This window comes from Thalassophryne amazonica, chromosome 17, assembly GCF_902500255.1.
Source record: "Thalassophryne amazonica chromosome 17, fThaAma1.1, whole genome shotgun sequence".
Classification (NCBI taxonomy): Eukaryota; Metazoa; Chordata; class Actinopteri; order Batrachoidiformes; family Batrachoididae; genus Thalassophryne; species Thalassophryne amazonica.
Window position 1 is genome coordinate 75,875,268 of NC_047119.1, and position 144,179 is coordinate 76,019,446.

The following is a 144,179-nucleotide window of genomic DNA, read 5'->3' on the forward strand; positions in this document are numbered from 1 at the left end:
ATGAATGCCTTAGTAGATTTTGAGCAGTGTTTACAGTCATTGTCTTATTGAAAGATCCAGCCCTGGCGCAACTTCAACTTTGTCACTGATTCATGAACATTGTTCTCATGAATCTGCTGATATTGACTGGAATCCATGTGACCCTCAACTTTAACAAGATTCCCAGTACCTGCACTGGCCACACAGCCCCACAGCATGATGGAACCAGCTCCACATTTTACTGTAGGTATCAAGTGTTTTTCTTGGAATGCTGTGTTCTTTTTCAGCCATGCATACCGCCCCTTGTTATGTCCAAATAACTCAATTTTAGTTTCATAGTTTCATCTTCTTCCAGGTCGTCTTCTTCCACTCCTGCTGTCTCAGGAAGAGAGATTGAAGGTCTGGTTTCGTTAGGAGAGTGCTGTGACATTTAATAGAGGGGGAGGTGTTCCCAATTTGTAATCTGAAGCAGTCGTGATGCATTTGAGAGACAAATGTCTTATACAGTGGACCAGTACAGTTACTACTCCAGTCAGAGAAATTAGAATAGAAGCTACCAGTCCTTTCCACTTGCCAAAATGTTTGTAAAACCAGTCAACTATTGGGTTATTGATTGCAGGATTTTCAGCCTCAGAGAGTGTCTTTAGTCCATTCAGGTCCAAACATGTGGCTATGACAAAGTCCACAGCCAATCTGTTTTGGTAATCCATCAGTGTAGCTTCTAGTTGTTCATTTAGTCCAGTCACAGTGTCTCTTGTCAGATTATTCAGTCTTGGCATATTGAAATAAGTGTAATTACATCTATCTACATTTTCTGGTTATCATGTACCTCCAACAGACTGTACAACCACATGCAATAATATGTCCACAAATCATGTGCAATATTAATCTGTCCACAAATCATGTGCAATAACAACTCGTTTACAAATTCCAGCACTAGTGTCACCTTATCACATCTAAACTCCACTTCACATATTGTAAATAAGATGCTCCTATTTTTTTATTCCAATCATGTTTATATATATATAAATATATACAATGCAAACTCCCAGACAAGGCTTAGGTGTTGGAGAAATCATGGTCTTTATTCCAGGCTTGGTTTCGGTTCACATGTAGTCAGTTAGCGCAGCAGAAGTACAAACAGGATTAGGCAGAGATGCAGTCAATGAATGACTCATTACCATGAACAAAAGACTGAAACTGCTTTGACCTGAGTACCCCATTGTAAACAGGGGATAAAGCGTGTCTCAGACCCCCTCCCCGGTTAAGGCTGGGTTTCAAACGTTTCACAAAGAATGCCTCCTTGACCCCCCTCTCAAACCATTTCTTCTCTCTGGCTAATATTTTAACTTCCTTGTCCTCAAACGTGTGGTTAGTGTCTTTAAGGTGGAGATGAACCGCAGACTGAGATGACGTGAGTCATTCACGTCATCAAGGGAGCCATCAGAAAGGCATCCATCCCATCATTAGAGGGACAGCTGTCCTGTCATTAGGTGTGCTAACTAGAGCACAATAGTTGCTAATTGGAGCTATTGTTTAGTCACTAGCCTATAGCAGTGTGCCTCTCAGTAGGAGGGGTCTGGTTAGGTTTAAAACTCCATCTTTTGTTGGCTTCTGTTTTATTCTTCTCTACAAGAGTCAGACAGAAGTCAGACTTCCAGAGCAAGAATTTTAGCTGAGGAAGCTTCTGTGATTTGAAGCAAAACGCCCTTGCATCAAGCAACCCAGTCCACTCGAAGATTCAAGCTTCTCTACTATGGAAACCACCTGGACAACTGAGAGCCTACACAGAAACACTGATACCTGTTATTTAAATAGCAGCTATCCAGCCCTGTGCCAACCCCTGATATCATACTTCTGTAATTTTTTTAATAGTAAAGTGCAGCCCATGGTATCAAATGTGTAAGGATCAGGAGGGATATAATATATGTTTAGGATATTTTGAAATTATCACTTGTGGACAATTTTACCTCAAATAATGGGAGCACCACCTATGACTGAATGATATTATAACAAGGTTATAATATCGCAGATTTTAGGGTCAGTCAATAGGAAATATTAAAATCAGTGTCTAATCTTCAGGAGTAAGTTCCGCAGGTCAAGTCTGACCCCCTCTGTAAAACCATACAAAATCACAGACAACTTCACACATTTAAAACATTTAAGTCAGTCAGGAGTTAAATAACAGGACAAGTCACAGTAAGCAATTTGATGATGACGAAGTTCAGTGAGCAATATGACTTTCAGATGATTTGGTATAGTTGAATTTAAGAATTGAATTTAAGGAATTTAAGAATGAATTTTGTTCTAATCATCAGGGAATTTGGTTTGGTATTTATTAATGTGAGAGATGGTTAGTGAAGGTGAATAGGATTAAATAAAAGCCACTCTGTTTTTAAATAAAAGCCACTCTGTTTTTATCTGACACCGTAGCTCGGTCTTACTTTGGAGGCGCTGTGCAGATCGGTCTCCGTAGGTCAGGTGCTGGAATCGTCTCGTTTTCAGTCGATGATCCGTCCGTCACACAGCTGCTTCAGGGACCTTGACAAAGAGACTCTGCAGGTCACCACGCCCGATTTCATTGGTTACCGGGAACGCTTTCTGTTGTTAGGCTGTGGCTTGCAGCAACAGTTCAAATCGCTGTTGACATCTCAGCTGACCTGGATGTTTTTATCTCTGCAGCGCTTGTAGTCTGGGATCGTCAGAATAAAGGCTTGAGTGTCTTTATTTATTCTATTCGCCAAAACAAAAGTTCGTCTTTTGTCATCGTCTTTGGAAGCTGGATCATATCCCAGAACTCGATACAAAAATAGTTAACTTTGTAAGAAAAATGTTTGCGAGATGAATTTGGAGTTCAAGAAGAAAAAAGGTTTTAATTTGAAAAATCGCAAAAGGAAGTTAAATGTGCCTGCGTGTTTAACTTTACAAAAGTTGAGCAAAATTTATCTGTAGAAAAAAAAAGGAAAAAGTAATTTCTTGTTGGCATGCACAAACAAGAAATAAGTTTACACAGCACGTGGTTGCAGACAAAGGGTCATAAAAAGTTTTGACGGGTAGGCCGCGTCTCGAGACCCAAGAAGAGCGAGAATAAGAGTAAGGAAGCGAGCCGGAGGAAGAGCGAAGGGAAGTAAGAGCACAATTCCCCGGGGGCGTCTGTTTTTAAAGGGTTAAAAACTCCACCCCCAAGAATTCTGGGCACTGTAGTTTTCGTCTTCGTTCCTTTGTCTAGTTTTATAATAACTCAGCGTTTGTTATTGTTAAAATTCCTGCTTGCAAACCAAGCAAGTCCTGTATTGCAAAACTCTAGCAAACATCATTTCCTTAAAGTTATCACACACACGATTATATATGAGAAAGCACAGTGGATAAACTTCCTACAATCTATGATCAGAGCACAAAATACCAGATATATCACTTTCATGTGTGAAGTTAAACAATCACGTTTGTTTCCTTTTCTTATATTTTCTCTTGTTACAGCAGCAAAGTTCAACTTTTTAAAGGTGGTTAAACTTTATAATGCTGTACAAGTTAGTTACCTGCCCTTCCCCAATTTGTCCAACAGGGGTCACTCTTGGTTCACGGACTGGGTTTTGGATTTCATTGTAAAATATTATATTTGTCAATTCTGAATTGATTTGAACCAGACAAACTACAGTGTGATTCCCGAGTTGAGCGTAATCCTTCTGTTGTATAGTCTTGTATGGAATTTGCAGTAAAAGCCCAGTTTTTTGGACTTTGGAGAAAGTAGGCCTTTCTGTGGTCTGTTCTTTTAGATGAGAAAGGCCTTGGCAACATCTGGTTTCGGCTGTTAAGGAGATTCACAGCTCCGTGAGGAATGCACTTTAGAGAACCTTAAATCCTGTTAGTGGTGGGGGTTGATGACAGTTGGCCATCCTGTGCTATGGTCAGGAAAGCCTCCTTTTGGCAACTTGATATTTCCCAGATCTTAAGCTGTCTTTGAAGAAATTTTACGACTTTTGCTTAATACAAACTTAGGAGGTTGTTGAATGCAGGCTCCTCGCTACAAATGCGCTGGGTGCACGTGGTTTCTTTGCAGATTTTTTACCTCCCTGATTAAATAAAAATTAGCAGATTAACACAAAATACACAATTACTCACAAAGGTATCAGTCACAGATGCATAGAATGCGTAGAATTTGATTCGCTGTGAGGGAAATTCTTTTTCAAAAGAAATTTCCAAAATATAAAAAAAGAAAGAAGAAAACTGTTTCCCTTATCTGAAATGCAACAGTTTTAATTAATCTAACAATTCAGATTGTTAAGAAAAAACCCAAGAGACAGTTAGTTAGGACCCAAAATGTGGAAAACAAGCCAAAGTGCAAAAATATAATGATTTATTGATGTATATTGATGCTCCAGTAGACACAGGAAGGGAGGGGGAGTGAGGCAGAACCAGCAGCCAGGTGCAGCAAACAAAGGCAGCATAACAGGACCCCTCCCCCTTCAACGGGAGCCCCCAGGCGACCTACCAGGCCGACCCGGACGAGCCCGATAGAAGTCAGAGAGGAGGGAGGGATCCAATATAAGGCCCCGCGAGACCCAGGAACGCTCCTCAGGTCCATACTTCTCCCAGTCCACCAGATACTGGAAGCCCCGGCGACAAACGTCCAGGCAGGATGGCCATCCACAGTCCGGGTGGTAGGTGGGGGAATGGCCGGAGGACACAAGGTGCTGGAACGGACTGGTTTCAGATGAGACACGTGGAAGAGAGGATGGATGCTGAGGGTCCAAGGCAATTTGAGCCTAACAGCTGCAAGGTTGACAACCTTATCGATAACAAACGGACCCAGGTACCGAGGAGCCAGCTTCAGATGCACATCTTTGGTGGACAACCAGACCTCCTGGCCAGGCTGGTAGTGGGGGGCTGGGGCAAGATGCCGGTCTGCATGGCGAACAGTCCTCTCCCTTGTCCGGAGAAGGGCGGAGCGGGTGGTCCGCCAGACTTGTTGACAACGCCGCAGATGGGCCTGGACTGAAGGCACTGAGAGGTTAAATTCTTGAGCAGGGAACAGAGGCAGTTGATTACCCACAGAGTATTCAATGGCAACAGGCCAGTGGCCGAGCTCACCTGAGAATTATGTGCATATTCCACCCATGGCAGGTGAGTACTCCAGGAAGATGGGTGGGAGGATGTGACACAGCGAAGGGCGGTTTCCAATTCCTTGTTAGACAGCTCCGCCTGCCCATTGGTCTGGTGATGGAATCCAGATGAGAGACTGACCGAAGCCCCCAAGGCAGCACAGAAGGCCTTCCAGACCTGAGATGTCAGCTGGGGTCCTTGGTCCAACACGATGTCCAGGGGGATGCCATGCAACCGGAACACATGGTGGACCAGAAGGGTTGCAGTCTCCAGCGCCGAGGGTAACTTGGGCAGGGCCAGGAAGTGTGCAGTCTTTGAAAACCGGTCCAAGATGGTGAGGATGACTGTGTTTCCGCTTGAGGGAGGCAATCCAGTGACGAAATCCAGGCAGATGTGCAACCATGGCCGACCAGGTGTGGGAAGCGGACGAAGAAGACCAGATGGCTGTTGGTGAGAAGATTTATTTCGGGTGCAGGTGGTGCAGGCGTTGACAAACTCACGGGTGCCTGCTTGGAGAGATGGCCACCAGAAATGCTGCTGAACAAGGTGTATGGTTCTATGAATGCCAGGATGACAGGAGAATTTGGAGGAATGAACCTCAGATCTGGCTGAGGGGGGCACAAATAGGTGGCCGGGAGGTCCCCCTCCAGGGTCAGGATGAATTCTCTGGGCCTCCCGGATGACTCGCTCAATGTCCCAGGTGAGGGTGCCTGCAATCATGTGGCTGGGAAGGATGCAGTCTGGGGTAGGGGAGTAGTCCTCAGGAGGAAACTAGCTAGACAAGACATCGAGTTTTACGTTCTTGGAACCAGGTCTGTAGGTGAGGGTGAAATGAAATTGGCCAAAAAATAAAGACCACCTCGCCTGTCTGGAATTGAGTCTCTTAGCATTTTGAATGTAAGCCAGGTTTTTATGATCAGTCCAAACAACAAATGGAATTGACGTACCTTCCAGCCAGTGTCTCCACTCCTCCAGTGCCTACTTCACGGCCAAGAGTTCCTGGTCACCAACATCGTAGTTGTGCTCAGCGGGAGAGAGCTGCCGGGAAAAAAAAGCACAAGGGTGCAATAGATTGTCACCCTCAGCCCGCTGGTAGAGAACGGCCCCGATCCCGATGTCAGAGGCATTGACCTCCACGACGAACTGGCGGTCCAAGATTGGGTAGAATGAGGACAGGAGTGGTGGAAAACCTATGTTTAAGGGACTGAAATGGGGTAAACAGGCCAAAGTGCAAAAGTATAATGATTTGTTGATGTATATTGTAAATAGTATAAACCGAGAAGTAAAGCACTGGAGGAGGGATAGAGCGCTGGAGCACACAGGAGACAGGAATGTCACACCCCAAACACAGTTCATTTGGAACAACTCAGAACAGGACCAGGTGGCACAATTAAGTTGCCAGAACCAGGAGCTCTGAGGACACAAGAAACACAGAGTAAGTTTACAACGCTGAAACATGTAACAGAAAATGCTGCAGAGATGAGACCGAGGAAACCTGAAGGAAACTGTAGTTTCCAGCGTTTGAGAGCATGAAGAGAAGGGGTATTTGTACAGGAGGTTGATGAGTGTGAACAGGTGAATCCAATCAGTTCCACAGGTGGCTCCAGCAGACAGGAAGGGAGGGGGAGTGAGACAGAACCAGCAGCCAGGTGCAGCAAACAAAGGCAGCATAACACAGATAATTTGCCATTTGGCCGTATGAATACTTCTATGCTGAAAGCAGAATTAGTTTAATGGGGAATTAATTTGGAAAAGGTAAAAATGTATCATCCTCTTTTTCTAAAGGGAGAGAGACAGTCGATGATATTAGTTTTTGCTAAATTGTTTTTTATTCAGTTTAGTTTAAACAGAAGAGAAGAAAAAGGAGCAAAACACAGAACCCCCGGCCCAGACAGAGAGAAAAAAAGGGGCACACGTCAGTGCCCAACAAACAAAAAAGAGAAGACAGGATGCATCATCAGAATCGCTGCATATTACATGAGGTGCCATTTACACGGTGTCCCACATGCAAGTCATTGAGTGATCACGTCGATCCCAAGTGGGAGAGGAAAAGGTCCCAAATGGCAGCAAACCGCATGGAAGAGTCCATTCTAGAAAGTCTCAAGTTCTCCATCTGTATGACAGATATAATGTCCACCATCCACCTTTTTTAAAAGATGGAGGAGTTGGCGATTTCCACTCATAGAGGATGAGCCATTTGGTGACTATCATGCCTAGCCTGAGAGACAACTGTGTAGTTTTAGGAAGACTCATAGAGGCCTTGGAGCAACCAAGAATAGCCCATTCATCATCAGGGACTATGGAACACGTATACGCCTTTTCATACCAATCAAATATCTTGGACCAGTATTCTGTCAAAAGAGGGCAAGAACAAATGCATGAGACAGTGTGCTCTCAGAGACTTTGCACATGTCACACAGTGGGGAAACGGCAGGATAGATTTTATGCAGCTGACCTTTGAGGAATGAAGACGATGGACCACTTTAAACTGAATTAAGTGGTGCCTGCTGTTAATAGAGCAAGACTTTACTGTACCTAGGCTGTTCTCCCATACCTTGTCAGAGATGTTGATGCCAAGTTCTATTGACCAGGTGTCTTGTCTAATTTTACTACTGGATACTAATTCACACTCTTCAAAAACGTTCACAAACTTGGACACTAAATGCCTAGAATCTGGGGAATTTTGCAGAAAATCAAAGGTGTGCTCCCTTTTGAGAGACTTAAAGTTGGGTATTTTAGATTTGCCTAACCTGCAGGTAGTGAAAAAAAAATGTGAATGTGACAAACTAAACTTCTCCCTCAGTGATTCAAAAGATGCAAACTGTCCATCTATGTAAAGGTGTTTAACAGAAATCAGTCTTCTCTCTCCAGGAAATGAAAACCTTATCAGATCATGGAGGTAGAAATGTATCAATCAATCAATCAATCAATTTTATTTATATAGCGCCAAATCACAACAAACAGTTGCCCCAAGGCACTTTATATTGTATGGCCTTGCCTTACAATATAAAAAGAGAAAGAAACACTCAGTGCATCATGGAAACCCCCCAGCAGTCTAAGTCTATAGCAGCATAACTAAGGGATGGTTCAGGGTCACCTGATCCAGACCTAACTATAAGCTTTAGCAAAAAGGAAAGTTTTAAGCCTAATCTTAAAAGTAGAGAGGGTGTCTGTCTCCCTGATCTGAATTGGGAGCTGGTTCCACAGGAGAGGAGCCTGAAAGCTGAAGGCTCTGCCTCCCATTCTACTCTTACAAACCCTAGGAACTACAAGTAAGCCTGCAGTCTGAGAGCGCAGTGCTCTATTGGGGTGATATGGTACTATGAGGTCCCTAAGATAAGATGGGACCTGATTATTCAAAACCTTATAAGTAAGAAGAAGAATTTTAAATTCTATTCTGGAATTAACAGGAAGCCAATGAAGAGAGGCCAATATGGGTGAGATATGCTCTCTCCTTCTACTCCTCGTTAGTACTCTAGCTGCAGCATTTTGAATTAACTGAAGGCTTTTCAGGGAACTTTTAGGACAACCTGATAATATTGATTTACAATAGTCCAGCCTAGAGGAAATAAATGCATGAATTAGTTTTTCAGCATCACTCTGAGACAAGACCTTTCTAATTTTAGAGATATTGCGCAAATGCAATACTATGATGAATTCTAAAACCTGACTGAAACTCTTCAAATAGACCAAGAATCAAGATCAAGATCAAGAATTTTTGAGAGAAAAGGAAGGTTGGAGATTGGCCTATAATTAGTTAAGATAGCTGGGTCAAGTGATGGCTTTTTAAGTAATGGTTTAATTACTGCCACCTTAAAAGCCTGTGGTACATAGCCAACTAATAAAGATAGATTGATCATATTTAAGATCGAAGCATTAAATAATGGTAGGGCTTCCTTGAGCAGCCTGGTAGGAATGGGGTCTAATAGACATGTTGATGGTTTGGATGAAGTAACTAATGAAAATAACTCTGAGAGAAAGAGTCTAACCAAATACCGGCATCACTGAAAGCAGCCAAAGATAACGATACGTCTTTGGGATGGTTATGAGTAATTTTTTCTCTAATAGTTAAAATTTTATTAGCAAAGAAAGTCATGAAGTCATTACTAGTTAAAGTTAAAGGAATACTCGGCTCAATAGAGCTCTGACTCTTTGTCAGCCTGGCTACAGTGTTGAAAAGAAACCTGGGGTTGTTCTTATTTTCTTCAATTAGTGATGAGTAGTAAGATGTCCTAGCTTTACGGAGGGCTTTTTTATAGAGCAACAGACTCTTTTTCCAGGCTAAGTGAAGATCTTCTAAATTAGTGAGACGCCATTTCCTCTCCAACTTACGGGTTATCTGCTTTAAGCTGCGAGTTTGTGAGTTATACCACGGAGTCAGACACTTCTGATTTAAGGCTTTCTTTTTCAGAGGAGCTACAGCATCCAAAGTTGTCAGAAGGGAGTTTTCAGGGAATACTGTTAAGTCTTCAATTTCCATACCATAAGTCAGAACAAGATCTAAGATATGATTAAAGTGGTGGGTGGACTCATTTACATTTTGAGCAAAGCCAATTGAGTCTAATAATAGATTAAATGCAGTGTTGAGGCTGTCATTCTCAGCATCTGTGTGGATGTTAAAATCGCCCACTATAATTATCTTATCTGAGCTAAGCACTAAGTCAGACAAAAGGTCTGAAAATTCACAGAGAAACTCACAGTAACGACCAGGAGGACGATAGATAACAAATAAAACTGGTTTTTGGGACTTCCAATTTGGATGGACAAGACTAAGAGTCAAGCTTTCAAATGAATTAAAGCTCTGTCTGGGTTTTTGATTAATTAATAAGCTGGAATGGAAGATTGCTGCTAATCCTCCGCCTCGGCCCGTGCTATGAGCGTTCTGGCAGTTAGTGTGACTCGGGGGTGTTGACTCATTTAAACTAACATATTCATCCTGCTGTAACCAGGTTTCTGTAAGGCAAAATAAATCAATATGTTGATCAATTATTATATCATTTACTAACAGGGACTTAGAAGAGAGAGACCTAATGTTTAATAGACCACATTTAACTGTTTTAGTCTGTGATGCAGTTGAAGGTGCTATATTATTTTTTCTTTTTGAATTTTTATGCTTAAATAGATTTTTGCTGGTTATTGGTGGTCTGGGAGCAGGCACCATCTCTACGGGGATGGGGTAATGAGGGGATGGCAGGGGGAGAGAAGTTGCAGAGAGGTGTGTAAGACTACAACTCTGCTTCCTGGTCCCAACCCTGGATAGTCATGGTTTGGAGGATTTAATAAAATTGGCCAGATTTCTAGAAATGACAGCTGCTCCATCCAAAGTGGGATGGATGCCATCTCTCCTGACAAGACCAGGTTTTCCCCAGAAGCTTTGCCAATTATCTATGAAGCCCACCTCATTTTATGGACACCACTCAGACAGCCAGCAATTCAAGGAGAACATGCGGCTAAACATGTCACTCCCGGTCCGATTGGGGAGGGGCCCAGAGAAAACCACAGAGTCCGACAATGTTTTTGCAAAGTTACACACCGATTCAGTGTTAATTTTAGTGACCTCCGATTGGCGTAACCGGGTGTCATTACTGCCGACGTGAATTACAGTCTTACCAAATTTACGCTTAGCCTTAGCCAGCAGTTTCAAATTTCCTTCAATGTCGCCTGCTCTGGCCCCCGGAAGACAATTGACTATGGTTGCTGGTGTCGCTAACTTCACATTTCTCAAAACAGAGTCGCCAATAACCAGAGTTTGATCCTCGGCGGGTGTGTCGCCGAGTGGGGAAAAATGGTTAGAAATGTGAACGGGTTGGCGGTGTACACGGGGCTTCTGTTTAGGGCTACACTTCCTCCTCACAGTCACCCAGTCGGCCTGCTTTCCCGGCTGCTCGGGATCTGCCAGAGGGAAACTAACGGCGGCTAAGCTACCTTGGTCCGCACCGACTACAGGGGCCTGGCTAGCTGTAGAATTTTCTACGGTGCGGAGCCGAGTCTCCAATTCGCCCAGCCTGGCCTCCAAAGCTACGAATAAGCTACACTTATTACAAGTACCATTACTGCTAAAGGAGGCCGAGGAATAACTAACCATTTCACACCCAGAGCAGAAAAGTGCGGGAGAGACAGGAGAATCCGCCATGCTAAACCGGCTAAGAGCTAGTAGCTGCGCTAAGCTAGCGGATTCCTAAAAACACACAAAGTGAATAATGTGTAAATAATTTAGAGGTGATTCAGCAGAGGGAGTGCTTTAGTTAAGGCACTTGAAGATTACACTATGAAGCAAATCGTTATCTAGGTAACTAGATCAATCTAACTGCGCAGATTAAACAGCTAACAGATACAGCAAAACACCGCTGTGCTCCGGAACAGGAAGTGATACAATACCGCAGTGAGAGCCAACCACCAGTAGAGGCAAGCAAGAGCCCAAGGTAGAAATGTATGATTGTAGCAAACTGGTGTTAGGACAGAAGTCTCTGGCAAACACAGGGCCTTCCTGAGCAGATTGAGAATCCTGACAGAATGTTTCAATACAAAGCTCAGCCTCTTTATATCTCTTGCCTTCTCTAGTTTAGAAAACAATAATGTAGGTAGGGCGGAGTTGACAGCAGAATTTGCCTCCATTCTTAGCCACAGGGGGGGCACCAGTTGTAGCAGCCCAGTAGTAGTGTCTAAAGCGTGGCAAACCAAGCCCACCCTCAACCTTTGGCTTCTGCAGATGAATTTTAGAAATCCTGTGGGTTTTGTAGTTCCAAACATAGGAAAACATTATGGCGTCTAACTCTTTAGAGAAGGCAGACATAAGAAAAACAGGTAAATTTTGACAAAGGTAAAGAAACCTGGGAAGAGAGCACATCTTAATTGAGTTCATCCGGCCAATCATACACAAAGATAGAGTTTTCCAGCTTTCTATATGTGTTGTGTGGCTGGGGGGGCCTGGCTGCCTTTTGTTTCTGTTTTCTGTCCTGTCTTTTGTTTTTCCTTCCAGGTGGCTTGCATTTGGGTCTGAGTGGCTGTGTAGCTGAGTTTATCAGGACCTCACCCTGATCACCTGCGGCTCGTCAGGACTCACAGCTGTGGTGCATCTACAATGGATTGGAACATGGTGGCATTTAAGACTGGAGTACACAGTGTGTATTTGCCAGAGACTCGACCTTGTGACCAGACGGGTGAGATCGTCTTCTCGGGAGCCATCTCATCATCAGTGGATGCAGAGAACGTCCAGGTTTGATGCATGGTCTGTGAAAGAGGAGGGGGTGAGGTCTCACGCTCGTCAGCACACTTCCTGAGGTACGTTAGATTTTGTGACTAACATTTATACAGTCAGTAAATGTGGTGTCCCTCACACCTTATTATATTGAGCTGTATGTTGGTCGTGTAATCAGCTTCCTCTGCAGTGGAGTTTTGTGAACAGGGTGTTCCATGCCTGCAGGGTGGGAAGCTGATTAGTAATTAAGCCAGGAAGTGTTTGCTGTTTGTGCACCTTTGAGCATTCTCTCTGTGTGTTGAGTGTGGACTCACATAATGATTCCTTCTTTCACAGACTCGGTTTGTCGCGGCCACCTGGGGGGTGTCGGCGGGGTCCTTGGGTCCGAATTGGTTCTGGCTCCGGACCGTTAGCGCTGCTGGGAGCGCACCGCAATCCACCACGCCAGACCGCGCACTTTTATATTTTTTCACATCACTGTTATGTTTATTAAACTCTGTTATCCTTTGTACCGTGCTCTGCTTATTTTATACTGGGTCCTTCAAATGCTGGTCGGTTCTCCGGGCTGCGTCCGACACATAACAATATGCTGTTTAAGTTTTGAAACAAACTCTGCGAAGTTTAACTTGAATAGCAATCTAGAGTCCCTGGGAATAGTTAGGCCAAGATATGTAAAACAGTCTTTAACCACCTTGAAAGGTGTGCTCTCAAGGAAACCTGGAGCATAACTGTTGGACAGAGGAATAAATTTGATCTTCACCCAGTTGATGGTGTCTCTACACCTCCCACTTCCAGGCCAGCAATGTCAGCGTGTTCTCTTATTTTAATGGCTCGGAGTTCTAATGCATTAGCAAAAAGTGCAGGTGAGAGAGGACAACCTTGAACTGCTGAAGCGGTGTATGGGTCAGCTGAACTGAACGCTGCAGTGAGAATGCTGCTGATCAATCCAAATTAGTCAGAACTGAACATTTTGGCCTGGCATATATTAATTTTACCCAGGACATAAATGTTTCTCCAAACCCAAATCTACGAAGTGATTCAAATATATAAGGCCACTCGACCTGATCAAAAGCCTTATGGGCATTCAGGGAGAGAATTGCCTTGTGGGAAGTTTCCTGTCATTCAGTATTGTGTTAAGGAGACGCCTGACATTAAAAAAGCAAAGCCTGCCAGGGATAAAAGTCCTTTGATTGGGATATATGAAGAATGGCAGGTGTTTATTTAGTCTGCCTGCCAGTATCCTGGTAATTATTTTCCGGTCCACATTCTGGAGTGCAGTAGGCCTATAGCTAGCTGGATCAGTTTCTCCCCTCCCCTTCTTAAGAAAGGGGCAAATGTTAGCCTCATACAATGTTTCAGGTAAAAAAAAAAACATCTATTTTTATGCCCCGTGGGGCACTTAACGCCGCGAGGCGGGGCATATTAAAATTGTTAAAAGGGAGTTTTTCCTTCCCACTGTAGCCAAGTGCTTGCTCACAGGGGGTCGTTTTGACCGTTGGGGTTTTACATCATTATTGTATGGCCTTGCCTTACAATATAAAGCGCCTTGGGGCAACTGTTTGTTGTGATTTGGCGCTATATAAAAAAAAAATTGAATTGAAATTGAATTGAATATAGCATCTGGGTTGTCTGTCCGTCCGTAATTCGTTCGCTGCAACATAGCTCGGCACCTATTGCTCACAGAAACTTCATATTTGGTGGGTACATGCCCTGGAAGAGTACTTCGCATGGGTTCAAAGGCCAGTGACCTTGACCTACTTTTCAAGGTCACCAGTGGTCACAACTGTTAAATCCTTTGCCACAACATAGCTTCGCACCTATTGCTTGCAGAAACTTCATATTTGGTGGGTACATGCCTTGGAGGAGTACTTCCCATGGGATTGAAGGCCGGTGACCTTGACCTACTTTTCAAGGTCACCAGTGGTCACAACTGTCAAATCCTTTGCCGCAACGTAGCTTCGCACCTATTGCTTGCAGAAACTTCATATTTGGTGGGGACATGCCTTGGAGGAGTACCTCGCATGGGTTCGAAGGCCAGTGACCTTGACCTACTTTTCAAGGTCACCAGTGGTTGCATTTGTTTTGAAGGCTGGCAACCGTGACCGACTTTTTATGGACAGTTTGTCATATCCTCTAAATAAATATTATACCAATCTCCAGTTTTTTCATTGTATATCCCAGTTTACATCAAACACATAAGGCTTCAACCAAATACCCACCTCATACAAGTACATATTACTGCATTTGCATGGAAAATAATACTGCGCGGTGGGCATTTTGTGATGAATGTCTCTAGTTGGAGTTTATAATCATTCTCAACAGGAGTGGGGCAAGGATGTCACAAAATTTCTTGTAAAACTCGCGGCCGAATCCATCTGTACCAGGGGCTTTGGCTGAAGGGAGTGAATTAATGGCTGATTTTATTTCCTCTGGTCTGAAGTCTGAATCCAGTTCATCTTTAGCTACTTGTCTTAGTTTGGGTAAAGATAGGGTATCGAAAAAAAAAAGGTCCAAATCTGATTGTTCAGAGCTATATTTTGATGAGTACAGTTCGCTATAAAATTCTCTAAAATGGTCATTAATTTCCTTAGGGTGAGTTAATAGGGTGCCTGTCCTGGATTTGTTACAATGGATTGACCAAGAGGCCTGTGTGCCCCCAAGCTGCCTTGCTAAAAGTCTACCGGGCTTATCCCCAAGTTCAAATTGTTTTTGTCTTAGTATCAGAAGGGCATTTTTAACTTGAACTCCGACAATGCAATTGTACTCAAATTTAAGTTTCATGATCTTTTTATAGTCATCAGAAGATCATGAGGCTTGATAAGCTGATTCCAAAACTGGGAGGTAATTTTCACTTTTGGACAAATGCTTTTCCATTTTCTTTTTAGCAGCTGACTCATATGAGATTATGTCTCTGCAGGTGACTGCCTTAAGAGTCTCCCATAATATGGAATCGGACAACTCATCATTATCATTAATCTCCAGGAAATTCACCATTTTTGTTCTGGTAAATTCTACAAATTCATTATCTGTTAATAGGGTGGGATTTAAATGCCGGGGTAGACCTGCTCAGGAAGGCAAAGATTTAAAGATACAGTTACTGGACTGTGATCAGAGATGGGTACATTGTGATATTTTGTATTGATTTGATGACATTGCAAATTAGTCTTGAGTCCAATAAAAAGTAATCTGTCCTGCTATAAGATTTGTGCACATGATAATAAAATGAATAATCCCCATCAGGTGGGTGTTGAACCCTCCAGATGTCCACTAAATTTCTGGACTTCATCAGATTATTCAGCACCTGGACTGAGGTGATATTTGGTGGTGAACATCAATTTCAATTTATTAAATTATATAGCACCAACTCACGACAAAGTCGCCCCAAGGCGCTTCACAGAATTCATAACAACACAAATTAATTTAAAATCAAAATTAAAAGCAAGAAAAGCACAATAAAAAGACACAGTAGAATAAAAAGAAATTACAAAGCAAACAAACAAATTAAATTAATGATAAGACAGTCTAAAAAACATGAAGATAACTTATCTAAATAGAAGTCTAAGTAACAATTAAGGTCTCCACCACTTAAAATATAGGAGGGATCGGTATCTGGCAGCAGGTCAAAGATTTCTGTATTTGGCCCGTAAATATTGATTAGTGTCAATGGAAGTGAATTAATGGTGCCGGAGACTATGAAATATCTGCCATGGGGGTCAGTATTCAAAGAAACAAACTGAAAAGGAACATTCTTCCTGAAAAGTATGGCTACACCCCGAGCATGGGAAGTGAAAGAGGACTGATAAACTTGTGATATCCAGCTGCGACTAAACTTGCGCTGTTCAGTTGCTTTTATGTGAGTTTCCTGTAAGAAAATGATATCTGCAGATAAGGACTTGAGATATTTAAAGACTTTCTCTCTCTTGATGACATGGCCCATCCCTTTTACATTCCACATGATAATTTTTATGTCTCTCCCCCCCACATGTAATCTGTGGCAGGGCTTCTGCATCCATTAAGAAGAAAAAACATAAGCTGTACGTGCACCAGCATGGAGAACAGAATCCAAAATGTTGCAGCATCATAAAGGCATTTTTAACACACACACACAAACATGTCTGGGCCATAAAGAAAAACACATATGCCCCCACCCCCCATGAGTCTCCCCAAATTTGACATTGAGCACCCCTTGTCCACTTATCCGCACAACATTTAGGCTGAATCTCAGTTCTACCCCTCGGCCCTTCCCCTCCTTTTTGCGTGGGCACGAGAGACAGAGGGGTGTCTCAGTTCTCTTTTTGGAGTGAGGTGGAGGGGTAGGCGGATGGCTACAAACCCCTCCAAACGGAGTGAATCTGGATGCACACTTCATTTGGAGGGGTAGGAGGAGCTTACCGCTGTCTCTAAAGAAACAAACATGGCGCCGAAAGAGCCACACAAATGAAGCGGCTTTCATTACAAATTACACTGTTTAGAAAGTTAGAACTTGCCAAAAAAACTCTACATGTTGTGTATATTCTCGTTCTGAAGAATATCGTAACTTCGCTCGTGCGCTGAGGCATTATAACGCACATACACACGAACACTATGATAAAACACTTTTATATCTCAGAATGGAGCAAATCATGATAAAGGATAAGCACGTTAATTTGTACGAGGTCTGTTAGAAAAGTATCCGACCTTTTTATTTTTTTCAAAAACCTGATGGATTTGGATCACGTGTGCTTGCATGAGCAAACCTTGAACCTTCATGTGCCTGCGTGAACTTTTTCACGCCTGTCGATTGCGTCATTTTCTGGAAAGCAGCCTTTGTGTGAGGTGTGTGTCGTGCTCTCGGCGTTTTTTCATTGTCACGCATAGTCATGGAGCTGTATATAAGAACTAGAGAGCGCAGGCCCATTGCTGCACACTAAACAAAAACGTCCCTTCATGGACAGCAACATGACGCCGCCTAACCGGGCAAAATATTGACGAAGTACCCGGATGTTAATGCATTTTCAATGGAGATTCGCGACTGAACACACTCAGAAAAATGCTTGCAAAATACGTGTTAAAATGTCATTTTGTCTTGGATATCGAGCCAGTAAAATTAAATTACATTAAATTATGTCAGGAAAGTATTAAACTTACTCTGACACACACACATTCTCAAATATTAGTGTTGAAAGTTACACGGATCTGTGCTGATAAGCTACGCTGCTCGGCTGAGCTGCTGCTGTGTTCAAAGCAGCGTGGCTCCTAAAACCATTACAATACATTTATATATATTATATTTTTACACAACTATCCTTTATTGACCGAGTTTCATACATGAAGTCAGAGGTGTGTGTGTGTGCACATCTCTGTGTGTGTGGCAGCACAGCGCGGGTCATTAATCTCATTATTTTAAGGTGCAAAAAAAAACTCCCCAGTCTTGTCGAACAATTTTTAGTCACTAACGACAAGAATTTTAACTAGACATTGGTCTAGCAGTGGAAAATATCAACTAGACATAAGTGAAATGAATGAGCCGTGTCATCGGGTGACACAGGTACGGCAGGAGACATACAGCTGTTTATCATCCAAATATCACGGTCAACGTGACAAGAAGAACCAAAACCACTTACTTATGGAAGGAAATATTGTCTCCCTTGTTCCTCCGTTTGTGACTTTACCAACATGCGCAGCTTTCCGGCATATTCCACCTGTTTCTTGACGAGACTAAGTGAACTTCTATGCACACAAATCACTAACTTGCCCGGATTTAAAATGGCGATCACGCGTCCTTGTCGGCACACGGCTCAGCGCTACTGTGCGCTTTGCTGCCATCTACTGGAATAAAAGAGCATTACACCATCTGCCACACTATTACAGCACATACACCTGATAATGGTGATATTTGATAATTGCCCACGGCACCCCTGATGATTGATCACGGCACCCTAGGGTGAAGCGGCACCCCGGTTGAGAATCACTGATGGTTCAGGGTCACCTGATCCAGCCCTAACTATAAGCTTTAGCAAAAAGTTTAAGCCTAATCTTAAAAATAGAGAGGGTGTCTGTCTCCCTGATCCGAATTGGGAGCTGGTTCCACAGGAGAGGAGCCTGAAAGCTGAAGGCTTTGCCTCCCATTCTACTCTTACAAACCCTAGGAACTACAAGTAAGCCTGCAGTCTGAGAGCGAAGCGCTCTATTGGGGTGATATGGTACTATGAGGTCCCTAAGATAAGATGGGACCTGATTATTCAAAACCTTATAAGTAAGAAGATGAATTTTAAATTCTATTCTATACTCAACAAAAATATAAACGCACGCTCCCTCAAATCTTGCGACATCTGTGGCATTGTGCTGTGTGATAAAACTGCACCTTTCAGAATGGCCTTTTATTGTGGGCAGTCTAAGGCACACCTGTGCGCTAATCATGGTGTCTAATCAGCATCTTGATATGGCACACCTGTGAGGTGGGATGGATTATCTCAGCAAAGGAGAAGTGCTCACTATCACAGATTTAGACTGGTTTGTGAACAATATTTGAGGGAAATGGTGATATTGTGTATGTGGAAAAAGTTTTAGATCTTTGAGTTCATCTCATACAAAGTGGGAGCAAAACCAAAAGTGTTGCATTTATATTTTTGTTGAGTAACAGCAAGCCAATGAAGAGAGGCCAATATGGGTGAGATATGCTCTCTCCTTCTAGTCCCCGTTAGTACTCTAGCTGCAGCATTTTGAATTAACTGAAGGCTTTTCAGGGAACTTTTAGGACAACCTGATAATAATGAATTACAATCAATCAATCAATTCAATCAATTTTTTTATATAGCGCCAAATCACAACAAACAGTTGCCCCAAGGCGCTTTATATTGTAAGGCAAGGCCATACAATAATTATGTAAAACCCCAACGGTCAAAACGACCCCCTGTGAGCAAGCACTTGGCTACAGTGGGAAGGAAAAACTCCCTTTTAACAGGAAGAAACCTCCAGCAGAACCAGGCTCAGGGAGGGGCAGTCTTCTGCTGGGACTGGTTGGGGCTGAGGGAGAGAACCAGGAAAAAGACATGCTGTGGAGGGGAGCAGAGATCGATCACTAATGATTAAATGCAGAGTGGTGCATACAGAGCAAAAAGAGAAAGAAACAGTGCATCATGGGAACCCCCAGGCAGTCTACATCTATAGCAGCATAACTAAGGGATGGTTCAGGGTCACCTGATCCAGCCCTAACTATAAGCTTTAGCAAAAAGGAAAGTTTTAAGCCTAATCTTAAAAGTAGAGAGGGTGTCTGTCTCCCTGATCTGAATTGGGAGCTGGTTCCACAGGAGAGGAGCCTGAAAGCTGAAGGCTCTGCCTCCCATTCTACTCTTACAAACCCTAGGAACTACAAGTAAGCCTGCAGTCTGAGAGCGAAGCGCTCTATTGGGGTGATATGGTACTATGAAGTCCCTAAGATAAGATGGGACCTGATTATTCAAAACCTTATAAGACAATAGTCTTACAATAGTCCAGCCTAGAGGAAATAAATGCATGAATTAGTTTTTCAGCATCACTCTGAGACAAGACCTTTCTAATTTTAGAGATATTGCGCAAATGCAAAAAAGCAGTCCTACATATTTGTTTAATATGTGCATTGAAGGACATATCCTGATCAAAAATGACTCCAAGATTTCTCACAGTATTACTAGAGGTCAGGGTAATGCCATCCAGAGTAAGGATCTGGTTAGACACCATGTTTCTAAGATTTGTGGGGCCAAATACAATAACTTTAACAGTTTTATCTGAATTTAAAAGCAGGAAATTAGAGGTCATCCATGTCTTTATGTCTGTAAGACAATCCTGCAGTTTAACTAATTGGTGTGTGTGTCCTCTGGCTTCATGGATAGATAAAGCTGGGTATCATCTGCTTAACAATGAAAATTTAAGCAGTGGTTTCTAATAATACTGCCTAAGGGAAGCATGTATAAAGTGAATAAAATTGGTCCTAGCACAGAACCTTGTGGAACTCCATAATTAACTTTAGTCTGTGAAGAAGATTCCCCATTTCAATGAACAAATTGTAATCTATTAGATAAATATGATTCAAACCACTGCAGCGCAGTGCCTTTAATACCTATGGCATGCTCTAATCTCTGTAATAAAATTTTATGGTCAACAGTATCAAAAGCAGCACTGAGGTCTAACAGGACAAGTGCAGAGATGAGTCCACTGTCTGAGGCCATAAGAAGATCATTTGTAACCTTCACTAATGCTGTTTCTGTACTATGATGAATTCTAAAACCTGACTGAAACTCATCAAATAGACCATTCCTCTGCAGATGATCAGTTAGCTGTTTTACAGCTACCCTTTCAAGAATTTTTGAGAGAAAAGGAAGGTTGGAGATTGGCCTATAATTAGCTAAGATAGCTGGGTCAAGTGATGGCTTTTTAAGTAATGGTTTAATTACTGCCACCTTAAAAGTCTGTGGTACATAGCCAACTCATAAAGATAGATTGATCATATTTAAGACCGAAGCATTAATTAATGGTAGGGCTTCCTTGAGCAGCCTGGCAGGAATGGGGTCTAATAGACATGTTGATGGTTTGGAGGAAGTGACTAATGAAAATAACTCAGAACAATCGGAGAGAGTCTAACCAAATACCAGCATTACTGAAAGCAGCCAAAGATAACGAGACATCATTAAATAGGTGGCTGGCGCAGTTTTGTAGACAGCAAGGCTTTAGCTTTATTGATAACTGGCCTTCATTCTGGGGCCGCCGTGGCTTACTGATGCTAGACGGCCTCCACCCTACTGAGGAAGGTGCCGCCATCTTGTCTGCGTACATAGATAGAGCTCTACAGGAAGGGTAACTTTAGGAATCTACAGCAGGCCACGGAGCAGGTGATTAGAGACCCTGCAAGGCTTATGACAAATGTGGGTGTGGAATCCATTAGCTTTGCGGGAAATTTAGTGCAGAAAATCCACTATGGTGATAGTGCAGTTTATTTGCCAGGGAGGGAATTTCAACAAGTTGAGCCTGTGGCCTGTTTCCGTAGTCGTGTCCATAAAAATCATAGAGGGATATGCTTTCCAAACTTAATACCCATTGCTATTGAGGTTGAAATTGAGGATGGCCCAGTGGTTGTTCAAGCAATAGCAAAGATTTCGTGTCTGCTACCTACAACGTGCGTGGAATGTCTTAAACCCAAACCTACTTCTAGGAATCTTATATATGATACTCTGGAACCACCCCTAAACCCAAACAGTTCAACTGTCAACCCCACTGAGTTCCTTAGACTGGGTCTCATTAACATAAGATCACTGTCCTCAAAATCATTGTTGATCAGTGATCTAATTATTGATCATCACTTAGATATGATTGGGCTATGTGAAACCTTGCTTAAACCTACAGCTGTCCTCCCCTTAAATGAGGCCTGCCCACCAGCATATACATTTAGTCACGTCCCTCGTGATGCGAAGCAAGGCGGGGGTGTTGCTCTTATTTATAAATCTAGGTTTAGCTTATTAGCTGTTGGGGGTTACAAATGTCACTCATTTGAGCATCTGATTCTCCACTCTGCTCAGGATATTACACACTGCCAAGGTCAGAAGAATGAAAATCAGTCGTAGTACTTTGTCACTGTATATAGGCCTCCTGGCCCATATTCTGAATTCTTAGATGAATTTGGTGCATTCATTTCTAACTTGTCAACTAGTGTAGATAACATTCTAATCATTGGTGACTTTAACATTCATATAAATAAGCCTTCTGATCCCCTCTGCAAATCATTTATGGAAATTGTGGATGCATTAGGATTTCCTGCAATGCATTCGGGATTCGACGCACATTAGTGGAAATACCCTGGATCTGGTTCTCGCACGTGGTATTGCAGTCACGAATATTGACATCATGCCTCTTACATCAGTGGTGTCTGATCACTCACTTATTAAGTTTACAGTTTCGCTGCCGTGTTTAGTGGAACCACAACCTTATATATCTTTACGGCAATGCATCAACTCCTCAACTAAGACTGAACTCGAAGCTAGACTGCCTGATGTCTTAGCTTCACATTTGACCAATACCCAGTCAGTAGACAGACTTGTGGATAGTTTAAACTCAGTGCTCAAAACTACACTCAACATGATTGCACCACCTGTGTTAAAACCGCGCTCCCCCAAATCACAGTCACCTTGGTTCAATGATGATCTGCGTGACCTCAAGCATAAAGCAAGAGGTCTAGAACGGAAATGGCGTCGTTCAAAATTAGAAGTATTTCACCTTGCGTGGCGTGATGCTATCTTAGAATATAAGCATGCATTATTGGCTATAAGGTGGACTTACTACTCTGATTTGATCAACAAAAACAAGCATAACTCAAAGTTCTTGTTCAACAGGGTGGCAACACTTTTACATGGACAACCACCTGTAGTTCGCTCTCCTTTTACAGCACAAGATTTCCTGGATTACTTTGGGAAGAAAATAGAAGACATCAGGTTAAACATATCCCAGCATGCCTTAATCCAGCCACTACACCCTGCTATTGATATGGGCACCACTACTGAGGCATACCTAGATTTACAGAATTTGACAGTATCTCACTAGGCATGCTGACAAAACTTGTAATGTCAACAAAAAACACAACCTGTTTATTTGATCTTATACCAACAAAACTGTTTAAGGACCTGTGGCCCACTCTTGGGCCGACTGTGCTGGAAATTATTAATCTTTCTGTAACGTCTGGATCTGTTCCTAAATGTTTCAAATCTGCAGTGATTAAACCATTACTTAAGAAACCTAATCTTGACCCTAGTGTATTGACAAACTATCGGCCGATATCAAATCTATCATTTTTCTCTAAAATTCTGGAAAAAGTGTTGTCACGGCAGCTCGTAGACTATCTTACTGAGAATAATTTCTTTGAGCCACTGCAGTCTGCTTTTAGAAAATATCATTCCACAGAGACGGCTCTCACTAAAGTGGTGAATGATCTTCTGCTTACAATGGATTCAGACACCACTACAGTTCTGTTGCTGTTAGATCTCAGTGCTGCATTTGATACAGTGGATCCTCATATTCTACTTGATAGGCTGGAAGGGGAGGGAGTGGGAGTGCCCTTGCATGGCTGACCAGTCGTTCTCACTGTGTTTTGTACAGTAACACTACCTCTAACCTTAGTGACATGAAATTTGGGGTTCCACAGGGATCTGTCTTAGGCCCCCTGCTTTTCTCCCTTTATATAGCACCCCTTGGGCACATATTGCGGCGTTTTGGGATTACCTTTCACTGCTATGCAGATGATACTCAGTTATACATGCCAATAACTGCTGTTAATCACGTTCACATAAAATCCTTAGAAGATTGCCTTGCAGCAGTGAGAAGTTTGATGTCTAGAAACTTCCTACTTTTAAATTCTGATAAGACTGAAATGATGGTTCTTGGTCCAGTGAGACATCGGCATCAATTTGACCAGTTAACGCTCAGCCTCGGCTCGTGTGTCATACATCACACTGATAAAGTGAGGAACCTTTGGGTAATTTTTGATCCTTTGTTGTCGTTTTGCCTCCACATTAGAAATATTACTAGGACTGCTTTCTTCCACCTGCGAAATACAACCCCTGGCAAAAATTATGGAATCACCGGCCTCGGAGGATGTTCATTCAGTTGTTTAATTTTGTGGAAAAAAAGCAGATCACAGACATGACACAAAACTAAAGTCATTTCAAATGGCAACTTTCTGGCTTTAAGAAACACTATAAGAAATCAAGAAAAAAAGATTGTGACAGTCAGTAACAGTTACTTTTTTAGACCAAGCGGAGGAAAAAAATATGGAATCACTCAATTCTGAGGAATAAATGATGGAATCACCCTGTAAATTTCCATCCCCCAAACTAAAACCTGCATCAAATCAGATCTGCTCGTTGACATTGACCCTATGCCATGACATTGATCCTATGTGTCTTTTTGCAAGGAACATTTTCACAGTTTTTGCTCTATGGCAAGATGCATTATCATCTTGAAAAATGATTTCATCATCCCCAAACATCCTTTCAATTGTCCAAAATATCAACGTAAACTTGTGCATTTATTGATGATGTAATGACAGCCATCTCCCCAGTGCCTTTACCTGACATGCAGCCCCATATCATCAATGACTGTGGAAATTTACATGTTCTCTTCAGGCAGTCATCTTTATAAATCTCATTGGAAAGGCACCAAACAAAAGTTCCAGCATCATCACCTTGTCCAATGCAGATTTGAGATTCATCACTGAATATGACTTTCATCCAGTCATCCACAGTCCACGATTGCTTTTCCTTAGCCCATTGTAACCTTGTTTTTTTCTGTTTAGGTGTTAATGATGCCTTTCATTTAGCTTTTCTGTATGTAAATCCCATTTCCTTTAGGCGGTTTCTTACAGTTCAGTCATAGACGTTGACTCCAGTTTCCTCCCATTCGTTCCTCATTTGTTTTGTTGTGCATTTTTGGATTTTTGAGACATATTGCTTTAAGTTTTCTGTCTTGACGCTTTGATGTCTTCCTTGGTCTACCAGTATGTTTGCCTTTAACAACCTTCCCATGTTTTTTGTATTTGGTCCTGAGTTTAGACACCGCTGACTGTGAACAACCAACATCTTTTGCAACATTGCATGATGATTTACCCTCTTTTAAGAGTTTGATAATCCTCTCCTTTGTTTCAACTGACATCTCTCATGTTGGAGCCATGATTCATGTCAGTCCACTTGGTGCAACAGCTCTCCAAGGTGTGATCACTCCTTTTTAGATGCAGACTAATGAGCAGATCTGATATGATGCAGGTGTTAGTTTTGGGAATGAAAATTTACAGGGTGATTCCATAATTTTTTCCTCAGAATTGAGTGATTCCATATTTTTTTCCTCTGTTTGGTCTAAAAAGTAACAGTTACTGACTGCCACAATCTTTTTTTCTTGATTTCTTATAGTGTTTCTTAAAGCCAGAAAGTTGCCATTTGAAATGACTTTAGTTTTGTGTCATGTGTGTGATCTGCTTTTTTTCTACAAAATTAAACAACTGAATGAACATCCTCCGAGGCCGGTGATTCCATAATTTTTGCCAGGGGTTGTATAGCGAAGATTCGTCCCATCCTGTCTATGGCTGATGCTGAGACCCTGATCCATGCATTTATCTCTTCTAGATTGGACTACTGCAATGTTCTATTTTCTGGTTTACTGCTGTCTAGCATTAGGGGTATCCAATTAGTTCAGAATGCTGCAGCTAGACTTTTGACACGAAGCAGAAAGTTCGACCACATTACACCCATTTTGGCATCCCTTCACTGGCTTCCTGTCCCAGTGAGACCAGATTTTAAGGTTCTCCTACTAACCTATAAAATTATTCATGGACTGGCACCCTCCTACCTAGCTGACCTAATTAAACCTTACGTACCGGCCCGGGCTTTATGTTCTCAGGGTGCAGGACTACTTTGTGTCACTAAGGTGAATAAGAAGTCTGCGGGTCACAGAGCTTTCTCTTATCATGCCCCTGTTCTGTGGAATGATCTTCCTGCGTCAATAAAACAGTCAGATTCTGTGGAGACTTTCAAGGCCAGACTTAAAACACACTTATTTTCCCTTTCATATAGCTAGCATACTGGTACAGTTTTGTTTTACGCTTTTAACTCTTTTAATTCATTTATTAGTAATTGGAGCGGGCCTCGGCCTCAACTTTACCTAAATTCTGGGTCTTTTAGTGAGGTTTAGGGCTAGTGGCCGGCGATCACCTTAGTATTTCTGTGTTTTTCTTGTTGTTTAATGCTGACAAATTATACAGTATTTCTTGTCTTTCTGATGCCTGATTCTGTTTTTTCTCTCTGTTTAAGGTGCAGCTCCATCCAGAGATGGGAGTTGTGTTCGTGTTGGCGATCCTCCTGGTCTGTGCGCCAATAGCATTTCTTGTATATTTGTCCGTGAATTATTCTGTGAATTGTTCTGTAATTTATGTTTTGTATCATGGCCCAAGCAGAGGGTCACCCCTTTGAGTCTGGTCTGCTTGAAATTGAAAATTGAAAAAATAAGTGTAGCTTATCAACTTTATTAATTTTCAGCATTAAACTGACCAAAGTGTTAACAAGGTCAGTCTTTTGGAGCCAGATAGGATGCAATGCAGTCCGCCAGATGTAGATGGCATCACTGCCCACAAGGTTTGGAGATTCAGAAAGGCTTTTTTCTGAAGCAAGCTGTTAGCTCTCTGCTTAAAAATGTTTTGGTCATTTTGGTTTGTGTGGACCACAGACATTATGTTGCTGAAATCACTACAGCTCCCACAATACACCTCAACAGGAACTGTTAGTGAAGCTATGATAGCAGGGTGCTAGTTTAGAGGCTAACTGTAGACAAGATGGTGTGTCGGTCAGAACACAGGGATGAAGACACTAGACTCCAAGTATGTCCTTCAGCAGGCTTTACTCCAGCTCAGATTCATGAACATATTCAGAAATATTTACAGTTAGGGAGGGTGATGGAGTGAAGAAGTGAATCTGAAATAACAAACCAAATAATAGTAATTATTTCAAAACATTACAACTTTCACCTATCCATCCATCCATTTTCTTCTGCTTTATCCGGAGTCGGGTTGCGTGGGCAGCAGCTCAAGCAAAGCCGCCCAGACCTCCCGATCCAAATACACCTCCCCCAGCTCCTCCGGGGGAACCCCAAGGCGTTCCCAAGCTAGCCGAGAGATGTAATCCTTCCAGCGTGTCCGGGGCCTCCTCCCAATGGGATGTGCCCGGAACACCTCTCCAGCGAGGCATCCAGGGGGCATCTGGAAAAGATGCCCGAGCCACCTCAACTGACTCCTTTCGACGCGGAGGAGCAGCGGCTTGACTCCGAGCTCCTCCCGAGTGACAGAGCTCCTCACCCTATCTCTAAGGGAGCGCCCAGCCACCCTGTGGAGGAAACTCATCTCGGCCGCTTGTACCCGTGATCTCGTTCTTTCGGTCATGAGATTTGGCTCATGACCGAAAGAACGAGATCATAGGTGAGGATCGGAACGTAGATCGATCGGTAAATCGAGAGCTTTGCCCCCCTACTCAGCTCTCTCTTCGCCACGATGGTCCGATACAGCGACTGCATCACTGCAGACGCTGCACCGATCCGTCTATCAATCTCACGTTCCATCCGTCCCTCACTCATGAACAAGACCTCGAGATACTTAAACTCCTCCGCTTGAGGCAAGGACACTCCACCGACCTGAAGAGGGCAAAGCACCTTTTTCCGGTCGAGAACCATGGCCTCGGATTTGGAGGTGCTGATTTTCATCCTGGACGCCTCACACTCGGCTGCAAACCGCCCCAGTGCACGCTGAAGGTCCTGATTTGATGAAGCCAACAGAACCACATCGTCCGCAAACAGCAGAGACGAAATTCTGTGGTTCCCAAACCAGACCCCTCTACACCCTGGCTGCGCCTTGAAATTCTGTTCATAAAAATAATGAACAGAAAGGGTGACAAAGGGCAGCCCTGGCGGAGGCCAACTTGCACTGGAAACAGGTTTGACTTACTACCGGCAGTGTGAACCAAGCTCCTGCTGCGGTCGTACAGGGACCGGATAGCCCTTAGCAAAGGACCCCGGACCCCGTACTCCCGGAGCACTCCCCACAGGGTGCCCCGAGGGACAAGGTCGAACACCTTCTCCAAATCCACAAAACACATGTGGACTGGTTGGGCGAACTCCCATGAACCCTCGAGCACCCGATGGAGCGTGTAGAGCTGGTCCAGTGTGCTGCGACCAGGACGAAAACCACACCGCTCCTCCTGAATCCGAGGTTCGACCATCGGTCAAATTCTCCTCTCCAGTACTCTGGAATAGACCTTACCGGGGAGGCTGAGGAGTGTGATCCCCCTATAGTTGGAACACACCCTCCGGTCCCCCTTCTTAAACAGAGGGACCACCACCCCGGTCTGCCAGTCCAGAGGCACTGTCCCCAATCGCCACGCGATGTTGCAGAGGCGTGTCAGCCAAGACAGTCCCACAACATCCAGAGACTTAAGGTTTTCAGGACGGATTTCATCCACCCCAGGAGCCTTGCCACCGAGGAGCTTTCTAACCACCTCGGTGACTTCTGCCTAGGTAATGGATGAGTCCGCCTCTGGGACCCCAGTCTCTGCTTCCTCTTCGGAAGACGTGACGATGGGATTGAGGAGATCCTCAAAGTACTCCTTCCACCGCCCAACAACATCCCCAGTCAGGGTCAACAGCTCCCCATCCGCACCATAAACAGTGCCAGTGGAGAGCTGCTTCCGCCTCCTGAGGCGTCGGACGGTTTGCCAGAATCTCTTCGAGGCCGACCGATAGTCCTCCTCCATAGCCTCCCCGAACTCCTCCAAGGCCTGAGTTTTTGCCTCTGCGACCGCACGGGCTGTGGCACGCTTGGCCTGCCGGTACCTGTCAGCTGCCTCTGGGGTCCCACCTACCAATAAAGATAAGTAGGACTCCTTCTTCAGCTTGATGGTATCCCTTACTTCCGGTGTCCACCACCGGGTTCGGGGATTGCCGCCGCAACAGGCACCAGAGACCTTGCGACCACAGCTACGAGCGGCCGCATCAACAATGGAGGTGGAGAACATGGTCCACTCGGACTCCATGTCTCCAACCTCCCCCGGGATCTGTGAGAAGCTCTCCCGGAGGTGGGAGTTGAAGACCTCCCTGACAGAGGGTTCCGCCAGTCGTTCCCAGCAGACCCTCACAATATCAATCAACTTTTTTCTTATATAGCGCCAAATCACAACAAACAGTTGCCCCAAGGCGCTCCACATTGTAAGGCAAGGCCATACAATAATTATGAAAAACCCCAACGGTCAAAACGACCCCCTATGAGCAAGCACTTGGCCACAGTGGGAAGGAAAAACTCCCTTTTAACAGGAAGAAACCTCCAGCAGAACCAGGCTCAGGGAGAGGCAGTCTTCTGCTGAGACTGGTTGGGGCTGAAGGAAAGAACCAGGAAAAAGACATGCCGAGAAGGGGGGCAGAGATCGATCACTAATGATTAAATGCAGAGTGATGCATACAGAGCAAAAAGAGAAAGAAACAGTGCATCATGGGAACCCCCCCACAGTCTACGTCTAAAGCAACATAACCAAGGGATGGTCCAGGGTCACCCGATCCAGCCCTAACTATAAGCCTTAGCGAAAAGGAAAGTTTTAAGCCTAATCTTAAAAGTAGAGAGGGTATCTGTCTCCCTGATCTGAATTGGGAGCTGGTTCCACAGGAGAGGAGCCTGAAAGCTGAAGGCTCTGCCTCCCATTCTACTCTTACAAACCCTAGGAACCACAAGTAAGCCCGCAGTCTGAGAGCGAAGCGCTCTAATGGGGTAATATGGTACTACGAGGTCCCTAAGATAAGATGGGACCTGATTATTCAAAACCTTATAAGTAAGAAGAAGAATTTTAAATTCTATTCTAGAATTAACAGGAAGCCAATGAAGAGAGGCCAACACGGGAGAGATATGCTCTCTCCTGCTAGTCCCTGTCAGTACTCTAGCTGCAGCATTCTGAACCAACTGAAGGCTTTTTAGGGAACTTTTAGGACAACCTGATAATAATGAATTACAATAGTCCAGCCTAGAGGAAATAAATGCATGAATTAGTTTTTCAGCATCACTCTGAGACAAGACCTTTCTGATTTTAGAGATATTGCGTAAATGCAAAAAGGCAGTCCTACATATTTGTTTAATATGCGCTTTGAATGACATATCCTGATCAAAAATGACTCCAAGATTTCTCACAGTATTACTAGAGATCAGGGAAATGCCATCCAGAGTAACGATCTGGTTAGACACCATGCTTCTAAGATTTGTGGGGCCAAGTACAATAACTTGTTTGGGCCTGCCAGGTACGACCGGCTTCCTCCCCTCCCAGCGGATCCAACTCACCACCAGGTGGTGATCGGTCGACAGCTCTGCCCCTCTCTTTACTCGAGTGTCCGAGACACGTGGCCGAAAGTCAGATGATATGACTACAAAGTTGATCATCGACCTCCGGCTCAGGGTGTCCTGGTGCCACGTGCACTTATGGACACCCTTGTGCTCGAACATGGTGTTTGTGATGGACAAACTGTGACTAGCACAGAAGTGCAACAACTGAACACCACTCGGGTTCAGATCGGGGAGGCCGTGCTTCCCGATCACCCCCCTCCAGGTCTCACTGTCGCCGCCCACGTGGGTGTTGAAATCCCCCAGGAGAACAATGGAGTCCCCAGTCGGAGCGCTATCTAGTACCCCTCCCAGGGACTCCAGGAAGGTCGGGTACTCTGCACTGCTGCTCGGCCCGTAGGCCGAGACAACGGTGATAGACCTGTCCCCGACCCGAAGGCGTAGGGACGCGACCCTCTCGTTCACCGGAGTGAACTCCAACACTTGGTGACTGAGCTGGGGAGCAATAAGCAATGCGACCCCAGCTCTCCGCCTCTCCCCGTGGGCAACGCCAGAAAAATGAAGCATCCAGCCCCTCTCCAGGAGTTGGGTACCAGAGCCCATGCTGTGCGTGGAGGTGAGCTCGACTATCTCTAGTCGGTATCTCTCAACCTCCCGCACAAGCTCAGGCTCCTTGCCCCCCAGCGAGGTGACATTCCACATCCCAACAGCCAGGGGCTGTGAGCATGGACCGGGCCGCCGGGCCACCCGCGCTCGACCGCCACCCAATCCTCTCTTCACCCAACCCCCATGGCCCCCTCTGCAGGTGGTGAACCCACAGGAGGGTGGGCCCACGTTGCTCCTTCGGGCTGAGCCTGGCCGGGCCCCATGGGCTAAGGCCCGACCACCAGGCGCTCGCGCATGAGCCCCAACCCCAGGCCTGGCTCCATGGTGGGACCCCGGCTCCGCCATACCGGGCGAAGTCTCGGTCCTTGATCTTTCACTGGTCATGGAGGTTCTGAGCTGCCCTTAGTCTGACCTGTCACCTGGGACCTGTTTGCCTTGGGAGACCCTACAGGGAGCGCAAAGCCCCCGACAACATAGCTCCTAGGATCATCCGGGGACGCAAACTCCCCCACCACGATAAGGTGGCAGCTGGAGGGGGAGTCTCAACTATTAGAAACAAATAAGATGCAGTCACTCATTGGTATGCACACAGTATGTAAACTCCAAACCAGTAAATCACTACACAAAGTAGTGAAATGGCACCATCTAGTGGCGGTAGAAAATCACTACAACATGAGGACCATATAGACAAAACTTTCACCGTAACTCCTTTCAGCATTTACATAAAGAAGAGTAAACGCGTTATAGCGTGAGATAACTCTGTAACATGCAAACACTCCTTTACAGGCTCCAACTTGTGCATTATAATGACCGCGACTGGACCAGAACTAAAAGCTAACTGCTTGCGTGGCTAACTGAGTCACACACAGACAGTCTAAACTTACATTAACTGCATGTTACAGACACACAAACCACACACTTACTTTTTCTCATTAACTCAGTGCTGAGAACATTAGCTGTAGGAGGTGAAAGGCACTTATTTCACTGGACTGCTCTTCTGTATCGTACTACACGTCAGGAGAAGAAACCCGGGTAAATCAGAATCAGCAGCAAAGCGAGACCATGAACATAACCTCACGTGACTACAAGGGAGGAGGGCTGAGCCTTTATTACAGGAACTCTTAAATTTCTGACGTCCCGTGGTTTTGAATTAGTGTTAGCGGACATTAGCAACCCATGTGATGCAGTTAGAGAGCATCACAGACCTGGACTAATCACAGTCTTACCCAGTTACAGAGTATCACAGACCTGGACTAATCACAGTCTTATCCAGTTAGAGGGTATCACAGACCTGGACTAATCACAGTCGTATCCAGTTAGAGGGTATCACAGACTTGGACTAATCACAGTCTTATCCAGTTAGAGGGTATCACAGACCTGGACTGATCGCAGTCTTATCCATTTAGAGAGTATCGCAGACTTGGAATAATCACAGTCTTGTCCATTTAGAGGGTATGACAGACCTGGACTTGTCACAGTCTTAACCAGTTAGAAGGTGTCGCAGACCTGCACTAATCACAGTCTTATCCAGTTAGAGGGTATCGCAGACCTGGACTAGTCACAGTCTTTCCAGTTAGAGGGTATCACAGACCTGGACTAATCACAGATTATCCATTTACATGGTATCACAGACCTGGACTAATCACTGTCTCACCCAGGTAGTGGCGGTTTACAGTCTGTTTCCACTGTCACCATATTTATTTGGCAGTGTGAATTATTACTCTAAATTGGAATTTGTCTTATTTTGTTAAGCTCAGAAGCAGTACCCAGTTCCAAATTGGTCATGGATAAATACATCCAAATTTCATTCTGTGTTGTTGGTTGTGGGTCTTGGTGGTACCCCGTTGTGTTTTGTGGTTTATTTTGTGTTTCAGCAGAACACAAAGCTGTCACTGTGCTAGACTCTGTCCTGACCCCTGTCCTTGTTTTTCTCAGGTGGAGCTCCAGCTGTCAGGAAGGAGGTAATCAGGAACAAGATCCGGGCGATTGGAAAGATGGCTCGTGTCTTCTCTGTGCTCAGGTTTGTGTCCTTTGACCAACTGCTCAAAATATTCATCAGTGTTTGTGTCCTTTGACCAACTGCTCAAAATATTCATCAGTGTTTGTGTCCTTTGACCAACTGCTCAAAATATTCATCAGTGTTTAAAGTTGTACCCACAGAAACTGTTTTAGAGGCATCGCGTCAAGCTTCAGTGGCGTCGCGTGTGGCTTTAGTGGCATCGTGTCAGGCTTTAGTGGTGAACAGTGGCAAACACGGTGTTAGTTTGACGTTGTGTGTCTGTGACGGTGTGAACACGGTGTTAGTTTGACGTTGTGTGTCTGTGACGGTGTGAACACGGTTAGTTTGACGTTGTGTGTCTGTGACGGTGTGAACACGGTGTTAGTTTGACGTTGTGTGTCCCTTGCTGCGTGAACACGGTGTTAGTTTGACGTCGTGTGTCCGATGCTTTGTGAACGCGGGGTTAGTTTGACGTTGTGTGTCCATGACGGTGTGAACACAGTGTTAGTTTTTTTTAATGTCGTGTGTCTGTCAATGTGTGACCACAGTGTTAGTTTGATGTCGTGTGTCCGTTGCTGTGTTAACGCGGTATTAGATTGACGTTGTGTGTCCGTCGCTGTGTGAACGCAGTGTTAGTGTGACGTCATGTGTCCGTCGCTGTGTGAACGCAGTATTAGTTTGACATTGTGTGTCCGTGGCTGTGTGAACACGGTGTTAGTTTGACATCATGTGTCCGTGACTCTGTGTGCAGGGTGTTAGTTTGATGTTGTGTCCGTGGCTGTGTGAACACGGTGTTAGTTTGACATTGTGTGTCCGTGACGATGTGAACATGGTGTTAGTTTGACGTCGTGTGTCCGTGGCTGTGTGATCACGGTGTTAGCTTGATGTCGTGTGTCCGTGACTGTGTGAACATGGTGTTAGTTTGACGTTGTGTATCCGTGGCTGTCTGAATACGGTGTTAGCTTGATGTCGTGTGTCCGTGACTCTGTGAACACGGTGTTAGTTTGACTTCGTGTGTCCGTGACTGTGAAAATGCTGTTAGCTTGACTTCGTTTGTCCGTTACGGGGTGAACACGGTGTTAGTTTGATGTCGCATGTCCGTGGCTGTGTGACCATGTGTTAGCTTGACTTTGTGTGTCCATAACAGTGTGAACACAGTGTTAATTTGACGTTGTGTGTCCGTCGCTGTGTGAACACAGTGTTAGTTGAATGTTGTGTATCAGTTGCTGTGTGAACAAGGTGTTAGTTTGACGTCGTGTGTTTGTCGCTGTGTGAACACAGTGTTAGTGTGACGTCGTGTGTCCGTCGCTGTGTGAACACAGTGTTAGTTGAATGTTGTGTATCAGTTGCTGTGTGAACAAGGTGTTAGTTTGACGTCATGTGCTTGTCGCTGTGTGAACACAGTGTTAGTGTGACGTTGTGTGTCCGTCGCTGTGTAAACACATTGTTAGTTTGACATTGTGTGTCCTTCGCTGTGTGAACGCAGTGTTAGTGTGACGTCGTGTGTCTGTCACTGTGTGAACACGGTGATAGTTTGACGTTGTGTGTCTGTGACGGTGTGAACACGGTGTTAGTTTGACGTTGTGTGTCTGTGACGGTGTGAACACGGTGTTAGTTTGACGGTGTGAACACGGTGTTAGTTTGACGTTGTGTGTCCCTTGCTGCGTGAACACGGTGTTAGTTTGACGTTGTGTGTCCATGACGGTGTGAACACAGTGTTAGTTTGATGTCGTGTGTCTGTCAGTGTGTGACCACAGTGTTAGTGTGACGTCGTGTATCCGTGGCTGTGTGAACAGTGTTAGTTTGACGTCGTGTGTCCGTTGCTGTGTTAACGCGGTATTAGTTTGACGTTGTGTGTCCGTCACTGTGTGAACGCAGTGTTAGTTTGACGTTGTGTGTCCGTGACTGTGTGAACACGGTGTTAGTTTGACATCATGTGTCCGTGACTCTGTGTGCAGGGTATTAGTTTGATGTCGTGTCCGTGGCTGTGTGAACACGGTGTTAGTTTGATGCGGTGAGTCCGTGACGGTGTGAACACTGTGTTAGTTTGGCGTTGTGTGACCATGACGGTGTGAACACATGTTAGCTTGACTTTGTGTGTCCATAATGGTGTGAACACAGTGTTAATTTGGTTAATTTAATTTGTTAATAATTTGTTAATTTTAAAAATGAGGTGGGCGTCACAGATAATTGGCAAAGTTTCTGGGGAAAACCTGGTCTTGTTAGGAGAGACGGCATCCATCCCACTTTGGATGGAGCAGCTCTCATTTCTAGAAATCTGGCCAATTTTCTTAAATCCTCCAAACCGTGACTATCCAGGGTTGGGACCAGGAAGCAGAGTTGTAGTCTTACACACCTCTCTGCAGCTTCTCTCCCCCTGCCATCCCCTCATTACCCCATCCCCGTAGAGACGGTGCCTGCTCCCAGACTACCAATAACCAGCAAAAATCTATTTAAGCATAAAAATTCAAAAAGAAAAAATAATATAGCACCTTCAACTGCACCACAGACTAAAACAGTTAAATGTGGTCTATTAAACATTAGGTCTCTCTCTTCTAAGTCCCTGTTAGTAAATGATATAATAATTGATCAACATATTGATTTATTCTGCCTTACAGAAACCTGGTTACAGCAGGATGAATATGTTAGTTTAAATAAAACTGAGTCAACACCCCCGAGTCACACTAACTGCCAGAACGCTCGTAGCACGGGCCGAGGCGGAGGATTAGCAGCAGTCATCCATTCCAGCTTATTAATTAATCAAAAACCCAGACAGAGCTTTAATTCATTTGAAAGCTTGACTCTTAGTCTTGTCCATCCAAATTGGAAGTCCCAAAAACCAGTTTTATTTGTTATTATCTATCGTCCACCTGGTCGTTACTGTGAGTTTCTCTGTGAATTTTCAGACCTTTTGTCTGACTTAGTGCTTAGCTCAGATAAGATAATTATAGTGGGCGATTTTAACATCCACACAGATGCTGAGAATGACAGCCTCAACACTGCATTTAATCTATTATTAGACTCAATTGGCTTTGCTCAAAAAGTAAATGAGTCCACCCACCACTTTAATCATATCTTAGATCTTGTTCTGACTTATGGTATGGAAATAGAAGACTTAACAGTATTCCCTGAAAACTCCCTTCTGTCTGATCATTTCTTAATAACATTTACATTTACTCTGATGGACTACCCAGCAGTGGGGAATAAGTTTCATTACACTAGAAGTCTTTCAGAAAGCGCTGTAACTAGGTTTAAGGATATGATTCCTTCTTTATGTTCTCTAATGCCATATACCAACACAGTGCAGAGTAGCTACCTAAACTCTGTAAGTGAGTTAGAGTATCTCGTCAATAGTTTTACATCCTCATTGAAGACAACTTTGGATGCTATAGCGCCTCTGAAAAAGAGAGCTTTAAATCAGAAGTGCCTGACTCCGTGGTATAACTCACAAACTCGCAGCTTAAAGCAGATAACCCGTACGTTGGAGAGGAAATGGCGTCTCACTAATTTAGAAGATCTTGACTTAGCCTGGAAAAAGAGTCTGTTGCTCTATAAAAAAGCCCTCCGTAAAGCTAGGACATCTTACTACTCATCACTAATTGAAGAAAATAAGAACAACCCCAGGTTTCTTTTCAGCACTGTAGCCAGGCTGACAAAGAGTCAGAGCTCTATTGAGCTGAGTATTCCATTAACTTTAACTAGTAATGACTTCATGACTTTATTTGCTAATAAAATTTTAACTATTAGAGAAAAAATTACTCATAACCATCCCAAAGACGTATCGTTATCTTTGGCTGCTTTCAGTGATGCTGGTATTTGGTTAGACTCTTTCTCTCTGATTGTTCTGAGTTATTTTCATTAGTTACTTCATCCAAACCATCAACATGTCTATTAGACCCCATTCCTACCAGGCTGCTCAAGGAAGCCCTACCATTATTTAATGCTTCGATCTTAAATATGATCAATCTATCTTTATTAGTTGGCTATGTACCACAGGCTTTTAAGGTGGCAGTAATTAAACCATTACTTAAAAAGCCATCACTTGACCCAGCTATCTTAACTAATTATAGGCCAATCTCCAACCTTCCTTTTCTCTCAAAAACTCTTGAAAGGGTAGTTGTTGTAAAACAGCTAACTGATCATCTGCAGAGGAATGGTCTATTTGAAGAGTTTCAGTCAGGTTTTAGAATTCATCATAGTACAGAAACAGCATTAGTGAAGGTTACAAATGATCTTCTTATGGCCTCAGACAGTGGACTCATCTCTGTGCTTGTTCTGTTAGATCTCAGTGCTGCTTTTGATACTTTTGACCATAAAATTTTATTACAGAGATTAGAGCATGCCATAGGTATTAAAGGCACTGCACTGCGGTGGTTTGAATCATATTTATCTAATAGATTACAATTTGTTCATGTAAATGGGGAATCTTCTTCACAGACTAAGGTTAATTATGGAGTTCCACAAGGTTCTGTGCTAGGACCAATTTTATTCACTTTATACATGCTTCCCTTAGGCAGTATTATTAGACGGCATTGCTTAAATTTTCATTGTTACGCAGATGATACCCAGCTTTATCTATCCATGAAGCCAGAGGACACACACCAATTAGCTAAACTGCAGGATTGTCTTACAGACATAAAGACATGGATGACCTCTAATTTCCTGCTTTTAAACTCAGATAAAACTGAAGTTATTGTACTTGGCCCCACAAATCTTAGAAACATGGTGTCTAACCAGATCCTTACTCTGGATGGCATTACCCTGACCTCTAGTAATACTGTGAGAAATCTTGGAGTCATTTTTGATCAGGATATGTCATTCAAAGCGCATATTAAACAAATATGTAGGACTGCTTTTTTGCATTTACGCAATATCTCTAAAATTAGAAAGGTCTTGTCTCAGAGTGATGCTGAAAAAGTTTATTTCCTCTAGGCTGGACTATTGTAATTCATTATTATCAGGTTGTCCTAAAAGTTCCCTAAAAAGCCTTCAGTTAATTCAAAATGCTGCAGCTAGAGTACTGACAGGGACTAGAAGGAGAGAGCATATCTCACCCATATTGGCCTCTCTTCATTGGCTTCCTTTTAATTCTAGAATAGAATTTAAAATTCTTCTTCTTACTTATAAGGTTTTGAATAATCAGGTACCATCTTATCTTAGAGACCTCTTAGTACCATATCACCCCAATAGAGCACTTCGCTCTCAGACTGCAGGCTTACTTGTAGTTCCTAGGGTTTGTAAGAGTAGATGGGAGGCAGAGCCTTCAGCTTTCAGGCTCCTCTCCTGTGGAACCAGCTCCCAATTCAGATCAGGGAGACAGACACCCTCTCTACTTTTAAGATTAGGCTTAAAACTTTCTTTTTTGCTAAAGCTTATAGTTAGGGCTGGATCAGGTGACCCTGAACCATCCCTTAGTTATGCTGCTATAGACTTAGACTGCTGGGGGGTTCCCATGATGCACTGAGTGTTTCTTTCTCTTTTTGCTCTGTATGCACCACTCTGCATTTAATCATTAGTGATTGATCTCTGCTCTCTTCCACAGCATGTCTTTTTCCTGGTTCTCTCCCTCAGCCCCAACCAGTCCCAGCAGAAGACTGCCCCTCCCTGAGCCTGGTTCTGCTGGAGGTTTCTTCCTGTTAAAAGGGAGTTTTTCCTTCCCACTGTCGCCAAGTGCTTGCTCACAGGGGGTCGTTTTGACCGTTGGCGTTTTTCTGTAATTATTGTATGGCTTTTGCCTTACAATATAAAGCGCCTTGGGGCAACTGTTTGTTGTGATTTGGCGCTATATAAATAAAATTGATTGATTGATTGATGTAATTTGACGTCGTGTGTCCGTCGCTGTGTGAACACAGTGTTAGTTGAATGTTGTGTATCAGTCGCTGTGTGAACACAGTGTTAGTTGAATGTTGTCTATCAGTTGCTGTGTGAACACAGTGTTAGTGTGACGTTGTGTGTCCGTCGCTATGTAAACACATTGTTAGTTTGATGTCGTGTGTCCTTCGCTGTGTGAACGCAGTGTTAGTTTGACGTCGTGTGTCTGTCGCTGTGTGAACACAGTTTGTTGGATGCTGTGTATCAGTTGCTGTGTGAACATGGTGTTAGTTTGACGTTGTGTGTCCGTGGCTGTCTGAATACGGTGTTAGCTTGATGTCGTGTGTCCGTGACTCTGTGAACATGGTGTTAGTTTGACGTTGTGTGTCTGTGACTGTGAAAACGCTGTTAGCTTGACTTCGTTTGTCCGTTACGGGGTGAACACGGTGTTAGCTTGACGTTGTGTGTCCGTGACTCTGTAAACACGGTGTTGCTTTTACGTTGTGTGTCCATGTGAACACGGTGTTAGCTTGATGTCGTGTGTCCCCCTTGTTCCACGGACTGGAAGGGGCTGGGTTTTGGATTTCATCATAAAACATGAAATCCGTTTATCTTGCATCGATTTTAACCAGACAAACTGCATTGTGATGACCAAGTTGAGGGTAATCCTTCTGTGGTATGACCTTACTGGAATCTTGCTGTTGAGACATAGTTCTTGAACTTTTGGGGACAAATATGTCTTTCGGTGGTCTGTGTTTTTAGATGAGAAGGAGTTCTGACCATCTGGCTTGTGGGATCTGGTAAGGGTTTCACAGCACCGTGAGGAATGCAATTTGAATGGTCTTAAATCCTGTTCGTGGTGGGGGTTGACTACAACTAGATATATCCCAGATCTTTGGGATATATCGGGTTTTCCTTTGAAGAACTTTATGACTTTGCTTAATGTAAACTTAGGAGGTTGAATGGTGAATGCAGGCTTCTCGCTACACCAGTTAGAGAGTATCACAGACCTGGACTAATCACAGTCTTACCCAGTTAGCGGGTATCACATACGTGGACTAAATCACAGTCTTATCCAGTTCGCGGGTATCACAGACCTGGACTAAATCACAGTTTTATCCAGTTCGCAGGTTTTACAGACCTGGACTAAATCACAGTCTTATCCAGTTCGCATGTATCACAGACCTGGACTAATCACAGTCTTATCCAGTTAGAGAGTATCACAGACCTGGAGTGTTAGTTTGACGTTGTGTGTCTGTGACTGTGAACACAGTCTTAGCTTGACTTCGTTTTTCCATGATGGGGTGAACAAGGTGTTAGTTTGATGTTGTGTGTCCGTGACTCTGTGAACACGGTGTTAGACTTTGTTTGTCCGTGACTCTGTGCACACGGTGTTACCTTGATGTCATGTGTCTGTGGCTCTGTTGTGTGTCCGTGACGGGGTGAACACGGTGTTAGTTTGATGTTGTGTGTCCGTGACGGGGTGAACACGGTGTTAGTTTGATGTTGTGTGTCCGTGACGGGGTGAACACGGTGTTAGTTTGATGTAGTGTGTCCGTGACGGGGTGAACACTGTGTTAGTTTGATGTTGTGTGTCCGTGGCTCTGTGACCACAGTGTTAGTGTGATGTAGTGTGTCCGTGGGTCTGTGACCACAGTGTTCGTTTGATGTTGTGTGTCCGTGACGGGGTGAACATGGTGTTAGTTTGATGTTGTGTGTCCGTGACGGGGTGAACACGGTGTTAGTTTGATGTTGTGTGTCCGTGGCTCTGTGACCACAGTGTTAGTTTGATGTTGTGTGTCCGTGGCTCTGTGACCACAGTGTTAGCTTGATGTGATGTGTCCGTGAACATGGTGTTAGTTTGATGTTGTGTGTCCGTGACGGGGTGAACATGGTGTTAGTTTGATGTTGTGTGTCCGTGACGGGGTGAACATGGTGTTAGTTTGATGTTGTGTGTCCGTGGCTCTGTGACCACAGTGTTAGTTTGATGTTGTGTGTCCGTGACGGGGTGGACATGGTGTTAGTTTGATGTGTGTCCATGGCTCTGTGACCACAGTGTTAGTTTGATGTTGTGTGTCGGTGACGGGGTGAACATGGTGTTAGTTTGATGTTGTGTGTCCGTGACGGGGTGAACATGGTGTTAGTTTGATGTTGTGTGTCGGTGACGGGGTGAACATGGTGTTAGTTTGATGTTGTGTGTCGGTGACGGGGTGAACATGGTGTTAGTTTGATGTTGTGTGTCCGTGGCTCTGTGACCACAGTGTTAGTTTGATGTTGTGTGTCCATGGCTCTGTGACCACAGTGTTAGTTTGATGTTGTGTGTCCGTGGCTCTGTGACCACAGTGTTAGTTTGATGTTGTGTGTCCGTGACGGGGTGAACATGGTGTTAGTTTGATGTTGTGTGTCCGTGACGGGGTGAACATGGTGTTAGTTTGATGTTGTGTGTCCGTGACGGGGTGAACACGGTGTTAGTTTGATGTTGTGTGTCCGTGGCTCTGTGACCACAGTGTTAGTTTGATGTTGTGTGTCCGTGGCTCTGTGACCACAGTGTTAGTTTGATGTTGTGTGTCCGTGGCTCTGTGACCACAGTGTTAGTTTGATGTTGTGTGTCCGTGACGGGGTGAACATGGTGTTAGTTTGATGTTGTGTGTCCGTGACGGGGTGAACATGGTGTTAGTTTGATGTTGTGTGTCCGTGACGGGGTGAACACGGTGTTAGTTTGATGTTGTGTGTCCGTGGCTCTGTGACCACAGTGTTAGTTTGATGTCGTGTGTCCGTGGCTCTGTGACCACAGTGTTAGTTTGATGTCGTGTGTCCGTGGCTCTGTGACCACAGTGTTAGTTTGATGTCGTGTGTCCGTGGCTCTGTGACCACAGTGTTAGCTTGATGTGATGTGTCCGTGAACATGGTGTTAGTTTGATGTTGTGTGTCCGTGACGGGGTGAACATGGTGTTAGTTTGATGTTGTGTGTCCGTGACGGGGTGAACATGGTGTTAGTTTGATGTTGTGTGTCCGTGGCTCTGTGACCACAGTGTTAGTTTGATGTTGTGTGTCCGTGACGGGGTGAACATGGTGTTAGTTTGATGTGTGTCCATGGCTCTGTGACCACAGTGTTAGTTTGATGTTGTGTGTCGGTGACGGGGTGAACATGGTGTTAGTTTGATGTTGTGTGTCGGTGACGGGGTGAACATGGTGTTAGTTTGATGTTGTGTGTCGGTGACGGGGTGAACATGGTGTTAGTTTGATGTTGTGTGTCCGTGGCTCTGTGACCACAGTGTTAGTTTGATGTCGTGTGTCCATGGCTCTGTGACCACAGTGTTAGTTTGATGTTGTGTGTCCGTGACGGGGTGAACATGGTGTTAGTTTGATGTTGTGTGTCCGTGACGGGGTGAACACGGTGTTAGTTTGATGTTGTGTGTCCGTGACGGGGTGAACACGGTGTTAGTTTGATGTTGTGTGTCCGTGGCTCTGTGACCACAGTGTTAGTTTGATGTCGTGTGTCCGTGGCTCTGTGACCACAGTGTTAGTTTGATGTTGTGTGTCCGTGGCTCTGTGACCACAGTGTTAGTTTGATGTTGTGTGTCCGTGACGGGGTGAACATGGTGTTAGTTTGATGTTGTGTGTCCGTGACGGGGTGAACATGGTGTTAGTTTGATGTTGTGTGTCCGTGACGGGGTGAACACGGTGTTAGTTTGATGTTGTGTGTCCGTGGCTCTGTGACCACAGTGTTAGTTTGATGTCGTGTGTCCGTGGCTCTGTGACCACAGTGTTAGTTTGATGTCGTGTGTCCGTGGCTCTGTGACCACAGTGTTAGTTTGATGTCGTGTGTCCGTGAACATGGTGTTAGTTTGACTTTGTTCGTCCGTGACGGTGTGAACACGGTGTTAGTTTGACTTCATTCGTCTGTGACGGTGTGAACACGGTGTTAGTTTGACTTCGTTCGTCCGTGACGGGGTGAACACGGTGTTAGTTTGATGTGGTGTGTCCGTGACAGTGTGAACACGGTGTTAGTTTGACTTCGTTCGTCCGTGACGGTGTGAATACAGTGTTAGTTTGACTTTGTTCGTCCGTGACGGTGTGAACACGGTGTTAGTTTGACTTTGTTCGTCCGTGACGGTGTGAACACGGTGTTAGTTTGACTTTGTTCGTCCGTGACGGTGTGAACACGGTGTTAGTTTGACTTCATTCGTCTGTGACGGTGTGAACACGGTGTTAGTTTGACTTCGTTCGTCCGTGACGGGGTGAACACGGTGTTAGTTTGATGTGGTGTGTCCGTGACAGTGTGAACACGGTGTTAGTTTGACTTCGTTCGTCCGTGACGGTGTGAATACAGTGTTAGTTTGACTTTGTTCGTCCGTGACGGTGTGAACACGGTGTTAGTTTGACTTTGTTCGTCCGTGACGGTGTGAACACGGTGTTAGTTTGACTTTGTTCGTCCGTGACGGTGTGAACACGGTGTTAGTTTGACTTCGTTCGTCTGTGACGGTGTGAACACAGTGTTAGTTTGACTTCGTTCGTCCGTGACGGTGTGAACACAGTGTTAGTTTGACTTCATTCGTCCGTGACTGGGTGAACACGGTGTTAGTTTGATGTGGTGTGTCCGTGATGGTGTGATCATGGTGTTAGTTGTACGCTGTGTGTCTGTCGACAGGGAGGAGAATGAGAGCGTGCTGCAGCTGAAGGGACTGACGCCGACTGGAACGTTGCCCCTGGGAGTTTTGTCCGGAGGTCGGCAGACTCTGCAGAATGGTGAGTACGACTGCTCATGTGCACAAACTGAATCACAACTCAAGTTAGAGCCAAACTGATACAGACTTTTTTCTCGCCAGTGCTGATACTGACCTTATGGAGTAAAAAAAATTGTCATACTGATATATTCTTCTTTTGGCTGTTTCTGTTAGGGGGCGCTACAGCAGATCAGTTGTTTCCGTCTCACCCTGTCCGCTGTATCTTCTTCTGTCTCACCAACCACCTGCATGTCCTCTCTCAGCACATCCATAAACTTCCTCTTTGGCCTCCCTCTTCTCCTCCATCCTCAGCATCCTTCTCCCTATATACCCTGGGTCCCTCCTCTGCACATGTCCAAACCATCTCAATCTCGCGTCTCTGACTTTGTCTCCAAACTGTCCCACCTGAGCTGTCCCTCTGATATGTTCATTCCTAATCCTGTCCATCCTCATTACTCCCAAAAAGAATCTTCAGCTCTGCCTCCTGTCTTTTTGTTAGTGTCACCGTCTCTAAGCCGTCCAACATAGCTGGTCTCACTACTGTTTTGTAAACTTTCCCCTTCACTCTTGCTGATATTCTTCAGTCACAAATCACTCCTGCCACCTTTCTCCACCCACTCGCACTCTCTTCTTCACCTCTCTACCACACTCTCCATTACTTTGGACAGTTGACCCCAAGTATTTAAACTCATCTACTTTCACCACTTCTACTCCTTGTAACTGCACTATTCCACTGGGCTCCCTCTCATTCACACACATGTACTCAGTCTTGCTCCTACTGACTTTCATTCCCCTTCTCTCCAGAGCATATCTCCACCTTTCCAGACTAGACTCAACTTGCTCTCTACTCTCACTGCAGATCACAATGTCATCTGCAAACATCATAGTCCATGGGGACTCCTGTCTGATCTCATCCGTCAACCTGTCCATCACCACTGCAAACAAGAAAGGTGTCAGAGCTGATCCTTGGTGTAATCCCACCTCCACCTTGAATGAGTCTGTCATTCCTACTGTGCATCTCACCGCTGTCACAGTATCCTTGTACATGTCCTGCACTACCCTCACATACTTCTCTGCCACTCCAGACTTCTTCATATAATACCACAATTCTCTTGGCAGCCTGTCATAAGCTTTCTGTAAATCACAAACACACAATGTAACTCTTTCTGGCCTTCTCTGTACTTCTCCAACAGTATTCTCACAGCAAATAGACAGACAGACAGTGGACTCATCTCTGTGCTTGTCCTGTTAGACCTCAGTGCAGCTTTTGATACTGTTGACCATAAAATTTTATTACAGAGATTAGAGCATGCCATAGGTATTAAAGGCACTGCGCTGCGGTGGTTTGAATCATATTTATCTAATAGATTACAATTTGTTCATGTAAATGGGGAGTCTTCTTCACGGACTAAGGTTAATTATGGAGTTCCACAAAGTTCTGTGCTAGGACCAATTTTGTTCACTTTATACATGCTTCCCTTAGGCAGTATTATTAGAAAGCATTGCTTAAATTTTCATTGTTACGCAGATGATACCCAGCTTTATCTATCCATGAAGCCAGAGGACACACACCAATTAGCTAAACTGCAGGATTGTCTTACAGACATAAAGACATGGATGACCTCTAATTTCCTGCTTTTAAACTCAGATAAAACTGAAGTTATTGTACTTGGCCCCACAAATCTTAGAAACATGGTGTCTAACCAGATCCTTACTCTGGATGGCATTACCCTGACCTCTAGTAATACTGTGAGAAATCTTGGAGTCATTTTTGATCAGGATATGTCATTCAAAGCGCATATTAAACAAATATGTAGGACTGCTTTTTTGCATTTGCGCAATATCTCTAAAATTAGAAAGGTCTTGTCTCAGAGTGATGCTGAAAAACTAATTCATGCATTTATTTCCTCTAGGCTGGACTATTGTAATTAATTATTATCAGGTTGTCCTAAAAGTTCCCTAAAAAGCCTTCAGTTAATTCAAAATGCTGCAGCTAGAGTACTGACAGGGACTAGAAGGAGAGAGCATATCTCACCCATATTGGCCTCTCTTCATTGGCTTCCTGTTAATTCCAGAATAGAATTTAAAATTCTTCTTCTTACTTATAAGGTTTTGAATAATCAGGTCCCATCTTATCTTAGGGACCTCATAGTACCATATCACCCCAATAGAGCGCTTCGCTCTCAGACTGCAGGCTTACTTGTAGTTCCTAGGGTTTGTAAGAGTAGATGGGAGGCAGAGCCTTCAGCTTTCAGGCTCCTCTCCTGTGGAACCAGCTCCCAATTCAGATCAGGGAGACAGACACCCTCTCTACTTTTAAGATTAGGCTTAAAACTTTCCTTTTTGCTAAAGCTTATAGTTAGGGCTGGATCAGGTGACCCTGAACCATCCCTTAGTTATGCTGCTATAGACTTAGACTGCTGGGGGGTTCCCATGATGCACTGAGTGTTTCTTTCTCTTTTTGCTCTGTATGCACCACTCTGCATTTAATCATTAGTGATTGATCTCTGCTCTCTTCCACAGCATGTCTTTTTCCTGATTCTCTCCCTCAGCCCCAACCAGTCCCAGCAGAAGACTGCCCTTCCCTGAGCCTGGTTCTGCTGGAGGTTTCTTCCTGTTAAAAGGGAGTTTTTCCTTCCCACTGTCGCCAAGTGCTTGCTCACAGGGGGTCGTTTTGACCGTTGGGGTTTTTCTGTAATTATTGTATGGCTTTGCCTTACAATATAAAGCGCCTTGGGGCAACTGTTTGTTGTGATTTGGCGCTATATAAATAAAATTGATTTGATTTGATTTGAAATATTGCATCTATTGTGCTCTTTCTTGACAGCAAACCTACGCACAGATCTTCACCTGTTTTCTAAGCCTAGCTTCTACTCCTCTTCCCCATAACTTCATGCCTCTGTAGTTACTGCAGCTCTGCACATCACCCTTGTTCTTAAAAATAGGAACCAGCACACTTCATCCCCACTCCTCAGGCATCCTCTCACATTCCACAATTTTATTAAACAATCTGATAGGAACTCCACTACCATCTCTCCTAAACATTTCCATGACTCCGCTGGAATCAAAGTCTTATGACAAATAAATTGGCTTGAGACTTAATGTTTTACAGTTTGTTCTGGAATTTTCATCATGAAGTCAGCAGGAAATGATACAGACGAGCAAGAAACACCAGGGATTGATATACGGATGCAGAGAGAGATTTAATTACACTTGAAGCAGAAAACACATGCATCTGTAGAGACTAGGATTTATTGCACCTCATGTCACACGCCCACCTGAGTCTTCTGACTTTACAAACTCAGAGAGCTGCCTTAAGGAACCCTACCTCAGTAAAACAAATCCATAATACAAACATGACCTTTAGCTAGCTGGACTTGACGAAACACAACCTGTTCTATCAACACAGGCCAGCAGGCAACAGATGACCCTGACCCAGTATGCAGACAAGAGGGAACAGTAATTTTTTTCACAAATTTTAAACACAAACTTTATTTTCATTGACTCTAAATATAACCAACAACCAACCAACATCCATCACGCTGCCATCACTCGGATTGATTGTCCCTGTATTGCATCACTCAATGTTTGCATAAAATAGAACTCTATTTTGGTCACACCTAGTTGGTGGCATAGCGACCACTTGTTTCATGTTGCTGTAAAATGCCAACTCTGTTTGAAAATGAATTTTCAAACAGCTGGTCACAAGGGGTGATGGGGTTCCAGCCATGCTTAGCAGCATGTATATAGGCAGGGCTCTAACATTAAAGTGTTCGTGCATAAATGTGAATGTTTTTTTGTTGACTAAGTGTTCTAACACCCCCCCCCCCCCCTCTCTCTCTCTCTCTCTCTCTCACACACACACATCCCTCTTTGGTTCTGGATCCTTCAGCCACCGTAGAAGCAGAAGAGGCTCGAGGTAGGACAGTCAGCCAATGTACAGATGCATGGTCATGTTGTCCCCTGACTCTGATAATCTGATGGACAGTGTTTGTGTCTTTGACCTGGGTCATTTTGCACCCTGATATAAAAGTCATTTTCCTCAAACTTCAATCATGTTGTACATGTTCGATTTTCACCTTGGGATAAAAGACATCAGATCAGGTCTGGAGACATGCACTGGTGCCACACGTTACCCTGTCCATCACACTATGGGCCCTCCTTGGGTCCTGGGTGGCAGCCACCCATAGCCACTTCCCCAAAGTAACCATCTGTCTGCTGTGACTTCATGGAACATGTTGAGAAAGTGAGTCCACTTGGGTCCGAGCCTAGAACCCAGTGGATCTGTGCCGATCAGACTTAACTGTGTTTTACTGTGTTTCCACAGCCATCCAAGGCTACAAGCCAACACACAAGATCCAGAGCTTTGAGGAGGCCAAAGGCCTGGACCGGATCAACGAGCGGATGCCCCCTCGTCGAGACAGCAAGCAGAATGAGGCGGTGCTGTCCCTTAACAACCTGTCAGCTGGCACTGGATCATCAGACAAGAACGGCACCAACACACAGTCCTAGATCCAGGTCTCAACCTCTTGGCTCCACCCCTTCTCCTCATATGCCATGTGTTGTTTCCTGTCCCCTCCTTAAAGGTCCGGAGAAGCTTAATTTATTTTTTTGCTGATGTCGCAGTGAACAGTGACATGCTGGATTAAAAAGACGAGTTGAGGTAAATGTATTATTAAAATGTGACCTGGTTTTTGGGACTACGTGGACACTGTGTTCAGTGAAATCATCAATAACTTCTTATGCCAATGATGGTGTGACTGAGAACTGTCTGTTTTAAATGTCCCTTCTTCTTAGAATGCCACCATGATTCCAGAGAAGGACCATGCCTCTATTAGGTGTGGGGACATTGACCATGATTCCACAGCATGACCATTCTACTTTAGATTTGGGGATCTTGACCATGACTCTAGAGAAGGACCATGGTCCCTTTAGCTGTGAGGACATTGACCATGATTTCAGGGGACCATGCCTCTATTAGCTGTGAGGGCAGTGACCATGATTACAGAGGAGGACCATCCCTCTATTAGGTGTGGGGACACTGACCATGATTCAAGGCCCTGTCACACCTTGATGATTTAGCCAGTGTATGCTGACGGTATTAAAAAATGGTGGCGTACATCTAAGTTATGGGTAAGTTAAGAGTATGTTGAAGCTTGCTGATATACGTCCTAATAGAGCACCTCAAAAATCTTGGGCATGCTGAAAATTTTCAACGTATGCCAGCGTGACGTCAAGGTGTGACAGCTACATTCACTTACTAGGCATACACCTGCATATGCCAGCATTTTTAATACACTGGGCCTACGCGGGCTAAATCATCAAGGTGTAACAGGGCCTTTAGCTGTGGGGACATTGACCATGATACCAGAAGATGACCATGGTTCTTTTAGCTGTGGGGACATTGACCATGATTCCAGAGGAGGACCATGTCTGTATTAGCTGTGGGACATTGACCATGATTCCAGAGGAGGACCATGTCTCTATTAGCTGTGGGACATTGACCATGATTCCAGAGGAGGACCTACCTCTATTAGCTGTGGGGACATTGACCATGATTCCAGAGAAGGACCATGCTTCTTTAAGACGTGGGGATCTAGACCATGACTCTATACCATGGTTCTTTTAGCTGTGGGGACATTGACCATGATTCCAGAGGAGGACCATGTCTCTATTAGCTGTGGGACATTGACCATGATTCCAGAGGAGGACCATGTCTCTATTAGCTGTGGGACATTGACCCTGATTCCAGAGGAGGACCTGCCTCTATTAGCTGTGGGGACATTGACCATGATTACTGAGGAGGGCCTTGCCTCTATTAGGTGTGGGGACATTAAGTGGGGACATTGACCATGATTCCAGAGGAGGACCACACCTCTATTAGCTGTGGGGACATTGACCATGATTCCAGAGGAGGGCCATGCCTCTATTAGGTGTGGGGACATTGACCATGATTCCAGAGGAGGACCATACCTCTGTTAGCTGTAGGGACATTGACCATGATTCCAGAGGAGGGCCATACCTCTGTTAGCTGTGGGGACATTGACCATGATTCCAGAGGAGGGCCATGCCTCTATTAGGTGTGGAACATTAAGTGGGGTCATTGACCATGATTCCACAGTATGACCATGCTTCCTTTAGGTATGGGATCTTGACCATGACTCTAGAGTACGACCATGGTCCCTTTGGCTGTGGGGACATTATCCATGATTCCAGAGAAGGACCATGCCTCTTTTAGCTGTGGGGACCTTTGACCGTGATTGCAGAGAAGGACCGTGCCTCTTTTAGCCGTGGGGGCATTGACTGTGATTCCAGAGAAGGACCATGCCTCTTTTAGCCGTGGGGGCATTGACTGTGATTCCAGAGAAGGACCATGCCTCTTTTAGCCGTGGGGGCATTGACTGTGATTCCAGAGAAGGACCATGCCTCTTTTAGCCGTGGGGACATTGACTGTGATTCCAGAGAAGGACCATGCCTCTTTTAGCCGTGGGGACATTGACTGTGATTCCAGAGAAGGACCATGCCTCTTTTAGCTGTGAGGACATTTGTGGTTTTGGGCTTTTCTTTCTTCTTGTGGATTTTGGGTGGATGAGGGTTTCCTGGGTTCTGGGTTGACTATGTGTCTCACAGAATGTACAAAAAAGCATTTGAAAAGGACCTTGTGGTCACGTCTGTGTGTCGCGGGACCTCATCTCTGTAATCATTGAAATTAAAGTACGTTTTAAATGACTCCTGCTTTCTGCTGGAGCACATGGTGCCACGTATCTCGACTGGTTATTGATCGAGTAGCTGTTTGGACACGGGCCTGGCAGGACCACAGACTGCCTCTGTCGTGTACACGGTCTGCGTGATGTCACTACTTGATGTCTTCTGCAGACTATCTGGGTGTGGCCACGTTGACAGTGCTGAGCTCACTACGTCACTGTGAACTCATGAATGCATAAAGGGGCGGAGCATGGGTGTCTCCGTGTCTGATGAAAGAAGCCTGGACACGCCCCCTCTTACAAGCTAACCACCTAAGCTAACAGGCTAACCTGGGTTCTGGTGTTTATTAAATATTTTTGGTTGTCCTCACTGTTTACTTTGTTGTGTACATTAAAAGTTATTTTCTCAGTAATCATGCATTAAGTGGAGCTAACAGATGTAACTATTGATAGCTGCTAAAAGTGTTAATACTATTAGCATATAACAAATAAGACAAGAGTATGTCTCTGTGTGAATATTACAGCAGAGACATCTCAGATGATCTGTGAGGACATTTGTCCACAAGACTGATTATTCCATGTGTTTGTAATAAACAGTGGTGGGCACAGTTCCGATAATCCGTTAACTATCAAAGATAATGTTTTCATTATCGGACTATCTTTTTAGATAACTTTAAAAATCATAATCGGACTAATTATCTTGCGATAAATTTTTGTCCGATAATTTTTAGACCGATAACGTGGTAAATAAAGCTGAACAGCTACAAATATTTATAAAACTTAAAATCAGTTGAGCACCTACCTGTTAAATGTTTCATAGCTGCTTTAAGAAGAAACCACTCTATCCTCTGCAGACAAAGGAGAACTGGTCCCCCCCCCCAAAAAACTCATTTCTTTTAACCCCATACTAACTAACGTGTGGGCAGTATCACCCATGTCATCCAGAGGTATACATTTTTAACTTACGGTTCAACTTTTAACCAAACTAATGTCGGAGTTATTTAAATTAATGTCATATCTGAAGTTTTATAAAGTGAAAATATCAGATATATGTTTTAGTTTTAAAGTAATGCGCTAATCTTTAAGGTTTTAGTGTGGATATATGCTGTGCCCAGCAGTGCATTATGGGTAGGATAGGGTAATAGTACGTTCACAACATGAGAAATGCATTTGAGACACTCTGATCAGGCTCTACGGACAACAGCATTAAACTCTAGTGCCTAAAACTCTCCTGAATATATTCTCTGGGTTTATAGACGTTATTGTGTCTGCGTTTATTAAATTCCACGCATCTTAAATGTAACAGACACGGATTATCTGAAATTTTGTTTTGGCAAGTTTTCACGGTCTCTACTGCCATCTACTGGCCAGTAGTGTTCATGGCAGTATTGGCCCTGAAGCTGGGCCCTACGGAACCTGGGAGAGGTCACTTAAAGTGCTATTTGTTCTGGCCATGATAATTTGTGCGCACGTTTTCCTTTAATTGAGCCCATGAATTAATAAAACGTGCTCTCAAATTAATAAAACATGCGCACGTTTTCCTGGCTGTGATAATTCGTGCGGAACGTTTTCCTTTAATTGAGCCCTCAAATGAATAAAACGTGCACACTTTTTCCTTTTGTTCAAAATGAACTTCATAATATGACCTAAATTGTCAGAGAGTACGCTCGCTGTTTTGATGAGGATGTTGACGGCAGCGGCAGCCACAGAGCTCCGTGGCCACTGAGAGAGGACTGAGAGAGGACTCGGATTCTCGGACTCTCCGTACCCCCGGAGGCAGTGAGCGAAGGGAGAGCACGCGCATTGTGTTCTGCGTGTGTCTGTTTATAATCTTCTTGCACAGAAGAAAAAAGTGAGTGTTTACACAGGAGAGAAAAGTGAGAAAATGTTAATGCTTGTTTGAGAAAAGTGTAAAGTGTGTAGTGAGGGGTTTTACAGCCTTAAACATCCATAATAATTGTAAAATATAGCGCTGATTTCGCTTATCGCGGGTTATTTAGAACGTAACTCCTGCGATAAACGAGGGACCACTGTACATCAGTTTAATTGTAGCGTGCCTGGCAACCTTTTTTGAGCCGCGGCACCCTTTTTATATTTACAAAATCCTGCGGCACACCACTGTCGTGTCACGTGTCACGCACCACTAACTCGACTGTCTCTACACGGTGCGTTAGCACGTTAGCAACACGTGCGGTACAGATATGACGTAACATAGTATATACTATAGTCATGGAGCTGTATATAAGAACTAGAGAGCGCAGTCCCATTGCTGCACACTAAACGAAAACGTCCCTTCATGGACAGCGACATGACGCCTCCTAACCGGGCAAAATATTGACGAAGTACCCGGATGTTAATGCATTTTCAATGGAGATTTGCGACTGAACACACTCAGAAAAATGCTTGCAAAATACGTGTTAAAATGTCATTTTGACCTGGATATTGAGCCAGTAAAATTAAATTACATTAAATTATGTCAGGAAAGTATTAAACTTACTCTGACACACACACATTCTCAAATATTAGTGTTGAAAGTTACACGGATCTGTGCTGATAAGCTACGCTGCTCGGCTGAGCTGCTGCTGTTCAACGCAGTGAGGCTCCTAAAACCATTAAAATACATTTATATATATTATATTTTTACACAATTATCCTTTATTGACCGAGTTTCATTCATGAAGTCAGCGGTGTGTGTGTGTGCACATCTCTGTGTGTGTGGCAGCACAGCGCGGGTCATTAATCTCATTATTTAAAAAAAAAAAAAACCTCCCCAGTCTTGTCGAACAATTTTTAGTCACTAACGACAAGAATTTTAACTAGACATTGGTCTAGCAGTGGAAAATATCAACTAGATATAAGTGAAATTAATGATCCGTGTCATCGGGCGACACAGGTACGGCAGGAGATATACAGCTGTTTATCATCCAAATATCACGGTCAACGTGACAAGAAGAACCAAAACCACTTACTTATGGAAGGAAATATTGTCTCCCTTGTTCCTCCGTTTGTGACTTTGCCAACATGCGCAGCTTTCCGGCATATTCCACCTGTTTCTTGACGAAACTAAGTGAACTTCTATTCACACAAATCACTAACTTGCTCGGAATTAAAATGCCTCAGTGCTACTGCGCGCTTTGCTGCCATCTACTGGAATAAAAGAGCATTACACCATCTGCCACACTATTACAGCACATACACCCGATAATGGTGATATTTGATAATTGTCCCACGGCACCCCTGACCATCGATCACAGCACCCTAGGGTGCCGCGGCACCCCAGTTGAGAATCACTGCTCTAAGCAATCAGGTAAGCTGTTTGACACTACACCTTACACTGCTACATTCAGGTATTCTTACAGACGGTGAAAAATTACATTATTTGTTTTTATTCCACATAAACAAACAAACAGAACTTAACTATTTATTCTCCTTTTACCTGTGCCCACTACTGCCCCCAGGTGTCCACAACTAAAAACTGTTGGAAATAAACCAAAATAATAAAGACTTGCTATTATGTAAAGCAATTAACTAAACAAATAACTAGCAAAAGTGTCATTTTTACTAATTACAGCAATACAATTTCAGCGTAGAAGGGCGCCGTTGCTTACAAACAAAAAGGTCGATCCGATGGTCAAAATGTCCAGGATTTTTGTCAGACACAGGTGGCAACAGAACAGAGCTGAACACACCCAGTGAGCTAAAATAACCGCAGGTGGTAATCAGCAAATCAGGGACAGGTGTGCATGGAAAGCACCAGAACAGGGCGTGGCAAGAGAAAGAAACACCCAGCAAGAGAAGAAGCCAACCATACCCAATGAAACACAAAAAAATAACGAACAGCACAAAAGAACAACCCAGAACACCAAGCAAAACTCAAACCGTGACAGTTGATGGTTTGGAAGAAGTGACTAATGAAAATAACTCAGAACAATCGGAGAGAAAGAGTCTAACCAAATACCAGCATTACTGAAAGCAGCCAAAGATAACGATATGTCATTGGGATGGTTATGAATAATTTTTTCTGTAATAGTTAAAATTTTATTTGCAAGGAAAGTCATGAAGTCATTACTAGTTAAAGTTAAAGGAATACTCGGCTCAATAGAGCTCTGACTCTTTGTCAGCCTGGCTACAGTGCTGAAAAGAAACCTGGGGTTGTTCTTATTTTCTTCAATTAGTGATGAGTAGTAAGATGTCCTAGCTTTACGGAGGGCTTTTTTTATAGAGCAACAGACTCTTTTTCCAGGCTAAATGAAGATCTTCTAAATTAGTGAGACGCCATTTCCTCTCCAGCTTACGGGTTATCTGCTTTAAGCTGCGAGTTTGTGGGTTATACCACGGAGTCAGGCACTTCTGATTTAAGGCTCTCTTTTTCAGAGGAGCTACAGCATCCAGCAGCATACAGCAAGTTGTCCTCAGTGAGGATGTAAAGCTATTGATGAGATAATCTATCTCACTCAGAGTTTAGGTAGCTACTCTGCACTGTGTTGGTATATGGCATTAGAGAACATAAAGAAGGAATCATATCCTTAAACCTAGTTACAGCGCTTTCTGAAAGACTTCTAGTGTAATGAAACTTATTCCCCACTGCTGGGTAGTCCATTAAAGTAAATGTAAATGTTATTAAGAAATGATCAGACAACAGGGGGTTTTCAGGGAATACTGTTAAGTCTTCAATTTCTATGCCATATGTCAGAACAAGATCTAAAGTGTGGTTAAACTGGTGGGTGGACTCATTTACATTTTGAGCGAAGCCAACTGAGTCTAATAATAGATTAAATGCAGTGTTGAGGCTGTCATTCTCAGCATCTATGTGGATGTTAAAATTGCCCACTATAATTATCTTATCTGAGCTAAGCACTAAGTCAGACAAAAGGTCTGAAAATTCACAGACAAACTCACAGTAACGACCAGGTGGACGATAGATAATAACAAATAAAACTGGTTTTTGGGACTTCCAATGTGGATGGACAAGAATATGAGTCAAGCTTTCAAATGAATTAAAGCTCTGTCTGGGTTTTTGATTAATTAATAAGCTGGAGTGGAAGATTGCTGCTAATCCTCCTCCTCGACCCGTGCTACGAGCATTCTGACAGTTAGTGTGACTCGGGGGTGTCGAGTTTAAACTAACATATTCATCCTGCAGATTTTTACTGGTTATTGGTGAGAGAGAAAACTGACCCACCTTTCGTCAAAAAAGTGACAGCTGCCAATCAGAATCGACTACGTCACTAAGCCCCGCCCCCTCTATGACGTCACAGCCAATCAGAATCGATGATGTCACTATGTCCCGCCCCTAAGCCCCTCCCCTAGTCCCGCCTCCAAGCCCCGCCCCTTATGACGTCACAGCCAGTCATAATCAATGACGTCACTATGCCCCGCCCCTAAGCCCGTCTCCGAGCCCCCGCCCCTTATGACGTCACATCCAATCAGAGTCGATGACGTCAGTATGTCCCGCCCCTAAGCCCCGCCCCTGGCTCCTCCCTTAGCCCCACCCCCCAAGCTCCTCCCCTAACCCCGGCCCCTTTTCTGTTTTTTAATTCGTAAATTAAAGAAGGGAAACAAATAGCCGTCTCTCGGCTGTAAGTCTTTGCAGCAAGACGGTCAAATACCCACGCATAGAGCCGCTCGCGGAAACATGACCCCACGGCTGTAAAACCTGTTGCAGACGCTAACTGTGTCTGTGTGAGTGCGTGTGTGTGGGTGTGTGTGTGTGCGTGTGTGTGTGTGTGTGGCGGGACACCCGCTGAGCGGAGATGCTGCCCCGAGGTGATGAACCCGAAGAACAATAAACAATGCTCCTTATCACTCACGCCAGATGATGTTTTCTTTTAAGATATTAGCCGATCGATCATGGGGCGCGGGACACCCGCTGAGCGGAGATGCTGCCGCGAGCCCGAACAATCAACAATGCTCCTTATCACTTACGTCCCTGGGAACGAGTCAGCGAGCATTTCCACTACGACCGGTGAAGAGTGAAGATGCCTGGACCCCCAGCTATGGGTATAAAATAGAATAAATTTGCGGAAAAAATCCTGGAAAACCATGTTGTTTAATTAAGTTTTCTTGTCTTCGAGCAGAGTGCGAAAACCGCATCAGCTTTCAGGGTAAGTGATTTAAGTAATCTGTTTTGATAGAAATGAGTGTTTTTAAATGATGCACGCCGTCTGAAACTGTCTTTTTTGTTTTGTTTTGTTTTTTTTGTTTTTTTTTTTAGACAAAACCACGCAGACGGTCCAGAGCGCGTTCGGACCCGTCCTCGGTAATATATTTGAAATAGTACAGAATATCCGCTTGCGAGGGTGATGCTTTGTATTCATTTATTTATGTTAATTCTAGAAATCAAGTCAGAGCCCCCTGAAGAAGTTCGAAGGCTGGAACCCCCGACTTCACCACGCAGATGTAAGTACAGCGATCGAGATTAAATCACGGTTAAAACTCTGGAATAACCCGATTTTTTTCTGTCACAGCCCATGGAGAAGCGGGTCAGCGGGAGAGACCCGTAAAACGATCCGCGGATGTACACGGTAAGGAGTCGGAGTTTATGTATTTATTTATTTTAAATATTTAATAACTAACGATTTTCTCTTTTTTCAGCACGCGGTGGAGGGAGACCGTCTATTTTCCACCGACACGCAAGGCTCGAAGATATTCTGAGCTGGGATTAACCTCATCACGCAACTTTCTTGAAAATGTGTAGTCTGTTTTTTTTTTTTTTTCTCTCTTATTCCGATGGAACGGGAGAATTCATTTGAAGAGGTATATTAACTGAATTTCTCGAGGTAGATTCTTCCTGCTACAGATTTTAAAAGATGGAAGGAGAGAATTCACATCGGGAAAATAACTTCGGACGTGTATTGGATTTAAACGCTTCAATAATCGACTCAGCGGGGAGCGCTCCTGGAGCAGATGGCCCATTACCCGAGGCGTTAAATTCGCCGCCTCGAAATAACATCGAGTCCGGAGAGAGACTTTTAAGCCGTGTTTGTTTAACACCGTTAAATGAGGCTCTTAACAATTTAGCGGCTGAACGAGAATCGGAAGAAATTAACCCCTACATCATTTCTACGATTAACGCTATAAATTCGACGGTCCAGTCTGATACTGAAGAGCCCCCTGACCCCCCGCACACCCCGCCTCCAGACGAGTCCGGTCCCGCGGCGTTGAACCAGGTACGCCTGACTCCGTTAAATAATGCCGTAAACCTCCTCGCGTGTGAAGTTAATCCTCACGTCCAATCCGCGGTGGATGAATTAAATCAAACGCCTAACGACGCTCGCGTGTTTTCACCTTTAAGAAGTCCCTCCCCGCGCAATGCGCGCGGAGAAGAGATTTTAAACAGAGCTCGTTTAACCCCGATAAACGCGGCGATCTCTGTTTTGATGGAAGGCGGGGATGATGCACGACCGGGGTCCAGCCGACACTCTCCCATGACGGGCGGTGGGGCTGCTAACGTCATCAGGAGACCTGCTTTTAACAATATCGAAATCAGGCTGCCTCTAAATTTCCAGCACGCCGACGAAATTCCCGACTACGCGGAATTTTACCGTAACGTCGTAGGGGCTCTTCATAACTCGGTCGAAAAGGCTTTAACACACGCCAGGGCCGGGGACTTTATCCAAATGGAGATTCGTGGGGACTCAGTCTACAACGAGGCCGCTTTGATCAGCTCATATAACGACGCTGGTGATGTGACGGGCTTCCAAAATCTGTTAGAACGATTGATAGCAATTGTGAAGCAACTGGGAGTGAGATTGCATCAGAATTTTGGCTCTCTGTTGGGACTGTTTACACAGAGACTGCTACCTGCTGCTTTGGACTTGAATTAACAGTCTTTTTCAAGACTTTTTTACTTTTTTACCTTTTTACTTTTTTTTTTTTTACTTTTTTACTGTGCTCCAACGCCTAAGGAAGACCTCTAACGGTCGAAACATCGCGACGGAGCACTTTTATCAGCTAACTTTCATCAGCGTTGGCAAGCTAACTAGCTTGCTAACGCTTTCGTTTTTATTTTTATTTTTTTTTTTTTTTTTTTTTTTTTTATTTTTTTTTTTAGCACTGTTGTCGTGCGTTATCTGTGCTGCTCCACAGCGTGTTTAGTCGACTTTTATTTTATTTTAGCACCGTTGTCGTGCGTTCGCTGTTGTCGTGCGTTGCCTGTGCTGCTTCATGGCCTGTTTGGTGCCTTGATTGGGGCACTCCTTCTGCTGAATCACCTCTAAATTATTTACACATTATTCACTTTGTGTGTTTTTAGGAATCCGCTAGGTTGCGTAGCTACTAGCTCTTAGCCGGTTTAGCATGGCGGCTTCTCCTGTCTCTCCCGCACTTTTCTGCTCTGGGTGTGAAATGTTTAGTTATTCCTCGGCCTCCTTTAGCAGTAACGGTACTTGTAATAAGTGCAGCTTATTCGTAGCTTTGGAGGCCAGGCTGGGCGAATTGGAGACTCGGCTCCGCACCGTGGAAAATTCTACAGCTAGCCAGGCCCCTGTAGTCGGTGCGGACCAAGGTAGCTTAGCCGCCGTTAGTTCCCCCCTGGCAGATCCCGGGCAGTCGGGAAAGCAGGCTGACTGGGTGACTGTGAGGAGGAAGCGTAACCCTAAACAGAAGCCCCGTGTACACCGTCAACCCGTTCACATCTCTAACCGTTTTTCCCCACTCGACGATACACTCGCCGAGGATCAAACTCTGGTTATTGGCGACTCTGTTTTGAGAAATGTGAAGTTAGCGACACCAGCAACCATAGTCAATTGTCTTCCGGGGGCCAGAGCAGGCGACATCGAAGGACATTTGAAATTGCTGGCTAAGGCTAAGCGTAAATTTGGTAAGATTGTAATTCACGTCGGCAGTAATGACACTCGGTTACGCCAATCGGAGGTCACTAAAATTAACATTAAATCAGTGTGTAACTTTGCAAAAACAATGTCGGACTCTGTTGTTTTCTCTGGGCCCCTCCCCAATCGGACCGGGAGTGACATGTTTAGCCGCATGTTCTCCTTGAATTGCTGGCTGTCTGAGTGGTGTCCAAAAAATGAGGTGGGCTTCATTAATAATTGGCAAAGCTTCTGGGGAAAACCTGGTCTTCTTAGGAGAGACGGCATCCATCCCACTTTAGATGGAGCAGCTCTCATTTCTAGAAATCTGGCCAATTTTCTTGGATCCTCCAAACTGTGACTGTCCAGCGTTGGGACCAGGAAGCAGAGTTGTAGTCTTACACACCTCTCTGCAGCTTCTCTCCCCCTGCCATCCCCTCGTTGCCCCATCCCCGTAGAGACGGTGCCTGCTCCCAGACCACCAATAACCAGCAAAAATCTATTTAAGCATAAAAATTCAAAAAGAAAAAATAATATAGCACCTTCAACTGCACCACAGACTAAAACAGTTAAATGTGGTCTATTAAACATTAGGTCTCTCTCTTCTAAGTCCCTGTTGGTAAATGATATAATAATTGATCAACGTATTGATTTATTCTGCCTTACAGAAACCTGGTTACAGCAGGATGAATATGTTAGTTTAAATGAGTCAACACCCCCGAGTCACACTAACTGTCAGAATGCTCGTAGCACGGGCCGAGGCGGAGGATTAGCAGCAATCTTCCATTCCAGCTTATTAATTAATCAAAAACCTAGACAGAGCTTTAATTCATTTGAAAGCTTGTCTCTTAGTCTTGTCCATCCAAATTGGAAGTCCCAAAAACCAGTTTATTTGTTATTATCTATCGTCCACCTGGTCGTTACTGTGAGTTTCTCTGTGAATTTTCAGACCTTTTGTCTGACTTAGTGCTTAGCTCAGATAAGATCATTATAGTGGGCGATTTTAACATCCACACAGATGCTGAGAATGACAGCCTCAACACTGCATTTAATCTATTATTAGACTCTATCGGCTTTGCTCAAAAAGTAAATGAGTCCACCCACCACTTTAATCATATCTTAGATCTTGTTCTGACTTATGGTATGGAAATAGAAGACTTAACAGTATTCCCTGAAAACTCCCTTCTGTCTGATCATTTTTTAATAACATTTACATTTACTCTGATGGACTACCCTGCAGTGGGGAATAAGTTTCATTACACTAGAAGTCTTTCAGAAAGCGCTGTAACTAGGTTTAAGGATATGATTCCTTCTTTATGTTCTCTAATGTCATATACCAACACAGAGCAGAGTAGCTACCTAAACTCTGTAAGGGAGTTAGAGTATCTCGTCAATAGTTTTACATCCTCTTTGAAGAAACTTTGGATGCTGTAGCTCCTCTGAAAAAGAGAGCTTTAAATCAGAAGTGCCTGACTCCGTGGTATAACTCACAAACTCGTAGCTTAAAGCAGATAACCCGTAAGTTGGAGAGGAAATGGCGTCTCACTAATTTAGAAGATCTTCACTTAGCCTGGAAAAAGAGTTTGTTGCTCTATAAAAAAGCCCTCCGTAAAGCTAGGACATCTTTCTACTCATCACTAATTGAAGAAAATAAGAATAACCTCAGGTTTCTTTTCAGCACTGTAGCCAGGCTGACAAAGAGTCAGAGCTCTATTGAGCTGAGTATTCCATTAACTTTAACTAGTAATGACTTCATGACTTTCTTTGCTAACAAAATTTTGACTATTAGAGAAAAAATTACTCATAACCATCCCAAAGATATATCGTTATCTTTGGCTGCTTTCAGTGGTTCCGGTATTTGGTTAGACTCTTTCTCTCCGATTGTTCTGTCTGAGTTATTTTCATTAGTTACTTCATCCAAACCATCAACATGTTATTAGACCCCATTCCTGCCAGGCTGCTCAAGGAAGTCCTACATTATTTAATGCTTCAATCTTAAATATGATCAATCTATCTTTGTTAGTTGGTTATGTACCACAGGCCTTTAAGGTGGCAGTAATTAAACCATTACTTAAAAAGCCATCACTTGACCCAGCTATCTTAGCTAATTATAGGCCAATCTCCAACCTTCCTTTTCTCTCAAAGATTCTTGAGAGGGTAGTTGTAAAACAGCTAACTGATCACCTGCAGAGGAATGGTCTATTTGAAGAGTTTCAGTCAGGTTTTAGAATTCATCATAGTACAGAAACAGCATTAGTGAAGGTTACAATGATCTTCTTATGGCTTCGGACAGTGGACTTATCTCTGTGCTTGTTCTGTTGGACCTCAGTGCTGCTTTTGATACTGTTGACCATAAAATTTTATTACAGAGATTAGAGCATGTCATAGGTATTAAAGGCACTGCGCTGCGCTGGTTTGAATCATATTTGTCTAATAGATTACAGTTTGTTCATGTAAATGGGGAATCTTCTTCACAGACTAAAGTTAATTATGGAGTTCCACAAGGTTCTGTGCTAGGACCAATTTTATTCACTTTATACATGCTTCCCTTAGGCAGTATTATTAGACGGTATTGCTTAAATTTTCATTGTTACGCAGATGATACCCAGCTTTATCTATCCATGAAGCCAGAGGATACACACCAATTAGCTAAACTGCAGGATTGTCTTACAGACATAAAGACATGGATGACCTCTAATTTCCTGCTTTTAAACTCAGATAAAACTGAAGTTATTGTACTTGGCCCCACAAATCTTAGAAGCATGGTGTCTAACCAGATCGTTACTCTGGATGGCATTTCCCTGATCTCTAGTAATACTGTGAGAAATCTTGGAGTCATTTTTGATCAGGATATGTCATTCAAAGCGCATATTAAACAAATATGTAGGACTGCCTTTTTGCATTTACGCAATATCTCTAAAATCAGAAAGGTCTTGTCTCAGAGTGATGCTGAAAAACTAATTCATGCATTTATTTCCTCTAGGCTGGACTATTGTAATTCATTATTATCAGGTTGTCCTAAAAGTTCCCTAAAAAGCCTTCAGTTGGTTCAGAATGCTGCAGCTAGAGTACTGACGGGGACTAGCAGGAGAGAGCATATCTCACCCGTGTTGGCCTCTCTTCATTGGCTTCCTGTTAATTCTAGAATAGAATTTAAAATTCTTCTTCTTACTTATAAGGTTTTGAATAATCAGGTCCCATCTTATCTTAGGGACCTCGTAGTACCATATTACCCCATTAGAGCGCTTCGCTCTCAGACTGCGGGCTTACTTGTAGTTCCTAGGGTTGTAAGAGTAGAATGGGAGGCAGAGCCTTCAGCTTTCAGGCTCCTCTCCTGTGGAACCAGCTCCCAATTCAGATCAGGGAGACAGATACCCTCTCTACTTTTAAGATTAGGCTTAAAACTTTCCTTTTCGCTAAGGCGAAATATGGAGCGCCTTGGGGCAACTGTTTGTTGTGATTTGGCGCTATATAAGAAAAAAGTTGATTGATTGATTGATACAATCGAATTCCAACTTTTTATCCGCCGAGTCTCTGGAATTAGTGGTTCAAGTCATCCGCAACCAGAACGGCGCAGGGAAGCGCAGAATAGATGACCTCCTCCATCACGAGGGTCTGAGGAAAAAATCCAAATGCCTTAATATCGTGTATAATCCTGACAACAGTTTATGTTTCGCGATAAACCTCGTTCAGTTATTGAATCCTCATCTGAGTACGCACGAGGCGGAGCAGCGCGGACTGGCGTTATAAAATAGCCTTGGATTAACGGAAGCTACGCCGGTAGCATTAGAGCAGGTGGGAAAATTTGAAAACGTTCTGGGTTGTAAAATTGTGGTGTTTTTCAGAGCCGAAGGGGAGAGAAAGCTGACAAAATTCCAGACAGGAATACCGGCGCAGCAGAAAACTCTTTTCGTTTTTCTGTTTAATAATCATTTTTACGGAATCATCGATTTAAAGAGATTTTTGGGGGTGAAATATGTATGTAAGTTTTGCTTTGAGGGGTACAATAACCACGCCTCCCATAATTGTCCGTCATATTGTAAAATTTGTGAATCCACGCAGTGTTACGAGAAAAATAACCCTGTATTCTGCAGCGAATGTAACAAGGAGTGTCGCTCTCCCACCTGTTACAGCCTGCATAAACAGCCGAAGTATCGTCCTTCCGCCGGTAAGTTCGTTAATGTGTGTGATAACAGAAAAAAATGCTCTCGATGTAAACGCGAGTATTACATAGCGTTTTCTAAAAACAGCGCTCCGCACGTGTGTAATCAAAAGAGGTGTCATATATGCGGCGAGGCTCTCCAGGAGCCGAGCGAGGGTCACCTCTGCTATATGACCCCGCTCAAAGCTGAAGAGACGCATTCAGAGAAATATGTTTTTTATGATTTTGAAACGTATGTCGATAATAACGGGGAACACGTACCGTTTTACGTCAGCGCTGTAACAAAGACGGGTGATTTTTGGAGCGCATGGGGGACAGACTGCGTAGCCCGCTTCTTTAAACATTTTAGAACGAGAAAATTCAAAGAATACATGTTCATCGCTCACAACTCAAAAGGTTTTGACGGCTATCTGCTTCTAAAGTATTTAGTCCAGCAGGGCGTAACCCCCGCTGTGATTATAACCGGGAGTAAACTATTACTCATGACAGATGCCGCCTTTAAACAGAAATATATAGATTCGTTATCTTTCCTTACAATGCGCTTATCTCAGATGCCTAAAGCCCTGGGAATCTGGCTGAAAGACGAAATCGTCCGCAAAGGTTACTTTCCGCACCTGTTCAGAAAAAAATCTGAACTATGTCGGTCCGTACCCGGACTCAGCGGCTTACGGGGTCGCAAATATGTCAGAGGGAGAAAGAGAGGAATTTAACGCGTGGTACGTGCGGAAAAAAAACGCAATTTTCGATTTTAAAGCCGAGGCCGTTATGTATTGTGATAACGATACAAAAATTCTGGCTGCAGCCTGCTCCAAATTTATGTCTGAATTCATCGCTGAAACACTCGTGGATCCTTTTACCTGCGTTACAATCGCCTCGGCGTGTATGAAAGTCTTCCAAACTAACTTTCTTGCTCCAAAAATGCTGGCGATCCCCTCCGCCGACAATTATAGAACGAGGCATAAAAAATATTCGGACGTGGCCGTGCAATGGTTAGAATGGGTTGCTGAGACGGAAAACATTATCATTGATCATGCTCTAAACAGGGGCGAGAAAAAAATAGGAGGTTATTATGTTGATGGGTATGCCCGGATTGACGGCCGGATAAAAGTGTGGGAGTTTCTCGGGTGTTTTTACCACGGGTGTGCAAGGTGTTTTACACAGTACGAAATAAACCCTCTCACAAACACCTCATTTGGAGAGCTCCACGCCGCGTGTCAGAAAAAAATAGCCTTTCTGCGGGCTATGCCGGGCGTCACCCTCAGCATAATTTGGGAGCATCAGTGGCTTGAAATGAGGCTGAGGGATGAGAGCGTTCGGTGTTTCCTCGCCCGCAGGGGGTTACCGCCGCCCCTCGAACCTCGCGACGCTTTATACGGCGGTCGGACTTGCGCGGCCCGTCTGAGGTACACCGCTAAGCAAGATGAGACGGTCTATTACGTCGACGTGACCTCGCTGTATCCTTACGTTAACGTAAATTTCACATATCCCACGGGGCATCCGGAAATTATCGAGAGAAATTTCCGAGACCCCAGGACTTATTTCGGGCTCATCAAAGCCATCGTGTACCCACCCCGGGGGCTAAAATTCCCCGTCCTCCCACACAGAACTCTTCACGGTAAACTGGTGTTTACTCTGTGTCGCACCTGCGCTGATGAAAATAATCAAGCTGCAGCGTGCACACACAGTCAGCAGCAGATGAGCTCTGTCTGGGACTGGACGACCCCGGAATTCCACAAAGCTCTGGATACAGGCTATGCTGTAGCTAAGATTTTTGAAGTCTGGCATTTTGAGGAAAAAAGTGATAAAATCTTTGAGGGGTACATAAACACCTTCTTAAAACACAAGCAGAAGCCTCTGGTTTCCCTCCCGAATTTGATTAAAGACCCCGAGAGCAGAAGAAAAATATATCACGGACTACTGGCTGAATCAGAAGATTCGTTTAGACCCAGAAAAAATCAGTCACAATCCGGCAAAACGACAGATGGCTAAGATCTGCCTCACCTCCTTCTGGGGGAAATTCGCCCAGAGGGCAAAATCTGATGCAGACCGCGCTCGTTAAAAACACTGACGATCTGTTCAGGTATCTGTTTTCTGAAGAGTACGAGGCACATATCTAACATTCCTCAGCAGTCCGGCTGGCTATGGTTCAATGGAGGTACGGCCCCGCGGCACGTCAGCCGACCGGGTAAAACCGTCAATATTTTCATTGCGGCGTTTACAACGGTGTACGCGCGTTTGACCTTGTACGGTTTTATGGAGGCTGTGGCAAATCCTGACAGGATTCTGTATTATGATACCGTAGCCTGATTTACGTTGTAGGCGGGGTGAAACCCCGCTGCCTACCGGTAATATCTGGGGCAGCTCACCGACGAGTTGAACGGCGACGTCATCACAGAGTTTGCAGCGGCGGGACCTAAAAGTTACGCATATAAAACCGCACGAGGGTAAAACGGTCATGCGTGTGAAGGGGATCACTCAAACCCACGAGAGCTGTCAGAAAATAAACTTTGACAGCGTCAAAGATCTGGTCGAGGGTTATATAAAAGATCCCCGCCCTCGCTGCATCTATCATAACACCGCAGCAGGGAATTAAACATAAAGCAGTTTCAGTTTGACAAACGTGTCATTTCAAAAATCCTTCAGGGTGGTGTATGACAAGCGGCGTCTTTTAAAGGACGGGGAACCGAACCGTTCGGATTTTGAAACATGTCCTCACTCTGGAAATACGGTGGAGATTGACCCCCAGACTTCAGCTCCCATTCTCCTGTCTCATCGTTGGACCGAGTGGTTCGGGGAAAGACTGTGTTTGTGAAAACATTGCTGGAAAATTGTAGCCACGCTATGGATATGTGCCTGACAACATTGTATGGCTGTATACGTCTGAACAACCTCTGTATTCTGAACTGAAGAATAAAAATATTAAATTTGTAAGAGGACTCCCTGACTCATTTCTGGACGACAGCCTTTTCCCTGAAGGTCAGAGCCATCTGGTTATTTTGGACGATCTCATCTTTCAAGCAGCGGATCATCCTGAAGTTGTAAGAATTTTCACCCGTACAGAATCACCGGAATATGAGCGTCATCATGATCACACAGAACGTGTTTCATAAAGGGAAATACAGTCGAACCATCAGTTTGAATTGTAATTATATGGTGCTGTTTAAAAACCCCAGAGACAAGTTACAGATGAACATTCTGGCTCAGCAAATGTTTCCCGGCAGAAAACAATTTTTTTTGGAGGTTCTTGATGATGCTACGAGCGTACCTTACGGGTATTTATTACTGGATTGCACGCAGGAGTGTCCAGATCAGTTCAGACTGAGATGGGGATTACTCCCGCATGAGTGGCCCACAGTTTATTTACAGAAAGATAAACGGATATGAGCTCTCTTTTAAAAAGGAACGTCCCCGCTCTTAAAGCGCTAATCAGAGCCGGGGCGAGGGAGCGTCACCACAGCCTGAAGACCTGCAGGCCAGAGCTTCTGAAAACTTTATCCGAGATCGCTTTGAATATATTAAAGGGGAATATCGCCTTGAGCGACTCTCAATTCCATGCCTTGAAAAAACGAAAAAGAGTTTTACGTCTTCTGGCCGACAGAAAAACCAGTTATAAAAAGAAGCGGGGAGCGTTGATTCAGACGGGCGGCTTTCTCCTACCTCTGCTCACCGCGGCCCTGCCCGTTATAACGAGTCTAATAGTACCCAGAGGATAATGGCGTTCAAAGCAGCGCAAAAGATGTTTTTACTCACTCCACAGCAGATGGTTCAACTCGGTCATTCCGTTCTGCCGAGCGGAAATAACATCAGACAAACGGCGGAAAATGATTTAGACTCGCGAATGCGAGGTATACTGGAAGAACGTACTCACTCTCCTTATGAAAAAATTAAAAAGTATGAGGCTCTGCTGCAGCGCTATTTAACCCTGATCAAGCAGGGGGAACTCGAATCATGCGTTTCACCCCCGCAAGAGACTCGCGTCGCTAAGCAACCTGAGGAGGAGGAGGAGGAGGATGAGACTGTGACAGAGGTCCTGAAGAATATCCCCTCCAGAGAGCGTAGAAACGCTGAATATATTATGAGGAAATTATCGATGGGTGATACGCGCTGGAGTCCGTCGGGGGAATTTATTTACAAGGGGAAAGTCGTGAGGGGGTCTCACGCCATAGATCTTATGAAATATCTCGGATCCTCGTTCAAGAAATCGAGCCCCCCTACAGGCTGGGTGAAGTTCCTCAATATTTTACAGGAGCGGAACATTCCGGTGGCGTGCGTATCAACCCACAAGCCCGCGAGCAGTTTCAGAAGCTTAAAAAGGCCGGAGCAGCTCGCCGGATGAATCCCTTCTTTTAACGATTCGCCGGCCAGGAAGAAACTTAAGAAAAAAAAAGACTTCCAACGCTGGGAAGGTTTTCACCATAAAAGGAGGGTATCGAATTAAAAACTGACTGGATATTATGATCAAGATTCTTTAAAATACATCGCAGTCAGTCACGTTTGTATATTGTTACTAATAAAACACCGACTGAAACTCATCTCCGGCCTTCATCACTTTTATTCGGTATACGGTTTAAAAAACAACTTTCAACACTTCTCTACTTAATAACAACGATGCAAAAAAAAATGAAAAAACTTAAGGTATGATCGGGGGTGCATTTTCTACACATCCGGAACATTTTCACAAAAAAAAACACATAAAAAAAAATCAAAGGTCAAAGCTTTTCTACGTTTAAAACGGGGTTTACATTATGCAAACGCGATAAAACTTTAAAGGTATGATCGAAAGGCCGCTCCACACATCCACCCCGTTTTCAGGCGAAAGAAACAAAAAAATTTAGGATCAAAGATTAACACTTCTTTCTGTACTTAATAACAATGTTTTAAGCGTGCAAATGCGATAAAACTTTAAAGGTATGATCGGAAGGCCGCTCTCACACATCCACCCTGTTTTCAGGCGAAAAAAAAACATAAAAAAAATCAAAGGTCAAAGCTTCTTTCTACGTTTAAAAAACGGGGTTACATTATGCAAACGCGATAAAACTTTAAAGGTATGATCGGAAGGCCGCTCTCACACATCCACCCGTTTTCAGGCGAAAAAAAACACATACAAAAATTAAAGGTCAAGCTTCTTTCTACGTTTAAAAAACCGGGGGTTTAAATTATCCAAACGCGATAAAACTTTAAAGGTATGATCGGGAGAGCGTTCTAAGACGGGGGTTACATTTTCACACGGAAAAACATAAAAAAATAGGAACGCTGGTTAACACAAGCCGTGACAATATTTAAACTCATGCAGAGGCCCTGCTAGCTGGTTACAGGAGGTATTGCAGCTTTTCTTAAGGCAAAACGATATCTTTTCACAAAATCAGAAACCAAATCATCGTTCGCGATAGTATTTTCGGAGTATAAAGACACCACGTCCCGGTACGACTTCCCACTGGCTCTGTTATACAGATAATACACGCAGTGTTGTACGCATACGTCGGATAACTCGTGCTGAAGCTGCTTGTTGTGATACAGAATGTTTTTAACATCTGGGAGATTCTCCAGATATCGCAGGATGCTTTTAGGGTAGTAATCAAAGTCCGGGCTGAGGCCGAGTCAAAAAATGTGGCTCAAACCATTTTTTTCAACGGTGAGCGCTAACCAGTGTTCCCCCGGTAAATGTCTAGGGTGGGTGTTTACAATGAAATATACGGGAGGGCCCGGCTTGATCCGGAATAACTCGTCAGACGCAAAACACACGGCAAACAGGTCTCCTATTAAGCCCCTCATAACAGCGTCCAATTCCAGGGTGTTCATCAGTAAAAATCCACAAGGACCTGTCGCTTGGAATTAATCTCCAGGAGAGAATCGTAAACACGCGTACACTATCAGCGTGGTGGTATGCGGAGTCGCGACTCTGAATCTCATTTCAAGTCGCAGGGTGCCTGTGGAGACGGGGCTCAGAGCGCCGCTGTCCTCCTCCGGGTTTAAATTGAAGACGTACAGCGCGTAGCCGTGCGCAAAATCCTCCCGGTCTATACAGAGAGGGTGGTCTTTGAGGTGTCGTCCGGTCGCGGTATAGAGATATAAACTCCCTGACAGAGAGTTCGTTGTTAAATTCAGGCTGGAAAGCTTTAGCCGGCAGCTGTCTCCCGTTTTGACTGAGTGCGAGGTACTCCAGGTCATAGTGTGCAAATTCAAAGGGGACAGATCTCTTCTCCGCTGAATGCATTGTGATTCACCATACCCAGAACCACATATTTGGGCATGGTTCCTAAAAACAGGTTCTCCTGGTTGCATATCCTGGAGTCTGGGGGATCACAACGTTGACGTGACGTTGATTCGTGATAACGGGTACACGGCGTTCCCTTTCATGAGAGCTGCGGAGTGACCAATCTCACTGCAGGGGATACGGTGACTTTCTTAACGAATAGGGACGCGCCCAGAATTTTCAGCTTGAAAGTGGAGGCCGCCAGCCCATCAGGCAGAAAGCATCGCTGGCTCGAATTAATTTAACTCTTAGATCAATGTTATTCAGAAGAAGCCTCTCGCAGAAAAATATGTCCATGTGCAGCGGACCCTGAACTTGAAATTCACGTGATTCGGCGCTAAAGCGCGCTCTGCTCACGAGGCCTTTATTCGGGCCCACGTCATCCACAGCGGTCGAATTGTGCTGACCCGGGGTGTCCTTGTAAAACAAACCGCCCGTGAACTGCGATTTCAATGAAGCGGGCGAAAAGTTCAGCAGCGTCTCAATCATTGCCCTGTACGGGTGCGTCGCGCTGGACTGGGAAATCAGCCGGTCACCCAGAGTCACGTCGACTTGTGAGAAAATCGTATTGAGAGGATAATTTATGACGCCCACGCGGGCGTCATTAGCCAGGTCAGTCCCGTCGGCGTTTGTAATTTTCATTCGCAGATAAAGCAGCGTATTATTGAGGTCTAAATACCTCTCACCGTCTCCGGGGATAAAAAACTCGATAGGGCCCATGTCCGTCAGGGCTGATAATGGGCTGACTTCAACGTATTGGCTTTGCTCGATGGACAGCTGGGTCCCGGGGACGGCGAATAAATCCAATTCGCTCATGGTGCATTCGGAGGAATTATTTCGCAAAAGAGACATTGTTTAAGAGAAAATATCCCCGGACAACCTCCTCTTCTTATGCTTCCTTCAAACTGTTCTGCTTTTTCCGGGGTTTTTTTCGCTTTTTAACCGTTTTGACCCGTTTCCCCGGGGGGGTTTCTGGGGCCTTCTTGAGAGCACCATGATCCCGGACCCCCGCTGCTGCTCGGGCTCCTGACTCCGTCCGGCCCTCTCAACAACGCGGCTCACTACGTCGGAAGCGATGCTTCGGGCTGCGTTTTTCAGGGTGAGGTTTGGCGATCGTGTATCCTTGTTTAATCAGCGGCGACACAAATTTGAACAGTTTTGAAAATATGTTCCCGAGCCCGCGCCCGTACATAACAGGAGCGCCGGAAGCCGTGAAGGCCGTTCCCGACTTGATTTTCATAGTAAGGCACAAATCTATAAATGTCGGCTTTGTGCGCTGCCCCAGCCATTTTTTTATCCCGCCGGTTTAAAATGTAATGTCACAACCACTTTACCGTATCTGAAATCCACGTTTGATCTTGATCGCTTTTGATTTCGATGCGTATTGTCTCAATATGTCTTTTGGAGACCGGGATGTAATAAGCAGGGTTGAATTTCTTTGTAATTATTTCCCCGAAACGACCTCCAATTTCGAACGCTCGGAGGAGAGGAGCAAAAGCGTCACCCACCGCCTGAGGCTGTACAACGTCTGTATAACAGAACAGGTGATACATCCCTGCTTTTATATGGGGGTAGCGGGGACAGCTCGTGACCCCGGGTCCGCATCTCAGCCATTGATTAGGCTGCATCCCAGCATGTACGCCGTCGGGGGTTCAAATATACCTGGCTGGTACCGTCTCCTTCCACAGAAACTTTTTCTGGATATCGTCATATTTTAAAGTCAGATTCAGATCTATAGTCTTCAAACGAGGGTTTATCAGCCCTGCAATAACCTCAAAGTTATCATAATATCCCGTGTCAAAATATCGCGAGTGAATGGCGAGTTTGTTCTTGCCCGTAATTTTCATCACCTGGAACGTACAGGAAGGCTTTTCCGGGATATTTAACCAGGTGTGCGGATAAGAAATTTCCGTCAGCGCCACATCCCAGTCACCCTCTAGATCCAGGTGTCGAGCCAAGTCCACCTGGTAGCATGAAATTGTGTTGTCCGGGAATACTTTTAGGCTGGCGTTTGAAGGCAGAGTCATATAAAATCCGTGTTTCAGATCCCGATCCATTTCTCATATGTCGGTTGAAGATGGAAGTTCTCATATTTATACGGCCATCAGCTGGTCCGCGGGAACCCAGGAGTTAAATTTCTCGGGCCAATTTTTCCATCTGACAAATACAAATTCTTTCCCTTGGTAAAACGTTCACGAATAATTTCTTGAACCTGATACGGTCTGTCTTTGCTATTTTAACCTTCTGCAATTCTGGTTCATAGAATGAACCTTCAATGATCTCGCCGTCATAATCTTTCAATTTATAAAGGGCGGCGTACGTTGTATACATTCTGACACCGTGAACATTCATCCGTAAAACTTTGTTCATTTTTATCAAAAAACTCCCCTGAGCTTGGAGACCCTGACTATCTCCGACCTTATATTAAACTTCGCAGGCTTCCTGCGTAGGGTGGATGCCCCGTACAAATTTTGAAACACTTGATCGACATTTCGATCATTAACCTCATTTGGCCTCATCTTAATGCTTTTATGATAACTCTCGTTATAAGCCGTGAGTAAAGACGGTTAGGACGTCGATGTATCTTTTCGTGTTTTTAGCAGTAAAATATCTCCACATTCTCGTCTTTAGCGTGCGATTAAACCTCTCGACAACCGAGGCTTTCAGATCACTTGCGGTGGCAAAATGTAGAATCCGGTGTTTTTCATTAAATCCTTGAACGGTTTGTTAAAAAACTCTTTCCCAGCATCAGTCTGCAGCTTCAGAGGCACCCGCTCTGCTTTAAGAGCGAGGCAAAGGCCTGTGAGACTTCGCGCCCTTGCTTTGACTTCAGAGGTCTGGCATACGCTTTTTTTGAGAAGATATCGATAACGGTCAGCAGATACTTGTACCCGTCATTAAAATCTGAAACCCTGCATGTCGCATAAATCCGCCTGAAATTGGTTAAGCGGGTTTGTGACAAATATCTATTTCTTGGAAAATGCGTCCTGGCTGGTTTGTGTAATGTGTATGCATCTTCCCCGACAGGAAATCTCTGCTATGCTTCATACGAATTTTAGAGCCGTGTTGATCGGTCATAGCCCTGCGTAAACGCTCCGGCCCTCCAAAACTCCCCGGATTTACCGGACTATAATATACATCCTTCATTAAACCCTCATCACCCATTTTAAGACGGATCTTCAGAATGATGAACCGGATAGCTTTTGCATTTTATAGTTTTAGCGACCATAAATTAGTCTTTTGTTTTAAATAGGAGCTCTTGGAAACGTTAAATTGAACTTGATTCAGCACCACGGAGAGCGCTCACAGAGCAGCCTCGAGCTTTTAATAAGACCGTGTTAAAACCCCTCATTAATTCATACGAGCACCTTTTTTCCACCAAACCTCGTTTGTATGACTCTGTCTCGCAATATCAAGCGCCTTGGGGCAACTGTTTTGTTGTGTTTTGGCGCTATAAATTGATTTGTAAAACATTTCACCCTTTTTCAACAATATTATAGGAAAGAACACAGGCCGTATAAGGTTTAGAATATGGCTTTATTACATTCATTAAAGTCACACACAGAGAAAAAGCAATTGTTCATGTTTATTAAACACAGCATACGTGAAGGAAAAAAGCATACGTTCACGTACAAAACTGGAAAACTCAGTAATACATCTCCCCGCATTTAGTTTATTTCAGTATTCAGCTGTAAAAGTGTAGGAACAATCTCCCTCTGGACACCCCATCTGTTTCACCCGGCACGCCATCACATCCACAAACAGAGTGTATAATGTAAGCAGGTGCATCGGATTACACCGTGTAAAATCGTCAGTGGTCAAACAGAGATTTTCAGTAATACGTTGTACAGAGATTTTTCAGATGAATGGAGAGCCGCGTGTAGATATGATCTGTCCAGACTCCGGGCCCGGGGCGACGTCTGATAACGTCGAAGACCCTCTCCAAAGCGCATGAAGGCGGGGCGTCTGGGATCTCCAGCCTGCGAATGACTACCCGCTCCAGCTTATACGAGAGTCCACGTATAATATAAACTTCCCGCAAGCTTTGAAAGAGAATCATCACACAATTACCCATGACTGTAAAACAATATAATGATATTTAAAAAACAAACAAACAAAAAAAGCAGGTTTTTCTTCAGTCGTCTGGGTTATAGATGGCTACCATCCCCTCCAGGTCGAGATCTGCGTCTTCACCGAAAACGTGTACAGTTCGTTGATCTTTGCTTCAAAATTATCAGTGTATTTCAGCTCAGTGAGGATGTTTTCTACCGCCCCCTGGACCCTCGCCACCGATGGGTTGAGGAAGCGCTGGGCTAGGAGCTTTACCACAGCCGGGATGAAGGTCGGTTCCAGAGTCTCACCATTAATCTCTCAAAATGTCCGGTAAAGAAATATTCATTTAACGGGTCCAGGCATTCGTGCTGGCGCTGGCTGGGGTGATCGATGTCACACCCGTAACAGAGTTTTGTCTGTAACTTTTGATCACAGCCAAAAGTAAGTGTGCCACGCCGACTTTCACCGTTTTCAGGAATTCCTCTGACAGGAACCCGTCAGGCCGGTCAGATGCGAAAGATGTGGCGTATTTCTCAGCCGGCTCGAGGTCTTGTACCTCCGTGGACTCGCAGCCTCCGTGACAGCGGGAAGAGACCCACGCCTCCGGGCTGGAAAGCGCGTGAGAAGGATGGATCTCGCCCCAGACCGCCTCGAGCTGAACTCCCCATGGGCTCTCGTACCCGCCGCGGGTCCGTGAAGCTGGCTCAGGGACGACAGGTCTCTTCCACAGTCGGCGCGCAGTCACAAGCGATGTCGTCGGCCGCTGCAATGGGAGAGGTTGAGGAGCTCATGCTGGTTCGTCGTCCGATGCTTGAATGAGATGTGGTCCCCTGGTTTTTATAGAAATCCGTGCATGCGGGGAGGAGCTACGTCAGAGTTTTTTTTTTTATTATTATTATTTTTTTTTTTTAAGTAAAAAGAGGGGCCAAGTTTTTTCGGATTCGATAACGTCCCTCCAGGCCAGGCACCTTGTAAAGAGGCCCGTAATCCTGTCGTTGCAGGTGTTGAACTTATCCAGCTCTCAGCCGCAGCTGTGACGCTTCTGACGTGGCGTGGCACTAACCCGCTCCAACTTAATTTCACCCTCAGAGACAGTGTCAGGAGGTCCAGCTGGATATATCACCTATAGCGCGGCCCCGGGTGCTGAGCCAGGTGAGTTGGAAGCGTGTTTTTCTTTCCGGCGTCGATCTCCTGGAGGTTCAGGGTTGACCGTGTCGCGAATCATCGAGCCCACCGCCGCGGAGAAGACCCCAATCGGCGGAAGTAAGCGCCACCCATGGGGTTCCTCAAGTGGCAGTCTCACCCTCGGCCAGAGTGAAGAAAACTTACTTGGGCATAATACGGGTCGAACGTGTAAGTTAAACGTTCGTGCCCCTCCAGGCTGTACGTCAGATCTTCCTCCGGTATCGGCTGGCTCAGACGGCTGCGTACACTCAGACAGCCAGCAATTCAAGGAGAACATGCAGCTAAACATATCATCTGGTCCGATTGGGAAAGGGCCCAGAGAAAACTACAGAGACCGACATTGTTTTGCAAAGTTACACACCGATTCAATGTTAATTTTAGTGACCTCCGATTGGCGTAACCGGGTGTCATTACTGTCGACTGTGAATTACAATCTTACCAAATTTACGCTTAGCCTTAGCCAGCAGTTTCAAATTTCCTTCAGTGTTGCTTGCTCTGGCCCCCGGAAAACGTTTGACTATGGTTGCTGGTGTCGCTAACTTCACATTTCTCAAAAACAGAGTCGCCAATAACCAGAGTTGTTTCCTCGGCGGGTGTCGCCGAGTGGGGAAAACGGTTAGAGATGTGAACGGGTTGATGGTGTACACGGGGCTTCTGTTTGGAACTACGCTTCTTCCTCACAGTCACCCAGTCGGCCTGCTTTCCCAGCTGCTGGGATCTGCGGGGGACAGCTAACGGCGGCTAAGCTACCTTGGTCCGCACCGACTACAGGGGCCTGGCTAGGTAGGATTTTCCAAGGTGCGGAGCTAGTCTCCAATTCGCCCAGCCTGGCCTCCAAAGCTACGAATAAGCTACACTTATTACAAGTACCATTACTGCTAAAGGAGGCCAAGGAATAACTAAACATTTCACACCCAGAGCAGAAAAGTGTGGGAGAGACAGGAGAAGCCGCCATGCTAAACCGGCTAAGAGCTAGTAGCTGCGCTAAGCTAGCGGATTCCTAAAAAACACAAAGTGAATAATGTGTAAATAATTTAGAGGTGATTCAGCAGAGGGAGTGCTTTAGTTAAGGCACGTAAAGATTACACTGGGAAACAAATCATTATCTAGATAACTAGATCAATCTAACTTCGCAGATTAAACAGCTAACAGATACAGAAAAACACCGCTGTGCTCCGGAACAGGAAGTGATACAATACCGCAGTGAGAGCCAACCACCAAACCAAACACCAAACCATAACTCAACACTGCTTTATTTTCCAAGACCTCCGCCTGAGCGGAGCATTGTGATTGGGTAGAGATCTGGGCTTTGTGGCTGCTCTCAGCTTGCTTCTGTGCTGGAAGCCATGTAGTAAACAAGAACTTCCAGCAGGGGGCAAGATGTTCAAAGACAGAAGTGCTGACTCATTGTTTGGGTTTGTTGTCACTTTTGATCGTGGTGTTAAAACTCAAATTCAGCTTGTTAGTAGCTGCAAATGTAACAGAGACGATACTGGAATTTATCAGTTATCTGTAAGTTCTGATACATTTTTGGGTGGTTTATCGTTTTATCTTTATCAAAGATAACTTTTCAGTTATTCATTATCTGTTATCGAAGTTAATTTTTTGGTTATCTGTGCCACCACTGGTAATACAACCCTGGCAAAAATGATGGAATCACCGGCCTCGGAGGATGTTCATTCAGTTGTTTAATTTGTAGAATAAAAGCAGATCACAGACATGACACAAAACTAAAGTCATTTCAAATGGCAACTTTCTGGCTTTAAGAAACACTATAAGAAATCAAGAAAAAAAATTGTGGCAGTCAGTAACGGTACTTTTTAGACCAAGCAGAGGAAAAAATATGGACTCACTCAATTCTGAGGAATAAATGATGGAATCATGAAAAACAAAAGAACGCTCCAACACATCACTAGTGTGTCGCCAAGTGCTTGCTCACAGGGGGTCGTTTTGACCGTTGGGGTTTTTCTGTAATTATTGTATGGCTTTGCCTTACAATATAAAGCGCCTTGGGGCAACTGTTTGTGTGATTTGGCGCTATATAAATAAAATTGATTGATTTGATTTGAAATATTGCATCTATTGTGCTCTTTCTTGACAGCAAACCTACGCACAGATCTTCACCTGTTTTCTAAGCCTAGCTTCTACTCTTCCCCATAACTTCATGCCTCTGTAGTTACTGCAGCTCTGCACATCACCCTTGTTCTTAAAATAGGAACCAGCACACTTCATCCCCACTCCTCAGGCATCCTCTCACATTCCACAATTTTTTAAACAATCTGATAGGAACTCCACTACCATCTCTCCTAAACATTTCCATGACTCCGCTGGAATCAAGTCTTATGACAAATAAATTGGCTTGAGACTTAATGTTTTACAGTTTGTTCTGGAATTTTCATCATGAAGTCAGCAGGAAATGATACAGACGAGCAAGAAACACCAGGGATTGATATACGGATGCAGAGAGAGATTTAATTACACTTGAAGCAGAAAACATGCATCTGTAGAGACTAGGATTTATTGCACCTCATGTCACACGCCCACCTGAGTCTTTGACTTTACAAACTCAGAGAGCTGCCTTAAGGAACCCTACCTCAGTAAAACAAATCCATAATACAAACATGACCTTTAGCTAGCTGGACTTGACGAAACACAACCTGTTCTATCAACACAGGCCAGCAGGCAACAGATGACCCTGACCCAGTATGCAGACAAGAGGGAACAGTAATTTTTTTCACAAATTTTAAACACAAACTTTATTTTCATTGACTCTAAATATAACCAACAACCAACCAACATCCATCACGCTGCCATCACTCGGATTGATTGTCCCTGTATTGCATCACTCAATGTTTGCATAAAATAGAACTCTATTTTGGTCACACCTAGTTGGTGGCATAGCGACCACTTGTTTCATGTTGCTGTAAAATGCCAACTCTGTTTGAAAATGAATTTCAAACAGCTGGTCACAAGGGGTGATGGGGTTCCAGCCATGCTTAGCAGCATGTATATAGGCAGGGCTCTAACATTAAAGTGTTCGTGCATAAATGTGAATGTTTTTTTGTTGACTAAGTGTTCTAACACCCCCCCCCCCCCTCTCTCTCTCTCTCTCTCTCACACACACATCCCTCTTTGGTTCTGGATCCTTCAGCCACCGTAGAAGCAGAAGAGGCTCGAGGTAGGACAGTCAGCCAATGTACAGATGCATGGTCATGTTGTCCCCTGACTCTGATAATCTGATGGACAGTGTTTGTGTCTTTGACCTGGGTCATTTTGCACCCTGATATAAAAGTCATTTTCCTCAAACTTCAATCATGTTGTACATGTTCGATTTTCACCTTGGGATAAAAGACATCAGATCAGGTCTGGAGACATGCACTGGTGCCACACGTTACCCTGTCCATCACATATGGGCCCTCCTTGGGTCCTGGGTGGCAGCCACCCATAGCCACTTCCCCAAAGTAACCATCTGTCTGCTGTGACTTCATGGAACATGTTGAGAAAGTGAGTCCACTTGGGTCCGAGCCTAGAACCCAGTGGATCTGTGCCGATCAGACTTAACTGTGTTTTACTGTGTTTCCACAGCCATCCAAGGCTACAAGCCAACACACAAGATCCAGAGCTTTGAGGAGGCCAAAGGCCTGGACCGGATCAACGAGCGGATGCCCCCTCGTCGAGACAGCAAGCAGAATGAGGCGGTGCTGTCCCTTAACAACCTGTCAGCTGGCACTGGATCATCAGACAAGAACGGCACCAACACACAGTCCTAGATCCAGGTCTCAACCTCTTGGCTCCACCCCTTCTCCTCATATGCCATGTGTTGTTTCCTGTCCCCTCCTTAAAGGTCCGGAGAAGCTTAATTTATTTTTTTGCTGATGTCGCAGTGAACAGTGACATGCTGGATTAAAAAGACGAGTTGAGGTAAATGTATTATTAAAATGTGACCTGGTTTTTGGGACTACGTGGACACTGTGTTCAGTGAATCATCAATAACTTCTTATGCCAATGATGGTGTGACTGAGAACTGTCTGTTTTAAATGTCCCTTCTTCTTAGAATGCCACCATGATTCCAGAGAAGGACCATGCCTCTATTAGGTGTGGGGACATTGACCATGATTCCACAGCATGACCATTCTACTTTAGATTTGGGGATCTTGACCATGACTCTAGAGAAGGACCATGGTCCCTTTAGCTGTGAGGACATTGACCATGATTTCAGGGGACCATGCCTCTATTAGCTGTGAGGGCAGTGACCATGATTACAGAGGAGGACCATCCCTCTATTAGGTGTGGGGACACTGACCATGATTCAAGGCCCTGTCACACCTTGATTTAGCCAGTGTATGCTGACGGTATTAAAAAATGGTGGCGTACATCTAAGTTATGGGTAAGTTAAGAGTATGTTGAAGCTTGCTGATATACGTCCTAATAGAGCACCTCAAAAATCTTGGGCATGCTGAAATTTTCAACGTATGCCAGCGTGACGTCAAGGTGTGACAGCTACATTCACTTACTAGGCATACACCTGCATATGCCAGCATTTTTAATACACTGGGCCTACGCGGGCTAAATCATCAAGGTGTAACAGGGCCTTTAGCTGTGGGGACATTGACCATGATACCAGAAGATGACCATGGTTCTTTTAGCTGTGGGGACATTGACCATGATTCCAGAGGAGGACCATGTCTGTATTAGCTGTGGGACATTGACCATGATTCCAGAGGAGGACCATGTCTCTATTAGCTGTGGGACATTGACCATGATTCCAGAGGAGGACCTACCTCTATTAGCTGTGGGGACATTGACCATGATTCCAGAGAAGGACCATGCTTCTTTAAGACGTGGGGATCTAGACCATGACTCTATACCATGGTTCTTTTAGCTGTGGGGACATTGACCATGATTCCAGAGGAGGACCATGTCTCTATTAGCTGTGGGACATTGACCATGATTCCAGAGGAGGACCATGTCTCTATTAGCTGTGGGACATTGACCCTGATTCCAGAGGAGGACCTGCCTCTATTAGCTGTGGGGACATTGACCATGATTACTGAGGAGGGCCTTGCCTCTATTAGGTGTGGGGACATTAAGTGGGGACATTGACCATGATTCCAGAGGAGGACCACACCTCTATTAGCTGTGGGGACATTGACCATGATTCCAGAGGAGGGCCATGCCTCTATTAGGTGTGGGGACATTGACCATGATTCCAGAGGAGGACCATACCTCTGTTAGCTGTAGGGACATTGACCATGATTCCAGAGGAGGGCCATACCTCTGTTAGCTGTGGGGACATTGACCATGATTCCAGAGGAGGGCCATGCCTCTATTAGGTGTGGAACATTAAGTGGGGTCATTGACCATGATTCCACAGTATGACCATGCTTCCTTTAGGTATGGGATCTTGACCATGACTCTAGAGTACGACCATGGTCCCTTTGGCTGTGGGGACATTATCCATGATTCCAGAGAAGGACCATGCCTCTTTTAGCTGTGGGGACCTTTGACCGTGATTGCAGAGAAGGACCGTGCCTCTTTTAGCCGTGGGGGCATTGACTGTGATTCCAGAGAAGGACCATGCCTCTTTTAGCCGTGGGGGCATTGACTGTGATTCCAGAGAAGGACCATGCCTCTTTTAGCCGTGGGGGCATTGACTGTGATTCCAGAGAAGGACCATGCCTCTTTTAGCCGTGGGGACATTGACTGTGATTCCAGAGAAGGACCATGCCTCTTTTAGCCGTGGGGACATTGACTGTGATTCCAGAGAAGGACCATGCTCTTTTAGCTGTGAGGACATTTGTGGTTTTGGGCTTTTCTTTCTTCTTGTGGATTTTGGGTGGATGAGGGTTTCCTGGGTTCTGGGTTGACTATGTGTCTCACAGAATGTACAAAAAAGCATTTGAAAAGGACCTTGTGGTCACGTCTGTGTGTCGCGGGACCTCATCTCTGTAATCATTGAAATTAAAGTACGTTTTAAATGACTCCTGCTTTCTGCTGGAGCACATGGTGCCACGTATCTCGACTGGTTATTGATCGAGTAGCTGTTTGGACACGGGCCTGGCAGGACCACAGACTGCCTCTGTCGTGTACACGGTCTGCGTGATGTCACTACTTGATGTCTTCTGCAGACTATCTGGGTGTGGCCACGTTGACAGTGCTGAGCTCACTACGTCACTGTGAACTCATGAATGCATAAAGGGGCGGAGCATGGGTGTCTCCGTGTCTGATGAAAGAAGCCTGGACACGCCCCTCTTACAAGCTAACCACCTAAGCTAACAGGCTAACCTGGGTTCTGGTGTTTATTAAATATTTTTGGTTGTCCTCACTGTTTACTTTGTTGTGTACATTAAAAGTTATTTCTCAGTAATCATGCATTAAGTGGAGCTAACAGATGTAACTATTGATAGCTGCTAAAAGTGTTAATACTATTAGCATATAACAAATAAGACAAGAGTATGTCTCTGTGTGAATATTACAGCAGAGACATCTCAGATGATCTGTGAGGACATTTGTCCACAAGACTGATTATTCCATGTGTTTGTAATAAACAGTGGTGGGCACAGTTCCGATAATCCGTTAACTATCAAAGATAATGTTTTCATTATCGGACTATCTTTTTAGATAACTTTAAAAATCATAATCGGACTAATTATCTTGCGATAAATTTTTGTCCGATAATTTTTAGACCGATAACGTGGTAAATAAAGCTGAACAGCTACAAATATTTATAAAACTTAAAATCAGTTGAGCACCTACCTGTTAAATGTTTCATAGCTGCTTTAAGAAGAAACCACTCTATCCTCTGCAGACAAAGGAGAACTGGTCCCCCCCCCCAAAAAACTCATTTCTTTTAACCCCATACTAACTAACGTGTGGGCAGTATCACCCATGTCATCCAGAGGTATACATTTTTAACTTACGGTTCAACTTTTAACCAAACTAATGTCGGAGTTATTTAAATTAATGTCATATCTGAAGTTTTATAAAGTGAAAATATCAGATATATGTTTTAGTTTTAAAGTAATGCGCTAATCTTTAAGGTTTTAGTGTGGATATATGCTGTGCCCAGCAGTGCATTATGGGTAGGATAGGGTAATAGTACGTTCCAAACATGAGAAATGCATTTGAGACACTCTGATCAGGCTCTACGGACAACAGCATTAAACTCTAGTGCCTAAAACTCTCCTGAATATATTCTCTGGGTTTATAGACGTTATTGTGTCTGCGTTTATTAAATTCCACGCATCTTAAATGTAACAGACACGGATTATCTGAAATTTTGTTTTGGCAAGTTTTCACGGTCTCTACTGCCATCTACTGGCCAGTAGTGTTCATGGCAGTATTGGCCCTGAAGCTGGGCCCTACGGAACCTGGGAGAGGTCACTTAAAGTGCTATTTGTTCTGGCCATGATAATTTGTGCGCACGTTTTCCTTTAATTGAGCCCATGAATTAATAAAACGTGCTCTCAAATTAATAAAACATGCGCACGTTTTCCTGGCTGTGATAATTCGTGCGGAACGTTTTCCTTTAATTGAGCCCTCAAATGAATAAAACGTGCACACTTTTTCCTTTTGTTCAAAATGAACTTCATAATATGACCTAAATTGTCAGAGAGTACGCTCGCTGTTTTGATGAGGATGTTGACGGCAGCGGCAGCCACAGAGCTCCGTGGCCACTGAGAGAGGACTGAGAGAGGACTCGGATTCTCGGACTCTCCGTACCCCCGGAGGCAGTGAGCGAAGGGAGAGCACGCGCATTGTGTTCTGCGTGTGTCTGTTTAATCTTCTTGCACAGAAGAAAAAAGTGAGTGTTTACACAGGAGAGAAAAGTGAGAAAATGTTAATGCTTGTTTGAGAAAAGTGTAAAGTGTGTAGTGAGGGGTTTTACAGCCTTAAACATCCATAATAATTGTAAAATATAGCGCTGATTTCGCTTATCGCGGGTTATTTAGAACGTAACTCCTGCGATAAACGAGGGACCACTGTACATCAGTTTAATTGTAGCGTGCCTGGCAACCTTTTTTGAGCCGCGGCACCCTTTTTATATTTACAAAATCCTGCGGCACACCACTGTCGTGTCACGTGTCACGCACCACTAACTCGACTGTCTCTACACGGTGCGTTAGCACGTTAGCAACACGTGCGGTACAGATATGAAACATAGTATATACTATAGTCATGGAGCTGTATATAAGAACTAGAGAGCGCAGTCCCATTGCTGCACACTAAACGAAAACGTCCCTTCATGGACAGCGACATGACGCTCCTAACCGGGCAAAATATTGACGAAGTACCCGGATGTTAATGCATTTTCAATGGAGATTTGCGACTGAACACACTCAGAAAAATGCTTGCAAAATACGTGTTAAAATGTCATTTTGACCTGGATATTGAGCCAGTAAAATTAAATTACATTAAATTATGTCAGGAAAGTATTAAACTTACTCTGACACACACACATTCTCAAATATTAGTGTTGAAAGTTACACGGATCTGTGCTGATAAGCTACGCTGCTCGGCTGAGCTGCTGCTGTTCAACGCAGTGGCTCCTAAAACCATTAAAATACATATATATTATATTTTTACACAATTATCCTTTATTGACCGAGTTTCATTCATGAAGTCAGCGCGGTGTGTGTGTGTGCACATCTCTGTGTGTGGCAGCACAGCGCGGGTCATTAATCTCATTATTTAAAAAAAAAAAAAAAACCTCCCCAGTCTTGTCGAACAATTTTTAGTCACTAACGACAAGAATTTTAACTAGACATTGGTCTAGCAGTGGAAAATATCAACTAGATAAGTGAAATTAATGATCCGTGTCATCGGGCGACACAGGTACGGCAGGAGATACAGCTGTTTATCATCCAAATATCACGGTCAACGTGACAAGAAGAACCAAAACCACTTACTTATGGAAGGAAATATTGTCTCCCTTGTTCCTCCGTTTGTGACTTTGCCAACATGCGCAGCTTTCCGGCATATTCCACCTGTTTCTTGACGAAACTAAGTGAACTTCTATTCACACAAATCACTAACTTGCTCGGAATTAAAATGCCTCAGTGCTACTGCGCGCTTTGCTGCCATCTACTGGAATAAAAGAGCATTACACCATCTGCCACACTATTACAGCACATACACCCGATAATGGTGATATTTGATAATTGCCACGGCACCCCTGACCATCGATCACAGCACCCTAGGGTGCCGCGGCACCCCAGTTGAGAATCACTGCTCTAAGCAATCAGGTAAGCTGTTTGACACTACACCTTACACTGCTACATTCAGGTATTCTTACAGACGGTGAAAAATTACATTATTTGTTTTTATTCCACATAAAAACAAACAAACAGAACTTAACTATTTATTCTCCTTTTACCTGTGCCCACTACTGCCCCCAGGTGTCCACAAAAAAACTGTTGGAAATAAACCAAAATAATAAAGACTTGCTATTATGTAAAGCAATTAACTAAACAAATAACTAGCAAAAGTGTCATTTTTACTAATTACAGCAATACAATTTCAGCGTAGAAGGGCGCCGTTGCTTACAAACAAAGGTCGATCCGATGGTCAAAATGTCCAGGATTTTTGTCAGACACAGGTGGCAACAGAACAGAGCTGAACACACCCAGTGAGCTAAAATAACCGCAGGTGGTAATCAGCAAATCAGGGACAGGTGTGCATGGAAAGCACCAGAACAGGGCGTGGCAAGAGAAAGAAACACCCAGCAAGAGAAGAAGCCAACCATACCCAATGAAACACAAAAAAATAACGAACAGCACAAAAAGAACAACCCAGAACACCAAGCAAAACTCAAACCGTGACAGTTGATGGTTTGGGAAGAAGGACTAATGAAAATAACTCAGAACAATCGGAGAGAAAGAGTCTAACCAAATACCAGCATTACTGAAAGCAGCCAAAGATAACGATATGTCATTGGGATGGTTATGAATAATTTTTTCTGTAATAGTTAAAATTTTATTTGCAAGGAAAGTCATGAAGTCATTACTAGTTAAAGTTAAAGGAATACTCGGCTCAATAGAGCTCTGACTCTTTGTCAGCCTGGCTACAGTGCTGAAAAGAAACCTGGGGTTGTTCTTATTTTCTTCAATTAGTGATGAGTAGTAAGATGTCCTAGCTTTACGGAGGGCTTTTTTATAGAGCAACAGACTCTTTTTCCAGGCTAAATGAAGATCTTCTAAATTAGTGAGACGCCATTTCCTCTCCAGCTTACGGGTTATCTGCTTTAAGCTGCGAGTTTGTGGGTTATACCACGGAGTCAGGCACTTCTGATTTAAGGCTCTCTTTTTCAGAGGAGCTACAGCATCCAGCAGCATACAGCAAGTTGTCCTCAGTGAGGATGTAAAGCTATTGATGAGATAATCTATCTCACTCAGAGTTTAGGTAGCTACTCTGCACTGTGTTGGTATATGGCATTAGAGAACATAAAGAAGGAATCATATCCTTAAACCTAGTTACAGCGCTTTCTGAAAGACTTCTAGTGTAATGAAACTTATTCCCCACTGCTGGGTAGTCCATTAAAGTAAATGTAAATGTTATTAAGAAATGCTCAGACAACAGGGGGTTTTCAGGGAATACTGTTAAGTCTTCAATTTCTATGCCATATGTCAGAACAAGATCTAAAGTGTGGTTAAACTGGTGGGTGGACTTTACATTTTGAGCGAAGCCAACTGAGTCTAATAATAGATTAAATGCAGTGTTGAGGCTGTCATTCTCAGCATCTATGTGGATGTTAAAATTGCCCACTATAATTATCTTATCTGAGCTAAGCACTAAGTCAGACAAAAGGTCTGAAAATTCACAGACAACTCACAGTAACGACCAGGTGGACGATAGATAATAACAAATAAAACTGGTTTTTGGGACTTCCAATGTGGATGGACAAGAATATGAGTCAAGCTTTCAAATGAATTAAAGCTCTGTCTGGGTTTTTGATTAATTAATAAGCTGGAGTGGAAGATTGCTGCTAATCCTCCTCCTCGACCCGTGCTACGAGCATTCTGACAGTTAGTGTGACTCGGGGGTGTCGAGTTTAAACTAACATATTCATCCTGCAGATTTTTACTGGTTATTGGTGAGAGAGAAAACTGACCCACCTTTCGTCAAAAAAGTGACAGCTGCCAATCAGAATCGACTACGTCACTAAGCCCCGCCCCCTCTATGACGTCACAGCCAATCAGAATCTGATGTCACTATGTCCCGCCCTAAGCCCCTCCCCTAGTCCCGCCTCCAAGCCCCGCCCCTTATGACGTCACAGCCAGTCATAATCAATGACGTCACTATGCCCCGCCCCTAAGCCCGTCTCCGAGCCCCGCCCCTTATGACGTCACATCCAATCAGAGTCGATGACGTCAGTATGTCCCGCCCTAAGCCCCGCCCCTGGCTCCTCCCTTAGCCCCACCCCCCAAGCTCCTCCCCTAACCCCGGCCCTTTTCTGTTTTTTAATTCGTAAATTAAAGAAGGGAAAAATAGCCGTCTCTCGGCTGTAAGTCTTTGCAGCAAGACGGTCAAATACCCACGCATAGAGCCGCTCGCGGAAACATGACCCCACGGCTGTAAAACCTGTTGCAGACGCTAACTGTGTCTGTGTGAGTGCGTGTGTGGGGTGTGTGTGTGGCGTGTGTGTGTGTGTGGCGGGACACCCGCTGAGCGGAGATGCTGCCCGAGGTGATGAACCCGAAGAACAATAAACAATGCTCCTTATCACTCACGCCAGATGATGTTTTCTTTAAGATATTAGCCGAGCTCATGGGGCGCGGGACACCCGCTGAGCGGAGATGCTGCCGCGAGCCCGAACAATCAACAATGCTCCTTATCACTTACGTCCCTGGGAACGAGTCAGCGAGCATTTCCACTACGACCGGTGAAGAGTGAAGATGCCTGGACCCCAGCTATGGGTATAAAATAGAATAAATTTTGCGGAAAAAAATCCTGGAAAACCATGTTGTTTAATTAAGTTTTCTTGTCTTCGAGCAGAGTGCGAAAACCGCATCAGCTTTCAGGGTAAGTGATTTAAGTAATCTGTTTTGATAGAAATGAGTGTTTTTAAATGATGCACGCCGTCTGAAACTGTCTTTTTTGTTTTGTTTTGTTTTTTTTGTTTTTTTTTTAGACAAAACCACGCAGACGGTCCAGAGCGCGTTCGGACCCGTCCTCGGTAATATATTTGAAATAGTACAGAATATCCGCTTGCGAGGGTGATGCTTTGTATTCATTTATTTATGTTAATTCTAGAAATCAAGTCAGAGCCCCCTGAAGAAGTTCGAAGGCTGGAACCCCGACTTCACCACGCAGATGTAAGTACAGCGATCGAGATTAAATCACGGTTAAAACTCTGGAATAACCCGATTTTTTCTGTCACAGCCCATGGAGAAGCGGGTCAGCGGGAGAGACCCGTAAAACGATCCGCGGATGTACACGGTAAGGAGTCGGAGTTTATGTATTTATTTATTTTAAATATTTAATAACTAACGATTTTCTTTTTTCAGCACGCGGTGGAGGGAGGAGACCGTCTATTTTCCACCGACACGCAAGGCTCGAAGATATTCTGAGCTGGGATTAACCTCATCACGCAACTTTCTTGAAAATGTGTAGTCTGTTTTTTTTTTTTTTTCTCTCTTATTCCGATGGAACGACGGAAGTCATTTGAAGAGGTATATAACTGAATTTCTCGAGGTAGATTCTTCCTGCTACAGATTTTAAAAGATGGAAGGAGAGAATTCACATCGGGAAAATAACTTCGGACGTGTATTGGATTTAAACGCTTCAATAATCGACTCAGCGGGGAGCGCTCCTGGAGCAGATGGCCCATTACCCGAGGCGTTAAATTCGCCGCCTCGAAATAACATCGAGTCCGGAGAGAGACTTTTAAGCCGTGTTTGTTTAACACCGTTAAATGAGGCTCTTAACAATTTAGCGGCTGAACGAGAATCGGAAGAAATTAACCCCTACATCATTTCTACGATTAACGCTATAAATTCGACGGTCCAGTCTGATACTGAAGAGCCCCCTGACCCCCGCAACCCCGCCTCCAGACGAGTCCGGTCCCGCGGCGTTGAACCAGGTACGCCTGACTCCGTTAAATAATGCCGTAAACTCCTCGCGTGTGAAGTTAATCCTCACGTCCAATCCGCGGTGGATGAATTAAATCAAACGCCTAACGACGCTCGCGTGTTTTCACCTTTAAGAAGTCCCCGCGCATTGCGCGCGGAGAAGAGATTTTAAACAGAGCTCGTTTAACCCCGATAAACGCGGCGATCTCTGTTTTGATGGAAGGCGGGGATGATGCACGACCGGGGTCCAGCCGACACTCTCCCATGACGGGCGGTGGGGCTGCTAACGTCATCAGGAGACCTGCTTTTAACAATATCGAAATCAGGCTGCCTCTAAATTTCCAGCACGCCGACGAAATTCCCGACTACGCGGAATTTTACCGTAACGTCGTAGGGGCTCTTCATAACTCGGTCGAAAAGGCTTTAACACACGCCAGGGCCGGGGACTTTATCCAAATGGAGATTCGTGGGGACTCAGTCTACAACGAGGCCGCTTTGATCAGCTCATATAACGACGCTGGTGATGTGACGGGCTTCCAAAATCTGTTAGAACGATTGATAGCAATTGTGAAGCAACTGGGAGTGAGATTGCATCAGAATTTTGGCTCTCTGTTGGGACTGTTTACACAGAGACTGCTACCTGCTGCTTTGGACTTGAATTAACAGTCTTTTCAAGACTTTTTTACTTTTTACCTTTTTACTTTTTTTTTTTTACTTTTTTACTGTGCTCCAACGCCTAAGGAAGACCTCAACGGTCGAAACATCGCGACGGAGCACTTTATCAGCTAACTTTCATCAGCGTTGGCAAGCTAACTAGCTTGCTAACGCTTTCGTTTTTTATTTTTTTTTTTTTTTTTTTTTTTTTTTTTTTTTTTTTTTTTTAGCACTGTTGTCGTGCGTTATCTGTGCTGCTCCACAGCGTGTTTAGTCGACTTTTATTTTATTTTAGCACCGTTGTCGTGCGCGCTGTGTCGTGCGTTGCCTGTGCTGCTTCATGGCCTGTTTGGTGCCTTGATTGGGGCACTCCTTCTGCTGAATCACCTCTAAATTATTTACACATTATTCACTTTGTGTGTTTTTAGGAATCCGCTAGGTTGCGTAGCTACTAGCTCTTAGCGGTTTAGCATGGCGGCTTCTCCTGTCTCTCCCGCACTTTTCTGCTCTGGGTGTGAAATGTTTAGTTATTCCTCGGCTCCTTTAGCAGTAACGGTACTTGTAATAAGTGCAGCTTATTCGTAGCTTTGGAGGCCAGGCTGGGCGAATTGGAGACTCGGCTCCGCACCGTGGAAAATTCTACAGCTAGCCAGGCCCCTGTAGTCGGTGCGGACCAAGGTAGCTTAGCCGCCGTTAGTTCCCCCCTGGCAGATCCCGGGCAGTCGGGAAAGCAGGCTGACTGGGTGACTGTGAGGAGGAAGCGTAACCCTAAACAGAAGCCCCGTGTACACCGTCAAGCGTTCACATCTCTAACCGTTTTTCCCCACTCGACGATACACTCGCCGAGGATCAAACTCTGGTTATTGGCGACTCTGTTTTGAGAAATGTGAAGTTAGCGACACCAGCAACCATAGTCAATTGTCTTCCGGGGGCCAGAGCAGGCGACATCGAAGGACATTTGAAATTGCTGGCTAAGGCTAAGCGTAAATTTGGTAAGATTGTAATTCACGTCGGCAGTAATGACACTCGGTTACGCCAATCGGAGGTCACTAAAATTAACATTAAATCAGTGTGTAACTTTGCAAAAACAATGTCGGACTCTGTTGTTTTCTCTGGGCCCCTCCCAATCGGACCGGAGTGACATGTTAGCCGCATGTCTCCTTGAATTGCTGGCTGTCTGAGTGGTGTCCAAAAAATGAGGTGGGCTTCATTAATAATTGGCAAAGCTTCTGGGGAAAACCTGGTCTTCTTAGGAGAGACGGCATCCATCCACTTTAGATGGAGCAGCTCTCATTTCTAGAAATCTGGCCAATTTTCTTGGATCCTCCAAACTGTGACTGTCCAGCGTTGGGACCAGGAAGCAGAGTTGTAGTCTTACACATCTCTGCAGCTTCTCTCCCCCTGCCATCCCCTCGTTGCCCCATCCCCGTAGAGACGGTGCCTGCTCCCAGACCACCAATAACCAGCAAAAATCTATTTAAGCATAAAAATTCAAAAGAAAAAATAATATAGCACCTTCAACTGCACCACAGACTAAAACAGTTAAATGTGGTCTATTAAACATTAGGTCTCTCTCTTCTAAGTCCCTGTTGGTAAATGATATAATAATTGATCAACGTATTGATTTATTCTGCCTTACAGAAACCTGGTTACAGCAGGATGAATATGTTAGTTTAAATGAGTCAACACCCCGAGTCACATAACTGTCAGAATGCTCGTAGCACGGGCCGAGGGGAGGATTAGCAGCAATCTTCCATTCCAGCTTATTAATTAATCAAAAACCTAGACAGAGCTTTAATTCATTTGAAAGCTTGTCTCTTAGTCTTGTCCATCCAAATTGGAAGTCCCAAAAACCAGTTTTATTTGTTATTATCTATCGTCCACCTGGTCGTTACTGTGAGTTTCTCTGTGAATTTTCAGACCTTTTGTCTGACTTAGTGCTTAGCTCAGATAAGATCATTATAGTGGGCGATTTTAACATCCACACAGATGCTGAGAATGACAGCCTCAACACTGCATTTAATCTATTATTAGACTCTACGGCTTTGCTCAAAAAGTAAATGAGTCCACCCACCACTTTAATCATATCTTAGATCTTGTTCTGACTTATGGTATGGAAATAGAAGACTTAACAGTATTCCCTGAAAACTCCCTTCTGTCTGATCATTTTTTAATAACATTTACATTTACTCTGATGGACTACCCTGCAGTGGGGAATAAGTTTCATTACACTAGAAGTCTTTCAGAAAGCGCTGTAACTAGTTTAAGGATATGATTCCTTCTTTATGTTCTCTAATGTATACCAACACAGAGCAGAGTAGCTACCTAAACTCTGTAAGGGAGTTAGAGTATCTCGTCAATAGTTTTACATCCTCTTTGAAGAAACTTTGGATGCTGTAGCTCCTCTGAAAAAGAGAGCTTTAAATCAGAAGTGCCTGACTCCGTGGTATAACTCACAAACTCGTAGCTTAAAGCAGATAACCCGTAAGTTGGAGAGGAAATGGCGTCTCACTAATTTAGAAGATCTTCACTTAGCTGGAAAAAGAGTTTGTTGCTCTATAAAAAAGCCCTCCGTAAAGCTAGGACATCTTTCTACTCATCACTAATTGAAGAAAATAAGAATAACCTCAGGTTTCTTTTCAGCACTGTAGCCAGGCTGACAAAGAGTCAGAGCTCTATTGAGCTGAGTATTCCATTAACTTTAACTAGTAATGACTTCATGACTTTCTTTGCTAACAAAATTTTGACTATTAGAGAAAAAATTACTCATAACCATCCCAAAGATATATCGTTATCTTTGGCTGCTTTCAGTGGTTCCGGTATTTGGTTAGACTCTTTCTCTCCGATTGTTCTGTCTGAGTTATTTTCATTAGTTACTTCATCCAAACCATCAACATGTTTATTAGACCCCATTCCTGCCAGGCTGCTCAAGGAAGTCCTACCATTATTTAATGCTTCAATCTTAAATATGATCAATCTATCTTTGTTAGTTGGTTATGTACCACAGGCCTTTAAGGTGGCAGTAATTAAACCATTACTTAAAAGCCATCACTTGACCCAGCTATCTTAGCTAATTATAGGCCAATCTCCAACCTTCCTTTTCTCTCAAAGATTCTTGAGAGGGTAGTTGTAAAACAGCTAACTGATCACCTGCAGAGGAATGGTCTATTTGAAGAGTTTCAGTCAGGTTTTAGAATTCATCATAGTACAGAAACAGCATTAGTGAAGGTTACAAATGATCTTCTTATGGCTTCGGACAGTGGACTTATCTCTGTGCTTGTTCTGTTGGACCTCAGTGCTGCTTTTGATACTGTTGACCATAAAATTTTATTACAGAGATTAGAGCATGTCATAGGTATTAAAGGCACTGCGCTGCGCTGGTTTGAATCATATTTGTCTAATAGATTACAGTTTGTTCATGTAAATGGGGAATCTTCTTCACAGACTAAAGTTAATTATGGAGTTCCACAAGGTTCTGTGCTAGGACAATTTATTCACTTTATACACGCTTCCTTAGGCAGTATTATTAGACGGTATTGCTTAAATTTTCATTGTTACGCAGATGATACCCAGCTTTATCTATCCATGAAGCCAGAGGATACACACCAATTAGCTAAACTGCAGGATTGTCTTACAGACATAAAGACATGGATGACCTCTAATTTCTGCTTTTAAACTCAGATAAAACTGAAGTTATTGTACTTGGCCCCACAAATCTTAGAAGCATGGTGTCTAACCAGATCGTTACTCTGGATGGCATTTCCCTGATCTCTAGTAATACTGTGAGAAATCTTGGAGTCATTTTTGATCAGGATATGTCATTCAAAGCGCATATTAAACAAATATGTAGGACTGCCTTTTTGCATTTACGCATATCTCTAAAATCAGAAAGGTCTTGTCTCAGAGTGATGCTGAAAAACTATTCATGCATTTATTTCCTCTAGGCTGGACTATTGTAATTCATTATTATCAGGTTGTCCTAAAAGTTCCCTAAAAAGCCTTCAGTGGTTCAGAATGCTGCAGCTAGAGTACTGACGGGGACTAGCAGGAGAGAGCATATCTCACCCGTGTTGGCCTCTCTTCATTGGCTTCCTGTTAATTCTAGAATAGAATTTAAAATTCTTCTTCTTACTTATAAGGTTTTGAATAATCAGGTCCCATCTTATCTTAGGGACCTCGTAGTACCATATTACCCCATTAGAGCGCTTCGCTCTCAGACTGCGGGCTTACTTGTAGTTCCTAGGGTTTGTAAGAGTAGAATGGGAGGCAGAGCCTTCAGCTTTCAGGCTCCTCTCCTGTGGAACCAGCTCCCAATTCAGATCAGGGAGACAGATACCCTCTCTACTTTTAAGATTAGGCTTAAAACTTTCCTTTTCGCTAAGGCGAAATATGGAGCGCCTTGGGGCAACTGTTTGTTGTGATTTGGCGCTATATAAGAAAAAAGTTGATTGATTGATTGATACAATCGAATTCCAACTTTTTATCCGCCGAGTCTCTGGAATTAGTGGTTCAAGTCATCCGCAACCAGAACGGCGCAGGGAAGCGCAGAATAGATGACCTCCTCCATCACGAGGTTCTGAGGAAAAAATCCAAATGCCTTAATATCGTGTATAATCCTGACAACAGTTTATGTTTCGCGATAAACCTCGTTCAGTTATTGAATCCTCATCTGAGTACGCACGAGGCGGAGCAGCGCGACTGGCGTTAAAAATAGCCTTGGATTAACGGAAGCTACGCCGGTAGCATTAGAGCAGGTGGGAAAATTTGAAAACGTTCTGGGTTGTAAAATTGTGGTGTTTTTCAGAGCCGAAGGGGAGAGAAAGCTGACAAAATTCCAGACAGGAATACCGGCGCAGCGAAAACTCTTTTCGTTTTTCTGTTTAATAATCATTTTTACGGAATCATCGATTTAAGAGATTTTTGGGGGTGAAATATGTATGTAAGTTTTGCTTTGAGGGGTACAATAACCACGCCTCCCATAATTGTCCGTCATATTTGTAAAATTTGTGAATCCACGCAGTGTTACGAGAAAAATAACCCTGTATTCTGCAGCGAATGTAACAAGGAGGTCGCTCTCCCACCTGTTACAGCCTGCATAAACAGCCGAAGTATCGTCCTTCCGCCGGTAAGTTCGTTAATGTGTGTGATAACAGAAAAAAAATGCTCTCGATGTAAACGCGAGTATTACATAGCGTTTTCTAAAAACAGCGCTCCGCACGTGTGTAATCAAAAGAGGTGTCATATATGCGGCGAGGCTCTCCAGGAGCCGAGCGAGGGTCACCTCTGCTATATGACCCGCTCAAAGCTGAAGAGACGCATTCAGAGAAATATGTTTTTTATGATTTTGAAACGTATGTCGAAATAACGGGAACACGTACCGTTTTACGTCAGCGCTGTAACAAAGACGGGTGATTTTGGAGCGCATGGGGGACAGATGCGTAGCCCGCTTCTTTAAACATTTTAGAACGAGAAAATTCAAAGATACATGTCATCGCTCACAACTCAAAAGGTTTGACGGCTATCTGCTTCTAAAGTATTTAGTCCAGCAGGGCGTAACCCCCGCTGTGATTATAACCGGGAGTAAACTATTACTCATGACAGATGCCACCTTTAAACAGAAATATATAGATTCGTTATCTTTCCTTACAATGCGCTTATCTCAGATGCCTAAAGCCCTGGGAATCTGGCTGAAAGACGAAATCGTCCGCAAAGGTTACTTTCCGCACCTGTTCAGAAAAAATCTGAACTATGTCGGTCCGTACCCGGACTCAGCGGCCTTACGGGTCGCAAATATGTCAGAGGGAGAAAGAGAGGAATTTAACGCGTGGTACGTGCGGAAAAAAAACGCAATTTTCGATTATTAAAGCCGAGGCCGTTATGTAGTTGTGATAACGATACAAAAATTCTGGCTGCAGCCTGCTCCAATTTATGTCTGAATTCATCGCTGAAACACTCGTGGATCCTTTTAACCTGCGTTACAATCGCCTCGGCGTGTATGAAAGTCTTCCAAACTAACTTTCTTGCTCCAAAAATGCTGGCGATCCCCTCCGCCGACAATTATAGAACGAGCATAAAAATATTCGGACGTGGCCGATGCAATGGTTAGAATGGGTTGCTGAGACGGAAACATTATCATTGATCATGCTCTAAACAGGGGCGAGAAAAAATAGGAGGTTATTATGTTGATGGGTATGCCCGGATTGACGGCGGATAAAAGTGTGGGAGTTTCTCGGGTGTTTTTTACCACGGGTGTGCAAGGTGTTTTACACAGTACGAAATAAACCCTCTCACAAACACCTCATTTGGAGAGCTCCACGCCGCGTGTCAGAAAAAAATAGCCTTTCTGCGGGCTATGCCGGGCGTCACCCTCAGCATAATTTGGGAGCATCAGTGGCTTGAAATGAGGCTGAGGGATGAGAGCGTTCGGTGTTTCCTCGCCCGCAGGGGGTTACCGCCGCCCCTCGAACCTCGCGACGCTTTATACGGCGGTCGGACTTGCGCGGCCCGTCTGAGGTACACCGCTAAGCAAGATGAGACGGTCTATTACGTCGACGTGACCTCGCTGTATCCTTACGTTAACGTAAATTTCACATATCCCACGGGGCATCCGGAAATTATCGAGAGAAATTTCCGAGACCCCAGGACTTATTTCGGGCTCATCAAAGCCATCGTGTACCCACCCCGGGGGCTAAAATTCCCCGTCCTCCCACACAGAACTCTTCACGGTAAACTGGTGTTTACTCTGTGTCGCACCTGCGCTGATGAAAATAATCAAGCTGCAGCGTGCACACACAGTCAGCAGCAGAGAGCTCTGTCTGGGACTTGGACGACCCCGGAATTCCACAAAGCTCTGGATACAGGCTATGCTGTAGCTAAGATTTTTGAAGTCTGGCATTTTGAGGAAAAAAGTGATAAAATCTTTGAGGGGTACATAAACACCTTCTTAAAACACAAGCAGGAAGCCTCTGGTTTCCCTCCCGAATTTGATAAAGACCCCGAGAGCAGAGAAAAATATATCACGGACTACTGGCTGAATCAGAAGATTCGTTTAGACCCAGAAAAAATCAGTCACAATCCGGCAAAACGACAGATGGCTAAGATCTGCCTCAACTCCTTCTGGGGGAAATTCGCCCAGAGGGCAAATCTGATGCAGACCGCGCTCGTTAAAAACACTGACGATCTGTTCAGGTATCTGTTTTCTGAAGAGTACGAGGCACATATCTAACATTCCTCAGCAGTCAGGCGGCTATGGTTCAATGGAGGTACGGCCCGCGGCACGTCAGCCGACCGGGTAAAACCGTCAATATTTTCATTGCGGCGTTTACAACGGTGTACGCGCGTTTGACCTTGTACGGTTTTATGGAGGCTGTGGCAAATCCTGACAGGATTCTGTATTATGATACCGATAGCCTGATTTACGTTTGTAGGCGGGGTGAAACCCCGCTGCCTACCGGTAATTATCTGGGGCAGCTCACCGACGAGTTGAACGGCGACGTCATCACAGAGTTTGCAGCGGCGGGACCTAAAAGTTACGCATATAAAACCGCACGAGGTAAAACGGTCATGCGTGTGAAGGGGATCACTCAAACCCACGAGAGCTGTCAGAAAATAAACTTTGACAGCGTCAAAGATCTGGTCGAGGGTTATATAAAAGATCCCGCCCTCGCTGCATCTATCATAACACCGCAGCAGGGAATTAAACATAAAAGCAGTTTCAGTTTGACAAACGTGTCATTTCAAAAATCCTTCAGGGTGGTGTATGACAAGCGGCGTCTTTTAAAGGACGGGGAAACCGAACCGTTCGGATTTTGAAACATGTCTCACTCTGGAAATACGGTGGAGATTGACCCCAGACTTCAGCTCCCATTCTCCTGTCTCATCGTTGGACCGAGTGGTTCGGGAAAGACTGTGTTTGTGAAAACATTGCTGGAAAATTGTAGCCACGCTATGAGATATGTGCCTGACAACATTGTATGGCTGTATACGTCTGAACAACCTCTGTATTCTGACTGAAGAATAAAAATATTAAATTTGTAAGAGGACTCCCTGACTCATTTCTGGACGACAGCCTTTTCCCTGAAGGTCAGAGCCATCTGGTATTTTGGACGATCTCATCTTTCAAGCAGCGGATCATCCTGAAGTTGTAAGAATTTTCACCCAGTACAGACATCACCGGAATATGAGCGTCATCATGATCACACAGAACGTGTTTCATAAAGGGAATACAGTCGAACCATCAGTTTGAATTGTAATTATATGGTGCTGTTTAAAAATCCCAGAGACAAGTTACAGATGAACATTCTGGCTCAGCAATGTTTCCCGGCAGAAAACAATTTTTTTGGAGGTTCTTGATGATGCTACGAGCGTACCTTACGGGTATTTTTACTGGATTGCACGCAGGAGTGTCCAGATCAGTTCAGACTGAGATGGGGATACTCCCGCATGAGTGGCCCACAGTTTATTACAGAAAGATAAACGGATATGAGCTCTCTTTTAAAAAGGAACGTCCCGCTCTTGAAAGCGCTAATCAGAGCCGGGGCGAGGGAGCGTCACCACAGCCTGAAGACCTTGCAGGCCAGAGCTTCTGAAAACTTATCCGAGATCGCTTTGAATATATTAAAGGGGATATCGCCTTGAGCGACTCTCAATTCCATGCCTTGAAAAAAACTAAAAGAGTTTACGTCTTCTGGCCGACAGAAAAAACCAGTTATAAAAAAGAAGCGGGGAGCGTTGATTCAGTACGGGCGGCTTTCTCCTACCTCTGCTCACCGCGGCCTGCCCGTTATAACGAGTCTAATAGTAACCCAGAGGATAATGGCGTTCAAAGCAGCGCAAAAGATGTTTTTACTCACTCCACAGCAGATTGGTTCAAACTCGGTCCATTCCGTTCTGCCGAGCGGAAATAACATCAGACAAACGGCGGAAAAATGATTTAGACTCGCGAATGCGAGGTATACTGGAAGAACGTACTCACTCTCCTTATGAAAAAATTAAAAGTATGAGGCTCTGCTGCAGCGCTATTTAACCCTGATCAAGCAGGGGGAACTCGAATCATGCGTTTCACCCCCGCAAGAGACTCGCGTCGCTAAGCAACCTGAGGAGGAGGAGGAGGAGGATGAGACTGTGACAGAGGTCCTGAAGAATATCCCCTCCAGAGAGCGTAGAAACGCTGAATATATTATGAGGAAATTATCGATGGGTGATACGCGCTGGAGTCCGTCGGGGGAATTTATTTACAAGGGGAAAGTCGTGAGGGGGTCTCACGCCATAGATCTTATGAAATATCTCGGATCCTCGTTCAAGAAATCGAGCCCCCCTACAGGCTGGGTGAAGTTCCTCAATATTTTACAGGAGCGGAACATTCCGGTGGCGTGCGTATCAAACCCACAAGCCCGCGAGCAGTTTCAGAAGCTTAAAAAAGGCCGGAGCAGCTCGCCGGATGAATCCCTTCTTTTAACCGATTCGCCGGCCAGGAAGAAACTTAAGAAAAAAAAAGACTTCCAACGCTGGGAAGGTTTTTCACCATAAAAGGAGGGTATCGAATTAAAAACTGACTGGATATTATGATCAAGATTCTTTAAAATACATCGCAGTCAGTCACGTTTTTGTATATTGTTACTAATAAAACACCGACTGAAACTCATCTCCGGCCTTCATCACTTTTATTCGGTATACGGTTTAAAAAACAACTTTCAACACTTCTCTACTTAATAACAACGATGCAAAAAAAAAGAAAAACATTAAAGGTATGATCGGGGGTGCATTTTCTACACATCCGGAACATTTTTCACAAAAAAAAACACATAAAAAAAAAATCAAAGGTCAAAGCTTCTTTCTACGTTTAAAAACGGGGGTTTACATTATGCAAACGCGATAAAACTTTAAAGGTATGATCGAAAGGCCGCTCTCACACATCCACCCCGTTTTCAGGCGAAAGAAACAAAAAAAATTTAGGATCAAAGATTAACACTTCTTTCTGTACTTAATAACAATGTTTTAAAGCGTGCAAATGCGATAAAACTTTAAAGGTATGATCGGAAGGCCGCTCTCACACATCCACCCTGTTTTCAGGCGAAAAAAAACATAAAAAAAAATCAAAGGTCAAAGCTTCTTTCTACGTTTAAAAAACGGGGGTTTACATTATGCAAACGCGATAAAACTTTAAAGGTATGATCGGAAGGCCGCTCTCACACATCCACCCCGTTTTCAGGCGAAAAAAACACATACAAAAATTAAAGGTCAAAGCTTCTTTCTACGTTTAAAAAACCGGGGGTTTAAATTATCCAAACGCGATAAAACTTTAAAGGTATGATCGGGAGAGCGTTCTAAGACGGGGGTTACATTTTCACACGGAAAAACATAAAAAAATAGGAACGCTGGTTAACACAAGCCGTGACAATATTTAAACTCATGCAGAGGCCCTGCTAGCTGGTTACAGGAGGTATTGCAGCTTTTCTTAAGGCAATAACGATATCTTTTCACAAAATCAGAAACCAAATCATCGTTCGCGATAGTATTTTCGGAGTATAAAGACACCACGTCCCGGTACGACTTCCCACTGGCTCTGTTATACAGATAATACACGCAGTGTTGTACGCATACGTCGGATAACTCGTGCTGAAGCTGCTTGTTGTGATACAGAATGTTTTTAACATCTGGGAGATTCTCCAGATATCGCAGGATGCTTTTAGGGTAGTAATCAAAGTCCGGGCTGAGGCCGAGTCAAAAAATGTGGCTCAACCATTTTTTTCAACGGTGAGCGCTAACCAGTGTTCCCCCGGTAAATGTCTAGGGTGGGTGTTTACAATGAAATATACGGGAGGGCCCGGCTTGATCCGGAATAACTCGTCAGACGCAAAAACACCGGCAAACAGGTCTCCTATTAAGCCCCTCATAACAGCGTCCAATTCCAGGGTGTTCATCAGTAAAAATCCACAAGGACCTGTCGCTTGGAATTAATCTCCAGGAGAGAATCGTAACACGCGTACACTATCAGCGTGGTGGTATGCGGAGTCGCGACTCTGAATCTCATTTCAAGTCGCAGGGTGCCTGTGGAGACGGGGCTCAGAGCGCCGCTGTCCTCCTCCGGGTTTAAATTGAAGACGTACAGCGCGTAGCCGTGCGCAAAATCCTCCCGGTCTATACAGAGAGGGTGGTCTTTGAGGTGTCGTCCGGTCGCGGTGTAGAGATTGTAAAACTCCCTGACAGAGAGTTCGTTGTTAAATTCAGGCTGGAAAGCTTTAGCCGGCAGCTGTCTCCCGTTTTGACTGAGTGCGAGGTACTCCAGGTCATAGTGTGCAAATTCAAACGGGGACAGATCTCTTCTCCCGCTGAATGCATTGTGATTCACCATACCCAGAACCACATATTTGGGCATGGTTCCTAAAAACAGGTTCTCCTGGTTGCATATCCTGGAGTTCTGGGGGATCACAACGTTGACGTGACGTTGATTCGTGATAACGGGTACACGGCGTTCCCTTTCATGAGAGCTGCGGAGTGACCCAATCTCACTGCAGGGGATACGGTGACTTTCTTAACGAATAGGGACGCGCCCAGAATTTTCAGCTTGAAAGTGGAGGCCGCCAGCCCATCAGGCAGAAAGCATCGCTGGCTCGAATTAATTTAACTCTTAGATCAATGTTATTCAGAAGAAGCCTCTCGCAGAAAAATATGTCCATGTGCAGCGGACCCTGAACTTGAAATTCACGTGATTCGGCGCTAAAGCGCGCTCTGCTCACGAGGCCTTTATTCGGGCCCACGTCATCCACAGCGGTCGAATTGTGCTGACCCGGGGTGTCCTTGTAAAACAAACCGCCCGTGAACTGCGATTTCAATGAAGCGGGCGAAAAGTTCAGCAGCGTCTCAATCATTGCCCTGTACGGGTGCGTCGCGCTGGACTGGGAAATCAGCCGGTCACCCAGAGTCACGTCGACTTGTGAGAAATCGTATTGAGAGGATAATTTATGACGCCCACGCGGGCGTCATTAGCCAGGTCAGTCCCGTCGGCGTTTGTAATTTTCATTCGCAGATAAAGCAGCGTATTATTGAGGTCTAAATACCTCTCACCGTCTCCGGGGATAAAAAACTCGATAGGGCCCATGTCCGTCAGGGCTGATAATGGGCTGACTTCAACGTATTGGCTTTGCTCGATGGACAGCTGGGTCCCGGGGACGGCGAATAAATCCAATTCGCTCATGGTGCATTCGGAGGAATTATTTCGCAAAAGAGACATTGTTTAAGAGAAAATATCCCCGGACAACCTCCTCTTCTTATGCTTCCTTCAAACTGTTCTGCTTTTTCCGGGGTTTTTTTCGCTTTTTAACCGTTTTGACCCGTTTCCCCGGGGGGCGTTTCTGGGGCCTTCTTGAGAGCACCATGATCCCGGACCCCCGCTGCTGCTCGGGCTCCTGACTCCGTCCGGCCCTCTCAACAACGCGGCTCACTACGTCGGAAGCGATGCTTCGGGCTGCGTTTTTCAGGTGAGGTTTGGCGATCGTGTATCCTTGTTTAATCAGCGGCGACACAAATTTGAACAGTTTTGAAAATATGTTCCCGAGCCCGCGCCCGTACATAACAGGAGCGCCGTGGAAGCCGTGAAGGCCGTTCCCGACTTGATTTTCATAGTAAGGCACAAATCTATAAATGTCGGCTTTGTGCGCTGCCCCAGCCATTTTTTTTATCCCGCCGGTTTAAAATGTAATGTCACAACCACTTTACCGTATCTGAAATCCACGTTTGATCTTGATCGCTTTTGATTTCGATGCGTATTGTCTCAATATGTCTTTTGGAGACCGGGATGTAATAAGCAGGGTTGAATTTCTTTGTAATTATTTCCCCGAAACGACCTCCAATTTCGAACGCTCGGAGGAGAGGAGCAAAAGCGTCACCCACCGCCTGAGGCTGTACAACGTCTGTATAACAGAACAGGTGATACATCCCTGCTTTTATATCGGGGTAGCGGGGACAGCTCGTGACCCCGGGTCCGCATCTCAGCCATTGATTAGGCTGCATCCCCAGCATGTACGCCGTCGGGGGTTCAAAATATACCTGGCTGGTACCGTCTCCTTCCACAGAAACTTTTTCTGGATATCGTCATATTTTAAAGTCAGATTCAGATCTATAGTCTTCAAACGAGGGTTTATCAGCCCTGCAATAACCTCAAAGTTATCATAATATCCCGTGTCAAAATATCGCGAGTGAATGGCGAGTTTGTTCTTGCCCGTAATTTTCATCACCTGGAACGTACAGGAAGGCTTTTCCGGGATATTTAACCAGGTGTGCGGATAAGAAATTTCCGTCAGCGCCACATCCCAGTCACCCTCTAGATCCAGGTGTCGAGCCAAGTCCACCTGGTAGCATGAAATTGTGTTGTCCGGGAATACTTTTAGGCTGGCGTTTGAAGGCAGAGTCATATAAAATCCGTGTTTCAGATCCCGATCCATTTCTCATATGTCGGTTGAAGATGGAAGTTCTCATATTTATACGGCCATCAGCTGGTCCGCGGGAACCCAGGAGTTAAATTTCTCGGGCCAATTTTTCCATCTGACAAATACAAATTTCTTTCCCTTGGTAAAACGTTCACGAATAATTTCTTGAACCTGATACGGTCTGTCTTTTGCTATTTTAACCTTCTGCAATTCTGGTTCATAGAATGAACCTTCAATGATCTCGCCGTCATAATCTTTCAATTTATAAACGGGCGGCGTACGTTGTATACATTCTGACACCGTGAACATTTCATCCGTAAAACTTTGTTCATATTTTTTATCAAAAACTCCCCTGAGCTTGGAGACCCTGACTATATCTCCGACCTTATATTTAAACTTCGCAGGCTTCCTGCGTAGGGTGGATGCCCCGTACAAATTTTGAAACACTTGATCGACATTTCGATCATTAACCTCATTTGGCCTCATCTTAATGCTTTTATGATAACTCTCGTTATAAGCCGTGAGTAAAGACGGTAGGACGTCGATGTATCTTTTCGTGTTTTTAGCAGTAAAATATCTCCACATTCTCGTCTTTAGCGTGCGATTAAACCTCTCGACAACCGAGGCTTTCAGATCACTTGCGGTGGCAAAATGTAGAATCCGGTGTTTTTTCATTAAATCCTTGAACGGTTTGTTAAAAAACTCTTTCCCAGCATCAGTCTGCAGCTTCAGAGGCACCCCGCTCTGCTTTAAGAGCGAGGCAAAGGCCTGTGAGACTTCGCGCCCTTGCTTTGACTTCAGAGGTCTGGCATACGCTTTTTTTGAGAAGATATCGATAACGGTCAGCAGATACTTGTACCCGTCATTAAAATCTGATAACCCCTGCATGTCGCATAAATCCGCCTGAAATTGGTTAAGCGGGTTTGTGACAAATACTCTATTTCTTGGAAAATGCGTCCTGGCTGGTTTGTGTAATGTGTATGCATCTTCCCCCGACAGGAAATCTCTGATATGCTTCATACGAATTTTAGAGCCGTGTTGATCGGTCATAGCCCTGCGTAAACGCTCCGGCCCTCCAAAACTCCCCGGATTTACCGGACTATAATATACATCCTTCATTAAACCCTCATCACCCATCTTTTAAGACGGATCTCTTCAGAATGATGAACCGGATAGTCCTTTTGCATTTTTATATGTTTTAGCGACCATAAATATTAGTCTTTTGTTTTAAATAGGAGCTCTTGGAAACGTTAAATTGAACTCTGATTCAGCACCACGGAGAGCGCTCACAGAGCAGCCTCGAGCTTTTAATAAGACCGTGTTAAAACCCCTCATTAATTCATACGAGCACCTTTTTTCCACCAAAACCTCGTTTGTATGACTCTGTCTTGCAATATGAAGCGCCTTGGGGCAACTGTTTTGTTGTGGTTTTGGCGCTATATAAATTTGATTTGTAAAACATTTCACCCTTTTTCAACAATATTATAGGAAAGAACACAGGCCGTATAAGGTTTAGAATATGTGCTTTATTACATTCATTAAAGTCACACACAGAGAAAAAAGCAATTGTTCATGTTTATTAAACACAGCATACGTGAAGGAAAAAAGCATACGTTCACGTACAAAACTGGAAAACTCAGTAATACATCTCCCCCGCATTTACGGTTTATTTCAGTATTCAGCTGTAAAAGTGTAGGAACAATCTCCCCTCTGGACACCCCCATCTGTTTCACCCGGCACGCCATCACATCCACAAACAGAGTGTATAATGTAAGCAGGTGCATCGGATTACACCGTGTAAAATCGTCAGTGGTCAAAACAGAGATTTTCAGTAATACGTTGTACAGAGATTTTTCAGATGAATGGAGAGCCGCGCTGTAGATATGATCTGTCCAGACTCCGGGCCCGGGGCGACGTCTGATAACGTCGAAGACCCTCTCCAAAGCGCATGAAGGCGGGGCGTCTGGGATCTCCAGCCTGCGAATGACTACCCGCTCCAGCTTATACGAGAGTCCACGTATAATATAAACTTCCCGCAAGCTTTGAAAGAGAATCATCACACAATTACCCATGACTGTAAAACAATATAATGATATTTAAAAAAAACAAACAAAAAAAGCAGGTTTTTCTTCAGTCGTCTGGGTTATAGATGGCTACCATCCCCTCCAGGTCGAGATCTGCGTCTTCACCGAAACGTGTACAGTTCGTTGATCTTTGCTTCAAAATTATCAGTGTATTTCAGCTCAGTGAGGATGTTTTCTACCGCCCCCTGGACCCTCGCCACCGATGGGTTGAGGAAGCGCTGGGCTAGGAGCTTTACCACAGCCGGGATGAAGGTCGGTCTCCAGAGTCTCACCATTAATCTCTCAAAATGTCCGGTAAAGAAATATTCATTTAACGGGTCCAGGCATTCGTGCTGGCGCTGGCTGGGGTGATCGATGTCACACCCGTAACAGAGTTTTTGTCTGTAACTTTTGATCACAGCCAAAAGTAAGTGTGCCACGCCGACTTTCACCGTTTTCAGGAATTCCTCTGACAGGAACCCGTCAGGCCGGTCAGATGCGAAAGATGTGGCGTATTTCTCAGCCGGCTCGAGGTCTTGTACCTCCCGTGGACTCGCAGCCTCCGTGACAGCGGGAAGAGACCCCACGCCTCCCGGGCTGGAAAGCGCGTGAGAAGGATGGATCTCGCCCCAGACCGCCTCGAGCTGAACTCCCCATGGGCTCTCGTACCCGCCGCGGGTCCGTGAAGCCTGGCTCAGGGACGACAGGTCTCTTCCACAGTCGAGCGCGCAGTCACAAGCGATGTCGTCGGCCGCTGCAATGGGAGAGGTTGAGGAGCTCATGCTGGTTCGTCGTCCGATGCTTGAATGAGATGTGGTCCCCTGGTTTTTATAGAAATCCCCGTGCATGCGGGGAGGAGCTACGTCAGAGTTTTTTTTTTTATTATTATTATTTTTTTTTTTTTAAGTAAAAAGAGGGGCCAAGTTTTTTCGGACTTCGATAACGTCCCTCCAGGCCAGGCACCTTGTAAAGAGGCCCGTAATCCTGTCGTTGCAGGTGTTGAACATCTCATGCCAGCTCTCAGCCGCAGCTGTGACGCTTCTGACGTGGCCGCTGGCACTAACCCGCTCCAACTTAATTTCACCCTCAGAGACAGTGTCAGGAGGTCCACGCTGGAATATCACCCTATAGCGCGGCCCCTGGGTGCTGAGCCAGGTGAGTTGGAAGCGTGTTTTCTTCTTTTCCGGCGTCCGATCTCCTGGAGGTTCAGGGTTGACCGTGTCGCGAATCATCGAGCCCACCGCCGCGGAGAAGACACCCCAATCGGCGGAAGTAAGCGCCACCCATGGGGTTCCTCAAGTGGCAGTCTCACCCTCGGCCAGAGTGAAGAAACTTACTTGGGCATAATACGGGTCGAACGTGTAAGTTAAACGTTCGTGCCCCTCCAGGCTGTACGTCAGATCTTCCTCCGGTATCGGCTGGCTCAGACGGCTGACGTACACTCAGACAGCCAGCAATTCAAGGAGAACATGCAGCTAAACATATCACTCCTGGTCCGATTGGGAAAGGGCCCAGAGAAAACTACAGAGACCGACATTGTTTTTGCAAAGTTACACACCGATTCAATGTTAATTTTAGTGACCTCCGATTGGCGTAACCGGGTGTCATTACTGTCGACGTGAATTACAATCTTACCAAATTTACGCTTAGCCTTAGCCAGCAGTTTCAAATTTCCTTCAGTGTTGCTTGCTCTGGCCCCCGGAAAACGTTTGACTATGGTTGCTGGTGTCGCTAACTTCACATTTCTCAAAACAGAGTCGCCAATAACCAGAGTTTGTTCCTCGGCGGGTGTGTCGCCGAGTGGGGAAAAACGGTTAGAGATGTGAACGGGTTGATGGTGTACACGGGGCTTCTGTTTGGAACTACGCTTCTTCCTCACAGTCACCCAGTCGGCCTGCTTTCCCAGCTGCTCGGGATCTGCTGGGGGACAGCTAACGGCGGCTAAGCTACCTTGGTCCGCACCGACTACAGGGGCCTGGCTAGCTGTAGGATTTTCCAAGGTGCGGAGCCGAGTCTCCAATTCGCCCAGCCTGGCCTCCAAAGCTACGAATAAGCTACACTTATTACAAGTACCATTACTGCTAAAGGAGGCCAAGGAATAACTAAACATTTCACACCCAGAGCAGAAAAGTGTGGGAGAGACAGGAGAAGCCGCCATGCTAAACCGGCTAAGAGCTAGTAGCTGCGCTAAGCTAGCGGATTCCTAAAAACACACAAAGTGAATAATGTGTAAATAATTTAGAGGTGATTCAGCAGAGGGAGTGCTTTAGTTAAGGCACGTAAAGATTACACTGGGAAACAAATCATTATCTAGATAACTAGATCAATCTAACTTCGCAGATTAAACAGCTAACAGATACAGAAAAACACCGCTGTGCTCCGGAACAGGAAGTGATACAATACCGCAGTGAGAGCCAACCACCAAACCAAACACCAAACCATAACTCAACACTGCTTTATTTTCCAAGACCTCCGCCTGAGCGGAGCATTGTGATTGGGTAGAGATCTGGGCTTTGTGGCTGCTCTCAGCTTGCTTCTGTGCTGGAAGCCATGTAGTAAACAAGAACTTCCAGCAGGGGGCAAGATGTTCAAAGACAGAAGTGCTGACTCATTGTTTGGGTTTGTTGTCACTTTTGATCGTGGTGTTAAAACTCAAATTCAGCTTGTTAGTAGCTGCAAATGTAACAGAGACGATACTGGAATTTATCAGTTATCTGTAAGTTCTGATACATTTTTGGGTGGTTTATCGTTTTATCTTTATCAAAGATAACTTTTCAGTTATCTCATTATCTGTTATCGAAGTTAATTTTTTTGGTTATCTGTGCCCACCACTGGTAATACAACCCCTGGCAAAAATGATGGAATCACCGGCCTCGGAGGATGTTCATTCAGTTGTTTAATTTTGTAGAATAAAAGCAGATCACAGACATGACACAAAACTAAAGTCATTTCAAATGGCAACTTTCTGGCTTTAAGAAACACTATAAGAAATCAAGAAAAAAAAAATTGTGGCAGTCAGTAACGGTTACTTTTTTAGACCAAGCAGAGGAAAAAAATATGGACTCACTCAATTCTGAGGAATAAATGATGGAATCATGAAAAACAAAAGAACGCTCCAACACATCACTAGTGTTGGGTATTTTCTCCTCCAAACATTCTTAAAACCTTGATAAGACAACCAGAGTCAAGAAACACCAGTGAGACAGAAAGTCAAATTAATCTCGCGCGGAGTGCAGCCAGGCTGTACACCAAGGCTACACTAAAGTCTGGCCTGCTCTCCCGCTCTTTTTATTAGAGAAGCCCTCACCACATAAAAAAAACTTGTCCTAAGGGTGGGGGGGGGGGACGCAAGACAAGTTTCTTCCCGTAACATAAACACATACGTCAATAAGTGCAGCTGTAAGGAAAAACAGTTTCTTTCTTTTACTCTTATCGTCGAAGGTCAGCACATCCCGTTCGTCTGTTGCAGTTATCAGCTGTTCTGCATCTGCCTGGAGTGTCCTGTTCTTCACACTAAGCATCACATCACAACAGTCAAAACAACCTCCAGTTCTTTTACTCCCAGTTCAGCCTGACCCCATCATGCTTCACTCCCAGTCGTTAGCGGCTACAAAAACAAAGTTGTATGATAATAATAATAAGTACATCCAGCTCTTCATTCCCAGTTCAGATTGACCCCAGCATGCTAAAACAAGGTTGAATAACACGTACATTCTCAGGGTTAGGTGCAAAACAGCACAACACCGTTTTCATGAGAAAGAAGACAAAGGTACAAATGTTTAACAGTGATAACATATATACAAAATCTTTAACATTCCCCTCCTGTTTATCGCCTGTTAAACATATAGTAGGCATCACCCAACTTAGCACTTCTTTTTGAGATTTTCACTAAGAGGTTCATCATGGTATGTTCTGTAGGCTTACACCCCAGAGGTGATGTCATCATTGTCATCATCATCGGTGTCTGGGTCATCATACTTCCATTGGTCTGGGTACAGGTCATGAGAGTCATCTTCCTCCTCGTTGTCGTCTTGCCCCAGGAGTGGATATGATGCTGGACCCCCTCCTGGTCCTGGACTTATTGCTGTGGTTATCATTCTATTTACAAGGCCTCGGAGACATGGAATACAACAACATCCACACAATGTTAGAATTGCAGCAAATACTGCTATAGACACTAATAGTGAAGAAATCAAAGACCTCCATTTTCCCATCCCTTCCAGCCACCAATCCCAGCCTTCGGTGTTTACTCCACTGTGCTCTTTCATCTTCCTGTTCAACGTCCTCAGCCCGTCGATGGCTTGAGTGAGACTGCCATCTGCAGCTGTGTTGTTGGGAATGAATGTGCAGCATTGTTCTCCGAACATGGCACAAACACCTCCTTTCTCTGCCAACAACATATCCAGAGCAATACGATTCTGGAAGGCCATAAGGGACGTGGCTTCTAACTGTGAATGGACAGCCTTAAATCCTTCCTCAGTCCAATTTCCTAATTTCTGTACATTGTAGTGGATGTAGTTTATTCTGTCCACGTTTTTATTAATTGAACACCACCAACAGATGGAAGATTCGAATCCAGCTGCTATTTGATCAGCCAGTTTATACTCGTCAGGCACTCCTCTGGGGACTCCTATTGCATCAATATATGTTGGATTTCCCACTCCTTTCCAATCTCTTTTTACTCTATGTCTGGCTATGCCTTTCTGCCAATCTTCAGGAATAAGAGAGGCTGCATATGTCGTAACGTCTTCAGGGGTCATGGGTATAGCTTTAACTGGTAACAATAATGATATTAATGCACAATAACCTGACACATTTCGTGGCAGTCTGTCAAAGATTCTGTTATCACCACACCACCACCATACGTCACTCCTACCGACAGGTTTGAATGTGGGAGTACTATGGACCACATCCTTACACCAGGCAGTGTGGTTTAAGCTACCCAAAGTCTTACTTGTCCCTGTCAAGTTTACACATGTATGGTTAGCATGCCCAACTTTGCTTGAAAATAAAGGTTTAATCTTAGTCAATTTGGTCAATGGATAGATCTTGTCCCACTTAGAACAATTGTTGTTTGCTGCAATGTATGTCTGTGTCATTACAGTCAGCAGACAGTCTTTGGGTAATGCTGCCGGTATTATCTGTAATACAGGTCTGGGTCCCATACATACAACACAGTCCTTCTTTGCAGCTAGTCCTGCTTGTTCTGCCATTAAAAGCCAATTGTTATTTTGTCCACTAATTCCTGTAGTTACTAGGAACCAGTCATCTGCCTTCATGTCTTTTGTGCCTTGTACGGACATCCCCTTTGCTTGTATGGACACCCCCTTTGACGTACTTAATTCTGTCAATATTGGTTGCTGTACTCTATCTGTTTCACAGAGGAAAAAATGGAAATACGGATCTTTTCCTGGTTTGTATACCCAAAGGAGGAACAACCAACAGTCTCCCTTTATATCAGGTGGGAATATGGTTCCTTTTTCTGTGGTATTCACCTCTATAAACAGCTTATCATCTGTTTGATACATTTTGAGAATTTGACTCTGGTACTTAGCCCACTCGGTTTGTGCCCATCCTGGTGTCCATCTACTCCATTCATCGGCTACCAACATTTCCCATCTCTTATCTTGTTGATCATTGGTCATATACCATGAGAAACTATTTCCGTAATTAGTCCCTCTGTCACCATCCCATGTTCCATGGGTAAGAGCACTATATGGTACAGAGATGACCACAGAAGCATTTCTAGGAATGCAGGCTTGTACACCAAATCGGTACGCATGGTTCCTATCACAGCTATGTACTGTGGCATTTATTATTGGACTGGGGTCTTCGTTACTTCTTTTTGGTCTCTGCAATCTGCGGAGGTGATCCTTATTATCATGTCCCGTGCTTATGGCTTTTAATAATAAGCCCAATCCAAAAAAGAAAAGTAGCATAACAAGGACTGTCCATGGGGTCCAGAAACCCTCGTTCCTTTTGTTTTTTTCTTTCGCCATTTCTGCACACTACAGCACACCTATGTTCAGAACAGTGGCTTCTTAATGTCTTCTGCTAGCTTTCGTGTCTAACCTGGATCTTAACACCAAGCTCACACACTATTACTAGTCTTGTCCTACTGTTCTTACTGTTTGTCTGTGTCTGCAGAAATGACTTTCTTACAGTGAGTTAAATGAATCCATGTACTTCTTTCCCCAATTTTCAAAGCTGTGGGTGTTGTGAGTAGTACTTGATGGGGCCCTTCCCATTTAGGTGAATGCCAGTGTTTTCTCTTGATGCTTCTTATCAACACCCAGTCTCCAGGTACCACTTTAGGGTCCTCCTGTGGAGAAATGGGATCATCAGTGTTTGAAGCTCTCCCTCGTTGTTTTTCTAACATCTTTCTCATGTAATCTGCCAAATTGGCTTCCTCAGGTACATCCCAAATTTGCCCATAATATGGCAATCGATATTTTCTGCCAAACAATGTTTCATACGGTGTCAACCCCATGGTACTAGTTATGTTTATATACATTTTTACCAAATCTACACAATGTGTCCATGGTCTGCCTGTTTCCTCCATTGTCTTTCTAAGTCTGTTTTTTACTGTTCCATTCATCCTTTCCACTAATCCGGCACTTTGTGGATGATAAGCACAATGATTTTTGAGATTGACCTGTAGTGCTTCTCCCACATGTTGCACTATTGTATTAACAAAATGCGCTCCATTATCTGAATAGACTGTTTCTGGTATTCCAAATCGTGGAATGATGTCTTTGCACAATGCCTTAGCCACTGTAAGTGCATCTGCATGTTTTGTAGGGAACAATTCTACCCATTTTGAGAAGGCATCAATTATGACTAAACAAAATTCCTTCCCTTCATGTTTACTCAGCTGTATATAATCCATATGAATCACTTGAAAGGGATATTGTGGTGTTGGAAATTTGCCTCTTTGGGGTCTCAAATTGCCTTGTGAGTTGTGTTTTGCACATGTCATGCATGCTCTACAATGCTGTTTTGCATACGCATCGAACCCATAAAGACAAAAAATAGATTGCAATTGCGATATCATACCCCCTGATGAGACATGCGTAACGCCATGGCTCATAATAGCTGCCCATTTAAACATATTTTTTGGCAATATGGGTTTCTTTTGTGGTCATAAGTACAAATCATTTGCGAATGTAGCTCCTTTGTGTAACCGCATCTGCCTTTCTTTCTCAGGTGCTTGCTGTTGCATCTCAGCAAGCAGTATGTGACCTAAGTGCAAATCTGGAGTGGTTTTAACAACTAGTATTTTGTTGCACCACCTCTGACTTTTCTAACAGCTTGCAGTCTCTGAGTCATGGACTTAATGAGTGACAAACAGTACTCTTCATCAATCTGGCTCCAACTTTCTCTGATTGCTGTTGCCAGATCAGCTTTGCAGGTTGGAGCCTTGTCATGGACCATTTTCTTCAACTTCCACCAAAGATTTTCAATTGGATTAAGATCCGGACTATTTGCAGGCCATGACATTGACCCTATGTGTCTTTTTGCAAGGAATGTTTTCACAGTTTTTGCTCTATGGCAAGATGCATTATCATCTTGAAAAATGATTTCATCATCCCCAAACATCCTTTCAATTGATGGGATAAGAAAAGTGTCCAAAATATCAACGTAAACTTGTGCATTTATTGATGATGTAATGACAGCCATCTCCCCAGTGCCTTTACCTGACATGCAGCCCCATATCATCAATGACTGTGGAAATTTACATGTTCTCTTCAGGCAGTCATCTTTATAAATCTCATTAGAACGGCACCAAACAAAAGTTCCAGCATCATCACCTTGCCCAATGCAGATTCGAGATTCATCACTGAATATGACTTTCATCCAGTCATCCACAGTCCACGACTGCTTTTCCTTAGCCCATTGTAACCTTGTTTTTTTCTGTTTAGGTGTTAATGATGGCTTTCATTTAGCTTTTCTGTATGTAAATCCCATTTCCTTTAGGTGGTTTCTTACAGTTCAGTCACAGACGTTGACTCCAGTTTCCTCCCATTCGTTCCTCATTTGTTTTGTTGTGCATTTTTGATTTTTGAGACATATTGCTTTACGTTTTCTGTCTTGACGCTTTGATGTCAAGACAGATCTAATCATATCTTCATTACACTAGACGTCTTTCAGAAAGCGCTGTAACTAGGTTTAAGGATATGATTCCTTCTTTATGTTCTCTAATGCCATATACCAACACAGTGCAGAGTAGCTACCTAAACTCTGTAAGTGAGATAGAGTATCTCGTCAATAGTTTTACATCCTCATTGAAGACAACTTTGGATGCTGTAGCTCCTCTGAAAAAGAGAGTTTTAAATCAGAAGTGCCTGACTCCGTGGTATAACTCACAAACTCGTAGCTTAAAGCAGATAACCCGTAAGTTGGAGAGGAAATGGTGTCTCACTAATTTAGAAGATCTACACTTAGCCTGGAAAAAGAGTCTGTTGCTCTATAAAAAGCCCTCTGTAAAGCTAGGACATCTTACTACTCATCACTAATTGAAGAAAATAAGAACAACCCCAGGTTTCTTTTCAGCACTGTAGCCAGGCTGACAAAGAAAGCACTACTGAGCCGAGTATTCCTTTAACTTTAACTAGTAATGACTTCATGACTTTCTTTGCTAATAAAATTTTAACTATTAGAGAAAAAATTATAACCATCCCAATGACATATCGTTATCTTTGGCTGCTTTCATTAGTTACTTCCTCAAAACCATCAACATGTCTATTAGACCCCATTCCTACCAGGCTGCTCAAGGAAGCCGTACCATTAATTAATGTTTCGATCTTAAATATGATCAGTCTATCTTTGTTAGTTGGCTATGTACCACAGGCTTTTAAGGTGGCAGTAATTAAACCATTACTTAAGAAGCCATCACTTGACCCAGCTATCTTAGCTAATTATAGGCCAATCTCCAACCTTCCTTTTCTCTCAGAGATTCTTGAAAGGGTATTTGTAAAACAGCTAACTGATCATCTGCAGAGGAATGGTCTATTTGAAGAGTTTCAGTCAGGTTTCAGAATTCATCATAGTACAGAAACAGCATTAGTGAAGGTTACAAATGATCTTCTTATGGCCTCAGACAGTGGACTCATCTCTGTGCTTGTTCTGTTAGACCTCAGTGCTGCTTTTGATACTGTTGACCATAAAATTTTATTACAGAGATTAGAGCATGCCATAGGTATTAAAGGCACTGCGCTGCGGTGGTTTGAATCATATTTATCTAATAGATTACAATTTGTTCATGTAAATGGGGAATCTTCTTCACAGACTAAGGTTAATTATGGAGTTCCACAAGGTTCTGTGCTAGGACCAATTTTATTCACTTTATACATGTTTCCCTTAGGCAGTATTATTAGACAGCATTGCTTAAATTTTCATTGTTATGCAGATGATACCCAGCTTTATCTATCCATGAAGCCAGAGGACACACACCAATTAGCTAAACTGCAGGATTGTCTTACAGACATAAAGACATGGATGACCTCTAATTTCCTGCTTTTAAACTCAGATAAAACTGAAGTTATTGTACTTGGCCCCACAAATCTTAGAAACCTGGTGTCTAACCAGATCCTTACTCTGGATGGCATTACCCTGACCTCTAGTAATACTGTGAGAAATCTTGGAGTCATTTTTGATCAGGATATGTCATTCAAAGCGCATATTAAACAAATATGTAGGACTGCTTTTTTGCATTTACGCATTTATTTATCTCCTCTAGGCTGGACTATTGTAATTCATTATTATCAGGTTGTCCTAAAAGTTCCCTAAAAAGCCTTCAGTTAATTCAAAATGCTGCAGCTAGAGGACTAACGGGGACTAGAAGGAGAGAGCATATCTCACCCATATTGGCCTCTCTTCATTGGCTTCCTGTTAATTCTAGAATAGAATTTAAAATTCTTCTTCTTACTTATAAGGTTTTGAATAATCAGGTCCCATAATTATTGTATGGCCTTGCCTTACAATATAAAGCGCCTTGGGGCAACTGTTTGTTGTGATTTGGCGCTATATAAAAAAAAATTGATTGATTGATTGATTGATTATAAGGTTTTGAATAATCAGGTTCCATCTTATCTTAGGGACCTCATAGTACCATATCACCCCAATAGAGCGCTTTGCTCTCAGACTGCAGGCTTACTTGTAGTTCCTAGGGTTTGTAAGAGTAGAATGGGAGGCAGAGCCTTCAGCTTTCAGGCTCCTCTCCTGTGGAACCAGCTCCCAATTCAGATCAGGGAGACAGACACCCTCTCTACTTTTAAGATTAGGCTTAAAACTTTCCTTTTTGCTAAAGCTTATAGTTAAGGCTGGATCAGGTGACCCTGAACCATCCCTTAGTTATGCTGCTGTAGACTTAGATTGCTGGGGGGTTCCCATGATGCACTGAGTGTTTCTCTTTTTGCTCTGTATGCACCACTCTGCATTTAATCATTAGTGATTGATCTCTGCTCCCCTCCAAAGCAGAAGAAGACTGCCCCTCCCTGAGCGTGGTTCTGCTGGAGGTTTCTTCCTGTTAAAAGGGAGTTTTTCCTTCCCACTGTCGCCAAGTGCTTGCTCACAGGGGGTCGTTTTGACCGTTGGGGTTTTCACGTAATTATTGTATGGCTTTTGCCTTACAATATAAAGCGCCTTGGGGCAACTGTTTGTTGTGATTTGGCGCTATATAAATAAAACTGATTTGATTTGATTTGATGTCTTCCTTGGTCTACCAGTATGTTTGCCTTTAACAACCTTCCCATGTTGTTTGTATTTGGTCCAGAGTTTAGACACAGCTGACTGTGAACAACCAACATCTTTTGCAACATTGCGTGATGATTTACCCTGTTTTAAGAGTTTGATAATCCTCTCCTTTGTTTCAATTGACATCTCTCGTGTTGGAGCCATGATTCATGTCAGTCCACTTGGTGCAACAGCTCTCCAAGGTGTGATCACTCCTTTTTAGATGCAGACTAACGAGCAGATCTGATTTGATGCAGGTGTTAGTTTTTGGGATGAAAATTTACAGGGTGATTCCATAATTTATTCCTCAGAATTGAGTCCATATTTTTTTCCCTCTGCTTGGTCTAAAAAAGTAACCGTTACTGACTGCCACAATTATTTTTCCTGATTTCTTATAGTGTTTCTTAAAGCCAGAATGTTGCCATTTGAAATGACTTTAGTTTTGTGTCATGTTTGTGATCTGCTTTTTTTCTACAAAATTAAACAACTGAATGAACATCCTCCGAGGCCAGTGATTCCATAATTATTGCCAGGGGTTGGAAAATACCACAAACAGGCACAACAGTACAACAGCTAGCAGACGCATCGAGAGCATGTAGCAAGCTAAAGACACTACAAGAGGCGGTCTCAAATGGCCACTCCCATAATTATACAGAACTTTATGTCTTAAACTATGAAGTTTAAGGAACACAACAACTCGAGGAAAACAACAGCCACCCAAGGAACACAACAACAAAAACTTGAGGAACACAACAACAACCATCCGAGTAATACAACAACCCGAGGAACACAACAACAACCACCCGAGGAACACAACAACTACTCACGGAACACAACAACAATCCGAGGAACACAACAACAACTTGAGGAAAACAACAACACCCACCTGAGGAAAACAGCAACCACCCGAGAAACACAGCAATAACCATAGGAAAACAACAACCACCACCAGAGGAACACAACAACAACTTGAAGAAAACAACCAACCAAGGAACACAGCAACTTGAAGAAAACAACAACCACCTGAGGAACACAACAACAACCTGCAGAAAACAACAACAACCACCATCTGAGGAACACAACAACAACAACCCTGTCGGCTGTGCTTTGTATCTCCACGTCAGACCTTCAGCCTGATTTTGATACACTTGTTAAAGATCAACGGAGACTAGATTTCTCTCACTGAACAAGAAAAAAGAACTGAAATGTGGAAACTGGTGGAAAATACAAATGTAGTCATACAAAGACATAATAAGAACTGGGACACTTTTCTCAGTGACAATGATATCGTGACTTGTCTTTAAAGGGTCCCTGCCACACCATGATGTTTTTACATATTCTTGAAGAATAAAAAAAGCTTTTTCCACATGTTGTCTTTTTTTTTTTTTAACCATAAAATTACACTGAACAAGGATTTAGATGTTTCATTACCCATATGAGAATTTGTATTTACCGCCTCCTAGTTGACCTAATTTATCGCTGCGACGGATGTGACATCACGCAAGTAAAGGTGTCGAAGCACGGCTCTGTTTACCAACACGGCAGACATGGACAGCGAAGGCATAGTGAGTGATTTAGCGAAGCTTTAAGTGACATATGAATTGTTTTTGAAGAAGATGAGGAAGATTTGAGCAGAACTGCCGGGAACTCGACCTTGTGACGTTCGTTTGTGAGACGCTGAGGACCGCGCCTGGGTTTTGACACATCGAGCCCGTGAAGCAGGGAGGGGTGAGGACACATGCTGTCAGCACACACTAAAGGTAATTAAGTGTTTAAGTAATTGTTGATAGTAACTTGGTGTTTTGTTACACAGTATACTGGAATTGTGAAGAGAATTGTGCAGTTTGCTTCTCACTGCTGTGGCGTGAAGGATAAGTGATCCTCCACTTGTTGTGAGAAGCTGCTCATTTGCATAAAGTAAAAAAAGGACGCTGACCTGAGTGTGTTGCTGATAGCGTGTGTTTATTGGAAGATATAGTTGTATCTGTTGACTTACCTCACCTTTGCTTCACAGAGAATCAGTTTGTCGTGTCCACCTGGGGGGTGTTTGGCGGTGGTAGGAAGTCCAGGAGCGCCAGCTTTAATCCTTGCGGGTGCTGGAGAGCGAGCCACGAATCACTCCACCAGAGGGACGTTGTTTTTATGTTTTTACACTTTTAAGCACAGGTGAATAATAAATAGTTTCTGTTTGGAACCGCTTTCTGGTTATTTTTAGCGCTGGGTCCTGTCTGACGCAGGTCCGCTCCTCAAGTGCACTCAGCGCAATATGTAAATAAAAGACTAAAAAATAATAAATAAGACACAAAGACAAACAGATGAAAATAGTGCAATACGTCAATTTAGTGCAAATTTATCAGGTTTGGTTGACAGGGCAGGCAGGACACAAATGCAGGACGCAGGTACACAGCTTAGTGGTGTAAAATCATTTACTTGAGTTCCAGGCTGAGGTCAGTACACAGAAAAGCAGTCCACACAGAGCAACAAGATCAAGAACATCAGGCTAAAGGCATGGTCGAAGTACATAAGCAGGTGGTCAAAAAACACAGAAAGGCAATCAGAGCAAGGCAAAAAGATACGGACAAGGCTGGAAAGAGGCACTAGGCACATCCATCTGGCGAAGGACAAGGGCAAACAGTGAGACTTATGAAGCACCCAGGTGATTAACTGCAAATCAGGAACAGGTGTGTGGAGAAGCTCCCAGAACCGGGGTGTGGCCAGACAGAGAGAAACACCCACCACCAAGAGCTCAGAGAGAAAAGCAAGAAACAATAGGACAGGGAAAACCCAAGCAGAAAGAAAGAAAGAGACAGAACACAACCACAACCCCAGGAACCTGACAGTAACCCCCCTTAAGGGCCAACCCCCAACATCCAAGGAGCAGAAGGGTGAGAATCATGGAAGTCACGAACCAGACCGGGGTCCAATATAAACCGGGAGAGAATCCAAGACCGCTCCTCGGGGCCATAACCTTCCCAGTCCACCAAGTACTGGAAGCCACGCCCCCACCGCCGGGAAGCCAGGAGGTGCCGCACAGAGAAGACAGGCCCTCCATCCACGAACCGGGCGGTTGGCGGGGGACCGGTAGGAGGACACAAAGGACTGGTACGGAATGGTTTCAGATGACTGACATGGAACGTAGGATGGACTTTCATGGACCTTAGAAGACGGAGACAAACAGAGACAGGGTTAATGATCTTAGATACGGGGAACGGACCAACAAACCTGGGAGCCATTTTACGTGGCACTCCACGAAGCGGCAGGTGATGAGTAGAAAGCCAAACCCGTTGTCCCGGCACGTAGGATGGTGCCACCAACCGTTTATGATCTGCCGCTTCCTTGTAGCTCTTGGAGGACCGAAGTAGGGCCTTCCGGGCCCGCTCCCAGGTTCGTCGGCACCGCATGATGAGCCCCAGAGCTGAGGGTACAGGAGAGTGCAGATCTGTGATGGAGAACAAAGAATGTTGGTGACCAAAGACAACATGGAAGGGTGAAAAACTGGAAGAAGAGGTAGGCAGACAGTTATGAGCTAATTCGATCCAAGGTAACTGGGTGGACCAGGAGGCAGGAAATTGGGAGGATAGAATGCGTATACCTTTTTCTAATTCTTGATTCAGCTGTTCTGTATGTCCGTTAGCTTGGGGATGATAACCAGAAGTGAGGTTAGATGTGACCCTGAGTAGACGGCAGAATTCCCTCCAAAACTGTGAAATAAACTGTGGACCCTGGTCAGAGACAATATCTTGAGGCAGACCATGCAATTTGAAGACATGTAACAAAAGTGCTTCCGCCATCTCTTTAGCAGATGGGAGTTTGGGTAACGGTACAAAATGGACCATTTTAGATCAACGGTATACTACAGTCATTATCACAGTTTGGCCCCTAGAGGGCGGCAGTCCTGTTACAAAATCCACAGAGATGTGGGTCCAAGGGCAGACAGGGACAGGTAAGGGCAAGAGGACGCATAGAGGTTTTAAGCATAGCACAGACAGAACAAGCATTAGCATATTCTTTAACATCAGCAATCATCTTGGACCACCAAAACCTCTGATTAGGACTTCCGGTAATGGCCGCAAACTAAACAGATGTGCGTGACTTTGCTCTGATCATTTTGTATAAAATCCTGCTGCAAATTGATTTGAACCCATGATCTTCTGGAGTCAAGCCCAACACCTTAACCACTAGACCATCACCTCCCCTAATAATGCCGACCAACCCAAAGATTACAAAAGAGAAGGGGAAAACTGTAACACAGTCAAAGCTTTCGGACTTTGGGAAACCTCCGGAGTCGAAAACTAGCAAGGATGCTACTAGCCAATTGGAGGAAGAAGCTAATGCCTCCCAAGAGGCTAGCGCTATGCCCGAAACCAATGCTGAAGCCACTGCGGTTCGTGACGGTGAACTCAAGCTTGTTAAGAATGAAATCCTGAAAGCAGTGGGAGACCTAAAATCTGAGTTTAACGACAAACTGAATGGTATCTTGAAAGCGGCAGAGGACACCGCGAAACAACTGGGTGACTGCATCAAGAGGATCAGTGAGGCGGAGGTGCGCGTCGCCACTGTGGAGGATGAGTGCAGCACACTCAAAGGAAAGGTGGAGAAGCTGGAAAAGAGAAACCGAGTCCTGGAAGAAAAGGTGACTGACATGGAGACAAGATCACACCTTTGCAATGCACGCCTGGTTTCTTTGCCAGAGGGGGCTGAGGGGCCGGATCCGTGTGCATTTCTCGAGAACTGGCTACCGGAGGCGCTTGATATGGCACCGCTGCAAGAGCCCTTGGTACTGGAGAGAGCACACCGCATAGGACCAAAGCGAGGGACGGAGGACCCGCCAAGACCGCTAATAATGAAGTTTCTGAACTATAAACAAAACGTTGTTGTGATGAACGCCGCAAGAAAGAAAACAAACTTTTTGTACAAGAACGTTAAAGTGCGGCTCTACAATGATTTTGCCACAGAGGTGCACAAACAGAGGAGGCAGTTTGATTTGGTGCGTCAACAGCTATGGCAGAAGGACTGAGACACGGAATAAGACTGCCCGCTAAATTGCTGGTAACACAAAGAACGTACTTTCTCGTTTGACAACGCGTCACAAGTAGAAGAGTTCATCCGTGGCATTGAGGGAGAAATCTCTCACTGGATGAGTTAGGGTACAATGTGCTGCATGTTTTGCAAAGTACTGTTCAAACTTCTGTTTTATTTATTTATTCTTTTTTTATGACGGTTTATGCTTAACTGACTAATTCATAAATGTTATATTTGGATTTTGGTAAGGCAAGATTGCACATTAATGTGTTATTATTTTATTTTGCCTTGAATATGGTTAACTTTCTCTAATACTTAGATTTATTTTTATGAGGCCAATTTTCTACAAAAGCAGAGATTCAATATTTATGTTAGAAAGAGCAGAGGAGCTTGTTTTTTCTTTGGTATTTTTATTTATTTTTACTTCAGAATTCTGATTAATGCCACAAAGTCAAGAGGATTGATCAAGTTTAAGATCAGTCCCAAAGACAAGGGAGTTACATAAGCAGGGGGAAGAACCACTTGACGAAAAATTAAAACTAAAATGTATATCCTGGAATTGTAGAGGTTTACAGAAAATAAGAAAGTTGAAACAAGTAATGAACCAGCTAAAAGATTCTTGTGCAAAAATTATATTTTTACAGGAGACTCATACTATTAAGGAGGATCTACTCAAAATAAGAAGGAGATGGCAGGGGGAGGTATATGCAGCATCTTTTAACTCACAAGCTAGGGGAGTCATGACTCTCATCCATAACTCAGATCCATTTCAAGTATCTGGCGTAATTGAAGATAAACTTGGAAGGTATTTAATTGTCCAAGGTGCACTCCTTAAATCTAATTTAAATTTGGTGAATATATATGGTCCAAATACAGATGATCAAAAATTTTTTACTGATGTTTTTTTGACTCACTCTAATCTTCCAGGGGCATATATAATTGCAGGCGATTGGAATTGCACCCTGGAACCAATTAAGGACCGATCTACTGGTGTAGATAACACCCATAGTAAAAGTAGGATAACTATCAAAAATTTTATGAATAAGCTAAATGGAGGCATTTAAAATCCAATGATATTTTCTTCTCTTGCTATTCTGGGACACACCGAACCTTTTCTCGTATTGATTACTTTTTAATTTCAGCTTCCCTACTGTCAAAAATTGAGGATTTGTTGTGTGGGCCGCTGAAGAGGAGGTACTGCTGGCCCACCACCACCAGAGGGCGCCCTGCTTGGAGTGCGGGCTCCAAGCACGAGAGGGCGCCAGACCCAGAAGAAGTGACAGCTGTCACTCATCCTCTGCACCAGCTGTCACTCGTTCATCATCACCACCATAAAAGCTGGACTGCAACTCCACCTCCCCGCCGAGAAATCGACTACCATTACCAAGGTAATTTCTCTGTGAACTTAAGACTGTGTATCTGTCTAAACTCTTCTTTGCAGCCGTTTTCCTGTCGGTGAGACTCGTCTGTGGAGATGGCGTTTGAGGTGTTCAGCGACGGATACGCAACACCTCCCACCCAGATAAGTGCTCAAACAGGAGCTGCACGAGTGTGTGCTTGGAGGTGGAGGCGCTTCCTCCCTCGTTAACTGTGGATTTACTGAGTGTGCGGACTCACACTCACTCATCATATTTCTGCTTTCTGCCAGCAGTACCAGGGTCGACAGCCGAAGACAGAGGCCACCTGGGGACTTGGGACTTGGCGGCTCCGGTGTTCTTCAGACCGTTGGTGGTGGAAGCCGTGTAGGACGCAGCTTCTCTCTCGTCGGGGATCTTCTATCTTCGAGCCTGCCCACACGTCACCTGGTGTTAAATTGACTGTGCAGATTACAGTACGTTTCGTTGTGTATTATCGCAACATTAAATTGTTACCTTTTTGGCTTATTCATTGTCCGTTCATTTGCGCCCCCTGTTGTGGGTCCGTGCTACGACACCTTCCCAACAGGATTGCTTCTATGACAGTATATTATTGTCAGATCATGGACCATGTGGAATTATTTTAATAGATGATTCTCTTGTTAAAGATCCACCAAGATGGAGTCTAAGACAAAAATTGTTGTTGATGATGATTTTCTCCAGTATATTGACAAGATAATCGAAAACTACTTTGAAGATAACACATCTGAAACAAGTGCTGTAATAAAGTGGGAGGCATTTAAAGCCGTGTTGAGAGGTCACATAATTAGTTACACCTCATTTAAATCTAAAGAATTTCGGGAAAAGAGATTGATTCTTGAGACCAAAATAAAAATACTTGAAAACCAATTAATAAATAATAATAACACTAATGCTGAAAAAGAACTACTAACACTAAAAGCAGAATATAAAAAACTATCTGCTGATAGAGCAGCTTCTGATATTATCAGGCTTAATCAGACATTTTATGAACAGGAGGAGAAAACAGGGTCATTGTTGGCATGGCAAATCAAACAGAGACAAGGAAAGCAATCACTTCCATTATTAAGAATAACGACGTGACTTTGACTGATCCTATAGAAATAAACCAAGAGTTCAAAGAATTCTATAAAAAATTATATGCTTCAGAGAAAGGCTCTAATTATAAAAATGTGTTTTTAGACAGTTTGGAAATTCCCCAAATCCCAAAGGATTTAACTGAAAGGCTCAAAGCCAGTTTGGATGAAAAAGATATTAGTAAGGCCATTGATGGTATGAGGGCAGGAAAAACTCCTGGGCCTGATGAACCAGTCCCAGCAGAAGACTGCCCCTCCCTGAGCCTGGTTCTGCTGGAGGTTTCTTCCTGTTAAAAGGGAGTTTTTCCTTCCCACTGTAGCCAAGTGCTTGCTCACAGGGGGTCGTTTTGACCGTTGGGGTTTTACATAATTATTGTATGGCCTTGCCTTACAATATAAAGCGCCTTGGGGCAACTGTTTGTTGTGATTTGGCGCTATATAAAAAAAATTGATTGATTGAATTGATTGATTGATTGATGGAGTTCCAATAGACTTTTATAAAAAATTCAAGTCAAAATTACTCAACCCTCTGCTGGATATGTTTTTGGAAGCATTCCAATACGGAAGGGTACCTAAATCAATGACAGCAGCACTATTAACCTTACTACCCAAACCTGGTAAACCAAACAGTTGTTGTGGAAATATGAGACCAATAAGTCTCCTAAATGCAGATTTAAAAATTTTATGTAAAATTCTAGCAATGCGGCTCCAAGAAACCTTATGTTATACATAGGGATCAAAATGGATTTCTCTTGGGATGACAGGGGTTTCATAATGTTAGAAGGGTCCGTAATATTATTCAAGGTTTGGACAGCACTGTAGATAAGGCCCTTTTATCTTTAGAAGCCGAAAAGGCCTTTGATAAGGTTGAGTGGCCTTACCTGTTTAGTGTTTTGGGACGATTCGGCTATGGCAATAATTTTCTAAAATGGGTCCGATTGCTGTATTTAAATTCTACTGCAGAAATACTAACAAATAAAAATATTTCACAGCCAATTGAAATAAAGAGGGGATGTAGAGCAAATCCTCCATCTTATTACTTGATGAAAAAGATGCCAGTAGTCCTGACTCACGGTTTTTGTCCTTTAAAGTGGTTGATAACTTTGCATATTTAGGTATTGATATCAGATGCAAAATCAATCTTTTTGTTAACTCTATGAGTCTTTAATGAATGATGTAATGAGTTCAATTGATCTTTGGATGACATTACCACTGTCTTTAATAGGAAGAATGAATGTTATAAAAATGAATATACTCCCCAAAATGTTATACCTTTTTCAGAATGTGCCACTACCCCCACCTAGAGATTTTTTTATAAAGATAAACCAAATATTAATTTCATTTATTTGGAAAAATAATAAAGCTTGAATTAGATTATCATTATTGCACCTACCATATAATCAGGGAGGTTTAAAGTGTCCAAATATAATTCTGTATTACTGGGCTATACAATTAAGATCACTCAAATTTTATTTTGAAACAAATAATGCCCCACAATGGAAAGAAATGGAATCAGAAGGCTTAGATTTACTATTGCCTCAATACCTTTACTCAGATAAGATTACTAATCTAATAAATAATAAAAAAAAAATAATCCAATAGTAAATCACACAATAAAAGTCTGGTCTAAAGTACGTAAATACATCAATGAGCCAAGTGGGTTATCTTTATACTCTCCAATTTGGGGAAACAAGTATTTTATCCGTGGAAGAGCAGACAGCATTTTTAAAGATTGGGCATCACGAGGGCTGAAATCATTGCAGGATTTGTTCATGTCGCATTCAGAATCCCTAATGTCTTTTGAGGAACTGGCACATAAGTACAATATAGATCAATCAATCAATCAATTTTTTTTAATATAGCGCCAAATCACAACAAACAGTTGCCCCAAGGCGCTTTATATTGTAAGGCAAGGCCATACAATAATTATGTAAAACCCCAATGGTCAAAACGACCCCCTGTGAGCAAGCACTTGGCTACAGTGGGAAGGAAAAACTCCCTTTTAACAGGAAGAAACCTCCAGCAGAACCAGGCTCAGGGAGGGGCAGTCTTCTGCTGGGACTGGTTGGGACTGAGGGAGAGAACCAGGAAAAAGACATGCTGTGGAGGGGAGCAGAGATTGATCACTAATGATTAAATGCAGAGTGGTGCATACAGAGCAAAAAGAGAAAGAAACAGTGCATCATGGGAACCCCCCAGCAGTCTACGTCTATAGCAGCATAACTAAGGGATGGTTCAGGGTCACCTGATCCAGCCCTAACTATAAGCTTTAGCAAAAAGGAAAGTTTTAAGCCTAATCTTAAAAGTAGAGAGGGTGTCTGTCTCCCTGATCTGAATTGGGAGCTGGTTCCACAGGAGAGGAGCCTGAAAGCTGAAGGCTCTGCCTCCCATTCTACTCTTACAAACCCTAGGAACTACAAGTAAGCCTGCAGTCTGAGAGCGAAGCGCTCTATTGGGGTGATATGGTACTACGAGGTCCCTAAGATAAGATGGGACCTGATTATTCAAAATCTTATAAGTAAGAAGAAGAATTTTAAATTCTATGTTATATGGCTGGGGGGGCCTGGCTGCCTTTTTGTTTCTGTCCTTTGTTTCTCCTTCCAGGTGGCTTGCATTTGGGACTGAGTGGCTGTGTTGCTGAGTTTATCAGGACCTCACCCTGATCACCTGAGGCTGATCACCTGCGGCTCATCAGGACTCACAGCTGTGGTGCATCTGCATGGATTGGAACATGGTGGCATTTAAGACTGGAGTGCACAGTGTGTATTTGCCAGAGACTCGACCTTGTGACCAGACGGGTGAGATCGTCATCTCGGGAGCCATCTCATCATCAGTGGATGCAGAGAACGTCCAGGTTTGATGCACGGTCTGTGAAAGAGGAGGGGGTGAGGTCTCACGCTCATCAGCACACTTCCTGAGGTACGTTAGATTTTGTGACTAACATTTATACAGTCAGTAAATGTGGTGTCCCTCACACCTTTATTATATTGAGCTGTATGTTAGTCATGTATCGACTTCCACTGCAGTGGAGTTTTGTGAACTGGATGTTCCATGCCTGCAGGTTGGGAAGTTGATTAGTAATCAAGCCAGGAAGTGTTTGCTGTTTGTACACCTTTAAGTGTTCTCTCTGTGTGTAGAGTGTGGACTCACATAATGGTTCCTGCTTTCACAGACTCGGTTTGTTGCGGCCACCTGGGGGGTGTCGGCGGGGTCCTTGGGTCCGAACAGCTTCTGGCTCCGGACCGTTAGCGCTGCTGGGAGCGCACCACGCCAGACCGCACTTTGTTTTTTATGTATCACTGTTATGTATTAAATTCAGTTAGCCTTTGTACCGTGCTCTGCTTATTTCATACTGGGTCCTTCAAACGCTGGTCGGTTCTCCGAGCTGCGTCCGATACATAACATTCTATTCTAGAATTAACAGGAAGCCAATGAAGAGAGGCCAATATGGGTGAGATATGCTCTCTCCTTCTAGTCCCCGTTAGTACTCTAGCTGCAGCATTTTGAATTAACTGAAGGCTTTTTAGGGAACTTTTAGGACAACCTGATAATAATGAATTACAATAGTCCAGCCTAGAGGAAATAAATGCATGAATTAGTTTTTCAGCATCACTCTGAGACAAGACCTTTCTAATTTTAGAGATATTGCATAAATGCAAAAAAGCAGTCCTACATATTTGTTTAATATGCGCTTTGAATGACATATCCTGATCAAAAACGACTCCAAGATTTCTCACAGTATTACTAGAGGTCAGGGTAATGCCATCCAGAGTAAGGATCTGGTTAGACACCATGTTTCTAAGATTTGTGGGGCCAAGTACAAGAACTTCAGTTTTATCTGAGTTTAAAAGCAGGAAATTAGAGGTCATCTGTTGTATGGCTGCGGGGGCCTGGCTGCCTTTTTGTTTGTCTTTTGTCCTGTCTTTTGTTTTTCCTTCCAGGTGGCTTGCATTTGGGACTGAGTGGCTGTGTAGCTGAGTTTATCAGGACCTCACCCTGATCACCTGAGGCTGATCACCTGCGGCTCGTCAGGACTCACAGCTGTGGTGCATCTACATGGATTGGAACATGGTGGCATTTAAGACTGGAGTACACAGTGTGTATTTGCCAGAGACTCGACCTTGTGACCAGACGGGTGAGATCGTCGTCTCGGGAGCCATCTCATCATCAGTGGATGCAGAGAACGTCCAGGTTTGATGCATGGTCTGTGAAAGAGGAGAGGGTGAGATCTCACGCTCGTCAGCACACTTCCTGAGGTACGTTAGATTTTGTGACTAACATTTATACAGTCAGTAAATGTGGTGTCCCTCACACCTTATTATATTGAGCTGTATGTTGGACGTTTAAATCAGCTTCCACTGCAGTGGAGTTTTGTGAACAGGGTGTTCTATGCCTGCAGGGTGGGAAGCTGATTTGCAATTAAGCCAGGAAGTGTTTGCTGTTTGTACACCTTTGAGTGGTCTCTCTGTGTGTTGAGTGTGGACTCCCATAATGATTTCTTCTTTCACAGACTCGGTTTGTCGCAGCCACCTGGGGGGTGTCGGCGGGGTCCTTGGGTCCGAACCGGTTCTGGCTCCGGACCGTTAGCGCTGCTGGGAGCGCACCGCAATCCACCACACCAGACGGCGCACTTTTATATTTTTCACATCACTGTTATGTTTATTAAACTCTGTTATCCTTTGTACCGTGCTCTGCTTATTTTATACTGGGTCCTTCAAACGCTGGTCGGTTCTCCGGGCTGCGTCCGACACATATAACAGTCATCCATGTCTTTATGTCTGTAATACAATCCTGCAGTTTAGCTAATTGGTGTGTGTCCTCTGGCTTCATGGATAGATAAAGCTGGGTATCATCTGCGTAACAATGAAAATTTAAACAATACCGTCTAATAATACTGCCTAAGGGAAGCATGTATAAAGTGAATAAAATTGGTCCTAGCACAGAACCTTGTGGAACTCCATAATTAACTTTAGTCTGTGAAGAAGATTCCCCATTTACATGAACAAATTGTAATCTATTAGACAAATATGATTCAAACCACCGCAGCGCAGTGCCTTTAATACCTATGGCATGCTCTAATCTCTGTAATAAAATTTTATGGTCAACAGTATCAAAAGCAGCACTGAGGTCCAACAGAACAAGCACAGAGATGAGTCCTCTGAGGCCATAAGAAGCTAATTTGTAACCTTCACTAATGCTGTTTCTGTACTATGATGAATTCTAAAACCTGACTGAAACTCTTCAAATAGACCATTCCTCTGCAGATGATCAGTTAGCTGTTTTACAACTACCCTTTCAAGAATTTTTGAGAGAAAAGGAAGGTTGGAGATTGGCCTATAATTAGCTAAGATAGCTGGGTCAAGTGATGGCTTTTTAAGTAATGGTTTAATTACTGCCACCTTAAAAGCCTGTGGTACATAGCCAACTAATAAAGATAGATTGATCATATTTAAGATTGAAGCATTAAATAATGGTAGGGCTTCCTTGAGCAGCCTGGTAGGAATGGGGTCTAATAAACATGTTGATGGTTTGGATGAAGTAACTAATGAAAATAACTCAGACAGAACAATCGGAGAGAAAGAGTCTAACCAAATACCGGCATCACTGAAAGCAGCCAAAGATAACGATACGTCTTTGGGATGGTTATGAGTAATTTTTTCTCTAATAGTTAAAATTTTGTTAGCAAAGAAACTCATGAAGTCATTACTAGTTAAAGTTAAAGGAATGCTCAGCTCAATAGAGCTCTGACTCTTTGTCAGCCTGGCTACAGTGCTGAAAAGAAACCTGGGGTTGTTCTTATTTTCTTCAATTAGTGATGAGTAGAAAGATGTCCTAGCTTTACGGAGGGCTTTTTTATAGGGCAACAGACTCTTTTTCCAGGCTAAGTGAAGATCTTCTAAATTAGTGAGACGCCATTTCCTCTCCAACTTACGGGTTATCTGCTTTAAGCTACGAGTTTGTGAGTTATACCACGGAGTCAGGCACTTCTGATTTAAAGCTCTCTTTTTCAGCGGAGCTACAGCATCCAAAGTTGTCTTCAATGAGGATGTAAAACTATTGACGAGATACTCTATCTCACTTACAGAGTTTAGGTAGCTACTCTGCACTGTGTTGGTATATGGCATTAGAGAACATAAAGAAGGAATCATATCCTTAAACCTAGTTACAGCGCTTTCTGAAAGACTTCTAGTGTAATGAAACTTATTCCCCACTGCTGGGTAGTCCATCAGAGTAAATGTAAATGTTATTAAGAAATGATCAGACAGAAGGGAGTTTTCAGGGAATACTGTTAGGTCTTCTATTTCCATACCATAAGTCAGAGCAAGATCTAAGATATGATTAAAGTGGTGGGTGGACTCATTTACATTTTGAGCAAAGCCAATAGAGTCTAATAATAGATTAAATGCAGTGTTGAGGCTGTCATTCTCAGCATCTGTGTGGATGTTAAAATCGCCCACTATAATTATCTTATCTGAGCTAAGCACTAAGTCAGACAAAAGGTCTGAAAATTCACAGAGAAACTCACAGTAACAACCAGGTGGACCATAGATAATAACAAATAAAACTGGTTTTTGGGACTTCCAGTTTGGATGGACAAGACTAAGAGTCAAGCTTTCAAATGAATTAAAGCTCTGTCTGGGTTTTTGATTAATTAATAAGCTGGAATGGAAGATTGCTGCTAATCCTTGCTGGCTGTCTGAGTGGTGTCCAAAAAATGAGGTGGGCTTCATAGATAATTGGCAAAGCTTCTGGGGAAAACCTGGTCTTGTTAGGAGAGACGGCATCCATCCCACTTTGGATGGAGCAGCTCTCATTTCTAGAAATCTGGCCAATTTTCTTAAATCCTCCAAACCGTGACTATCCAGGGTTGGGACCAGGAAGCAGAGTTGTAGTCTTACACACCTCTCTGCAGCTTCTCTCCCCCTGCCATCCCCTCATTACCCCATCCCCGTAGAGATGGTGCCTGCTCCCAGACTACCAATAACCAGCAAAAATCTATTTAAGCATAAAAATTCAAAAAGAAAAAATAATATAGCACCTTCAACTGCACCACAGACTAAAACAGTTAAATGTGGTCTATTAAACATTAGGTCTCTCTCTTCTAAGTCCCTGTTGTTAAATGATATAATAATTGATCAACATATTGATTTATTCTGCCTTACAGAAACCTGGTTACAGCAGGATGAATATGTTAGTTTAAATGAGTCAACACCCCCGAGTCACACTAACTGTCAGAATGCTCGTAGCACGGGCCCGGGCGGAGGATTAGCAGCAATCTTCCATTCCAGCTTATTATTCCAGGTTTCTTTTCAGCACTGTAGCCAGGCTGACAAAGAGTCAGAGCTCTATTGAGCTGAGTATTCCATTAACTTTAACTAGTAATGACTTCATGACTTTCTTTGCTAACAAAATTTTAACTATTAGAGAAAAAATTACTCATAACCATCCCAAAGACGTATCGTTATCTTTGGCTGATTTCAGTGATGCCTGTATTTGGTTAGACTCTTTCTCTCCGATTGTTCTGTCTGAGTTATTTTCATTAGTTACTTCATCCAAACCATCAACATGTTTATTAGACCCCATTCCTACCAGGCTGCTCAAGGAAGCCCTACCATTATTTAATGCTTCGATCTTAAATATGATCAATCTATCTTTGTTAGTTGGCTATGTACCACAGGCTTTTAAGGTGGCAGTAATTAAACCATTACTTAAAAAGCCATCACTTGACCCAGCTATCTTAGCTAATTATAGGCCAATCTCCAACCTTCCTTTTCTCTCAAAAATTCTTGAAAGGGTAGTTGTAAAACAGCTAACTGATCATCTGTAGAGGAATGGTCTATTTGAAGAGTTTCAGTCAGGTTTAAGAATTCATCATAGTACAGAAACAGCATTAGTGAAGGTTACAAATGATCTTCTTATGGCCTCGGACAGTAGACTCATCTCTGTGCTTGTTCTGTTAGACCTCAGTGCTGCTTTTGATACTGTTGACCATAAAATTTTATTACAGAGATTAGAGCATGCCATAGGTATTAAAGGCACTGCGCTGCGGTGGTTTGAATCATATTTGTCTAATAGATTACAATTTGTTCATGTAAATGGGGAATCTTCTTCACAGACTAAAGTTAATTATGGAGTTCCACAAGGTTCTGTGCTAGGACCAATTTTATTCACTTTATACATGCTTCCCTTAGGCAGTATTATTAGACGGTATTGCTTAAATTTTCATTGTTACGCAGATGATACCCAGCTTTATCTATCCATGAAGCCAGAGGACACACACCAATTAGCTAAACTGCAGGATTGTCTTACAGACATAAAGACATGGATGACCTCTAATTTCCTGCTTTTAAACTCAGATAAAACTGAAGTTATTGTACTTGGCCCCACAAATCTTAGAAACATGGTGTCTAATCAGATCCTTACTGTGGATGGCATTACCCTGACCTCTAGTAATACTGTGAGAAATCTTGGAGTCATTTTTGATCAGGATATGTCATTCAAAGCACATATTAAACAAATATGTAGGACTGCTTTTTTGCATTTACGCAATATCTCTAAAATCAGAAAGGTCTTGTCTCAGAGTGATGCTGAAAAACTAATTCATGCATTTATTTCCTCTAGGCTGGACTATTGTAATTCATTATTATCAGGTTGTCCTAAGAGTACCCTAAAAAGCCTTCAGTTAATTCAAAATGCTGCAGCTAGAGTACTAACGGGGACTAGAAGGAGAGAGCATATCTCACCCATATTGGCCTCTCTTCATTGGCTTCCTGTTAATTCTAGAATAGAATTTAAAATTCTTCTTCTTACTTATAAGGTTTTGAATAATCAGGTCCAATCTTATCTTAGGGACCTCGTAGTACCATATCACCCCAATAGAGCGCTTCGCTCTCAGACTGCAGGCTTACTTGTAGTTCCTAGGGTTTGTAAGAGTAGAATGGGAGGCAGAGCCTTCAGCTTTCAGGCTCCTCTCCTGTGGAACCAGCTCCCAATTCAGATCAGGGAGACAGATACCCTCTCTACTTTTGAGATTAGGCTTAAAACTTTCCTTTTTGCTAAAGCTTATAGTTAGGGCTGGATCAGGTGACCCTGAACCATCCCTTAGTTATGCTGCTATAGACGTAGACTGCTGGGGGGTTCCCATGATGCACTGTTTCTTTCTCTTTTTGCTCTGTATGCACCACTCTGCATTTAATCATTAGTGATCGATCTCTGCTCCCCTCCACAGCATGTCTTTTTCCTGGTTCTCTCCCTCAGCCCCAACCAGTCCCAGCAGAAGACTGCCCCTCCCTGAGCCTTGTTCTGCTGGAGGTTTCTTCCTGTTAAAAGGCAGTTTTTCCTTCCCACTGTAGCCAAGTGCTTGCTCACAGGGGGTCGTTTTGACCGTTGGGGTTTTACATAATTATTGTATGGCCTTGCCTTACAATATAAAGCGCCTTGGGGCAACTGTTTGTTGTGATTTGGCGCTATATAAAAAAATTGATTGATTGATTGATTGAATCCTCCGCCCCGGCCCGTGCTACGAGCATTCTGACAGTTAGTGTGACTCGGGGGTGTTGACTCATTTAAACTAACATATTCATCCTGCTGTAACCAGGTTTCTGTAAGGCAGAATAAATCAATATGTTGATCAATTATTATATCATTTACCAACAGGGACTTAAAAGAGAGAGACCTAATGTTTAATAGACCACATTTAACTGTTTTAGTCTGTGGTGCAGTTGAAGGTGCTATATTATTTTTTCTTTTTGAATTTTTATGCTTAAATAGATTTTTGCTGGTTATTGGTGGTCTGGGAGCAGGCACCGTCTCTACGGGGATGGGGTATTGGGGGGATGGCAGGGGGAGAGAAGCTGCAGAGAGGTGTGTAAGACTACAACTCTGCTTCCTGGTCCCAACCCTGGATAGTCACGGTTTGGAGGATTTAAGAAAATTGGCCAGATTTCTAGAAATGAGAGCTGCTCCATCCAAAGTGGGATGGATGCCGTCTCTCCTAACAAGACCAGGTTTTCCCCAGAAGCTTTGCCAATTATCTATGAAGCCCACCTCATTTTTTGGACACCACTCAGACAGCCAGCAATTCAAGGAGAACATGCGGCTAAACATGTCACTCCCGATCCGAATGGGGAGGGGCCCAGAGAAAACTACAGAGTCCGACATTGTTTTTGCAAAGTTACACACCGATTTAATGTTAATTTTAGTGACCTCCGATTGGCGTAACCGGGTCTCATTACTGCCGACGTGAATTACAATTTTACCAAATTTACGCTTAGCCTTACCCAGCAGTTTCAAATTTCCTTCAGTGTCGCCTGCTCTGGCCCCCGGAAGACAATTGACTATGGTTGCTGGTGTCGCTAACTTCACATTTCTCAAAACAGAGTCGCCAATAACCAGAGTTTGATCCTCGGCGGGTGTGTCGTCGAGTGGGGAAAAACGGTTAGAAATGTGAACGGGTTGGCGGTGTACACGGGGCTTCTGTTTAGAACTACGCTTCCTCCTCACAGTCACCCAGTCAGCCTGCTTTCCCGGCTGCTCGGGATCTGCCAGAGGGGAACTAACGGCGGCTAAGCTACCTTGGTCCGCACCGACTACAGGGGCCTGGCTAGCTGTAGAATTTTCCACGGTGCGGAGCCGAGTCTCCAATTCACCCAGCCTGGCCTCCAAAGCTATGAATAAGCTACACTTATTACAAGTACCGTTACTGCTAAAGGAGGCCGAGGAATAACTAAACATTTCACACCCAGAGCAGAAAAGTGCGGGAGAGACAGGAGAAGCCGCCATGCTAAATCGGCTAAGAGCTAGTAGCTGCGCTAAGCTAGCGGATTCCTAAAAACACGCAAAGTGAATAATGTGTAAATAATTTAGAGGTGATTCAGCAGAAGGAGTGCTTTAGTTAAGGCACGTGGAGATTACACTGTGAAACAAATCGTTATCTAGATAACTAGATCAATCTAACTGCGCAGATTAAACAGCTAACAGATACAGAAAAACACCGCTGTGCTCCGGAACAGGAAGTGATACAATACCGCAGTGAGAGCCAACCACCAGTAGAGGCAAGCAAGAACATACAAGCAAGCAAGATCAAAAATATTTTTTTAAATTCCTTCAACTGAGGAGTTTTATTAGAACCAACCTGGATAGCAAACTTCACAAACCTAAAAAGACATTATTAGAAAAAAATGATCTCTAAAAATAGTTTTAGCAAGGGTGCAGTGTCAGAGCTATATAATTTTTTGCATTCTAATTCAAAGGAAAACTGTAACTCTAAGCTCAGGGCATGGATTGAAGATCTTGAAATAAACATATCAATGGAAGACTGGGAATCTTCATGTAACAAAGCACACAAACAATTACTTAATACTCGATTTAGACTAATCCAATAGAAATGGCTTATGAGAACTTATGTAACACCAGTCAAATTGAACCGTTATAATAGTAATATATCAGATGTATGTAGTAAGTGCACTGATGCTAAAGGAACATTATTCCATTGCATGTGGCAATGTCCAGAGGTAAAACTTTTTTGGGAGGAGGTTAGAACGGCAGTAGAAATAATCATTTCCAAGAAGGTTTCAACAAATCCTGCAATGTTTATTTTAGGAATTTATCCTGAAAGACATAAGTTTACCAAGTGTGAACAAATCATGATTAATATGTGTTTTTTACAAGCAAAAAGAACAATTGCAATATTTTGGAAAAAGACTCATAGGCCCAAGATGATACACTGGGTAAAACAAATGCTTATCGTCTTTCCACTGGAAAAAATTACATGTATTAGGAAAGGGAAATTAAAGCTATTTGAAGATATGTGGGGCACATTTAAGGTTTTTGCTGGTAATCTAAATATAGGAAATAATGAGGAGAAATGATTGAAATTAATCTGGGAATATTTTTGTTTTAATTGTACAATTCATATATGTGACACCATTTATTGGGGCTGGGTGGTATGGTGATGGAATTTAATTATGCTCTCAACTTTCTATTCTAGCTATATAGACTAATTGTGATTCTTTTTTTTTCTCTCTCTCTCTCTCTTTTTTTATTCAGATACACTTAAAGTAACTAACAAATCCTAAAACGGATTAACTAACATTTACAAAAAAAAAAAAAATCTGATCTATGTCTGGGAGAGCCATAGTGCTTAGTTTTCCGCCACTCCACCCACCCCCTTTATATATATATATTTTTATTTTTATTATTATTATACTTTTTTTTTATGTGTATGGCTATTTAATTAGGCAAATATGTTGTCAATTCTAAGGTTGAACTGCTTCATGTATTTTTGTTTTGTTTGTTTGGATTCTCTTCTTATATTTCATGTATAATTTTGTTCAGTGTGATAGTACTTTAACTGTTAAAACAAATTAAAAAAAATATTGTTTAAAAAACAAACAAACCTCTGATTAAGCACGAGTAGGGTTCTCTGAGCGCTTGGATGACACAAAAAAACGGCTGTCATGAGCCCACCGAATGACCTCCCTCCTAAGCAAGTCCGGAACAAATAATTTGTCACGAGGACACTCGGGAGGAATGGGTGTATTGCCTACCACTGACTTTATTTTGGATTCTATGTCCCAGGTGATGGCAGACACGAAACAGGTTTCTGGCAGGATTGGTTCCGGACGTCAAGCGGAGACCGTGGACTCCCCTAGGCGTGAAAGCGCGTTGGGCATGCCATTTTTAGACCCTGGACGATAAGATAGAACAAAATTAAACCTGCTAAAGAAAATAGCCCACCAAGCCTGACGTGCATTAAGCCTTTTGGCGGTGCGTAGATATTCCAAATTTTTGTGATTGGTCCAGACTAGAAATGGCAATTGTGCCCCCTCCAACCACTGACGCCACTCCTCCAAGGCCACTTTGACCGCTAGCAGTTTGCAGTCTCTGATGCCATAGTTACGTTCAGCTGTAGTTCATTTCTTTGACAAAAAGCTGCAAGGATGTAATTTGTTGTCCCCGGGCCTGGTTTGAGAAAGAACAGCACCAACACCAATATCGGATGCATCGACTTCGACCACGAACTGCCAAGCGGGGTCAGGAAGGAGCAACACGGGGGCCATTGTAAAACGATTCTTTAGGTTCCTGAATGCCTCCTCACACTCAGGTGTCCATACAAAGGCCTTTAGTGAGGAGGTTACATTATGCAGTGGTGCAGCAACTGTACTAAAGTTGCGGATGAACTTATGGTAGAAATTGGCAAACCCCAGGAACCTTTGAACATCTTTGCGACATGTAGGAACTGCCTAATCCTGAACAGCTGCTATCTTGTCAGGATCCATCTGGATCTGTCCTTCCGAAATCACAAAGCCTAGAAAGGACACTGTGGAACGGTGGATTTCGCATTTTTCAGCTTTAACATAGAGGTTATTTTGAAGCAGAGTGTGGAGAACGGATCGGACCTGTTGTTCATGTGTCTTTAGGTCAGGAGAAAAAATGAGGATGTCGTCCAGATAAACCAATACGCATTTATTCAGAAACTCATGCAACACGTCATTCATGAGATTTTGGAACACTGCAGGAGCATTGGTGAGTCCAAACAGCATTACCAGATATTCATAGTGACCAGTCGGTGTATTAAATGCGGTCCTCCACTCGTCCTCTTCACGAATCCAAACGACGTGATAAGCATTACGCAAGTCCAGCTTGGTAAAGACCTTGGCTCCTTCTAAAAGCTCAAAAGCTGATGAGATTAACAGGAGAGGATAATAGTTTTTAACTGTGACATTGTTTAGGCCCTGGTAATCTATACAGGGACGAAGGGACTTATCTTTTTTCTCCACGAAGAAAAACCCCACCCCGGGGGGAGATGACGAAGGGCGAATCAAACCAGCAGCGAGTGACTCCTGTATAGATGCGTTCATAGCTTTGCGCTCCGGTGCCGACAGAGAAAATAATTTTCACCGGGGGGTTGTAGTCCCTGGGAGGAGATCAATTGCACAGTCACACTCGCGGTGAGGTGGAAGCGATTTTGCTTTGATTTAGCTGAAAACTGCTGCGAGGTCATGATAACAAAGCCGGACCCCCTCTAGATCTGATGCATTAACACTAGAAGTGTTATGATTCTGACCCGAAAACCAGGCTTGGACCCAAAGCAGGGAGACTGAATGAAAAAACAATAGGATTTAATGAACCAGGAAGGTGTCACAGCACAAATGTTGCATAAATAGTGAATACAGTTTTGGAGGTAGGCAGAGTGGAAACCTGACCCGTGTTGTGGTGAACTCAGGTGGTCGCAGCCCACGTAGCACTGGAGTACAGGTGGCAGTCCAAGATGGGGAGCTGAGTGGTCCGTGTTCCAGGTGGGCCCCTGGGGAGCTGATGAAGGATGAGGTCACAGGTTGTGAACACTGAGTCTCTGGCGCCGATGAGCTGAAGAACCAGGGCTTATATGGAGGCATGTAGATTGCAAGCAGGTGTCCTCATCAGCTCCACAAGGGATGCCACCTGGGAAAAGAGAAAGAGAGAGAGAGAGGGCAGGAACCAGGACGACACACAACAGTACCCCCCCGCAATGGGAGCCCCCAGGTGACCTACCGGGCCGATCAGGATGCTCCCTGTAGAAGTCCCGGAGGAGGGAAGGGTCTAGGATGAGGCTCTGCTTGACCCAGTGGCGCTCTTCGGGGCCATAACCCTCCCAGTCCACCAGATATTGGAACCCCCGACCACGCCGCCGAACGTCCAAGATCTTGTTGACTGTCCAGGCCGGGTGACCGTCAATGATCCGGGCAGGAGGTGGCGACGGAGCAGGAGGACACAGCGGGCTGGAACAAACGGGCTTGAGCCGGGACACATGGAAAACTGGGTGGATGTGCAGGGAACGGGGCAGATGGAGTCGCACAGAGGTGGGGTTGACCACCCGATCAACCACAAACGGTCCAATGAAGCGAGGTGTGAGTTTGGGAGACTCCGTCTGCAGAAGAATGTCCCGCGAGGAAAGCCACACCTCCTGCCCAGGCTGGTAGACGGGGGCCGGGGTGTGGTGACGGTTGGCATAACGTTCCATGCATTCTTTAGGCCGCAGAAGGGTGGAACGGGCCGTCCTCCATATCCGACGGCACAGCGATGTCTGCTTCCTGTGCGGGGAACAGAGGAGGCTGATAACCCAGAGAAACTTCAAATGGAGTCAATCCTGTAGCGGCGGAGATCTGTGAATTATGTGCGTATTCAATCCAAGGAAGATGGGTGCTCCACTCCGTCGGGTGGGAGGACGAGATACACCTCAGCGTGGATTCCAGATCCTGGTTGGCCCGTTCCGCCTGGCCATTGCTCTGAGTATGATAGCCAGAGGAGAGGCTGACCAAGGCTCCAAGCACCACACAGAAGCTCCTCCAGACCTGGGAGGTGAATTGGGGACCTCGGTCTGATACCACATCCAAGGGTATGCCATGCAACCGCACCACATGGTGGACTAAGAGATCAGCAATCTCCTGGGCCGATGGAATCGCCGGCAGAGCCACAAAGTGAGCCCCCTTGGAAAACCGATCCACGATCGTGAGGACCACTGAGTTACCCTGGGATGGAGGCAGTCCCGTGACGAAGTCCAGGCAGATGTGGGACCAGGGGTGGCTTGGTGTGGGAAGTGGGTGAAGGAAGCCTGCGGGTGGTTGATGAAGGGATTTGCTCCTGGTGCAGATGGTACAGGCTTGGACCTAAGCACGCACGTCTGCCCGGACGGAGGGCCACCAGAAGCGATGACATACCAGCTCCAAAGTTCGAGTCACCCCAGGATGGCAGGCGAACTTGGAGGCGTGACAAAAGGTGAGGACTTCTGAATGGGCTTCTGGTGGAATGAAAAGCCGCCCGGGAGGACCTCCTCCAGGATCCGGGTGTCTGTCCAAAGTCTCCCGGACGACTCTCTCCACATCCCATGTAAGGGTCCCCACGACCATGGAACGGGGCAGAATAGGGTCCGATGTGGAGGGGGTATCCAAGATGTCAAACTGGCGGGATAAGGCATCCGGTTTCCTGTTCTTGGTTCCGGGTCGGTATGTCAGGTTGAAATTGAATCATCCAAAGAACAGAGACCACCTGGACTGACGTGAATTGAGGCGGTTAGCAGTTAGAATAGAATAGAATAATTCTTTATTGTCCACCGATGTGGAAAATTGTCTTCGGCTCACCAGCACAAAAAAGACAAAAAAACAGTCATAAAACATTCATACAAACACATGAATAAAACAAAAATAAGATACATAAAATACATGGAAGTAAAAGAAGAAATAGAATAAGACCTAGTAAAATAAATAAAATGTACAGTAAGATCTAATAAAATCAAATAAAACAGAAGTAAAGCAGTTCAGTTTTGATGTATTCGAGATTCTTGTGATCTGTCCAGACAGTGAATGGAACTGCGCCCCCCCCCACCCCCCCCCCCCCCTCCAGCCAGTGTCTCCACTCTGCCAGCGCCTCTTTGACCACAAGAAGTTCCCGGTTACCAACATCGTAGTTCCTCTCCGCAGAGGTCAGCCGGCAGGAGAAGAAGGCACATGGATGAAGCTTGTCTTCAGAGGCTGACTGCTGAGACAAGACAGCACCAATACCAGAATCGGAGGTATTAACCTCCGTGACAAATTGGCGGTCCGGATCGGGCTGGAGTAGGATAGGGGCCGTGGAGAACCGGTGTTTGAGGTCACTGAAGCCTTTGTCCACTGAGGCAGATCACTGAAACGGAACCTTAGGGGAAGTGAGAGCTGTGAGGGGTGAGGCGACAAGACTGAAGTTGCGAATGAACCTACGATAGAAACTGGAAAACCCAAGAAACTGTTGTAACTGTTTTCTGGAGGTCGGGACTGGCCACTGAGTTACAGCGGAGACTTTACTGGGATCCGGCTTGACTGAGTTAGGAGAGATGATGAAACCAAGAAAGGAAATGGTAGACAGCTGGAACTCACATTTTTGAGCCTTCACAAACAACCGGTTCTCCAGCAACTGCTGAAGTACTACACGCACGTGTCTGATATGTTCATGGAGAGATGAGGAGAAGATAAGGATATCATCTAGGTAGACAAAAACAAACCGGTTGAGGAAATCCCAAAGGACATCATTTATCAGTGCTTGGCGGGAGCGTTCGTGAGACCGAAAGGCATGACCAGATATTCAAAATGACCAAGAGGGGTGTTGAAGGCTGTCTTCCACTCATGACCCTCCCTTATCCGAAACAGGTGATAGGCATTTCTGAGGTCTAATTTGGAAAAAATCGAGGCCCCCTGCAGGGGGCTGAATGCGGAATCTAGTAGGGGGAGTGGGTACCAGTTGCGGACCGTAATAGCATTCAACCCCCGGAAATAATGCAGGGGCGCAGGGTTCCATCCTTCTTCCCGACAAAGAAGAAGCCTGCCCCCAGTGGAGACGACGAGTGACGTATCAGCCCAGCAGACAAGGAGTCCCGGATGTAGGTCTCCATAGCCTCACGTTCCGGGCACGACAGATTGAAGAGTCTACTAACTGGATACTTTGCGCCCGGAAGCAAGTCTATGGTGCAATCATAAGGACGGTGCGGGGTAAGTGACAGAGCATGATCCTTGCTGAACACCTCGGCCAGATCGTGATACTCAGTGGAGACCAAAGACAGGTCAGGAGGTGAAGTGACCTCCTCCTTGCCTACAGCACTGGGCGGAATAGAGGATTGAAGACACTCACGGTGGCAGGCCTCGCTCCACTGTGTAATAGTTCTGGTCGGCCAATCAATCCGGGGGTTGTGTTTGACCACCCAAGAATGACCCAGCACTAAAGGGGACGTGGAAGAAAACACCAAAAATTAGATAGGTTCCCGGTGGTTCCCATATACCACGAGAGTGATTGGTACCATCTTGTGTGTTATGGCAGGAAGGGGAGTGCCGTCTAAAGCATAAACAGAGAGGGGTGTGTCAAGTGCCTCCACCGGGATGCAAGAACTGACTACAACCATGCGGTCCAAAAAATTCCCTTCAGCCCCTGTGTCAATTAGATAAGATCGTCCAGGTCTTCAGGGAGATCCACCGCGATGAGCTGACTCTGTATACTGTCGTTCAGGCCTTGAAAAAACACATCATGGAGAGCTGCTGGATTCCACTCGCTCTTCGCGGCCATAATGCAGACGTCTATGGTGTAATCGGCCACTTGGCGATTGCCTTGCTTCAGCCTCATGAGTGAACGCGCCACCTCGCGTCTGGGAGAGGTTTGCTGAAACACCTGCTGGAGCGATTTGGAGAAGACTGCCAGGGAGGAGCAAGATGGCGACCCTCGGCTCCATTCAGCCGTGGCCCACGCAGCTGCCCGTCTGGTGAGGTGAGTGATGACGAATGCTATCTTCGGGAGCATTGGCACCATCAGTTCAAAATTAAGTTCACATTGCGTAATAAAGGGCTTGACATGTCCAGACTCACCAGAAAAACGCTCAGGTCGAGAAAGCTGATTGCAGATTTCTGGGATCGGCATGGGAGCCGGCGGGACAGTGGACGGCAGTAGGTGGTGCGGTGGTGGGGGTCGTGCTCATTGTAGCCTGATGTTTCAATCAATCAATCAATTTTATTTATATAGCGCCAAATCACAACAAACAGTTGTCCCAAGGCGCTTTATATTGTAAGGCAAAAGCCATACAATAATTACGTAAAAACCCCAACGGTCAAAACGACCCCCTGTGAGCAAGCACTTGGCGACAGTGGGAAGGAAAAACTCCCTTTTAACAGGAAGAAACCTCCAGCAGAACCAGGCTCAGGGAGGGGCAGTCTTCTGCTGGGACTGGTTGGGGCTGAGGAAGAGAACCAGGAAAAAGACATGCTGTGGAGGGGAGCAGAGATCAATCACTAATGATTAAATGCAGAGTGGTGCATACAGAGCAAAAAGAGAAAGAAACACTCAGTGCATCATGGGAACCCCCCAGCAGTCTAAGTCTATAGCAGCATAACTAAGGGATGGTTCAGGGTCACCTGATCCAGCCCTAACTATAAGCTTTAGCAAAAAGGAAAGTTTTAAGCCTAATCTTAAAAGTAGAGAGGGTGTCTGTCTCCCTGATCTGAATTGGGAGTTGGTTCCACAGGAGAGGAGCCTGAAAGCTGAAGGCTCTGCCTCCCATTCTACTCTTACAAACCCTAGGAACTACAAGTAAGCCTGCAGTCTGAGAGCGAAGCGCTCTATTGGGGTGATATGGTACTACGAGGTCCCTAAGATAAGATGGGACCTGATTATTCAAAACCTTATAAGTAAGAAGAAGAATTTTAAATTCTATTCTAGAATTAACAGGAAGCCAATGAAGAGAGGCCAATATGGGTGAGATATGCTCTCTCCTTCTAGTCCCCGTCAGTACTCTAGCTGCAGCATTTTGAATTAACTGAAGGCTTTTTAGGGAACTTTTAGGACAACCTGATAATAATGAATTACAATAGTCCAGCCTAGAGGAAATAAATGCATGAATTAGTTTTTCAGCATCACTCTGAGACAAGACCTTTCTGATTTTAGAGATATTGCGTAAATGCAAAAAAGCAGTCCTACATATTTGTTTAATATGTGCTTTGAATGACATATCCTGATCAAAAATGACTCCAAGATTTCTCACAGTATTACTAGAGGTCAGGGTAATGCCATCCAGAGTAAGGATCTGGTTAGACACCATGTTTCTAAGATTTGTGGGGCCAAGTACAATAACTTCAGTTTTATCTGAGTTTAAAAGCAGGAAATTAGAGGTCATCCATGTCTTTATGTCTGTAAGACAATCCTGCAGTTTAGCTAATTGGTGTGTGTCCTCTGGCTTCATGGATAGATAAAGCTGGGTATCATCTGCGTAACAATGAAAATTAAGCAATGCCGTCTAATAATACTGCCTAAGGGAAGCATGTATAAAGTGAATAAAATTGGTCCTAGCACAGAACCTTGTGGAACTCCATAATTAACCTTAGTCTGTGAAGAAGATTCCCCATTTACATGAACAAATTGTAATCTATTAGATAAATATGATTCAAACCACCGCAGCACAGTGCCTTTAATACCTATGGCATGCTCTAATCTCTGTTTCATGACATCGAGTAGTTGCTCCATCTGAGCACTTACGGAGGACATGAAAGTATCTTGCCGTTTTGCCAGCTCGCCAATGCTGGAATTCAGGGCGGCAAGCTGTTCCTCCTGCTGAGCTATCAGCTTGCTGTGATGACGTACCGCCTGCTGAAGGATCTGCATCTGCTGCGTCCATCGTTGGCCAGATCGAACTATCAGATTTGGGTGACAGGACAGGCAGGACGCAGGTACACAGCTTAGTGGCATAAAATTGTTTGCAGGGAAAACCCAAGCAGAAAGAACAGAGACAGAGCCAGAGACAGAACACAACCACAACCCCAGGAACCTGACAAAATTTGAATTTAACATGGTGATAGCTTTGGGAAAGAAACTGTCCCTAAGTCTGTTTGTTCTGGCCAGTATGGACCTGTAGCACCTGCCAGAAGGCAACAGATTAAAGAGGTGGAAGCTGGGGTGAGTATTGTCCTTTATAATGTTCCTGGCCCTGCTGAGACAGCAAGAGTTGTAAATGGTGGATATGGAAGGTAAAGGACAACCAATGATTTTCTGTGCGGTGTTGGTCACCCTCTGCAGCCTCTTCCTCTCAGCCTCTGTGCAGCTGGAGTGCCACACTGACACAGCATAGGTCAGCAGGCTCTAGATGGTGGAATGATAGAAGGTCACCAGCAGGCGTGTGTGTAGTTGCTCCTTCCTGAGCACCCTCAGGAAGTGTAGCCGCTGCTGCACCTTCTTGACCAGTGCCGAGGTGTTGACTGACCAGGAGAGGTCTGTAGAGATGTGAATCCCAAGGAATTTGAAAGACTCCACTCGCTCTACACAGAAGACAAGGATGAAGCGCAGCTGTCAGGGGATGACATCAACAACACCACTGTCGAGGAGGATATAAGCTGCTTACAAAACACAGAATGGTTTGTTCACTCACCACCTTTTCTTATAAATGATCATTTATTCCTGGCACAGTGTGTTTGTGTATGAAAAAATTATTTCAGCAGCACAGCGTCCTTAAATTCAGGAGTTTGTTGTAAAATCACTGAAAATAAAGTTTCTGTACATTCTGTATATATTTAATCATTTATAAGTCAGTTTCATGTGACTGCTAATTCTTCACTTTATTCAAAGCAAATGATTGCAAATCTTTATCTGAAAAGCTGTAGACCCACATGGGATGGGGGAAAAAGATTACTAAATAAAAGAAAATTTTACTTCTATATCTGTTGTCAAATTTTATCAGGCATAATATTGTAGAAAAATGTTTATGTTAAATGGAGACTTTCCTGTCTAAAATACACATACAGAACATCTGTAATCATAAATTGTATCACATCTAATCTACTTTGAATGAACAGATGTCTGAACAAAAAACAGGCTGTTCAGTTTACATATGCATATGCAAAATGCATATGTAAACTGCAATACTGTGCACATATGCATAGTATTGGGTCCAAAACTGCTTCTAATTTATATAAATGATATTGTCAATGTTTCCAAAATATTAAAATTAGTATTATTTGCAGATGACACAAGCATTTTTTGTTCAGGGGGGGATTTGCAGGAGTTACTGAGGAGGATCAGTATAGAAATGGGAAAATTGAAAATATGGTTTGACAGAAACAAATTATCATTAAACTTAAGTAAAACAAAATACATGTTATTTGGCTATTGTAATACAGACATACAGGTTCAGTTACAAGTCGAGGGGGTAGATATTGAAAGGGTACATGAAAATAAGTTTCTGGGGGTGATAATAGATGATAAGATAAACTGGAAGACTCATATAAAACATATACAAAGTAAACTGTCAAGAAGCATTTCAGTTCTAAACAAAGCGAAACATATTCTGGACCACAACTCACTCCGCATTCTTTACTGCTCACTGGTTTTACAGTACTGTGCAGAGGTATGGGGTAATACTTATAAAGGTACAACACAATCACTGTCAGTAATGCAGAAAAGAGCTATAAGAATTATTCATAATACTGGCTATAGAGATCATACAAATCCACTATTTTACAATCCAAATTCTTAAAATTCACAGACTTGGTTCATTTTCAAACAGTACAAATTGTGTATAAAGCAATAAACAATTTACTTCCAGCAAATATTAAAAATATGTTTTTTAACAGATCAGGGGATTACAGTCTGAGGGGGAAATTTAATTTAAAGCATCAGTGGGCACGAACAACATTAAAAGGTTTCTGTATTTCTGTCTGTGGGGTGAGGATGTGGAACAGATTGGGAGTGGGGCTCAAGCAATGTCCAAGCATGAACCAGTTCAAACAGCGGTACAAAAATATGGTTTTTTCTAGGTATAG

At 44.0% G+C, this 144,179-nt stretch overlaps 1 protein-coding gene and 1 long non-coding RNA gene across 2 annotated transcripts in view; one reads left to right on the forward strand and one right to left on the reverse strand.

Moving 5' to 3' along the window:
* Positions 1-48,741, forward strand: part of LOC117528995 (serine/threonine-protein phosphatase 2B catalytic subunit alpha isoform-like) — a 75,220-nt gene extending 26,479 nt beyond the window's left edge. The window contains exons 3-7 of the mRNA XM_034191678.1: positions 32,670-32,754; positions 43,196-43,293; positions 47,164-47,190; positions 47,599-48,109; positions 48,665-48,741. Coding sequence (XP_034047569.1) covers positions 32,670-32,754; positions 43,196-43,293; positions 47,164-47,190; positions 47,599-47,783 — 395 coding nt within the window. The 3' untranslated portion in view covers positions 47,784-48,109; positions 48,665-48,741. The remainder of the gene's footprint in view (positions 1-32,669; positions 32,755-43,195; positions 43,294-47,163; positions 47,191-47,598; positions 48,110-48,664) is intronic.
* A 30,787-nt stretch (positions 48,742-79,528) lies between these two features.
* Positions 79,529-99,112, reverse strand: LOC117528996. Its single transcript, XR_004565917.1, has 3 exons — positions 99,099-99,112; positions 88,224-88,230; positions 79,529-79,664 (listed from the first exon to the last, which is right to left on the reverse strand). It is a non-coding gene; the product is annotated as an uncharacterized LOC117528996 (long non-coding RNA).
* Positions 99,113-144,179: the final 45,067 nt, after the last annotated feature.